The sequence below is a fragment of the Eumetopias jubatus genome, unplaced genomic scaffold (assembly GCF_037043125.1).
Source record: "Eumetopias jubatus isolate StellerSeaLion01/CBP00866 unplaced genomic scaffold, mEumJub1_p1.0 scaffold_9, whole genome shotgun sequence".
Lineage (NCBI taxonomy): Eukaryota > Metazoa > Chordata > Mammalia > Carnivora > Otariidae > Eumetopias > Eumetopias jubatus.
In genome coordinates, this window is record NW_028274815.1 from 124824678 (window position 1) to 124967366 (window position 142689).

General features: G+C 46.8%; 4 protein-coding genes across 5 annotated transcripts; 2 read left to right on the forward strand and 2 right to left on the reverse strand.

Annotated features, from left to right (window-relative positions):
* Positions 1–471: 471 nt before the first annotated feature.
* On the reverse strand, positions 472–11623 carry OSER1 (oxidative stress responsive serine rich 1). The gene is made up of 4 exons (XM_028122043.2): positions 11509–11623; positions 7646–7762; positions 4667–4780; positions 472–1299 (listed from the first exon to the last, which is right to left on the reverse strand). The coding sequence occupies exons 2-4, from the start codon at positions 7720–7722 to the stop codon at positions 612–614; spliced, it is 879 nt and encodes a 292-aa protein (XP_027977844.1). The 5' UTR covers positions 7723–7762; positions 11509–11623; the 3' UTR covers positions 472–611.
* A 911-nt stretch (positions 11624–12534) lies between these two features.
* On the forward strand, positions 12535–66035 carry GDAP1L1 (ganglioside induced differentiation associated protein 1 like 1). Of its 2 annotated transcripts, none has more exons than XM_028121996.2 (6): positions 12535–12594; positions 47809–48001; positions 49062–49235; positions 53899–53996; positions 54780–54894; positions 64634–66035. In XM_028121996.2, exons 2-6 carry the CDS (start codon positions 47896–47898, stop codon positions 64975–64977), a joined length of 837 nt encoding a protein of 278 aa, XP_027977797.1. In that variant the 5' UTR covers positions 12535–12594; positions 47809–47895; the 3' UTR covers positions 64978–66035. The 2 variants fall into 2 exon arrangements, with proteins under 2 accessions (XP_027977797.1, XP_027977795.1); XM_028121994.2 differs by lacking the exon at positions 12535–12594 and adding an exon at positions 38936–39514.
* A 9669-nt stretch (positions 66036–75704) lies between these two features.
* Positions 75705–81223, reverse strand: FITM2 (fat storage inducing transmembrane protein 2). The gene is made up of 2 exons (XM_028122051.2): positions 80999–81223; positions 75705–79016 (listed from the first exon to the last, which is right to left on the reverse strand). The coding sequence occupies exons 1-2, from the start codon at positions 81181–81183 to the stop codon at positions 78401–78403; spliced, it is 801 nt and encodes a 266-aa protein (XP_027977852.1). The 5' UTR covers positions 81184–81223; the 3' UTR covers positions 75705–78400.
* Positions 81224–96701: 15478 nt separating this feature from the next.
* R3HDML (R3H domain containing like) lies at positions 96702–105075 on the forward strand. The gene is made up of 5 exons (XM_028121849.2): positions 96702–97025; positions 99464–99582; positions 99701–99833; positions 101072–101187; positions 104943–105075. Exons 1-5 carry the CDS (start codon positions 96768–96770, stop codon positions 105073–105075), a joined length of 759 nt encoding a protein of 252 aa, XP_027977650.1. The 5' UTR covers positions 96702–96767.
* The last annotated feature ends 37614 nt before the right edge of the window (positions 105076–142689 follow it).

Genomic DNA, 142689 nt, shown 5'->3' on the forward strand with positions numbered 1-142689 from the left:
CTTCACATACCAAGTGCCAGCAGGGGTTTGTTTGGTGATGGTTAATGATTCTTTTCAAACAATATAGGGCAGGCCAGCTAGTTTATTCACACTGAATCTAAATCTTAGATCTCTGGCTTAACAATAACATAAGGAACCCTGAAAGACACAATAAACTTGTGTTAAATCAGAGATGGTTCAAATCAGTCATAGAACGTCTAAGATTCTGGGCTGGCAACTACAGCACGACAAATGTTCAGTCCAGTTACAAAACGTTTCATTTTCCTGGGCCAACAAATCTTAAACAGATCTGAAAAATGCACTACTTTACAAAGCCTTTTACCATATACCCATCGCTCCCAGTCAAGTAATTACGGTTTCTTCATCTCCCAGAAACTTTTCTAAAGAAGAGGGATTTTCCTTTGATCTGCTCGCTTTGGTGCGTATGTAAGAATGCAGAGAGTAAGTTTAAAGAACGAAGATGAACGGAGATGCCAAGAAAAGTTTTTATTGCAAGCACAGTGAGCAGAAGGAGATGTCTTCTCACATAACGTGGCCGCAAGGTCTGCCATTAACTAAATCTCTCTGACAACCCTTCATTGGTTTAAAGCATATTACTTAGCTTCTTGCTATCAGGTGTACATCATTTCTGCCATGTGGGACATTTTCTTGGGAATATACAAGTAATATTCCATGTAGCCTGACAGGTCCTCAATGGTCACATCATCCACATAGACTCGAGCTTGCTCAGAACAGGAGCGGGGGGAGCCAGACAGAGTTCTGGTGTGGAGCGACTGAGAATAGTCCTCAAGCATGGATCTTCGTTCTGGGGCCAAGGGAGGGACACTCTGCAGGCCTGAAAAGGAATACACTTCCATATCATGCCATCTCTTACACTGGCACTCCTTGCCTATGCATGCACATGGCTTGCCCTGGTTTAGCTTGGAAACGGATCGAAAGTCAGAGAGATCATTGGCCTTGAGACTTGCTTGGGAGACTTGGGTAGCATCAGAGGAGTCTTCCTTCTTACTCTCTGATGGGAGCCTGGGAACCGAAGTTCTCAAAGGCTCAACGACTGCCCCTGTGGGATTAGTATCGAGAGAAGTAGAGCATTCTCCTGCAGTGAACTCTTTAGGGGTGGAAATTCCCAGCCCACTGCTGCTATCAGGGGAGTCAGTCTGGCTTTTGTGCTTGAGCTGGCTGCTGGAAGAAGAAGCTATTGTACTGCAATGTATAAACTTTGGAGGATGAAGGACAGGAGACTTAGAACGTCGACGACGCTGGGTTCTTACTGCTCCTCGTGAAGACTTCCTTGTAGACCTAAGAGGAAAACAGTGCACAAAAAGATGTTGGGACACACAGCTCTCCTAAACAGATTCTTTGTGATAGCTGGAAATTTACTTCCTCTCTTCTTGAGTCTGAGGCCCTAAGTTTCCCCCAAAGAGATGTGCCTACCTCTGTTTTCAAGCCGCCTAAGTCTGCATCTCAAAAACGTCAACATCTCCTTATTAGTAAGCTATAGAAACAGGAGAGGTAAAGGGTAGGTTCTAATTGCATTTCTTGGACCAAACAATGGATGCAGAATACGTCCACCCCAAACCACTTGATGCTGTAAAGCCCAACTGTTGTGTTCTGTGCTCTGAACATAGCAGCTTCCATACCACTGTTTGTGGCTGGTGACGCAAATGGCCCCATGTCATGATGTCATGATTGCCACTCAGAGCAGCAGGCTTAGGATTCATTTCTATCACTAGTAACAGCTGACAAATAAATTCAGACTCCCTCAAGTTTTTATGGATATTGGGAATTACCAGACACTCTACATAACTTTTAATAAAACATTTAAATAAATAAAAGAGCTGAGCAAAGGAAAAAAGAGAAAGAGAGACTCAAAACTGCCAAGCAAAACAGAAATAAAAAGAACTTTAAAAACAACAACAACAACAACTGTATTTGACATTAAATCAAATGGCTGGGCCAAGCAGCAGAATAGAGCTAAGGAAAGAAATACTGAACTGGAAGATAAATCTGAATTATCTGTAACACAGTTCAGCCAATTGTAGGCTGTGGGTCAAAACTGGCTGTTTTCATACAGCCCATAGGGACTGCTCCTGTGGGCTAGCACCATGAGCCTGCCTGCGCCTGCCTTCCTGGCCAGCAGATGCGTCACACCACTGCAGTGGTCCCACACTGGTCCCATCTACAGGCTGGGGCTCTGCTGTCAGCAACTGCCAGCACCTGAGGGGTGGAATCTCAGTTCAAGAGTCTGGCTTGTGCGGGGCTCTCTGGAGGAAAGAAGGGCACGCTGGCATCTGGGTGCCATTGGGGCACAGGGTAAAACTGACTCCGGTACTGCCACCCATCCCCCCCCACCTGCCTAATCATTTCATCCTGAAACCAAGCAACTGAACACAAAATGTGTCCACCGGCCAGGATGGTGTGCATCAGGCAAATGGGGCAGGGCAGGAATTTTCTTGCTTATATACGTACCTACATAATATCCTTGAAACTCACCTCTTGGCTTCCAAAGCCTAAAATATTTACCATCTGGCCCTTTACAAAAAAAGTTTGCCTCTCCCTGACCTAAAAGGTAGTACAGAGACTTGGAGGAAACTTGGAGAAATGTAAAAGTTAAAAAAATATGTAAAATAGAATAAGAAATCTGGAGTTTCCCAAGGAAAGAATACAGAGCATGGAGGACAAGTGATTTTTGAAGAGATAAGGGCTGATAAATCTTCTGAATTGATGAAAGAGATCTACAGATAGAGGCAGCACCCTGAAACAGGACAAATAAAGAGCAATTCACATCTAGACCCACTGTAGCAAAACTGCAGATTCTCCAAAACTGGAACATCTTAAAAAAAGCCAGAGACTAGACAGATTATTCCCAAAAAGAAGAACAGTAAGATTGAAGGTAGACTTTTCAACATCAATAATGAAGCCAGAAGACAATGAGTATCTTCCAGAGCTATGAGAAAATAACTCAATCTAGAACTAGGACTTCAGGCATATTAAATCAGGTGTATCTTTCAAGAACAAGGATGAAACAAAGACATTTTCAGATAAATGAAAGTATATTTACAATAGAACATGATGTTATACAAGGAGGGGGCATCATTCATATTCATTCTATGGGGAGTTCTACAAGAGATCCTATTTACTAACAACAGACCTTTGCTAAAGGAATTTCTGAAGAAAGTACTTTAGAAAGAAAGAAAGGTATCCTATATGGAAGGTCGGTGAGATGCAAGAATGGTGAGAAGAAATTGTAAATGAGATAGACAAACACTGTTTATTTAAATAATAAGCGAGAAAACTAAAATATTGGGCAACTACACATGGAAGTCAGGAGGTCTGAGTAAAAAAATTGTACAGAGGGTTAAAATACCGCTGATGCTTGAACAAGAAGGGTTTGAAGGGCCCACTTACATGCGTGGATTTTCTACAGTACTTGCAAATGTAATTTTTCTTCCTAATTTTCTTAATGTTTTTTCTATCTTATTGTAAGAATACACTATATAATACATAAAACATATAAAATATGTGTAAATTGACTGTTTATGGTATCTGTAAGGCTTCTGGTCAACAGTGGGCTACTAGTAGCAAAGTCTGGGCAAGTCAAAAGTTACATATGGATTTCTGACCTACACAGATGTTAGCACCCCTAACCCTCCTGTAGTTCAAGGGTCACTGGAATAACTTCTGTCTTTGTTAATAAGCACGTACAGTGGAATTTCAAGGCTAACTACTAAAAGAATAGAAACACAGCATATAATTTCCAAGCCAGAAGGAAAAGTGGTGGTGGGGGGAAAAACCCATTTCAAACCATTTTTTAAAATGAGGGAGAAGAAGAGGGAAGGTAGGAAGAGTAGAACAAACAAACAAATAACCAACACAAAGAAGTAGGACAAACAGCATAAAGTAAAATGGCAGAAACAAGTCTAAATATATCAATCAATAATCAAAATAAATGTAAATGCACTGAACTCACTTTAAAAAAATTATCAGAATGAGTAAAACAAAATAAGCCATATATATTTATGACACACATCTAAAATTTTAAAACACACAATGGTTGAAAATAAAAGATAAAAAAAAATACAACAGGCAAATACCAACCACAAGACAACTGGATTAACTATAGCAATTCTGGAAAAAAACAGACTTTAAGACAAGAGCCATTATGAGGAATTAAGAATGTCACTTACATCATTAAAAATCTCAATTCATTAGGAAGAAAACATTCTAAACTGGTATGAACCTAGACTGTATAAACCTAACAAAATGGCTTCAAAATACATAAAATAAAAACATGGAACTTAAAGGGAAAACAAACAAATTCACTCCCATAGGGAAGATTTCAACATACATCTCTCAACTGATAGATTGAAAAAAAATTATTGAAAAAAAGACTCAAATAATACATTTAAAAGCTTGATTTAATAGACATAAAGAAACCCAAGAATGATTAGAGAAGACTCAGTCTTCTCAAACACACATAGGACATTTATAAAAACTGACTATGAACCAAGCCACACAGCAAGTCTCTATCAATTGAAAAGAATGGCTCATCTCTAATCATTGTGTTTGGGGTTCTGTATCTAACAGTTTTTTCTGGATACTCAGCAAAGTCCAATAGTAATTTAAAATATTGGGATAAAAATCATCTGCAGTAAGAAGCTCTTACCCATGCCAACTGTCTTTAGGTGCACATGAGGTTTTCGGTTTGGTATCATCTGCTGATGTTCTGACTGATGCTCTGACATTTGTGCCTTCTCCAACAGACAGAGATGCTATGGACCTGAAGAAAACAACGACGTTTACTGCTTACAGAAAACTGAAAGGAGGAAAACTTACTGCTCTCACCAACTCAAACACAATTTGTATTAATACCTTTCTCTGTCATTTGAGTTTCTCAAAAAATTGCTCACCTTTTAGAGAAAATTTTCCTCCAAAACCAAATTTAGGGGATCCTTAAAAGCCCACGGTTGTAGAATCATAAGCCAAAGAGTAATTCTGAAGTATGACCAGCAGCAGGATATAAATAGACTTTTAGGCTGTTTATCTGGGGCAGATAAGGCCTTACGTCCACAGAGAACCCTAATGACACTGACCACTTATTTTGTGTGGGCAAATCAGAGCCATGAGAACTAAGTTGAGGAGCAAAAAATTCAGGAGACTCATTCTAACTTGAAAATGAGTATTTCCGACAACTAATAAACTTGGAATATTACTGGAAGTTAAATCGTTGCAATTTAAAATTACAGAAGTAATACAGGTTTCCCAGGAAAGAAGATGAAAAAATTTGAGAGGAAAAAAAGAACGTCTATAATCTCACAACCCAGAGATTTACAACATTAATATTTTGGTATAAATCCTTCCAGATCTTTTCAATATATACATATACACACACACTGGGCTCCTACTATACATGCTGTGGTATAACAATCCTTTAGAAAGAAACAGTTTCTTTCTAAAGAAGTAAAAGGATGCTCACTGAAATTAATTTAAAATAAAAAGTAACAGGAATAACCTAAATGTCCAGTAGAAAATAGAAAATACTACATTATATAAATGATGACACATCTATTCAATGGAATATTAGGACTTAAATTAAGTATACAAAGAACTTGAATGACACAAGAGAATGCTTATAACATTAAGAGAAAACAACATTAGATAAACAACTATACATATATTATGATCTCAACTATGTCAAAAAACTGTATGGTGTTAAGTATAGATGGTCTGGATTGTTAACAGCAGGTATGGTAAATTGAGATTTTTACTTCCTTTTTGTTTCTGTGAATTTTTCTATAATAAGCATGTATTATCTTATAATCAGATAAAAAGGATTATGTTGTTTTCTAATAAATAAATAGAGATTTATCCTGATAAGACAAATACCATTGGGAATGGAAACCTGTTGAACAGGATCACGCTAAATTCCTGGCAAGGCTTGGTTTGTTTATGAGTCAGTACCTCAGATGTCCCATTTGTAAATCAGCAACAATATGAAACAACTAGAACCATATGATACATTACACAAGTCTTATTCTGCTTAGTCATGGTAATGACTCACCCCCTCTACTCTTACTCGGTTTTCTCAAATGTTCTCCACTGCTCCTTCCCCTTCTACAATTTTACTCCCAGCAGATCACAGACTACAAAGATGCAATATCTGACCATAACTTGTATGGTCAGATATTAAATCTTCAAAGGTGTTGTTGTTTTTGATGTTCCAGGTATTTTTAGGGGTATGGAAGTAGCTTAATTTTATGTTCCAACTTATTAAAACACCAGGAAAGAAATCTGTGTATGAAGAGTTATTCATATGAATTTATATACATTAAGGGATTTATCTGTATACGTGTATGTGTATACACATTCCTAGCATTTTCCTGACTAAAAAAATTATTTCTATACCAGAAATCACAAAGGAATGTGACTATAATCTGGAACTATTTCTCTGCTTTGTTTTTATTTCCCAAAATGACTTAAAAATTACTGATCAATTTAAATGGCAATATGACCATATGAGAAAAGCCCCTGGGAGGAGAAGATATTTATTTGAAGTATCATGGAAGCAAATGGGAGCACCATTAACAGTTCCTGTGCAAACCCATTAGTATAAATCTTCTCACCTGGTAGACCAAAAAAAAAAAGGACTAGCAATAAACAAACAGCTATAGCAACAACTATTTAATTTTTACTATGTGCCAAGTACTGTGTACAACTCTTCATGTTGTCTTCAAGAACACAGGTTCTGGAGGCAAACTGGGTTCAAATCCTTACTCTACCACTTCTCACCAATGTGACCCTTAGCAAGTGACTTAATCCATCTGTAGCTCATCTGTAAACCGGAATAACCATAATACCTATCTTCTAAGTTGGTAGTGAGAATTAAATAATGTGTATAGATACCTAAGCCAGTGTCTAGGGCACAGAAAGTGAGTAATAAATCTCAGTGATTATTACTTGTTGTGAAGTGTTCTACTCTGAGCTTCTAGGGTTTATTTTCCATTCATGGAAAGAAATATTCCTATATCTATCAAAGATTTGAGATTTCTTCTGGCCTGGGGTGAAGAATGGGGATGAAAAGAGTCCTGCACAGAACATTTTGCAGAGGGCGAAATATTAACATGCAGACAGCAGCTGGTCTGCAGGTGCTCTAATTAGTTTGGCTAAAGGGTCCAAGATTATTGATCTCAGTGACAGAACCCTAATGAATAGAGGTTTCCATAGTGATAGACTCAGCAATCAGAGCATATGAAATCGAGAATGTCTGTGGATTTCTATGGAGCCAATTCACTTTTAGGGAAAAACACTGTGATTCCCTGGAGATGCATGAGGAAATTCCTGATGGGACACTGCTTGATAATTTTGATTCAAGAGCGAGGTGGGGAACCCTCCTCAAAACTAAGGGAAACCAAAACACCCAACTTGGGAGTACAAATGAGTTACTACTTTTCAAAATTTAACATTAAGAGTTTCTTTTATAAGTTAAATAATGCTGTGCACAAATTTGGTAGAATGTCACACTATTAACATTTTAATCTTTTATTAATAATGAGAAATTTTAGAAGAGAATGAGATCTTCTTCAGTGGAAAAGGCTATTTAAATCTAATAAACAATTCCCAAATAATATACTATATATTTAATTACCCTGATGCATCCACTCTTAATTTCTTGAAAGCAGTTTGTAGACTCTCCTCTTCTCCATCCTTGGCTTCAGATTTCATTGTGAAAGTTTTTACACTACTATGGATGTTGCCGTTAATACTAAAAAATAAAAATAAAATGAGCAAAGTGAAAACAGAGAGGTTCAAAAGTATACCTTTTGTTAAAATCTATATTCCTGATACTATTACTACTTGTTAGCGGGAAAAAAGCAAAGTTCTATTTCTAAAAGAAATTTTCAGTGCAAACAGTTGGGGACTCTAGGTTTTATTTCTTAAGAAAAGACAAATGAAATGATATAGAAACATGTAACAGATTTTTTTATTGAAGTATAATTGACATGTTATATTAGTTTCAGATGTACAACAACATGATTCAACAATTGTGTATCTTAATTATTATGGATAGAATTTAAACTGTCCAAATACTTGATGCCAATATCCTATTACACAGCTTTGGAAACGAGATCACCTGAAATCTATGTTTAAGTATACCTTTTAACAGGAGGTAAAAATTTGTCCAGTTGTAGAGGTCTAGAAACCTACAGACAAAATGACCTTCGTACCAAAAATAAAAGGAAAAAGCTCTGATCCTTTAAAATGATACTGAGTATTTGTGTAGTCCAACCCTAACAATTCCCGTTAAGTATAACTTCATGACAAGATAGCATTTCTCTAAAGCAACCCTGACCCAGATATCAATATTCACATAAATATTCATACTCAGATATCAGATGTTACCATTGTTAAAGCAGGATTACAAATTTGTTTCAATGATTACTGATTATTCCACACTCTTACCAATATGGTTGATACCTCAATTTTTTTTTGCTTTTAATTATTTTAATTATTATACAAGATAGAAAATAAATGAACTATGCATGCAACTTTAAAAGATAAATAGAACAAACCTTGCCAAAAGAAAAAGGTGGAAAGTAAATACATATATAAATTATTTTTCTGTAGATGCACCTTTAAATGATCTCCACTTAACCAGTTCAATGGAACTTCTCCATTCTTCCACCTTGGTTTTTATATTTAAACAAAGAAAAGGGGAACAGGGGCCAATCAAAGCATAAGAGACATAACAGAGAAGCAGAGAAGTCTGTCAATAAATCCTTCGAAATCTAGTTTTCTGATTGTTTTCACTAAGGTAATAAATTAGTTAACATCAAATCTGAACAAAAAATAAGTCAGTATCTATGAACATATCACAGGGACTCAGAAAGAAAAAAGATAAAACAAAAAATAGAAGATGGCGGATTTGGGAAGCAAAGGATTAACTTTACCTTTTCCTTATTTCTAACTTGCTAACCCCATCTAACCCCCTTCCCCCCGCCCCTCCAGGCACTCTCAGAAGGAGCAGTGCCTCTCTGTGGACCCTTCTAACTTCTCTGATTCCTTATCTGCTCATTTCTCAGGGGCGAGTTTGAGGTTATTGTGAGACCTCTAATATTCCAAAGGGTGTCATAATATGTTTGATATCATGTAATCATATAGTACCAGTGGCAGAATAAAGAAGGAATTAACACTATTCATTTCACTTATTTGTTCACTTACATGTAGAAGATATTTTAGGCAGATCTCTCCGGCAAACACTGAAAACAGTCTCCAAAGAATTTAGCTAGCTTTTACTGCAACTTCTTAAATCAAAAAATCTGAACACACTCCCCACATATATCTTGCTGATTTATTTAACCAGTACATGAACTTGAGGAAACATTATTAATTCCATATTTTGCTGGTTTCTAATGCTTTTGGACTTAGAGGGGCATCCTCCCCCAGATACATATTAATGTCCTATTTATCTGGGGAGAGAGGTGAGCAAAGACCACATATCCTAATATTTTTGAAGCTCCACAGCACCTAAAGAGTGCTACTGTAAATTATAAACAAATTCTTCCTGCTGGCAGAACTAAAGTTTGGCTTATAGTTTTCCTCAATTACTTTAGGACCAGTCAAATGCTCAAACTATTTGCCCTTACAGAGTTAAACAATCTGAAGACAGTCTCCCCATCCCTGAAGACCCTACACAAACCCTTTTCCAGGACTCTCTGGAAATCAGTACATATGCATCTAAATATACACTGCTGAATTCCATAGACAGAAATTCATTCCATCCACAAATATTTACAGAATTCCTACCATGTGCTTTAGCACTAGACTGGATGTTAGGGATAGAAGAATAAACCTGACACATACGAGGACTGTGAACCCTATTCCTGTAAGAACTGGAGTCTCATTCCTGCCCTAACACTGTGCTAAGAAGTTTTGCACCCAGATATGTAATTTTTAATTATATAGTCCTAACTTAATGCACTGCAGGTGACCTCTAGATGTTTATACAAACTTAGTTAACATTCTTGTTGACACACCAAAAGATCTATTATTTGAAAACCAAAATAGACCAAAATAAAAACTGGCTATAGACTAAAACTTTAGGAATGAAGTTCTGTCTAGACTATTTTCAGACTTCCAATATTCTGATTACACACCTTTTCCCTCTGTTATATTAACCCAGGGAAAAGGCGAGTCTTAGACATGACCTTAAGAGCTAAATCAGAGCATGTTTGTAATTAATTACAACAGACTTATTATGCTCCTCTGTATTCCTGGCTTCCCATTCACTCAAATCAAGAGCTGTACAACTAACTCTGGGAAACATATAATTGGTTTGCCCTTTTTCATTGATATTAAATTTGTGGAGACATTTCTTGCCATTTTCACTGCACTGACTTCTTGAAAATGGAACAATTCCCAAAAAGATGAAAGTTTAAAAGCCCATTAGAAGTTACTTTGTATTCTTTTAAGTTAAATCACAAGGGGCAATTTATCTTTGCCTCGGATTTTCCCAACCTTTCAAAAATGACAAGTAAAATTCTACTAAGTTCCTCCATCAAAAGGGCAAATTCCTGGTTTTCTCTGAGTTTCAACGAATAGCATGTGTCACAATCTTATTTATATCTTGTAGTTTTAACCATGACCTCTTTTAACCTCAAGCCTAGATCCAAATTTCCAGGACCCTGAAAAGACCTGAGATCGATCAATAAAGGATCCCCGCGTAAGCGTGTCATCACAATGTTAAAAGATTTAGAAACTTTCCCAGCCTCCTAGGAAGCGAGGAGTGCGGGAAAGAAAGCCCTGCCCTGCAACCCCCTAAAACACAAACAAGTCTAGGTTGAAACTATCGGTCCCCAGACCAAAACACATTCACATCTCTCTCTACACACTCTCTCACTCCCTACACTCTCGATGTAGAGCTAAAGCACCGCGTTAATTCTACCCCCCCCCAATCTGGATCGGTTGCAATTAAACGAGAAAAGGTCAGAATCGGGGGGGGGGGGCGGATTTACTCAGGGAGTGGAGAGCTGTCTAAGGCCCCAGCTCTGCCCGTCCGGGGTCTCCAGCTGGAAAGGTGCCTCTGCTGGATGCTCCCCCGGCCAGAATGAGAGACTGAAGTTGTGCCCATGCAGGAGAAGGCGGGAGCGGAGCCGAAGAGGCAGCCAACGAGGCTGGGGCTCGGAAACAAGAAGGAAAGGGCGGGAAGGGGCAAAGGGCGGCCAAGGCAGGCGAAAAAGGGAAGCAACAGCCGGGCAGGAGCGGGCGGAGGGGCGGGACGCGGCGGGGACCGCGGGGTCGCGGGAAGGGAAAAGAGAGCGGAGCTTGGGCCGACCCAGACCGCGGCTGCCGAGGGGGCGCGGAGAGGCCCAGGCCGGGCCCAGGCAGTCAGCGCCGGGGGACGACGCGACGAGAGGCGGACGGGCCCAGGAGAAGCCGCCCGAGGCCAGGCCGGGCCGGCAGGTCGAAACGCGATGCCACGGCCTACCCCCGTCACGTCAAGGCACTCACCTCCTCGCAGCTGGGGCGCTCCGGGAATCCAGTCCCGTCAGTTCAGGTCGTCTCTCCCGGATCGCAGCGCCTGACTGACCCGGATCCAAACCCGCGAAGGGGTCAGCCCGCGCCTCTGAAGTCGCACTGCGCCTGCGTCACTCAGCCACGCGCCCCGCCCCCTGCTCCTGCTCCTCCCACCCCAGTGACTCGGCAGCGCGGCAGGCGGTGGCTGCGCAGGCGCGGGGCATCGGCCTTGCCCCTCGAAAGCCCTGTACCGCCCCTCTCGGAAGCACGTGCGTCTACGTCATTTCCTGTTATTCTCCTCGCTTAGTCCTCGGTCCTCCGTGGGTTCGCTCGGGACCGGCGTTTGGGGCGTGTCCGCTTCCTCTCTGTCAGGTGAGTGAGTAGAAGCTGTTCTTCGCAGTCGCGCGGCCGCCTCACTTCCCAAGGTCTCCCTGGGCCTGGTGCTCGCCCTGGAGTCACCATGGCAACGGAAATTCCGGGGACCGAGGCCGGGGTGGGGGAATCTTCGCGGCACCGGAGCCCCGCTGAGCTCTTGGCCCGAGTCTCCTTGGTGCGAAGGAACCGGACGGCCTGCACCATCTCCAGATCTCGGACGCAAGCCCTCGTTTCCTGGCCTGCAGAGACGCGGGAGAGGTTATCAATCACGGCCAGGGCCATGAATGTGAGGCCGGAATTGGAATGGCTGTAATGCCTCTGTTTGACTTGAGACGGCTGTTTTTACCTGTCCGGGCCACAGTTTCTCCAGCTGTTCAGTGAGGAAGTGGACTGTATCAGCGAATCTCGTTTTTTTTTTTTCAGGCACGGACTCCTTGGAAAGTCTAGTGAGAACTCGACGGAGAAATGCACATACGCACTAAATTTTGCAAAATGGCTTATGGCAGTTCACCTAACTAGGTGATTTTAAGGGATCTTTCTATTTGTAGGACTCTGACAGTTGCTCAGATGAAAGGCAGAGAAGGGGTGATGTGTGCAGCAGTTGCAAACCTCCCCCCCGCCCGCCCGCCCGCCCGCCAGCCATCACCGGGAGTGGTTCTGCTGAAGTAGCTGTACTTCTCCGCACTCACCGTGCCCCGGTTAAACGTTCGTACTTCTCCGAGCTTTGTGGAAAAGATAGCTTTCCTTAATAGAAGGAAGAGTTGGCTAGAGTTGGTTCTGGCCCTACACTAGGGTGAGGGTTGTTACCTAAGCCAAAACTGGACCCTCCCATCCCCCCCCCCCCCATACTCAGGTATAGTCACCTAACTAGATAGGCTGCTGGAAATAGTTTAGTCTGTCCAGCTTAACTACAGCCAGACCTTGGAATGCCTGACCCATGTCTGGGAGTGGAATCTACATGTCATTGTATAAGGATGTTAAACATAAAGCATGTAGTGGGCCCTGGGTAAAACATTTTAAGTTCTCCTTGTTCCTACCAAAGGCTCATTAACTGACGGGATGAAAAAAATCTGTTAATTGTGAAGTTCCAACATCAAACCTAATAATGCTAATAATAATGGCAGCAATGTGCGTGTTTTCTCATGTGATATTCTTGTGACTTTATACAGTTTACAGATGAGGATGCCTGGGACTCAGATGTTAGATCCCTTGTTCTAGCTCCCCTTGTCCTGTCACCCAGTGCTAGTAAGTGACTGAGTCAGGATTTAATCTGTCTCAAAAGCCTGTCCGTCTACTGCTGCCCATTTCTCAACATCTCTTAGAAAAGAATAAAAAAGAGGAAAATATGGTGCATTTTTTTCTCAGGAGTTACAAAGTGAGTTATATCAAGACTTAAATATGTGTTATTAAGCTGTCATTTGAAAATACTGCTTCAGATAAAATTCTCATACTTGAGGGCAAGGACTATACCTAGATCCGTAACGAATCCCCAAAGCCTAACGATTCCTGGAGGCTAGTAGGTTCTAAATACAGTTTTGGTGAAGTCTTCATTCTACCTTACTTCCTTCCATTATGGCATTAAGTACTAACAACCAAAAATTTTTTAAGTGCTTCATGTAAGCATATCTCCATCATAAAGTCAGATGCTTTCTGAGACTGGCTCATTACTCAGGGAATAGCTGGAAGGCAAGAACCTCTGGGGAATACCTCTGAAGTCCGTTAACTCACACCACCTGCTGTGGCCTGAAATTTCAAGTCATCACAGACAGGCCTGGCTCACTGGTACCTCATGACAGAATGAGATAGAGAAGCTACTTAAAACGTGATCTGAGGGAACAAAAAGCCAGATAGGCCTCCTATGTTAGCAACACAGGGTCTTCCCAGTCATGGAAAAAGCCCCGAAATTATGTGCAGACTTTCTGTATTTAGGAAATTGGCTGGGTTTTAACTTAATGCACATAGTAATGTCATTTCATCAGAAAGTTATGGTAGCTGTAAAATCCTTTAGCAGTACTTCCTATTCCATGTATCTTATAACTGATTGAACACAGGAGATTTCATTTCATCAAATTATACTGCAAAAACAACATACATAGGAATATAACTGATTTAAAAAAAATAACTTTGAAGAAGGCAAGTTCAAAACCTTTAAAAAAATTTATTTTCCCAACCATGTGGCTGCCATCCTACCAGCTGGTAATCTGGAATAGTCGTCTTAAGGATTTTAAGGCTCAAAAACATTATTCCTTACCTTGATACAATTTTGAAAATGACTTTGGAGTAGACGGTGGTGATTATAATGATCAACAAGGATTGTCTCACTTAATCTTCGTAGCCAACTTGCAAAGCAGTTGCTTTTATTTTGTCCATTTTACAGCTGAGTATACTAAGGATCAGAGCAGTTAGATAACTTACCAAGGCTACACAGCTTGTAAGTGCCAGAATTGGGATTCAGATCTAAGCCATCTGACTCTACACTCATCTTGCTAGCCACTGAGGCCACTTTTCTTAGCCTTTACCCATCTTCCCCTTAACACACCCTAACTAGATCAGGCGTACTTGCTTTCACCGGAAATACACTGGGCTTGAGGAAATGTGCTGCTGAGGAAATGTGCTGCCTAGTGTGTGGGACTCTGTTCCAGCTGCCCTTGACTTGCCTGTTCCTGAACTTACCAGGCACATTTCCCTCTCAGGCCTTTTGTATTTGATGTTCCCTCTGCTTGGAACGTTGTTTACCCACAACTCTCCTCTTCATTGAAGTCTCTGCTCATATCGGTTCCCCATCAGGGCCTTTCCTGGCTACCCCAGAAGCCCCCTTCATCTGTATCCCTTGAACTGGCTTTATTTTTCATTATAGCACTTGCCACTACCTGACAATATATATTCATTACCACTCCCCTCACTAGAAGTGAGCTGAGAACAGAGACTTTGTCTCTTTTGTTTATCACTACTTTTCTCATTGACTCCTAGATGATATTTCCCACCGTTTAGCACTCTGAAAAAATGGATGTGTCTTATAATTGACAGCTGTATCCTGGTAGCATGTGTTTTTTTCTTGATTATACCTACAATAAATGGGGAGTCTTTAAAACAGTGGTGTCTTAGAGTTGATGAAAATACAGTCTATCCTCAGGGCCCAAACTCTTGCCTGGCACAGAGTTGGCACTCAGTAATTACTTGTCAAGTGAGAGCACTGAACGTTCACTATGTGCCAGAAACTATTTAAATATTTTTAATCCCCCACCATTATCCTGTTATGAAATACTTCTGTTATCAAAGCAGTGTGGTAGTGGGGAGTAAATATGTGGTGTCCTTTTGGAAGTCTGGGAGAGGGAAGAGAGCTTCGTCCTGGTTTCTGCCGTGGGACTGCGGTGTGTCAGGTTTCCTTGCTTGTCCTCAGTTCCTACTCTTCTTTCCACAGACTTTAGTGAATACCTGCTGCTTGCCCAGTGCTGTGTATAAGTGGGGGCACAGGATGCCCTATGGGCACCCAGAAGGGTTGCCTAGCCCTGTCTGGAGGTGCAGGGGGATGTCTCAGACAAGGCTTCCTGAGGAGGTTCTGTCTAAACTTGAAAGTCAGACATTGATCTGGGAAGTGGGAAAGGACAAAGATGAGACTGGAGAGGGCCCAAGCCAATTCAAGGAGAGAGTCGTGTTAAATAGCTTGCGTTTCGTCCATGAGTAAAATAGTGATATACCAGTGGACCACTTCTAGCACTCTGGCAGCCTCTTAGAAAGTAGATGAGGAAGGAGGGGAATGTAAGAGAGGCCTGTTTGAAGACATTTGAATTAATGTAAATAAAGGCCAGAACTGCAACAGTGGCTGAAGGGGGTAAAGGCACCTAAGGGGCCACAGCATCTAAGATAGCGGGACTTGGCTGGGCATGCTGGTCAGAGGTGTCTGGCCTGAGTGTATGAGCGGCCAGTAGGTGGCACCATTCACCAGGGAGAGAAATCCAGGAAGCCAGTGAGTTTGGGGAATTGGGGAGTTTAGTTTTGGACATCAGGAGTTGGAAGTGCAGGTGATAGCAGGAATCCCATCATGAAGGGTCTTCATCTTAGAGACTGTATCGGGGGTTTATTTTCAGAATTGTGGGGACTGTGGAAGAGAAGAGAAATGACCATTTTACTTTAGAACAATTACTGTGGTTAGAGCCTGGATGGCACAGTGATCTGGGCCTGAGTTGGCAGTGATCTAAAGAGCGGGTGGTCATAGGCCTGGAGAGCAGGGTAGCAGATTGAAAGTTTAATACATCGGGCTTCGGTGAGAGATTAAATGTGAACAGGATGGACAGTGAGCGCAAGTGGATAATGAAAATTTACTTTCTGGTTTGAGCCACTGATTAGGTATTGTTACCTATTTCTAATGTCACCCTACTGAATCCTATAGGCAGTGAACAGATGGAGAACAACATTTAAACTGGGGATAATAATAAAAGCTCATACTCTTACAGCTCTTACTGTGTGTCCGCAAATTCAGTCTCATCCTCTCAACAGTCTCATGAGAGTACCATTATCAGCTTCATTTTCCAGATGAGGTAACTGACAGAGAAGTACAGTAACTTGTCTGAGGTCACACAGCTAGGAAGTGGTGTGGCTGGAATTTGAACCAAGGCAGTCTGGCTGAAGGCTGCTCTCACTGCCTGCCTGGTGAGATGCCTCTAAATGAGGAGCTGAGTTTAGACACACTGAACTTGGGAGATCTGTGGGGCAGCCCCGTGGACCTATCCAAGGCACAGGAAGATACATGGGGCTGGGTGGGGACAGCCTGGACCTTATGTTCTGACTGTTGGATCCCGATGATGTATTACTTATGCAAAACAACAACTGGAAATGTAAAGAGCCCCTGCTCCAAGGCTGTTGAGCTAAGCCTTTAGGTACTCATACTTACTCTATCTGGCAGTTCACAATAGCTGCTTTGAGTTTTTCAATTTGGGTTAAGTCTTGATAAGTCTTCAACTTACTCTACATTTGAACTGTTACATCATGGTTTCCTGGCTCAGCCTAACTCCAAGAATTCTTTCCTTGCCCTTCACGGTCTCTTAACCAATCTTCCCTCTCAAGCGTTGACATTTAGCTATAATTTGTCAAGGTATTTCTTCATTCTCTGCTTATGCACTCATGAGTGTCTAATTCTGCCCGAGGGAAAAAGAAAAGATTTCACCAGAAAGGTGCACCTGTGTCCTCAGAAGCCGTTGGACATGAGGTCTCACTCTGTGTCCTTTCCTCTTGGCCCGGCTCTATAGCCATTCCTTCCCCTCCTCTCTGAGATCAGTCTCTACTTTGACACCACTTTGGTTCCCATCTTGCCCCTGTTCTCAGGGGACTCACACCATCTTTCCATACATGCAAACACATATGGTACCTTTTCGCATCCTTTAAAATACAAAAACAATGGGCGAAAACCTAAACCCACAAAGTCCCCTTCTATCCAAATCCCCCCCTAAAGCTGTCCTTTCCTCCCCCTTAAAACCATAGTATCTCTACTACTTCAATTCTCTCTCTCCTCAGCCCACTGCGCACTGTAGCCTGACTTCCATCCCCACGGAAACACATCTTGCTGAGGTCACAAGTAACTTCCTTGTTGCTGCATCTAGTGGCCTCTTTCTCAGTTCTTTTTTTTTTATTTTTTTATTGTTATGTTAATCACCATATATTACATCATTTGTTTTGGATGTAGTGTTCCATGATTCATTGTTTGTTCATAACACCCAGGGCTCCATGCAGAACGTGCCCTCCTTAATACCCATCACCAGGCTAACCCATCCCCCTCCCCTCCTCCCCTCTAGAACCCTCAGTTTGTTTTTCAGAGTCCATCATCTCTCATGGTTCGTCTCCCCCTCTGACTTACTCCCCTTCATTCTTCCTCTCCTGCTATCTTCTTCTTTTTCTTTTTTCTTAAAATATGTTGCATTATTTGTTTCAGAAGTACAGATCTGTGATTCAACAGTCTTGCACAATTCACAGCGCTCGCCGTAGCACATACCCTCCCCAATGTCTATCACCCAGCCACCCCATCCCTCCCACCCCCAACCACTCCAGTAACACCCAGTTTGTTCCTGATATTAAGAATTCCTCATATCAGTGAGGTAATATGATACACGTCTTTCTCTGATTGACTTATTTCACTCAGCATAACACCCTCCAGTTCCATCCACGTCGTTGCAAATGGCAAGATCTCATTCCTTTTGATGGCTGCATAATATTCCATTGTGTATATATACCACATCTTCTTTGTCCATTCATCTGACGATGGACATCTTGGCTCTTTCCACAGTTTGGCTATTGTGGACATTGCTGCTATAAACATTGGGGTGCACGTACCCCTTCGGGGCCCTACATTTGTATCTTTGTGGTAAATACCCAGTAGTGCAGTTGCTGGATCGAATGGTAGCTCTAATTTCAACTGTTTGAGGAACCTCCATACTGTTTTCCAGAGGGGCTGCACCAGCTTGCATTCCCACCAACAGTGTAGGAGGGTTCCCCTTTCTCCACATCCCTGCCAACATCTGTCGTTCCCTGACTTGTTAATTTTAGCCATTCTGACTGGTGTGACGTGGTATCTCATTGAGGTTTTGATTTGGATTTCCCTGATGCCGAGTGACGTTGAACACTTTTTCATGTGCCTGTTGGCCATTTGGATGTCTTCTTTGGAAAAATGTCTGTTGATGTCTTCTGCCCATTTCTTGATTGGATTATTTGTTCCTTGGGTGTTGAGTTTGATAAGTTCTTTATAGATTTTGGATACTAGCCCTTTATCTGATAGGTCATTTGCAAATATTTTCTCCCATTCTGTCGGTTGTCTTTTGGTTTTGTGGACTGTCTCTTTTGCTGTGCAAAAGCTTTTTATCTTGATGAAATCCCAATAGTTCATTTTTGCCCTGGCTTCCCGTGCCTTTGGCGATGTTTCTAGGAAGAAGTTGCTGCGGCTGAGGTCGAAGAGGTTGCTACCTGTGTTCTCCTTTAGGATTTCGATGGACTCCTGTCTCACGTTTAGGTCTTTCAACAATTTGGAGTCTATTTTTGTGTGTGGTGTAAGGAAATGGTCCAGTTTCATTCTTCTGCATGTGGCTGTCCAATTTTCCCAACACCATTTGTTGAAGAGACTGTCTTTTTTCCATTGGACATTCTTTCCTGCTTTGTCAAAGATAAGTTGACCACAGAGTTGAGGGTCCATTTCTGGGCTCTCGATTCTGTTCCATTGATCTATGTGTCTGTTTTTGTGCCAGTACCATACTGTCTTGATGATGACAGCTTTGTAATAGAGCTGGCAGTCCGGAATTGTGATGCCGCCAGCTTTGCTTTTCTTTTTCAATATTCTTCTGGCTATTCGGGGTCTCTTCTGGTTCCATACAAATTTTAGGATTATTTGTTCCATTTCTTTGAAAAAAGTGGATGGTATTTTGATGGGGATTGCATTGAATGTGTAGATTGCTCTAGGTAGCATTGACATCTTCACAATGTTGGTTCTCCCAGTCCATGAGCATGGAACGTTTTTCCATTTCTTTGTGTCTTCAATTTCTTTCCTGAGTATTTTATAGTTTTCTGAGTACAGATCCTTTGCCTCTTTGGTTAAATTGATTCCTAGGTATCTTATGGTTTTGGGTGCAATTGTGAATGGGATCGACTCCTTGATTTGTCTCTCTTCTGTCTTGTTGTTGGTGTATAGGAATGCCACTGATTTCTGTGCATTGATTTTATAGCCTGCTACTTGTGTGAATTGATGTTCCAGGTATTTTTAGGGGTATGGAAGTAGCTTAATTTTATGTTCTAGCAGTTTTGGGGTGGAGTCTTTTGGGTTTTCCACATAAAGTATCATATCATCTGCAAAGAGTGAGAGTTTGACTTCCTCTTTGCCAATTTGGATGCCTTTGATTTCTTTTTGTTGTCTGATTGCTGTGGCTAGTCCTTCTAATACTATGTTGAATAGCAGTGGTGAGAGTGGGCATCCCTGCCGCGTTCCTGACCTTAGGGGAAAAGCTCTCAGCTTTTCCCCATTGAGAATGATATTCGCTGTAGGTTTTTCATAGATGGCTTTTATGATATTGAGGTATGTACCCTCTATCCCTATACTCTGAAGAGTTTTGATCAAGAAAGGATGCTGTACTTTGTCAAATGCTTTTTCTGCATCTATTAAGAGGATCATATGATTCTTGTTCTTTCTTTTGTGAATGTATTGTATCACGTTGATTGATTTGCGGATGTTGAACCAGCCTTGCAGCCCAGGGATAAATCCCACTTGGTCGTGGTGAATAATCCTTTTAATGTACTGTTGGATCCTATTGGCTAGTATTTTGGTGAGAATTTTTGCATCTATGTTCATCAAGGATATTGGTCTGTAATTCTCCTTTTTGATGGGGTCTTTGTCTGGTTTTGGGAACAAGGTAATGGTGGCCTCATAAAATGAATTTGGAAGTTTTCCTTCCATTTCTATTTTTTGGAACAGTTTCAGGAGAATAGGTATTAATTCTTCTTTAAATGTCTGATAGAATTCCCCTGGGAAGCCATCTGGCCCTGGGCTTTTGTTTCTTGGGAGATTTTTGATGACTGCTTCAATTTCCTTAGTGGTTATAGGTCTGTTCAGGTTTTCTATTTCTTCCTGGTTCAATTTTGGTAGTTGATACATCTCTAGGAATGCACCCATTTCTTCCAGGTTATCTAATTTGCTGGCATAGAGTTGCTCATAATATGTTCTTATAATTGTTTGTATTTCTTTGGTGTTGGTTGTGATCTCTCCTCTTTCATTCATGATTTTGTTGATTTGGGTCATTTCTCTTTTCTTTTTAATCAGTCTGGCCAGGGGTTTATCAATCTTGTTAATTCTTTCAAAGAACCAGCTCCTAGTTTCGTTGATCTGTTCTACTGTTCTTTTGGTTTCTATTTCATTGATTTCTGCTCTGATCTTTATTATTTCTCTTCTCCTGCTGGGTTTAGGCTTTCTTTGCTGTTCTTTCTCCAGCTCCTTTAGGTGTAGGGTTAGGTTGTGTATTTGAGACGTTTCTTGTTTCTTGAGAAAGGCTTGTATTGCTATATACTTTCCTCTCAGGACTGCCTTTGCTGTATCCCAAAGATTTTGGACAGTTGTGTTTTCATTTTCGTTGGTTTCCATGAATTTTTTTAATTCTTCTTTAATTTCCTGGTTGACCCATTCATTCTTTAGTAGGATGCTCTTTAGCCTCCACGTATTTGAGTTCTTTACGATTTTCCTCTTGTGATTGAGTTCTAGTTTCAAAGCATTGTGGTCTGAAAATATGCAGGGAATGATCCCAATCTTTTGGTACCGGTTGAGACCTGATTTGTGACCTAGGATGTGATCAATTCTGGAGAATGTTCCATGGGCACTAGAGAAGAATGTGTATTCCGTTGCTTTGGGATGGAATGTTCTGAATATGTCTGTGAAGTCCATTTGGTCCAGTGTGTCATTTAAAGTCTTTATTTCCTTGTTGAGCTTTTGCTTAGATGATCTGTCCATTTCAGTCAGGGGGGTGTTAAAGTCCCCCACTATTATTGTATTGTTGTCAATGTGTTTCTTTGCTTTTGTTATTAATTGCCTTATATAATTGGCTGCTCCCATGTTCGGGGCATAGATATTTTTTTTTTAATTTTTTTATTGTTATGTTAATCACCATATATTACATAATTTGTTTTGGTGTACTGTTCCATGATTCACTGTTTGTTCATAACACCCAGTGCTCCATGCAGAATGTGCCCTCCTCAATACCCATCACCAGGCTAACCCATCCCCCCACCCTCCTCCCCTCCAGAAACCTCAGTTTGTTTTTCAGAGTCCATCATCTCTCCTGGTTCGTCTCCCCCTCTGACTTACTCGGGGCATAGATATTTACAATTGTTAGATCTTCTTGTTGGATAGACCCTTTAAGTAGGATATAGTGTCCTTCCTCATCTCTTATTACAGTCTTTGTTTTAAAATCTAGTTTGTCTGATATAAGGATTGCCACCCCAGCTTTCTTTTGGTGTCCATTAGCATGGTAAATGGTTTTCCACCCCCTCACTTTCAATCTGGGGGTGTCTTTGGGTCTAAAATGAGTCTCTTGCAGACAGCATATGGATGGGTCTTGTTTTTTAATCCAATCTGATAGCCTGTGTCTTTTGATTGGGGCATTGAGCCCATTTACATTCAGGGTAACTATTGAAAGGTATGAATTTAGTGCCACTGTATTGCCTGTAAGGTGACTGTTACTGTATGTTGTCTGTGTTCCTTTCTGATCTATGCTGCTTTTAGGCTCTCTCTTTGCTTAGAGGACCCCTTTCAATATTTCTTGGAGGGCTGGTTTCGTGTTTGCAAATTCCTTTAGTTTTTGTTTGTTCTGGAAGCTTTTTATCTCTCCTTCTATTTTCAATGACAGCCTAGCTGGATATAGTATTCTTGGCTGCATATTTTTCTCGTTTAGTGCTCTGAAGATATCTTGCCAGCCCTTTCTGGCCTATCAGGTCTCTGTGGATAGGTCTGTTGCCAATCTAATATTTTTACCATTGTAGGTTACATATCTCTTCTCCCGAGCTGCTTTCAGGATTTTCTCTTTGTCTCTGAGACTCTTAAGTTTTACTATTAGATGTCGGGGTGTTGACCTATTATTATTGATTTTGAGAGGGGTTCTCTGTGCCTCCTGGATTTTGATGCCTGTTTCCTTCCTCACATTAGGGAAGTTCTCTGCTATTATTTGCTCCAGTATACCTTCTGCCCCTCTCCCTCTTTATTCTTCTTCTGGGATCCCAATTATTCTAATCTTGTTTCGTCTTATCGTATCACTTATCTCTCGAATTCTGCCCTCATGATCCTGTAGTTGTTTCTCTCTCTTTTTCTCAGCCTCTTTATTTTCCATCATTTGGTCTTCTATATCACTGATTCTCTCTTCTGCCTCATTTATCCTAGCAGTTAGTGCCCCCATTTTTGATTGCACCTCATCAATAGCCTTTTTGATTTCGACTTGGTTGGATTTTAGTTCTTTTATTTCTCCAGAAAGGGTTTCTCTAATAACTTCCACGCTTTTTTCAAGCCCAGCTAGTATCTTTAAAGTCATGATTCTGAACTCTAGGTCCGACATCGTACTAATGTCCGTATTGAGTAGGTCCCTGGCTGACGGTACTACCTCTTGTTCTTTTTGCTGAGGTGATTTTTTTCATCTTGTCATTTTGTCCAGAGGAGAATAGATGAATGAGAGAACAAAATGCTAACAGGTTTACAACGTCTCCAGCAAATATACTGTATACAAATCAGAAAAGACCTGAAACCAGGGGAAAAGAAAGGGAAAGAAAGAAAAAAGAAAGAGAAAAAAAAAAAAGAAAAAAAAAGATTTTATAAAAGGACTTGATAAGAAGTTGTTTGAAAAAAGAAAGAAGATTTAAGAAAAAAAAGGGAGAGAATGTGATCATGCAGGAGACTAGAACAGAGCCATACACTAGTGATTTAGGGTATATTTTGATCTGTTAGAAGAAACTGTATCTCAAAATTTTAGAGAAAGAACAACTTATATATATGCCAAAAATAAGGGTAACTACTATGAAGGGATGAAATATGACTCTAAAAATGAAAAATAAAAAGTTTTTTTTTTTTAAAAAGAGATTGATAAGATGTTGGTTGAAAAAGGGAAAAAGAAAAAAAAAACAGTTAACAAAAATTAACTTTGATGAACTAATGAATCATGGTAAAAAAAAAAGCCATGAATTCTATGTGCAGTATTCCCCTAGTGCTGGAGTTCTCCCGTTCTCCTTGATCGGTAAACTTGGTCTTGGCTTGCTGGCTGTTTGTGCTGATCTTCTGGGGGAGGGGCCTGTTGCTGTGCTTTCTAAATGTCTTTGCTGGAGGCTGAATTGCCCCGCCCTTGTCGGTCCGGGCTAAGCAAGCTGCTCGGGTTTGATCTCAGGAGCTTTTGTTCCCTGCAAGCTCTGGTACAGGTTTGGAGGACCAGGGCTAAAATGGTGGCCTCCCAATCTCCACCCAGAGGAGCTGAGAACTCGGGGCCCTGCTCCTCAGTGCGCCCACAGAGAAAAGTAGTCACTCCCTTGTCCCCGGTCTCCGGCCGCTCTCCGCGCTCACCCGGCCTGTGACCGAGCGTTGCTATCTCTGGCACCTGACCCCGTGTGGAGTCTCCAAACCCAGCAGATCCCTGCGGTGCGCTCCCGCGCCGCTCCTCCCGGGGGAGGAAGGGGAGTCTCCCCAGCTCTGCCGCTTGTTGGGTCCCTGCTGGAGAAGCAGTGGCCCGACTTCCAGGAAGTGGTCGCTTCTCTGTTCAGAGAGTTGTTGCTACTCTCCTCTTCGATCTCCTGTTGAGTTTGTAGGTGTTCAGGATGGTTTGATCCCTCTTCAGCTGAATTCCTGAGACCAGACGAAATCCAGGTCTCCTACTCCTCTGCCATCTTGCTCCTCTTTCTCAGTTCTTACGTTGCTTGAGTTCTGAGTACTGACACTGGACATGACCTCCTTCTTAACTCCAGTCCCCTTCTGGCCTCTGTGGCCCTGCTCTCAGCCACTCCTCCTCTACCCAGCTGCTGGTCCTCAGGGGCTTTGCCTCCCACTCCTCTCATCTCATGTGCTCTTCAGGGATGACGCTGTGTCTGAGAGGAGAAAAACCTGTGGCTCTCTTGGAAAGGATATCAGAAAGGTCACTCAACCAACAGGAATGCTGAATGACCAGGCCTTCCCGGACTGGAGACCAGAGCCTCTGCCGGCTGCCAGGAATTCCCAGGCAGCTTCTCTGGGGCATCGTCGTCAGAGTGATTTAGTCCCATTTTTCATTCTTCTGTGCCCCTCTGTGCAAGAGTCAAGTTCTTTGGCCCCTTAGCAGCATCAGATTTTACCTGCTGCTACTCTGGTCCAAAACTGTACAATTTCCTGTGTTTCACCCCTCTCACCTGGATCTCAGACCCCATTCTCCCAGTGCTGGGGGCTGTTTCCCTCTCTTCCAGTTCGTACTGTGCATAAATACTCAGTATTTCAGGGTTTTCTCCCCTCCCTTTTCTTCCATCCTCCCCCCTCAAGTGGCATCTGGGCAGGAGGAAGGGGCAGCAAACGAGCTTTGTGGTTCAGGTATGTTCCCTCCCCGTTGCTGGTCTTCCCAGCCATGTGGCTGCCCTGGACTTGTCGCTCGGCATTATGGATTCTGGTGGGACCCACCAAGACAGGGCTGGCCTGATTTCCTTCCTGAGCAGAATCATGAACATTGCCAGTGTTTCTAGTCATGAGGTTGTCATGTGCCACAGTCCTCTCGGCTTGTCTCCTGAGCTTTCCTCGCCTGCCCAGCCCCTCACTGGGGCAGGCGTACACTTCCAGATTACCCACATGGCACACGGTGGAAGGGGAAGGAGAGAACTGCCCTTTTGCACCGTCTCATCTCCTGGGGCTACTTTTACGGCCGAGGTGCCAACTTGGTGCTGCGGCCCAGCCAGTGTGGTCTCCTCTGAAAGGCCTTTCAAGGAGGGCAGACCAGAACACTTGTCCTGCTTTTTCTCCTGGGCAGGCCCAGAAGGCCTTTGTCCCTTCCCACTCTATGGGAACCTCTCTTTAATCTTACAGTGTGTCATCCCCCCACTGTGGCTTATAGAAAATCTCTATCCTCTCACCTCCAATTTGTGTTCTTGATCTACAGAGAGTTTAGAAATTAGGAAATCTTTTTTCCTCCCCAAAAAGCCAGATTTTAAGACTCTCATCTCACTATGGACTCAAGAAAAATTTCAGACTCAGAGCTGAGCAATGGCTCCGAAGCAGCAAAGACCATTCACTAAATGGCTGGGGCACTGCGGGCTTCCTAGGAATCATGAATTACCCACACAGCAGTATAGGTTTGACCTCAAGAAATGTTCTCCTTTAGCTTGATAGAGTGCCCACCTCTTCGCCAGGCACTCTGGCCATCTCACCAAGACTACAGAGAATGGGTAGGGTATTTCTCCAAAGGAAAAAATGGATTGCTATTACTCAAAGAAAGGGATAGAGGGAACAGGCAGGCAGAAAGAGTAAATGTCTTCCACGGCTCTGGTGGAAACTTGCTGTTGACACCACATCTAGATCTTCGGCCCATATGTCCCCTGTCAGGGAGCCAGAACTCCTATCCCCTTCAAGGGTCCTTCTAGCTGGACTAAGATTGACTAGCTTGGATGGACTGACCCATTTTCTGAACTCCCTGTGGCCTTCTCAACGTATTGGCAATATATTGTAAATCTTTGTACAATATTTCAGGTTCAGATTTCCATTCAGTGTCTTCTCCCTTGTAGTGACCCCAGCAGTGTTACTCTAACCCCATAGGAAGAGAGCTGGAGTTTTATTTTGCCAAAATAAAATCAGCTAGTATCTGTACGTGCTTTCTCTTTTACAAAATGCATTTGCAAATGTGGTTCCTTTGAGCCTCAAAACAACTCTGGGTGTTAGGTACATTTATCTCCATTTTACAGATGAGGCCCAGAGAGGTGAAGCCACCAGTTGAACTGGTGGGTGACAGGGGTTGGATCTCAAATCCCTCCTCTTCCTAAAGCATGATGCCTTCAGCAAAGGAGAGCCAGAAGGAGGAAAATGACCTTGGGAGCAGAATACCAGCTTTGCTTGGAGTAAGAGCTGAAGAAGAGCTGCAGGCATAGAGACCACAAGTAGGAGCACCTGAACAGGGCTGGCTTGTGAGGCCCGTGGTTGTGAGAGCCTGTGGCTGGACCTGCTCCTGTGACTTTGGGGGAGTGGTCCCTGGGACGCCAGAGACGTGGGCCCTTGGGGGAATCATGGCACTCCCTGAGTCTCAGTCTCCCCATTTGCAGGATGGAAATGACTACCCCGCCCCCAACCCCAGAAGAATTGCTTTGAAGATCTTGTGCCGCGCTACCTCTGATGCTGCCTTGGGATCTTCAAAGTGCAGGGCAAGCCTTTAAGTCAGGTTTACTTACTCCAGGGGAGAGCAGGCAGGACTCCAGCCACGGTTCCTTCCTTTTTCTCCTTTTTTCCTTTTCTACTTCTTACTTTTATCTTTATTATTTTGCAACGCCCTTGTTGTAAAATGATACAAGTGATTCGGAAATATTTAAAGTAGAGATGGAAAATCCCAGATGTTCCCCCCCACCCCGTACCTCTCCACCCTACTCTGCGGAAAGATAGTCACAGTGTGCGGTTTAGTGCACTCTCTTCCAGGCTTTAAAAACATGGATCCATACATATTTTGATGTACATATTTTTCTATATACATATATATGTATAGACACACACCCATTTATTCATACAATTTTGTTCTTTAAACTTTACAAAAATGTTCTCTACACTCTTCCGCACCTTGCTTTTTCCCCCCGACAACAGTTTTTTTAAAGATTATTTATTTATTTATTTATTTGGGAGAGCAGGAATGGGGGAGGAGCAGAGGGAGAGGGACAAGCAACTCCCTGCCGGGCAGAGAGCCCCGTGTGGGGTTTGATCCCAGGGCCCTGAAATCATGACCTGAGGCAGCCACTCAACTGACTGAGCCATCCAGGTGCCCCCTCTCCCCCATAACAATTTTATCTTGAAGACCTCTGTATATCAGGCCTAATTCAGTTGTATGTCTGCGCATTTTGCAGCTAGCTAGCTAGATAGATATTTAAGCAATTTCCTACCAATATTATAACCAGTTTTTAAAATATTACCAATAGTGCTGCATTAACCACTAGTGCCATTATCCGTTATTATCATTAGTGCTCGTTGAACAAGTTTGTACTCCTGTAAATGTATTTTAAAGTGAAGTTCCTTGTGACACAAAATTTTTTAAAAGATTGATTGATTGATTGATTGATTTGAGAGAATGAGCAGGAGGGGAGGGGCAGAGGGAGAGGGGGCTGCAGACTCCCTGCTGAGCAGGGAGTCCGATGTGGGGCTCGACCCCAGGACCCAGAGATCATGACCTGAGCTGAAGGCAGACACTTAACCAACTGAGCCACCTAGGCGCTCTGTGACACAAATTTTAATATCTGATAAGTATGTTAAACTGCCAGATACCACTCCCACAAGTGGTGTTTGGGGTGTCCATTTGCCTACAATGGCTCTTAGCAGGGGCTCATTTTGTACCCTCCCCCCCCGGGGGGGGGACATTTGACAATGCTTGGAGACATTCTTGGTTGTCACAGCCTGGGAGGTAGTGCTGGAGATGCTACTGGTGTCTAGGGGGTAGCAGCCAGGGATGCTGCTAAGCATCCTACAATAAACAGGAGAGCCTCCACCACAAAGGAAGAATTATGTCGGGAGTGCTGAGGTTAAAAAACCCTGGCCTATACCCTTGCCAGGGCTGGAGATGACCATTTTTTTAAGCTTGCCTATCTTGTAGTTTGAAAAATGATACCTTACTTTATTTTGTACCTCTTCAGGAGAGTGGAGTTATATTTACTTCTTACATTATGTATTATTTGAATTTGTTATGATTAATGTGTATTATTCTTATAATTTTCTTGAGAAGCCACTGAAGATTTTCTTTTAAATCAACACCTCTTTGATTATTACTGTGCAATCTGTTCTTAAGATTTAGTCATGTAAGTGCCTGTTTGTCTTTCCCTGATAAGGTGTAGAAAGAATTTCTCAGTGTGGGCCTTAAGAACCTGTCAGTGCTTTAGGTTCAAGTCTCTCAGTCTCTGGCCTTCAGAATTTCTCTACTGCACTTCCAACGCACCTTCTCCCAGTGGACCCCAAACCCAGGAACCACCTCCGAGAATCATCTTAGCCCAGAGATACTCTTTATCGCAGACCAGGGCCCCACAATGAAATGTATTCTGCAGCTGACCTTAGGACACCCAGAACATCCACCGTGGACTCATCTGCCCAGATGCCAGGGAAAACAAAACAAAAGAAAACGATAAAAAATCCTTATGCTCATTTCTCAGCTGTGAGACCTGCGATCCGTTCACCCTGTGAATTTTCCAGCCTGTCACAGCTGAGCCCAGCCCCTGGTGCTTCTGCAGAGCCCAAAGCTGCTGCCATAGGTTCTGGGGCAGCATGAATGCTTTTGCATTCCCTCTGCTGGGTCCTATCAAATGGAAAAGGAGTGGAGCCCAGTCCTAAGCCCTGCTCAGCATGGCGGGGACCCCTGGAGAAGTGCCCTACACGTTTCACTTGGCTCAGAGAAGCCAGAGCCAGACTGGAGGAGGTGTCCATGGAGAACTTCTCAGCAATCCTGGATACGCCCAAGATGTCCCACGTGGCAGAAATGGCACAGACTTGCCTGCAGCCTTTGCAGATCACCCAATAACAGACTTTCAAAGTGGCCCTGGTGCCAGGGACAGGCTTCTGCCAGAAGTTCTGTGCATTCGATCTGCAGCCTGTTGTGGTTTTCCAGTAAGCAAAGGCATATGTGGAGGCTGCCTGGTCTGATGGCTGTCTCCACTCTGGAATCTACACAAATCCCATCCATGAAGTGAAATATCCAACCTGTGAGGCCATGAATGCCTGAGACAGCCTGCATTGCTGACTTAGTGAGAGAAAACAGTAAGAGGTTCACAGCGGGAAGGGCAGGGAGTTGTGTATAAGAAAGAACACCCAGGGACGCCTGGGTGGCTCAGTGGGTTAAGTGTCTACCTTTGGCTGAGGTCATAATCCCAGGGTCCTGGGATCAAGCCCTGCATGGGGCTCCCTGCTCAGTGGGGAGCCTACTTCTTCCTCTGCCCTTCCCACTGCTCATGCTCTCTCTCTCTCTCTCTCTCAAATAAATAAAATCTTTAAAAAAAAAACAAAAAACACCCACCTGCAAGTCAGGGCCTGAGTTCTGCTCATGTATCCTGGGACAGATAAATCACTTTATTTCTCTGGGTCTCAGCTTCTTTGTTAAGTGGTTATTGGAAGCATTCACTTTGTTTTTCTGTGTGTAATTTTCTCAAATAGTAACATTGCCAACTAGATAAAGCTGGCTAAAATAAATTAGAGATCTAAAATAGAGTTTAAAACCAGAGTTCCTGCTGGTTAGTTTTTCTTATTCAAAAGTAATAGATGTTCGGAAGAGAAAAGAAAAAAAAAAACACAACAACATACAGCCAAACACAAAGTAGTCCATAGAGAACACTCACCTGGAGACCATGCTGTTGGCATCTCATTGAGATGCTTCCAGATAAGACGTTCTTAACTAGGATTGGTGGATGGGCTTTGCGGAAGAGAGCCCCTGAATGATTTAATACCCCCCCCATGGGACATTTAGTATATATGAGTTGTTTTTTCATTACAAAGAATGCCATGCAGATACAAGCTGGATAAAAAATAATTAGCACTTAATGAGAAAGCAAGCAGAAAAATGGACAATTTGAACATCTGACAAAGATGCTTTAAAGATGCACAAAAGCGTGCCAAATTGTCCCACAGTGTACAAAAATTACCAATGAGAGACAAATAGATTAATGCTCATGTTCAGCCATTTGCATTTAAGTTAACAAATATTTACTGAACAGATGCTGTTGTATCTGTGCCAGGTGCAGAGTACTCCACTGGCAGCCCAGCTGCTGACCTCACAGCTTTCAAACTAGTGGAGACCGACACGGAAACTATTTCACGCACAGTCATTTGTGTTTAAGCAAACTGCCTTCACGCGTGATTGGCGCATTAGAACCCTGAATCATCTCCCTCCCTGAGCTCTTTTCCTTGACCCCGCCTCCTAGCCCCTGAGGGGCCTGCAGGTCTCCGCCTTGAGGGGAGCTCTTCCAGTTCACATCCAATCCAGACATTGCCTCGCGAGTGCCCCTGCATGAAGGCCATTCAACTTTTGCTAGTCCTCTTTGGGGAACAGAAGCTTACAACCCTCAATTTGGCCCGTGCTTGTTTGAAACTTTTCCCTATATTGAACTGCAGCCTCCCTCCCTGTAGCTTCCTCTGATTCATCCCAGAACCTCACAAAACAAGTCTGCCTTCTTCTCCAACCTGGAGATCTAAAGAGCTTTAGATCTTCAGGTGAAGCACCCAATCCCATGGTCCGCCCCCAAGATAGTACCCAGCATCTGTGATGTCCTTCCCTGGCAGAAAGGGCCTGTAAGTCCCCTGTTGATTCATCAGACCGTGCACATGCCCAGACCAAAGTATCCATGAACAGATGGCCACAGCACGGGGGCAGCAAGGCCCAGATCTTTGAGGACAGATTATGCTAGTGACGCTAGAAAACCTCCTGCAAGCTTCGGGAGGGTGGATGGGGATGGAAAGAAGATGAGCCAGCCCTTATTGGAGGACCTAATCTGCTCTCCTACCCCCCAAAAGAGCCTGTATGCCTAGAGTGTGTACTTATCTCCTGGGTATTTTATTTTATTTTTTTAAAGACTTTATTTATTTGACAGCACAGATAAGGCAGAGTGGCAGGCAGAGGGAGAAGCAGGCTCTCCGCTGAGCAGGGAGCCCGATGCGGGGCTCGATCCCAGGACCCTGGTATCATGACCTGAGCTGAAGGCCAACGCTTAACCGACTGAGCCACTCAGGCGCCCCTCTCCTGGAGATTTTAATTCAGCTGGTCTAGGGTAGACCCGAGATTCTGCTTACAAGCTCCCAGAGATGTGCTGATAATTCAGAGGGTACTTTTTGAGTAGCAGAGCCCTAGGGCAGTGGTGTCATAATACCCTGGAGGAGCTTTAAAAAATACCAAGAGTTTGGCTTACCCCAAACCTACTGGTTCAGTCTTCTTGTCTATTTATCAAGAAGGTCTCAACCTAGACTGCACATTAGAATCACTTGAAGAGTTTTTAAAATGCTGACTCTCACTCACTGATCTCTCTCTCTCTCTCTCTTGCTGCTCTAGTTTGAAAAATTTACCAGCCTAATTTGGTGTGGGAGCAGAGGTTCCCAGCCCTGGCTGCACATTAGAGTCACCCGGGAGTATTATAAAATGTCAGTGTCAGGGCCCTTCCCTGCAGACCCACTGAATCAGAATTCTTGAGGTTAGGGCCAAGAGATCAGCATTTCATAAAGCTCCCTAGATGATTCTGAGGTGCAGCCCCTGGTGCAGAGTCTGAGAGAAGAATCATCTGGGGTTCTTGATGAAAATACAGGTTACCACACTCTCCCCCGAACATTCCAGGACTCTATGTTTAACAAGTGCCATGGGTGATTCTTAGGAAATGGCAAGGTTGGGAAATACTGAGGTAGAGGAAAGGTCTCTGGATTGGAGTCAGAAAGACAGTGCTCCTAGCTGCAAGACTTCTCACAGGTCACTTAGCCTCTCTGAGATTCATTTCTTCATCTGTAAAATTGAGAGGATGGTAATTGTTTGGGGCAGAGATGGATATAACTAGCCCAGAGGTCTGCATAGCCAGTCTATAGGACAGTTCTTGTTGGAAACTGTCACAGGCCGGAGACTACATTCCCCAGCTCTCCTTTGCACTTTGGTGACATGGCCACAGGACTGAGTTCTGGCCAGTGGAACAAGGGCATAAGTAAGGAGGGCTGCCACCCATTGAAACCTCCCACAAGGTCCTCTGCTCTCTCTCTCCACTGTGTGCCCACTGGGTAGCAGTGCCTGCCGGATCGCAATGCCTGGGTGATCTTGGAAGCCACATGGGAAGGTTGGCAGAGAACTCCCTGCCCTTCCCCTGCCTCCTGCTAACTGGACTTTGCGTGAGTGATAAATAAACTTCTGTGTAAAGCCACTGTGGTTTCTCTCTTTCAGTAGCTAGCACTATGTTAACTGACGTACTGCCCCTAGGATTGTGGCAAAAATTATCTCATGCAGAGGCTGCAAACTGATGATGTGAGGGCTTAGATCCAACCCACGAATATGTTTTGTTATTTCTGTGCCAGCCAGTTTTTTTTTTTTCATAACACATTTTAAGATGAGAGATTTCACGTGAACCTCTGGATCTCCAGGTTCCTGAAAACCTGGAATAGCTGGCAGCCAAGCTTGCAATCCACTCCGGGAGAGATTGGCTGGAACAAGGAGCGGCCAGCTGTATGTCAGGTAGAACGCGTGCTCTCCCAGTCCACCGTGCTCCCCACCACACCCTTACGGCATTTCTGGGGTCCCTGTGGCTTCCTGAGCCAGCAGGCCCTCAGGTAATCGATATAGACAGTAGATGCATTCACTGTTAGGATTTTTCACAGCGAATTTCTTCAGGCGACTTCTAACTCCCAGGAGAACCATTCATCCTGCCTCAGACTTGGAAGCAAAATCTCCTGAGTGAATCTTTCAGGCTGAAGGATGTCCACCACCCCCACCCCAGCCCACCCATGGCCATGGCCCGTTCAGTGTCTGCTATCTATGGAGGCAGTGGTGTGTGGAGGAAAGGGCTCAGGTGTATCTGGGGATCAGGTAGACCTGGACCCCAGCCCCAACTCTGCTGCTTCCTAGCTGGTGATTGGGGGTCAGGCAGTTCGTGTTATTTATTTTAGAGAGAGTGTGAGTGGGACAAGGGGGGCGGGCAAAGGGAGAGGGAGAGAGAGAGTCTCAAGCAGACTCCATGCGGGGCCCAATCTCACGACCCTGAGATCGTGACCTGAGCCGAAATTAAGAGTCGGACACAACCGACTGAGCCACCCAAGTGCCCCACCATGTAACCACTTCTGCTGACTATCCTTCTATAACTTAACATATTTTATTTATTTATTTTTTAAATGTTTTTTATTTATTCATGAGAGTTAGAGAGAGAGAGAGAGAGAGAGAGAGAGGCAGAGGCAGAGGGAGAAGCAGGCTCCCCACCTAGCAGGGAGCCCGATGCGGGACTCAATCCCAGGACCCTGGGATCATGACCTGAGCCAAAGGCAGACGCTTAACCATCTGAGCCACCCAGGCGCCCCCCTAACTTAACATATTTTAAAAATTGAATCGTATATACTTTTTTGGTAACCTACTTTTTTTCTTTTTATATTTTTTTATTTTTATTTTTTAAAGATTTTATTTATTTCAGAGAGAGAGAGAGAATGAGAGATAGAAAGCACGAGAGGGAAGAGGGTCAGAGGGAGAAGCAGACTCCCTGCTGAGCAGGAAGCCCGATGTGGGACTCGATCCCGGGACTCCAGGATCATGACCTGAGCTGAAGGCAGTTGCTTAACCAACTGAGCCACCCAGGCGCCCCTCTTTTTATATTTTAAGTATTCTAGTAACCCTTGCTAAATAGAATTTTTAGAGTAGCTCGTATAATTCCAACCTGTTTTTAACTGTAACCTCTACATTATACCCTTACTCATTTAGTGGATGTAAATTGTTCCATGGTACAGATGTACTCTATTTATCTAATCCCCTATTGTGTGGACACTTAGAACTCCCATTTTCTGTGGACTTGGGTGTTAGCGCTTTACTTTGGGCTAATAACTTCATTCACCTGAGCATCAGTTTCCCCATCCCTGTGATCAGGATAGTAACAATCTCACTTCACTTAAGATAATGACTAAAAAGTGCTTAGGACAGTGTCTGGTACATGGGAAACCCTCATAGCTGTTACTGTAATAACATATTGTAATCTACCAGTAGTAGGCCCAAGTGAGCAGTTCCCTGAGGCTCTCCACCTCTCTGTGCACTGAGTTCACATTCAAGGCAACCTCTTTGTGGCTGAGTCCGTCCTTGGTTCTCAGGGAGAGAAGGGCAGGAGTGATCCCATCATTGGCAAGGAACAGCTCGTCTCCAGTGTGAATTAATACATTGGAATGTCAGTATATATATCTCAGGCGTTTTCAGATTTCTGGCACCCAAACTGGACGTTATTTTTCCCTGATTAAAACTCTCCAGTGACTCCCCAGTGCCCTCAGCATGATGTGATAACTCCTAAAGGTGGCTTAGCAGGCCTGGCATGACCACCGAGCCTCATCTCTCACCTCTGTCTCCAACCAGATGAACAGCCGTGGGTCCCTGAAACACCGCACCCTCTCTCTCACCTCTGGGCTTTGCACCTGCTCCTCCCTCTGCCTGGAGCATGCATCCCTTTCCCCATCTTCTCTCCATCTGGCTAATTCCTCCTCCTTCTTAAAGTCTCTTCTTAGAGGTCCCTGAGCAGGTGCTGGCAATGCCTTACCCGTCCCTACTTTTACCATTTCTGTGCACACCAGCTGACCCCCAGCAGGCAGCACTCATCATGGGTTGCCTGAGGGCTTTCTGTAGTCACTGGAAGCTTCTCTGCCAACCTCAGGGCAGGCCCGGAAGTGCTGGGAAATTAGCACTCCCTGCAAGGAGCAGCCTTCCAACAATGACAGGACTTGGTGTGCAAATGCCCTGGCTTTCTTCCTCCTGAGGGGGGGGGGGAGTGCTTTACACCAGCCTTGGGATTTCCCTGTGGGATTAAGCTCCGGGCACCCAGGGTGCTAACTTGCTTGACAATACACCTTCCCAGACTGCCTTTCTTGCCTGTTATTCCCCCACTTGCCTCCCAGAGTTTCCTTCTCCCAAGTTAACTGCTTGTCCTTGAATTTTTTTTTTTTTTAGGATTTTATTTATTTATTTGACAGAGAAAGATCACAAGTAGGCAGACAGGCAGGTGGAGGGAGAAGGAGAAGCAGGCTCCCTGCTGGGATCATCATCCGCCTAAGGCGGATGCTTAACTGACTGAGCCACCCGGGTGCCCCGCTTGTCCTTGAATTCTTGTCTTGGGATCTGCTTCAGAGGAACCCATGCTGAGAGCCCCCAGCTCCTGAGAGCCTTCACTGGCATGTCCAGCACCCAGGTGGGACAGGCAGGCGCCCCTTCCCGGCTCTGCCACACCCCCCGTCCTTACCCCAGCACAGCACTCATCACATTGGGGTATAATTGCCCAGGTCCGCACGGAAACACAGACCATTCACTGTGGAAGAAATTAAAATGGATTTGAAACAGTTGAAAAGATGAAACTCAAAGAATGCCAGTTGATAAGGCACCTGAAAGGGCAAAATTAGAAAATCATTTTACAGCCCCTGATAATTGGTCTAGCCAAGGACCATCAGTGGATGAGAAACAAGATACCCACAAGGTCCTGGTGGGAAGAGGAAAAATAGACATTTAACATGGAAAGTGGTGGTCACCACCTCAATCAAATATGGCGTCACTAATAGTGGGACACCAAGACATTGCGGATGACCGGACTCGAGGCAAAATGAAGCACACGGCTCCACCCACAAAGGATTAGTTAAATTCCTGCCCACAAATGCTTCACCTGAATCTAGTCTATGCTTTAGACCTAAGTGGTAGTTTATAGGAAACACAGAGGAGAGTACAAGATAAAAGGCGCGACAATGACCAATCAGGACCCCAAGCAGAGCATTGTACAGGACGGCTCTGTGAGTTGACATTGTGGGGAAAAATATAAAGGAATGAGGACCATTCTCCATAAAAGAGAGTTGAGAGGTAACAACAGAATTCAAGGCATGGTTCTCGTGTGGATCCTGGTTCAAACTCACTATGCAGACATTTCTGGTATGACAGGAGAAATGGGAATGTGAACTAGATATCAGGGCCTTATTGTTAAATTTTTAAATGTGAAAAGTGTGTTTATGGAGAAAATGACTTATATTAGATGTAAAGTATCTAATACTGAAGTATTTCATGGATGAAGTATCATGATGCCTATAATTCGTTTCAAAATACTTCAAACCGTCCTTCCCTAATTAAACAAACGTGGCAAGTTTTAACTAATGATTGTATTTAGGTGATGGATATATGGGTGTTCATTGAGCTATTTTGTTTGCTATGTCATGTCTGAAAATTTCTTTATCATAAAAACTCAAAAGAGAGAAGCAAATAAAAACTGCAATATACCATTTTTCACCCAGAGATTCAAAAAGAAAAAAAAATATTTAAAAAATATGCTGAGTGGGCAAGGGTGCAGGGAAATGGGCCCTTTTGTTGATTGTTAGTGGGGAGTATAAATTGGAACAGCCTCTTTGGAGGGAACTTGGGCAGAGACATATTCTTCGATCTAGCAACTCCACTGCTAGGAATTTATCATACAAATTATACTCAAACATGGGCATAGATCTGTATGAATAAGGATTTTCGCTGCAGCATTGTTTTTATAACAAAAAATTAGAAACAGCATATATGTCTGTTAATAGGAGTTGTTAAATTTATTACAGGGCATCCATACCATGTAGACTGTTCTAAAGTATGGATTAGACCTGCATCGATAGGAAGCTCTTTCCCAGATGTATCGATAAGTGAAAAATGCAAAGAGCAGACCAATGTCTGTCCTATTTGTCACTGTATTTCTGATGCCATCAAAGTGCCTAGTACACAGTGGGGGCACAGTTAATATTTGTTGAGGGGATGAGTACACATTTGAGTGCAACTGCTGTAACATGGGCTCCTTGGATGCATTTAGGTCGAAGACACAGGGACTGTGGGGCATCCCAGTTGGGTGGCGGCTGGCAGTGCCAGGGATGAAAGATTCACCAAACGCAGAACAAAAGTGATAGAAGTTTATTGGATACACTGCAAGGGAGCATTGGCAGGACAGTAAAGGAGAGCTTGTCTGCCACGAGCTATAGTTATAGGGTGGAGTAAGGGAGTATGGGGACATATGGAATTGTCCTTTTTTTTTTTTTTTGGTAATCTTAGGAACTGTGCTTGGTTGTAACTGGTCAGTTAGGGCTGATGGCTCTTTCAAGTTGGGTCTCTTAATGAGCCTATCTGGGTCAGCTAGGTGGTCGCTGTGGGCCCTTTTGCCTTGCTCAAGTTTCCACTGCTCAAGCCTGTTGCCTAAAATTGGCCTCTACAGGGACCAGATTTTCTAAGGTCTTACTTCCCTGAAATTTGAATTTTCCCTAAAGACACATCATATCCTGCTTTGTAAAATCTAATCATGAACAACAAGACACTTTGAGGAAAAAGGAATAAAAATTTCATGGAGGGACACCTGGGTGGCTCAGTTTGTTAAGCATCTGCCTTCAGCTCAGGTTGTGATCTCAGGGTCCTGGGATCCAGCACACACACACCGCCCCCCCAGTCAGGCTCCCTACTCAGTGGGGAATCTGCTTCTCCCTTTCCCTTTGACCCTCCCCCCACTCTCTCTCTCTCTCTCTCAAATGAATAAAATCTTAAAAAAAAAATTCATGGAAGGGCAACAAAGAATTTGCTGAACCAGGAAGGCTAATGTGGCAACTGGGACTTAGTAGAAAATGTAGCTCCAAGCTTCCTGGCAGCCAAAGCAAAAAGGGAAGCCCATGGGCCACGGAAATTTTGCTATCTGGTAGAAGGAAGGACACTGATTCCTCAAGAGCCATGCTTATCAGTCTGAAAGGGTGATGTGCTCAGGAGTTTTTTTTTTTTTTAAGATTTTATTTATTTGTTTAACAGAGAGAGAGACAGCGAGGGAGGGAACACAAGCAGGGGGGCTAGGAGAGGGAGAAGTAGGCTTCCTGCCAGGAGGGAGCCCGATGCGGGGCTCAATCCCAGGACCCTGGGATCATGACCTGAGCCGAAGGCAGACGCTTAACGCCTGAGCCACTCAGGCGGCCCCATGCTCAGGAGTTTTTAAGAGCATCACATGGAGGGAGGGCAAATCAGAAGCTTATCTTCCTGGTGCATCTATTTGCTCAATGGTAAATAAATTACAACAATATTTATAGCAAGGGAAGCAAGGGTATATTAAGGAACTTTATGTAAAACTCCCACAAATATTTAGGATAAACTAAGTGACAGCAGGACATTATGGGCTCTGCTAGTTATGCCTTAGTCTCCTGGGTGAAGTGACCTTGGACCAATGACTTGACTCTCAGCCTCATCCTCCTCCTCTCGTAAAAATGATTATTGTGCAGATGAATGAGATGATGCGTGTAAAGTGCTTGGGTTGATAAATGCTTGCTGGGCTTTTGTCTATATCATTATCATGGTATCATGACCTTATCACTAAGAGCATAGACTCTGGAGCCAGACAAGCTGGGTTCGAATCTTGACTCCACCACTTACTCGCTACGGGACCTTGGACAAGGTCACTTAACCTCTCTGTGCTCAGTTTTGTCCTCTATAAAACGAGGCTCAGGGTTATTGTGAGGGCTCAATGACTTGATGGTTGTAAAGCCCGGGGAACACAGCAAGTGCTATGTAAGCATTTGCTCCGGACTTCATAGTTTGCTCCCTTCTGTCCTTAGAGGTCCTTCAGGAGAAATGCTAGAAAATGACAGCCCCTAAGAGAGACAAGCTATTTCCAGACACTGATTTATGAAAGGAATGTGTCTCTATAACACCAGTTGTCCTAAGAGGTATTTGCTTCCTGGAAGATAGTCAGAATGCATTAACAATGGTGGAGTCTTGGCAGATGACTGGCCAGATATTAGCTATTTGGGGGACAAGGCCCACTCCCCTGTGGCTCCTCGAACCCTTCCAGGGAGCCGGACCCGAGAGGACTGGTGGTTTCTCTGGCAGGGTCCAGGGGCGCGCCAAGGGGAGGAGGAGGGAAGGAGCTCCCGGGACCCCCCACGCCCCTCCCCCACTCACACAGCGAGTAATGACATTCACGGAGAGGGGAGGGAGGGAGCGAAGCAGAGGGGCAGGCTCCGCGAGGCCATGTGATGCTGGGCGAGAGAGAGCTGCCGCCGCGGAGCCTCCTTCTTTCCTCCCTCTGATTCCGGGCTGTCATGGCGACCCCCAACAACCTGACCCCCACCAACTGCAGCTGGTGGCCCATCTCGGCGCTGGAGAGCGATGCGGCCAAGCCGGTGGAGGCCCCCGACGCGCTCGAGGCGGCCAGCCCCGCCCATTGGCCCAAGGAGAGCCTTGTTCTGTACCACTGGACCCAGTCCTTCAGCTCACAGAAGGTAGAGCCCAAGGGAGCAGGGGAGCAGAATGCACCCGGTGGCTAGGAGGCGTGGGGGAGGGGATCCAGGAGGTTAGAAGGGGTCTGAGGACCCCGGTGAGAAGCTGGAGGGTGAAATGTGGGGTTTCAGGGGCCGGAGGGTGGAGAATGCCGGGCTGCTCTCCCGGGAGGTGACTGGCCCTGTGTTGGGCCCCAGGAGCACCATCCTCAATTCTGGGAACATCCATTATGCCTCTTTCCCTCCCAGAAAGACCCAGTCTGTTGGAAGGCTGAGAAGAGAGACAAAGGCAAGGGGAAGGGAATGGGCACTGCTGGGAAGTCGGCCTGTTGGAGGGGGCGGCTGCTGCGGGGAGGGAGGAGGAGCGCTTTCTGGGATCCAGCCTCCAGCTCCAGTAGTCGGTGGTGGGCCTCCCTCCGAGCTGCTGTCCCAGATACTACAGGCCCTCCAGGTCACAGCTCCTGCCTGTCTGGGAGCCTTCCTCTGGCTAGGGCTTGGAGGGTTTGTCCCTAGTCCTCTCCTGCATCCACACTTATCTTGAGCTGAGAAGGAAGGAGTTAACCCATCTCCTTAGACCAGCTCGGTTCGGCCCCTAAAATCTATGTTTTGCTCTTAAAGACACAGACGGCCCCTCCGCCCCTTCTCAGACCCAGACGAGCTGGGGGTGGGGAGCAGTTAGGAATACAGCCTGGTGCTGAGTTTTCCGGTTCCCGCTTCCTAGGGGTGAGGGCCAGACCCTGCGCCTGTAAGACAGGGGAGCCTCTAGGGGCGCAATCTCCCACTCTGGGCGGCTGTCCGTCAGTGGGGCACGAATTCAGCACCATGGCCAGGGCCCAACAGCGAGTGCTGCTGATCTCCTAAGTGGCGCTCATTGTCAGACCTGGGATTCCTCTTCTTCCTGGAAGATCCTTTTGTTCCATTCACTCATTTTTCAGGTGGAGAAACAGATTCCGTAAAGAGAAAGGAGCCAAAGATTGAGTTTGAGTCTTGGTCCAGGCTCAGTTCATCATCTGGGAAATGAGATGATGGTGATGATGATGATGATAACAACAACAATGATAATAGTAATAGTTACTTCTTCTAATTCCCACCCCTTCTCAGAGCTGCTGAGAGGGTTGTTGAAGAGGCGGTATAACTTAGTGTTCTAGATGGCACTACCCAAACTTGAGCATACATTAGAATCACTGCATGATCCTGGTTAAAACACAGACTGCGGGTCCCACCCCAGATATTCTAGAACCATGGTGGGTTCTAGAGGCAGTGTAGCCTGGTGGGAAGGTCATGGGCTCTGCAGTCAGATGGTCTTGGGTTCCATTTTCATCTTAAGTGCTTACTGGCTGCGTGACCTTGGACAAGTCACTTCTCTGTGCCTCAACATCCTCATGTAGCAAAAGGGACTTTTGCATCCAACCCTGCAGAATTCCTGGGGGATTAAGAGGACATACGTTAAGTGTCTGGCACATAATAGGAATTAAGCAGGTAAGTTTCCTTCTTTTCAGTCCTGAAGAGACTGGGTCCCACCCCAGATATTCTGATTCAGCAGGTCTGGAGTAGGGCTCAAGAGGCTGCATTTCCAACTAGCTGCCAGTGATGCTGATAAAGCTGGCCCACTGATCCTCTTTTGAGTAGCTCCAGTTTAGAGTATAGACTCTGAGCCCAGGCAGTCCCCAGTGGAAGAGCCATCTTCCCCAGTAATTCACTATAAAGCTTTGGACAGGTTGCCTTTCCTCTCCAAAGCCTCGGTTTTATAATCTGTAAAATGGAGTTAATGGCAGTACCTTTCTCAGAGGGTTATTTTGAGGGTAAAATGAGGTGACACACAAAACGTGCTGGTAGCAGTGCCTGGCAAAGGGTCAAGACTCTGATAATTATAGGTGTTATGATATCACTAAAGTGCTAGGGGAAGGAGGAGTTGGGTTAGCCAGGGCACTCTGGAACTCACCCATAAATTCTACACATGCATGCTGAGCACCTACTGCATGCCAGGCTCTATGCAAGTTGCTGGCAGTTTGGAGATGAATTAGACTGACTTCCAGATTTCAGAATACCTTCCCACCCAGCACCTTAGGAGCCAGGCCTCAGTGGCTGGCACTGGACAGGGAGCAGAGGGATGGTACCTCCCATCACCATTCCCCAAGGGAGCTTCTTGCTCTTCCCTTTGCCACCATGGAATATATCCTATTCAGTCTGCACTTAAGGCTGAGATGGCCCCTTATTCAGGGATGGGACTACCCACTGCAACCCCATTTGTGACCAGGCCAGCCTGGGTATCTTCCTGCCTCCCCTTCCAGGACCTTCCCCTTGCCTGGGGGACCATGGTGGGTTCTAGAGGCAGTGTAGCCTGGTGGGAAGGTCATGGGCTCTGCAGTCAGATGGTCTTGGGTTCCATTTTCATCTTAAGTGCTTACTGGCTGCGTGACCTTGGACAAGTCACTTCTCTGTGCCTCAACATCCTCATGTAGCAAAAGGGACTTTTGCATCCAACCCTGCAGAATTCCTGGGGGATTAAGAGGACATACGTTAAGTGTCTGGCACATAATAGGAATTAAGCAGGTAAGTTTCCTTCTTTTCAGTCCTGAAGAGCCCTGCCTGCATTCAGGGAGCAGTTCCCCTTGGTAGAGCATCTAGAAGCCTGTCTTTAATGGTACATGAATAGCAGAAAATAGCCTACCCCCAAGAGTGGTGGTGGTGGCTTCATGGGACATCTGGGGACAGTCCCAGAGCCAGAGGGCAGCAGGACAGTGAGGGGGTCCAGAACCCAGACTCTGGGGCCAGACTGCCCAGAGTTCAATTTTAACTCTGCCACTGACCAGCTAGATAATTCTGGGCAGGTTGCTTAGCCTCTCATGCCTCAGGCATCACATCTGTAAATTGAGAATAATAATAGCACATCCAGGATAGGGCCATTGTGAGGATTCAGCAAATGTGTCCATTAAATCACCTGGAGCAGCACCTGGCTCATAGAAAGTGCCCAGTAAGCAAACTTACATTTGCCAGACAGGAGATCAAAGCCTGATTGGGCCACCTCCCACAGTGTCACTTCGTGCATGTGTCTTCACGTCTGCAAGTCTCCGCTTCCTCCTCTGTGCTGAAGGAACGGTACCTACCTCAGAGGGTTGTGAGGATTGGATGATATCATGCATGGCCACAAACTTAGCACAATGCCTTAAAGATTGCACACTAACAGTGAACTTTTGGGCACCATCATAAGTGATCACCTGGGGCCACAGGGTTCAGAGGAGGTTCTAAATACAAAGTGTAGATGTTAGCTTGTTTCTGAGGCTGTTCCTGCCCTCCAGCCTCCTTCTCCTTGGCTGGGGGGTGGGGGTGGGCAAAGGGGTGAGACTGGGAGGGGCAAACCTGCAGACATTCTGATTGCTGGTATTCCCACTCATTAGCTTGTGACCTCATGTATGTCCTGACCCTTTTTGGTCCTCAGCTTTTCAACATGAAAATGGACTAGATGTGTGATACAACCTGCATCCCTCCCTCCCTAGGCAGGAAGAACAGCCCTGTCTCTGTGTGTCCCCAGCCCTTTGAGCATCCTTCCGTCCTCGCACCAGCCAGTTTTTTAAAAAACCAAAATTGCTATTTACTAGCTCTGTGACTTTGGGCAACTTAGTGCTGTCTCTGTGCCTGTTTCCTCTTTTGTAAAAGGAGCACAATACTAGTACCTACCTAATTAGGTTTTTGTAACACATGTAAATGTCTTAGAGCAGGTGTCTAGTACAGAGAAAGTGCCAAATGAGAGTTAGCTGTTGTTCTTGTTATTTCTACCAAGGTGAGTCTCTGAGAGCCATCCTTGGCTTCCTGCAACAAGCCTGTTCAAAGTTCCCTGATCCCATCTTCTCAGGGTCTGCCCTTGTCTTAGAAGTACCTGTGGGGAGAACCTGGCCCAACCTTCTGCCCCCAGCAGTAAGAGGCCCAGACCTGGGTCCTGTCAGAAGACAGTCCTGACACCCAAGACTGAGCAGGTCTTCCAGAGGCCCCTCTCAGACATGGCAGGAGGAAGCAAGAGGTGGAGCGTGATCCCTACCTCCCACCCTGGCCTTGCCTTTCAAGCTCTTGGGTCCTGGCCCCCAGCCCTGTCCATGTTGCACTTGACACTTTACCCCACCCCCACCCCCAGAAACTCACAGGTGACAACTGCAGATCTCACCACTCTTCTCAGAAGCCTGCAGTGGTTGGGGCGCCTGGGTGGCTCAGTTGGTTAAGCATTTGCCTTTGGCTCAGGTCATGATCCCCCACATCAGGCTCCCTGCTCAGCAGGGAGCCTGCTTCTTCCTCTGCCTGCTGCCTCACCTCCTGCTCGCGTTCACTCTCCCTCTCTCTCGCAAAAATAAATAAAATCTAAAAAAAAAAAAAAAAAAGAAGAAGCCTGCAGTGGCTCACCGGGTCCTTCCGGGAAAGAGCCAGAATCCTCATAATGGCCTTAGGCTCTGCTGCAGGATCCTAAGCGTGATTAGGTCATGGACCCCTCATCAACGGGGGGAACCCTGTGGATCTTTCTCACAATAATGCTTTTCATGGATAAAATAAAATACACTGCATTACTAAAAGGAAAGCCAATCGAAGTACAGCTAATGTCATACTTTTAAAACAAATTCATTATATAATAACACATGTTTCTATATTAACCCGTTATACAGCCTGACCCTGTGGCAGAACCGATCCCTGTAATGTCAAAGTCCTGCTGAGTGTACTGTAGCAGTGTGGAGTGATGAAAGTGATTCCCTGTGGCGACAATATTTCAGGCATTGCTAACACTACCATGCTTTGTCGCCTACACTACTCATAATTGCAGAAAATGCTGTCAGTATGAGATTACTGAAAATCAACATATAATTTTCCCATCCTAGTTTAAAGAGCCCCTGGATTGATTCATGGACCCCTGAACCTGGGAGTCTCCATTACAAGGCCCTGTACAGGACCTGCCCTCATCTCTCTCCCTGTCTGCTCACCCCCCCCGCCCCAGCCACACTGACCTCCTCATTGTGTTTCAATACACCAGACACCGTACGGGGCTCTAGTGCTGGCCAGTCCCTCTGCCTGGAACTCTTTTCCTTTGATCCCTGTGTGGGCCACTCCCTCACCTTGATTAATTAAAAAAAAGTATTTGAGAGAAATACGCTGAGGTTCAGAGACTCTTAAATGTCTTTTACAAAGTCACACAGCAACTAAAGGGTTGGGCAGAGATGCCAAGCCAGCACCTTGCCGTTGCCTCATAAACTAGGGCCTGGGTGAGGAGGGACAGTGCCCAACTATGACAAGAAGCACCAGTGAGCTAATTCCATGCACCTGCGGGGAGGAGTCTGCCCCAGGGGTGCTTGATGGCTGGCCACACTGCGTGATGACCACCTAAGTCTGGTCCAGTCTCTGGGATTCAGAGTGGCAGATGGCCTTGTGACTGCATGCCCTTCCCCCGGGCCTGGCTTCCTCCCGCCCTCCCCTCCCCTGCAGGATGGCACCTGGCTCTGGCCTGCAGCTCAGCTAAAGGAGAAAGTCTCCTTGGCCGCCTGCCGGCGGGACCCCGAGGCAGCTCCAAGCAAAACTCTTACATCCCTAAAGAAAGTCCCCTCCCCAGGCACCAGCCCCACCTGGCGCCCTCACTGGAGTCCCAGAGCAGGACCTGGGAGTGGTCCTTGGGGGCAGGTGCCCTGCCAGGAGGCAAGGCCAAATGTCTGGACCTGCCAACGGCAGAGGCCTGGTTTGATTTCCGTTTCCATCCATTCAGTGGTCCCAGCTTGGCCTGGGGAGGCTGGATGGCTGGGCGGAGCCAGATCGCCCAGGTGGAGGATGCCAGGATGAGCAGGAGGAAGGGAGTGGGCAGTTCGGCTCCAGCCAAACTCCAGCCTTGACTGCTCTGGGGCTTCTCCAGGGCATTGGCACCACCCAGGAGTTCAGATATACACATGTACATACTCTCCTGCTCATGCACACTCACCTGTACATACACATAAGGACACACACATGTGCCTATGCACACTCATATCCACACTAATGTACATGCACTCACACAATACTTTAATACAGTTGCTCAGACACTCATCCATACATACCCACACTCATGCACACACACACACACACACACACACACACACGCTCATTTACGCAGTTGCCACTCAGGTTCAGGCTCATGCACTCACATACTCACATCCCCAGACCAAACAGATGCCACCCCCGGTGCTCACTCTCTGGCACAGTTCCTCCCCCTCTCTTAGACAGAATCAGCAGTTCCCTCCTACTGTCTCTGGTGTGGTCTGAATGTAGTGCGGCAGCACTGCAGGGCGCACCTTGAACACGGAGTCCAGCCCTCGTTCTACTAATGATTAAAAGGAGGCTCAGGGGCCGTGATAGCTCTAAGGTCACATAACATTGCTGTGGCAGAGGGTGAGGACCTCCCAGCCCCGTCTGCATGGCCTGCTTTTGGCTAATGGAGCAAATGAATCTGTGAATGAGGGTTGGGGGTTCAAGGGCTCATTGCCTCTCCCTCCCCACAAGGAAAGGGGTGTTCATGTTAGCTGTGAGGATGGGGCATGAAGTACTGCTCTAGGACATCAGCCACGGGTGTGAGGTAGTGTGTGTGTGTGTGTGTGTGTGTGTGTGTGTGTGTGTGTGTGTGTGTGAGATTGTGATGGTAGAACCCATGTATTAACCTCCTGGGCTGGGACTTTATCCACGTCATCCCATCCCAACCTCATGCCATGCTTGAAAGAGTGGATTACATTCCTCATTTCATAGAACCTAAGATCAGAGAAGTCAAGTGACTTGTCCAAGGTCACAAAGCAAATAAGAAGCAGAGCCAGGCTTCAAGTCTAGATGATCTCATACAAGTGGCTAAGACACGTTATGCCTACGGTGTGCCAGGCACTGTTCGCAGGAACTAAAGTATCTCATCCCCACAACAGCCCTCTGTGGGAGTTGCTGGTGGGACTCTCATTGGACAGGTGAGGAAACTGAGGCACACAGATGTAAAGCCAAGTCACCCAGCAAGTAGGTGCTAGAGCTGGGATTTGAACTGACAGCCTGGCCTCCAGTCCAAGGTCTGACCATGATACCATGCTGCCCCTCTGAGTGCTTAACTCCTGGCACTTGGGAGGGAGGCTGGGGACGCCCAGTCCCAGGAGCTACCGGGCGTGTGGGGACATTGATGCTCCAGGAGAACCACTTTTGCTGGCCTCAGGGGTGCCCTCCCTTTCCCCTGAACTGGAGCCATTAGTGGGAAGGAGTGGAGTCATTTGCCATCTTTTTGCTGGGAGACCTTGGACAAGTCATCTTCTTTTTGAGTCTCCATCCACAGGCAGGGGGCAGTTGGACGAAGTGATCTCTTGTTGTCTTCCAGCTCAGAAATGTTGGGCTGTGTCAGGAGCAGGCCCCAGCTTCAACGCTCTCCATTAGCTTCTACCAGCTCAAATATTTGTCTGGGACCCCTTAGAGACATAGGGAAAAACTAAGGAGGGACAGGCCCAGGAGTCTCTGAAGGTGCCCGCAGGGCAGAGAATACTGGGCTGGGAGTCAGGACCCATTGCTTCCAGTTTCAGGTCTGCTGCTACCTTGGCTGTGTGACTTTGGGTAAGTTACTTGCCCTCTCTGGCCTTTAGTTTTCTCATCATCAAGAAAAACAGAGGGGATAGTTCTCCATCTACCCTCTTCTGGGAGGCTATTGTGAATATTCAACAACCAGATGGGAAGGTGTGTGGGGCAATAAAAGACTCGTCTGATGTTGGCAAATTATTTTGTACCTTGTTTTGTTTCCCAAATAATTTGAGAAATTTAGCTATTGATTATGTTGATAAGAATTTCTCTGAATTTCCTGGCCAGATGTACCCCTGGAGGCCAGGCTGAGCATCTAATCCTGATAATGAAATCATGAACTGAGTGCCCTCCATGTACCAGACACTGGGGTGATACTATTAATACTTCCATTTTGCAAATAAGGAAACTAAGGCTCAGAAAGTTTAAGGAATCTGCCCAAACACACACAGCAGAGCCAGGAATCCTATCCCAGATATGTCCAGCTGTGAAACCCAGTCCCATCACCACCAGGGAGCACTGCTGCTTTGCCCCAGAGTAGGGCTGTGTTCCTCCCGCCAAGAGGCTCCAGGGTCCTGGGAGATTCCACCTACCATCCCTGCCAGGAGTCCAAGAATGAGCTGGAAGCAACCATGCACCTCCTGTGTGTGACCTCTGACCCCCCTCCCTCATGGCCCGCCCCCCCCCGGGCAGAGTATCTACCGCACCCCCCCCCCCGCCCCCGCATCTGCCCGCCTTCCCTGCTCTGACCCTGGCGCCTGCAGGTGCGGCTCGTGATTGCAGAGAAGGGCCTGGTGTGTGAGGAGCGGGACGTGAGCCTGCCGCAGAGCGAGCACAAGGAGCCCTGGTTCATGCGGCTCAACCTGGGGGAGGAGGTGCCCGTCATCATCCACCGGGACAATATCATCAGTGACTACGACCAGATCATTGACTACGTGGAGCGAACCTTTACAGGAGGTATGGTTGCCATACCCACCAGGGGCTCAGCCACAGACCCAAGGGACTCCATGGGCTCAGAGAGGTTCCCAGAACCTTGGGGAGCCTGAGGAGGCCCAATGGGGCTGTGGACATGACCCAGCCTTCCCTGAAAGGAACGATGGGGCTGCAAACAGGGCTTAGATGCCCCCAGGAATCACAGAGCTACAGGCATGGCCACGATCCTTGGGATGCCACAAATCCTCTCCTCAATACTCCAGGGAAAGGGCTAGCTGGCCCAGACACACCCCTGGGAGCACTGGGGCTACAGCCTACTTCCCCAGGAGCTCTGGAGTCAGAGGTATGGTCACAGGTCCTCAGAGCCCCCAGGCGGGAGCAGGACACAGGCCCTCCTAGTCACCACACACGGGGCCCGGATCTTCCAACAATGCCAGGCCATGGGCAGGGCCCAGCCCCCTGAATCCCTATAAGCACAGTCAGGGCCATGGGCCCCCCGGGCACCCCATAGTCATGGGCCCAGGTACCCTAAAACATTGCAGATGTGAGCAGGACCCCGACACCGCAGAACCCTATAGGGCCCCATGTCTCCTTCCCTCCCTCCGGCCTTCTTCAGGTTCAAAAGCCCACTGCCTATGGCAGATGCTGCAAACCCAGCTGAGAGGGGGTCAGGGTCCAGACATGTACTGTGTAGAAAGAATATGAATGAGTTGCCAACAATTAAAAATCAAAGAAAATTCAGTTTTAAGCATCCAGATTTCTGGCTTCTCTTGAAAGCCTGGCAACACTGGGCCTAGACCCCCATCGGGCAACAAGCCTGGAGTGGTGAGGAGCTGCCCCCTAGCAGACAGGTTGGCAGGACTCCAGGGAGATGAGGTAGACCAGTAAGATCCCCTGTCAGCCTGGTGGAGACTTTATCTCAAGAGCCTGGGGAAAGGGGCGGTCCCTGTGGGCCTCCATATTTCAGGGTTCCAGGATGCTGGGATCGAGGGATGGGGTACCAGAGCCTGGCCTGTCCAAATCAGGGGGGTAGGTGGCCAGGGCGGGACCCCCCCCCCAGCCCAGCCCCCGCTGTGCCCCGCAGAGCACGTGGTGGCCCTGATGCCTGAGGCGGGCAGCCCTCAGCACGCAAGGGTGCTGCAGTACCGGGAGCTGCTGGGCGCGCTGCCCATGGACGCCTACACGCACGGCTGCATCCTGCACCCTGAGCTCACCACTGACTCCATGATCCCCAAGTACGCCACGGCCGAGATCCGCAGTGAGTGCCCCAGGTTACCCCCATTTGCCCACTTTTTCCCTTTCCATAGGAGTCTCCTTCTCCATCTCTTCCTCCCACTGTGTGTCTCTTATTCCTTCTTCCTCGTATCCCTCCTGGTCTCCCTCATCCCCCTCTGCCTCTCGCTCTACCCCTTTGTCTCTGTCTCTGTTAATGTCTCTGGCCCTCCCTCTGGGAGCCTCTGGCTCGATCCTCACCCCCGCCTCTCCCCCGACTCCCACTTGCTTCCTCTCCACCACTCTCCCTGTCCTTCCATCTCATTCATTCTGTTCACACTGAAATGTGTCTCCCTCTCTGGCTGTCTCATTCCCCTCTCCTGCCCTTCCCCATGTCCTGCCATCCCATACAGAGGCTCTCCTTGTCTTGTCCATAGGAAGCTGGGGCACCATCATGGTGGAGGACATGGTCAGGGCCCAGGGAGGCCAGGACTGTGGTTGGTGATCCAGGGCACTGAGTGACATCAGGGTTGGTGCCACCAAGGAAAGCTGCCCAGATATGCAAGGCCCCCTGTGGGGTGTCCTGTCCTAACTGCTAGCCTGGATGTGCCCATAGCCTGGTTCATCCTTTAGTTTCCAACACCCAGTAAATGGGGGTTGGATTAAATCAGATTATCCATCAATAGCTGTTTACAGACTTTGATCCAGGCTCTGTGCAGGCACCATGGGGTCCTTTAGATAGATGAAGTGTGATGATTCTAAGTAGATACTAGGTGCTTAGTAAATGGTCACTTCCTCCCTCTTGAGGGAGTGAGCTGATGTTTAAAAGTGGGAAGGGGCAGGTTGTGGAACTTGGTCTCGTCCCTTTAGAGTACCCTCGAACAAGACTTGGAATTTATCAGTATCATTCTATCTGCATTCAGTCAACAACACTGAGGAGGTCTCCTATGGCCCAGGCCCTGGGCAGGGGGCTGGGGACAGATGGGGACAGACATAGCTTCTACCATCCCAGGGTCACAGTTCCATCACAGGGAAGCAGAACGACAAGTGACCAGGTAATTGCAGTGCAGGACTAAATACGTTTGAACAGCCTCTCAGGAGGGCAGCCTGGCACTCTAGATCAAACACAGAAAGACCCACCCCTTGGAGATGATCCCGCAGTTACACCTGGATGTGTGCACCAAGAACCATGCACAAAAATAATTCACTGCAGCATAGGTGGTAATAGCAAGAAGCTGGGAACAACCCAGCTGTGCATGAGTTGGGAACTGGGTAAATAAATTTTAGTCTTCCCCTACACTAGGACACTTCTAGTCTTCCCATATGATGGAACACTGCACAGCTATTAAACAAAAAAAATAAACATACGACACTGGGTGTTACATGCAACTGATGAATCACTGAATTCTACCACTGAAACTAATAATACATTATATGTTAACTAACTTGAATTTAAATAAAATCTAAAAAAAATAAGCATATGGGATGCTCTCTAAGATATATTAGTCAGTAGGAATGAAGGGCAAAAAAAATGCAACTAGCTGCTATCATTAATATATTTAAAGGGGGGTTAAATGGACTCATAGGTGCTTGCAAACACAGAGGATTTCTGGAGGGATACACGAGAAGCTGTTTGCTTTTGGGGAGCAGAACTAAGAGACCACAGATTGAGAGGAGAGGGATTTACTTGTCACTGTACATTCTTTTAATATTGTTTGAATTTTTAAACACGTATGTATGTATGTATGTATAACCTGTTCAAACACTGATTTAAAAAAATGTTACCCTAGAACCAATGAATGTTACAATAAGAGAAGGTGCCCATCCCAGCCTTGGGGGCACGGAGGGCTTCTGAAATGCAGCAACACCCAAGGAGGACCAGGAGGTAGAAGGGGAAGGAGAGAGAGAATCCCTTCAGCTTCAGGGGTAGGAGAGGGTGTGGTGTGTTTGGGGAACTGAAGGAAGTTCAGTGTGGATGAAGTGTAGCCCAAGGGAGGTATGAGTGGCTGGTGGTGTGAGTCTGGGGAGTAGGTCTGACAGAAATGGAATCTTGTCCAAAGAGCAGTGGAGAAACTAGGGATGGAAAGTGAACATGGCTGATGTGCATTATACAGAGCTCCCTCCACCAAGAGAAGAATGGGTGGAGCAGTTAGGAGTTCCTGCTGTCATCTAGGTGAGCAGTGATGGGGGCCTGGACTGGGTGGAGGCAGTCCCTAACCGCTTCTAGGGGCTGGAGGCCCCTCCTCATTCTGCCATGAGCCATCTGAAAGAGTCTAGAAGGCAGCGAGGGGTCCAGAGAAGGCCCAGCCTGCTCCTCATTGGAGGAGAGAGATCTCAGGGCTCCAGCCCCACTGGGGAAGGAGGGAGGTCTCACAGGATGCAGAAGTGATCCTGCAGTGATCCCTCCAATCAGCCTAAGGTCTTTCCTGGGCTTGGTTTGCCCTCTTGGAGTCTAAGGAGAGCCACATGTGCAGCCCTGGGTGACTGGCAAGAGAGAAAATGCTATACTTGACCTTCACATTCATAAAATATCAATGAGACTTAATATAGCCCTAAAGCTGAAAGGTCTGGGAGTATGTTTACTGGTTTTTTTAATCAGGCCAGGAGATGGGGTGGTAGATGGTGAGACATCAGAAGGCAGAAGCTGAACATCTGTGGTCATTCATTCACTCATTCTATTCATTCACTTACTCATTCTATTCATTCATTCATTCAACTCTCACTAAGCTCTCGTTCTGTGCCAGGCCTGTACGGGGTTTTAAGGAAACAGAGACAAATCTGACATAGCCACTGGTCTCCAGAAACTCAAATTCTAGTGGGAGACATATACATCCAGACATAAATACATCAAAATCTCCATGTATAGCAGTACAGGTGGTGCACTGCACAAGTCCAGGGGTCACTTTTCACATAGACTGTAACCTGAATGGATGTGTGCAATGGCAGCTCTGATTACTGTATTTGCATTTTCTGGCAGAAATCTGTACAATCTACACAGGAGGACAAAAGCCTTGAGTGGTCAGATCTCTTAAAGGATCAGGACAGGCTTCATGGAGGAGGTGATCTTGAACTGGATCTAGAAGGGGATTTTCAGGAATACAGGAGAAAAGTATTCCAGGAGGTAGAAATAGTGTGAGCAGAGGCCCAGAGGTTCGAGATCGTCTGGCACATTCAGGGAATGCCAAGCATTTGGAGTGGCGAAATGTTACCACCTGGGGACAGGGACAGGTGGGGTAACTCAGTGAAAGATGGAGTTGGTAAGAAGAGAGGATCCTGCTGGGTTTTTTTAAGGCGAGTTGAAGAGCTTGGACGTTATCTCAGGGCAGTGAGGAGCCAGGGATGGGTTTTAAGCAGGGAGTGGCGTGGTCAAGTATGTGTTTGAGGAAGACCTCTTTGGTGTGAATGGGGAGAAGGGCACAGAAGGAGAGAGTGCCGGTGCCTAGGGCTGGGTCAGAATCATCCAGAGAGAGATCAATAAGGGGGTCTGAACTAAGGGAGGCAGAGGATTAAAAAGGAGAAGTTAAGTATGAGAAAGAATAAGAAGGAGGAATCAACAGGACCTGGGACTGATTTGGTGCAGGGAGGAGGTGAAGGAGGAATTGAGGGCACCCCCTCAGGCATCTGGCTTGGCTCAGTGTGGGGGAGGGGTGCTGCAGTTAGGGGAGAATGCAGGCGAGGAGCAGGTGGAGCAGGGACGATGATGGGGTCAGGTGGGCCAGGATGAATTCAAGGAGCCTAAGGGATCTCTAAGTGGAGCTGGGACACAAGAGAAAGGGCAGGGCATGATTGACCCACCACATCCCAGACTTAACTGGCCAAGAATTCTGGAGAAATCCCATCTCAGTCTTGGAACAGACCCCAGGATCTTATCCTGCATGATACTTTCGCCTCCTCTTATAACTCCCACAGTTTACAGTTAGACTCTCAAAGTTGAACTATAGGACACTTCTCTCTCATTAAGAATAATTCTCAAGGTGCTACCTTGAGTTCCATCATTTACCCACTGTTCCATCACCCTTCCCTTTTTAGCATCTTTAAAAGGCCAGTTTTCCCAGGAAATATGGGGTTAGCTAAATCTTCAGGAAAATTGCCTCACCAGAATGGGAAGTTTCAAGACAGCAAAAGTCTCTTATGGTTTTTCTTGCATTAAGCAAGTTTTTCCTTGTGAGCTACAGTGAGTGAGCACTAGACTAAGAATCAGATGGACCCAGGCTTGAAACCTGCTTATCATTTACTAGTGTGGGATATTACTTAGCCTCTCTGAACCTGTTTCCTTACCACAGGAAAGGGTGGGGGGAGACATGCACTGAAGTATGACTTTGTCCAGGTTTATAACCTCTCCATTTCTGGCAAATTCCTCATCCCCGAGTAGTTTCCTCCTCAGTGAGGTTTCTTGATGCCTTGTGGCCTGGGCAGGTGGCCCTTTGTGTCTCACAGCATTCTGGGGGTTCACTCTTCATTACAGATTGATCGTGCTGTAAAAGAGCTTTCTTTATGTGTCTGTTTCTCCCACTAGCCTGAGCCTAGGGCAGGATGGTATGTCATCCATCCCTATGTTGCAGCCTGTTGTGCCTACTAGGTGTTGGCTGTTGATATTATTACTTCCCAGATCAATGTTTGAGTGGGACCTTACCTGCAAACTTGTGGAAGAAGGGGTGTGAGTGGCTCTGGGTATCAGAAAGATGGGGCCTTCCTTATTCTCTCCCCAGGACATTTAGCCAACGCCACCACAGACCTCATGAAATTGGACCATGAAGAGGAGCCCCAGCTCTCTGAGCCCTACCTTTCCAAACAGAAGAAGCTCATGGTGAGTGATTCCAGGCCTGCTCAGTTCCCTTCCCCACCATGAAACAGATCAAATGGAAGAAGCTCATTCTAAATAGAGGATCCGCTGATGACATAAAATGGCTTGCTTTTCCAATCCTGACTCCTCTGTCACGTACTGGCTCTTTGACCTTAGGCAGGGCACTGTCCCACTGGAGCCTTGGTCTCCTGACATCTTAGGATGTGTCCCTAAGAGCAGAGCATTGGACAGAGGTTCTTGGGTAAGAGTGGCATTGAAGGAGTGTTCTGAGGAGAACCCAGTAAGGGTGGGAGGGTAGAAAGGAAGAAGAAGCCAAGTTCACCTGATCCCACAGAGAGCTGTGCAGCACAAGTGTCACCACAAAGTCAACCCTCATGGAGGCAAGGGACAAGATTTGTATACCCCTGTGTCAGTCAGTCATTGGCTACAGATTGCCTGGCGGGGGCATGAGGGATGGGAGACAGCCTCCCGAGTATTTCCAGGCAGCTCTTGTTGGCTGAGAGTAACTCTGGAGAAAGGGCAACAATGAGCTGCTATCAACCGATCCTCATAGAAGCTGGCGTATGGAAGAGCCGGGTCTGGCCAGGACAGCCAAGCTCCCAGGAGTGTGTGAGCCCCAGATGAGGGTGCTTTGTTTGTAACAGTGAGGCACCCTCTACGCTGAGGGGAATATTTGGAGGCTGGGTTTGCTGAAGGGGGTTTGGGTCAAGTTCCTTCCAGCCTTGGTTATCCAGGCTTGATGGAAGCCAAGTCAACTCCTCTGGCTCCTGCCTGTCCTGTCCCCAGGCCAAGATCCTGGAGCACGATGATGTGAGCTACCTGAAGAAGATCCTTGGGGAGCTGGCCATGGTGCTGGACCAGATAGAGGCGGAGCTGGAGAAGAGGAAGCTGGAAAACGAGGGTGGGTGCCAGCTCTGGGGTAGGTGGGTGCTGGAGCCCATCCAGTCTACCTGCCCTTGCCCACTTCCAGCCCCTTTATCCCAAAGATCTCAGAGGACCTCCCACGTGGTTAGAGTCATGGGCCATGGAAGCAGACAGACTAGGTATAAGTCCTAGATTGACCACTTACTAGTTAAGTGACCATGGATCAGGTACTTCACCTCCTTGGACCTCATTTTCTCATCTGCAAAATAAGGATAATAATAAGACCTACTCCAGAAAGGTGTTGAGACGTTGCATGAAATAGTACATGTAGGTATTGGGGCAGCGCTTAGCACACAGTAGATGTTTAACTGAGGTTGGTGAAGATGATGACAGTGGTGGTGGTGGTGACCAGGACCCACCACATCATCTCACCTTTCCCCTGCTCAAGGATGTAGTATGGCTCTTTCTGACCTTGACTCTTTCTGTCCTTGAGTGGCACTCTGACCTTGAGTATGCCGGCTTCATTCCCATCTCCGTCTCTACACCTTTGCTCCTGCAGGTCTTCTAGCTGGGAGTATCCTCTCCACGCCACTCTGCTCCTTTTTCCTTCTATGTGCTGTCTTTGCCACCACCCATCTTCGAGTTTGATTCTGGACCTCCTCATCTTGCTCTGTTTTAGGTGGTCGGTTAGTCTTATCTCCTCAGTTATGCTACTTTACAGAGCCTACATGACAGGCACTGCTACACTCACAGCCTCACACACACGCACCCCAGCTGTATGGGAAAGATGGGTTTAGGAGCCCCTGGCTGGTTCAGTTGGTAGAGCATGCAAGTCTTGACCTTGGGGTTGTGAGTTCAAGCCCCACACTGGGATGTAGAGATTACTTAAAATAAAATCTTAAAAAAATAAAAATATGGGTTTAGAGTCAGACAAGGGTTTGAGTTAGAGTTCCAGCTTTGCTGTCTATACTATATGACTTGGATAAGTTGCTTCCCCTATTGGAGCCTCAGTTTCTTCATCTGTAGAATGGGATGGTGATAATACAACTTGATGCCATCTTGTTGGACTCTTATAAAATGTAAAAGCACTCTGTCCACTGCCTGGAACATGCTAGTTTAAACATATGACAGCCAAAGTCATGCACATTCTCTTTTTAAGAAAACTGAGGCTCAGAGAGATACAGGGACTTGCTGAAGGTCGTGCAGCTCATAAATGGCATGGTTAGGTCAAGAACATGTGGTTAGGGCAAGAACATAGGTTTCCTCCTGACAGGGGCAGTGATCTTCCAGCATCTCACAACTGAGGCAAGCCTGAGGTACGCATAGATACCTAAAGTCCTGAATAGGACATTGTCATGAGTTCTAAAGCCAGGCCCTAAATCCTCTGTAGACAAAAGCATGGCAAGGCTGAGTAATAAAAATAGTATGCACCTCAAGCAGGAACTTTCTCCTTTCTGTCAGAGAAGGTGCTTAGGGGAGCCATTGCCGAAGAGTGCTCAGAGGCCAGAAGGCATGATGTTTCCAAGATTGCCTCTGGGGTCAGAGTCCCAGCTCTGCTGTTCTCTCATCAGTTGACCTTCATTATCAGGCACACCTTACATATTTATGGATTAATTTGCTCATCTGCCCTAACAAAATACTGCAGACTGGATATATTAACCCATAGAGATTTATTTTCTCCCAGCTCTGGAGTCTGGAGTCTAAGATCAAGGTGTTGGCAGGTGTGGTTCTTCCAAGATCGCTCTTGGGCTCACATTCTTGCTGGGTCTTCATACAGGCTTTGCTCCGAGGGCATGCCTCTGGTGTCTGTGTGGCAAAATGTCCCCTCCTTATAAGGACACCAGTCAGAGTGGTTAGGGCCCACCCTGATGGCCTCATTTTAACTTACTTACCTCTTTAAAGGCCCTTTGTCCAAATACAGTCACATTCTGAGATACTGGGGATTAGGGCTTCAACATACGAATTTTGGAAGGATGCAATTCAGCCCATACAACGTATCTTTAACAACACTTCCTGTGGGCCAGGCACTGTGCTAGGTGTTTCACATAGTTCAACCCATTTAATGCCCCTAACAACTCTAGGACATAAGTAATATGAGTGACTCTGTTTAACAGATGAGGAAACTAAGGCACAGAGAGCTTCAGTAACCTTCCCAAGGTCACACAGATAGAAATGGTGGAGCTTAGATTCAAACCCTGGCTCCCAGAGTCTTGAGTTTTAAGCGCGGGCTCTGCTGCTTCTTCTGTTCTGTAAAGGGGTGATAAAATGAAAGCCTACTTCACAGGGCTGTTGTGAGGCTCAGTGAGAAAGTGTGTGTAAGGGAATAAGCACATGGCCTGGCACACGGTATGGAAATGTCCCCACAAATATTAGCGGCTGATACGATCAAGGGAGGCACAGAGTGTGACCTAGATGGAAGGCAGAGTTGACGGTCCTGGAGAACAGCTGTGGATGCTCATTCCTCATGTGATTCTAGATTGGGAGCCTCCTGACCTCAGTCTCTGTTTTGGTCCTGAGCTCTTCCAAGGGGAGGGAGCATTGTACTGCCCCATGGCAAGATGACTGGGGTTGTTCCAGATGGAGATGGTGGGCAGTACTTGTGTCCCTCCATGGCTGGGGGAGGTAGTAGAGGTCTGGGGAGGTGGCTGAGCCCCCATGGTCTCATTCACCCACTGGGGCACCTCCAAACTTCCCTGGGGGTAATGCTTATACCCTCCACTTCTCCCTTTCTGAGGCAGAGCCCAGGGTTGGGAAGTGTTATAATGTCACAGTTAGGACCCCTAGCATGGAGCCAGATGACACTGATGTGGATTCTTGATCAGCCACCTCCTAGTTCTGTGACCTTGTAGAATTCACTTCACTTCTGTGAGCTCTTCTACAAAATGTGGATAATAATAGAATCTAATCCCCAGTATCTCGGAATGTGACTATATTTGGAGAAAGGGCCTTTAAAGAGGTAAGTAAGGGTTGTGAGGGTTCATAAAGATAATGGGTGTTGATCACTCTCCACAGTACCTGGCTAAAGGTAGAATGTTCTAGAAATAGCAGTTTCAAAATTAATTACTATTACCATTCTTCTTCATTCATTTATTGAAATATTTCTTGGACACCGACTGTGTGCCAGGTCCTGAGGATAAAATTGCAAGTAAAAACAAGACGTTGTTCTTGCTCTCATGTAGTTTATAGTCTTGCAGAGAAGAAAGACATTAGTCAAATAATCCCATCAGTAAAAACAGAATTATAAACAGTGCTAAGTGTTAAGACTGATAGTAAAAAGAGTCAGGCAAATTTGATAAAGCTTCTCTGAAGAGGTGACGTTTCAAATGAGACCTGAGAGATATAGAAGGGCCAGCCTAGTGCAGAACCGGGAGAGGTGTGTCCTAGACTGAGGGGACACCATGATGAGGGGAGAGCTGGCAACTCTCCAGGAACTGGCTACTGTGTGGTGAGTCCTGGGAAGAGTGGCATAAGTGAGGTTGGACAGAGCCAGAGAGATGCAAGATCATAGACCTGTATTTAGAATTTAGAATAGAACCATATTTATATTTTACTTATAGTGAAAGTTTAGTCTATATTTAGAGTTTAGATTTTGTACTATGTACAATCCATCCGATGGGAAATCCTTGGAGGGCTTTGAGAAGGGGATTGTATCAGTTAGCTTTTGCTGCATAACGAATAAACTCTAAATCTGAGTCACTTAAAAGAACCTTTTATTTGTTCATGATTTGTGGTTTGGCAGTTTGGGCTGGGCTCAGCTGGGGTGCTTATCTCTGCCCCACATGCTGGTGGCGGCATCACTCATGTATTTATAGTCAGCTGGCAGTCAGTGACCTCCCTGGCATGTCTAGCGGCTGGCTGGCTGTCAGCTGGGCCAATGGGCCACATGTTGCTCATCATCCAACAGGCTAACCCGTACTCATCCATATGGTGGTGGTTGCAGGGTTTCTGAGAGCAGCAAGGAGCAAAGCCTCAGCATGCAAACACTTTTCAAGCTTCTGTTTGTGTGGAATTTACTAGAATCCCATTAGCTAAAGCAAGTCTGGATTAAAGAGGTGAAGATTCACCTCCTGTTGGCAGAAGCAGCAAGGCCACATGCATACAGGAATAGCAGGAATGGGTGGTCATTTTCACAGTCCACCCAGGGTGAGGCATTCCAATTTTAAGAGCACTCAGGTTACTGTGAGAATGGATTTCAAGGGAGACAGAGTGGAGGCTGTCAGGCAGCCCAGGAGGGATGGCATTGGCTTGGACCGAGGAGGTGGCAGGGGAGATGGGGAGGCATGTATGGACTTGAGAGGCATTTTGGAGACAGAATGGATTGGAAATTGCTGAGTGGTTGTATAAGGAGGGGAGAGTAAGGGAATGGAATCCAAGATGACTACTGGGTTTTGGTCTGAGCTACCGAATGGTGCCATTTCCTGATATGGACAAGGGGGGCCGAATGTTCGATCTGGGACACAGTGTGTTCAAGAGGCCTTTCAGACACCCAAGAGGGGGGTGTCAAACAAGCCATTAGGTATTCTAGTCTGCCTTGTAAAGGAGAGGTCAGAATTTGGAGAGAGATCTGTGAGTCTCCATCATATATGTGGTATTTAAAGCCATAGAACTGGGTGATTCATCTAGGGAGAGAGTGGAGGGAGACAAAACAGAGTCAAGGGCTGATGTGTCCTTTTGCTGCACAGCAAACCGCCCATGAATTAGGGGCTGAAGCAGCAACAAAAACCACATTTATTACATCACACATTTTCTGCGGCTCACGACTTTTGGAGCAGGGTGGCTGGGTGGTTCTAATTTAGGGCTGCATGTTGCAGGTTGCGCTCAAGCTGTTGGCTGGGGCTGCAGTCGTTTGAGCTGGAGAATCCACAGCCGAGATGGCTCGTTCTCGTGGTTCGTAACTACAGGTCTCCGTTCCCTGCTGGCTGTTGGCGGGAGGGAGGCCCCGGTTCCTCACTGCCCGCGCTTCTCAATGGGGCTGCTCCAGGGTCCTCACAACATGGCTGCCGGCTGAGCGCAGAGAGAGAGAGGCGGCCACAGGGCCTTTTATGACCTGTTGGAAGTCACTGTCACTTCCGCCACATTCTATTCATTGGAAGCAAGTGACAAAATACAGTCCATATTCAAGGGGAGGGAGATTGGGCTCCATCAGAAAAGTACTGAGTGGCTCCTGAGTGCATTTTAAAACTGCCACCCTTGCCCTGAGGTCCCCCCACGTCGGGGGAGGGGCATAGGAGCCAACAGAGCCTGCAGAGAGAGTCGCCAGTGAGGCCAGAGGACCCTTGTGTCAATGGGACCCAGAAAGGATTGTGTTTTAAGGAGAGAACCATGTCCAGTGCTGCTGGGAGTCTGCATGAAGCAAGGATAGGGAAGCGTCCCCTGGATTTTGTCTTGCGGCTGCTGGTGGTGACCTTGCCAAGGGCAGTCTCACTGGAATGTGGGGGTGGGTGGCTGAAGAGCGAATGTGAGGCGAGGGATGAAGACAGCAGGTGTAGGCCCCTCCTTTGAGACGTTTAGCTGTGGAAGGAAGTAGAGAGATGGACGGAGCCTGAGGAAGGATGTGGGGCGAAGAGAGGAGATACAAGAGTGTGTTTTCAGGCAGGTAGGAAGACCCCGGGGGGAAGGAGAAATCGGTGCTGTAGGACGGATGGCGTCCTGCAGGCCGGGGCCGTGTGGGAAACAGGACACCTTCACGTGGGGTCAGTTGAAGAGGACTTCATCAAGGGACTGTTTACAAATATGTGGGATGGATGCAGGGAGAGCACAAGGAAAAATGGGGTGCCCTGGCCCTGAGGTCGTGAGGGGTGGGAGTAGTTGCCGGAACCTGGACAAAGAGGCTGTGTGGAGAGGGGGACCACCCGACAGGCAACAGGCGCTATGCCTTTCTGTCTGTGGATGCAGCCAGCCCACGGCGACCCGCAGAGGGGACACTGAGGGAAGCAAGACTCCCACCTCTCTTTCTCTCTCTCTCTCTCTCTCGCCCACCCTCCCACCTCCTGCCTCTGCTCCCCAGCGGCTGGACCCGACTAGAGCCCGAGGGCTGGGATCCCCCCTGGGGTATGCGTCTGGTCATCCTCCTGGGGCGCAGGGCAGCGTGGAGAAGGGAGGAGAGCGGATCTGGAAGGCGAAGGGAAGACGTGCAGCCTCGGACGGTGCAGAGAGCCACAGGGGGCCTGGCCTTGAGAGGGGGTGGCTCGCACCCTTCACTGCGTCAGCGGGGTGGCCGAAGGCAGGGTGCATGTGCCTGGCTTTGTAGGGTCCGTGGTCGGAGTGAAGGCTCCTGTTTTCTGAATGCAGCATGCATTCCCTGAGTGAGGACTAGGGACCGGTGTGAGGAGACGTGAAAGCTGTGCGGCTATGTCTGCAGGGCGTGCAGAAGCCAGCCTAGTCCAGAACGCGTAGAGGCCCAGGCGTGGCCGAGTGCCCTCTTGGGCTCTGTGCTCATGAATTTGAAGCCTGGCTGGTCAGTGTGTCTCCAGCACACTCAGCTGGCAGACTCAGGGAAGGTACAAGATAGGGTTTGTCCCGGGCTGGGGGCCTTTTGAAGGGCACGCACAGCTGGAGGAGAGGGGCAAACGGAAGGACGACCCGCCAGGTAGCTGCACATGTCCGCATATGTGGTGGTCGTGGCTCTCAGCATCAGCCCACAGACTGAAACACAGGCGTGGACACACTCAGACAATGACACGCGCATCCATGTTTGGGAACGTCTGTCTGCAGGCAAACAGCCCAACGGACGTGGGCATACACTGCGCTTACACATCTGGGGGTCCCACACCACATGGATGCAGGTGCCCACACGTATAAACACAGTCGCTGCATGGACTTGAGCAGGTGCACACAGGGGCGAACAGACACACCACACGTGCTACGGACACAGATCTGCGTACAGACCCGATGGAGAACGCACCTGTTGAAAGGGCCCGAGGGTGTGTGCAGATGCGTGCCGACGTGCGTGCCCATCTGCACATGGGAGGGGGCAGTGTTCTGTAGTGGCTACAAGCACAGACTCTGGAACCACACGGCCTGGGTTCAAATCCAGACTCTGCTCTTCCACGTCCTAGCTGCGTGGCTTTGGCCAAGTTACTTAACCTCTCTGTGCCTCAGTGTCCTCGTGTAAAGTGGGGGTAATAATAGCACCTACCAGACAGCACTGTTGTGAGGAGCAGGGAGATGACGCCGCACGCTCTGGTGCGTCTCCCACTTCGCAGACTGTTCCTTCCCCCGCACCTTTGCTGGTTTCCCCTTTTCCCTTACCTAAACCTTGAGTGCCCAGGGCTCAGTCCTTGGTCCTGCTCTCAAATCTGCCTGTCTCCTCCAGTCCGTCGCTGGGGACTGCGGGGGGGGGGGGCGGATCCTGCCTCCTTTCACTGCCCCTCACCCCCATCCTGATCTCACCTCGCTCCGTACCTGGCAGTAACTGCTTCGTCCACCAGTCAGAGCGCTCCGGTGCCTGCACCGTCGGCTTCCTTGCCCTCCTCTGGCTTTATTGTACTTTGCAAAACCTCAAATGGTTACACCCAACTCTCTCCCTCGTCAGCGCCTGCGCCTGTGAACCCAAGCATGGCTGGAGAAGCACTCGTGCCGCCTGGTCTCACTTTGAATCCATGACCACGAGCCTTAGCTGGCTCTCCAGCTGCCCTAGGCCTCCCTCTGTCCCCTCTCCAGGTGACTGCTTAATCCCTTCTGCTTCCTCCTCAGCCTTCCACCTGCTGCCTCCAGCCCTCCCCTCACTCACTGGGGAAACCGGAGGGCTCGGACCCCACAGCGCCTCCCCCACCAGTGGCAGTGCCGGCACACGCCCTGTTTTATCAGCTCTAAGAGACACTGTTGTTACAGCACAGCTTAGCATCTCCGAAATTGGAATGTTTCTCACAATCAAAGTTGAACTGGCACCACTTGTTCTCTCCGGGGTGGCTGTCTTCCACTCCCCGGCAACTTAGATTGGATGAGCTACAGCACCACGCACTCCCTCGAATTACCGACAGTGAGCTGTCCTTGAACGAGCAACCTCTCCCCTTATGTACTAGATGTCCATCCGCTCAAGCACTCCACTGTCCTCGGTAGCATCATTTCCCCCTCTCTGCTAGCTCATCCCCATCAACATGCTGGGTGCTCCCTCCCCGCTTGCAAAGACACTCTTGACCTGTCTCGCATTATTGGTGTGTCCTTGCCATCACAGCAAAACTCCTTGACAGAGTGATCCTTGCTCACAGTCTGCAGTTCCTCCCCTCCCTTTCTCTCTTGGACTCCCTCCAACCAGGCTTTCAGCGTCAGCATCCAATCCGACTGCTCTTGTCAAGGCCACTGGTCACCAAATGCCACCACAGTTCTCAGTCTCCTACCAGACCTCTCTGCAGCATTCAAACACCTCCCTTCTTCTCCCCGGGACACTTTCATCTCTCACCTCACAGGTGCTCCTTCTCATGCTCCTCTGCTGGTTTCTCCTTGCTGCCCAACATCTGAATCTCGAAGCCCCAAAGCTCAGTCCTTGGCCCTATTCTCAGATCTGTCTACGCTCACTCGCTTGCTAATATCCTCCCATCCCCATGTTGATGATGCACACTTGAACTAGGTACGTGTACCTCTGACTGCTGATTTATCATCTCCCCTTGGATATCTAATAGGCATCTTGAAAGTTATGTGTCAAGAACAAACTTTGGATTAGAGCCTTCATCACACTTTACCTCCTCGTCCTGTGAAGGCATGAGCCTCTGTGTCTTATCATGCGTCGTGTCATCTCGGGTCTTCATGCCCAGCACATACTACTAGATAAACATGTGTTGGGTGAATGAATAAATGAATAAACAAGAAGCCACAGAGTGAGAGGGATGGAGGGGCTCAGGCTTTGATGGCGGAGGGCATCAGATTCAGGACATTTCTGAGTTGAAAGGAACACCTGCTCAAAGATGCAGAAGCAAGCTTTCCAGGACAGCAGACCTCGCAGGAAGCAGAGGGGAGAGCATTCCAGGCATGAGGCCTGGCAGGGGCAAAAGCCCAGAGATGGACGTGGAGCTCCTTTGGTTTCCTACATCACGTCTTGGCTCAAAACCCTGCAATTCTCCCCACTAACCATGTTCATGTCCAGACTCCTTTGTGGGGCTTCTAAGCTTTTCCCCTAATTTATCTCCACCTATTTGCCGAATCTTGACTTCTCACAAATCACTCCCTGTTCACTGGGCGCCCCAGGCAAGCCATGCCCATTTCCAGTCCCTCTGGCTGCTGTGTTGAGAACAGACTCGGGAAGTCAAGGGCAGAGGCAGGGAGATCTATCAGGTTGGAGAGGATGGTTGTTTGGACCGGGCTGGTAACCACAGAGGCAACCTCACGCTCTGGATGCATTTGGAAGAGACGCTGATGGGAATTGCTGACACACTATACATGAGGGATGGAAGGGAGGGGACTCGACGTGGCATGGGGGCATGGGGCTTTGGCCCAAGCGACTGAAAGGGTGGGCACACGGTCACTGACATGGGGATGAGTGTGGTGGGGTTGGGGGTGACAATCAGGAATTCGGTTTTGGACATACCGGGTCTGAAGGGCATGGTGGATATCCAGGTGGAGCCTGTCAAACGGGCAGTTAGACACAGGAGTCTAGAGTTTAGACACATGTATTTGCACCTTAAGAGTCAGTTGATTTAAAGAAAAAACACTAACAGCGGTAGTGTAAGCCTTGGACAAAAGTGATGAAAGCTGTAGGGAGCGGGCGGGTGGGCAGGGGCCAGCGGGTCAGTGGCAGAGAAGGGAGCCCCCCGCCCCATCTCCTCTCCCTTCCACTCCAGGGCAAAAGTGTGAACCATGGCTCTGCGGCTGTGCCTTCACCCTCGCCGACGTTCTCCTGGGAGCTACCCTGCACCGCCTCAAGTTCCTGGGACTGTCCAAGAAGTACTGGGAAGACGGCAGCCGGCCCAACCTGCAGTCCTTCTTTGAGAGGGTCCAGAAGCGCTTGGCCTTCCGGAAGGTCCTCGGCGACATCCACACCACTCTGCTGTCGGCTGTCATCCCCAATGCGTTCCGGCTGGTCAAGCGGAAACCCCCATCTTTCTTTGGGGCGTCCTTCCTCATGGGCTCCCTGGGTGGGATGGGCTACTTTGCCTACTGGTACCTCAAGAAAAAATACATCTAGAGCCAGGCCTGGGCTTGGTGCCTGTTGGTGTCTCTGTCCTGTGTGACCCCCAGCAAGCTCTCAGTAACGCACTGTCTCATGAACTTGGACAGCCACTCCCCGCCCTGTTTGGAGTAATTCTATCGTCAATGTGAAAACATTCCATAGTTTAGAGGTAGACGTTGCCAATGCCGTGAGTTGAGGCCACAGCTCTACTAAAGGAGAGAAAGAGTGAGTGTGAGAGGGAGAGAGGGAGAGAGAGAACAGAAACAAAACACGAATACCTTTTCTTTTGATTCAAGGTCTCAAGATGGAACTGGGGGGACTGGTTAGGATCTGAGGTGAGTCCCAGGCTGTTCCGGCCACCAAGGCCCAGATTCCGGGAGGTGCTGGGGGCTCCGAGGGCCTGACCCCTCGCCTCCCCTTCCCTCTTGCCCAGGGAACTCTTCCACAGGACAAAGCCAACATCAACACTGACTCTTCTAAGTGGTGCCTCCGGGTGGGGCTGGAGACGGCAGACCCCGGAGAGGCCTCTGAAGACCCGAAGGGGCTCCACTCTTCTCCTGCACATGGACTGAGACAGCACTGGCTCAAGCCAAGGCAGTGGCAGCCAATCACCAGGTCACGCCTGGGACGACCCCATGAGCACACCCTCTCGTTCCCCCTCCTGATTTGGCCAGTGTGTTTGCTTTGACACTTTACCAGAAGCTCTTGGAGGTAGCATCCATCCATCATCCTCTTCCCATCTGAGGTTGACATTTCCCACCATGGGAGGTGGCCTTTCAGCGAGAGCCATCTTGACCTTCTCTCAGAAGGTCAGTCCTGGCCTGAGTGTAGGGGCGGGTCTGGAGGTGGATGGACTAGGGTCTGTCTCTCTTTGCCTATGCCAAAGGCACCTCCTTTAATGCCCACCTTCCCCATCACTCATGGGGCTCCCCCTGTGCCCCAACATGCCACGTGGAGGAGGGGGGGTGCCTGCATCCCTGCTGCCCTCCCTGGTCATGTCTCACTTTCCTGTGCCTTTTGCATGTTGGGAGAGGGTCTGGGTGTCACTGCCGCTCATGCTTAGAAACCACTGAAAGCCCCCAATAAAGCATTCAGGAGGAGCAGTTGCTTTTCATTTCTAAACCTGTGTTGTCCATCCATCTCTCATTTCCAGAGTCTGGGGCCGGAGATGCAGAGACACGAGGTTCAGACTCAGTGCTTTGCAAGAGCAAACAAGAGTTGAGTCCAGGGCTTAGGTTGCTGGTTGTGGGGATGGCTTCTGGATGGATTGTGCAATGCTCTGACCTTGGCCTAAACCCACCTCACTTGGATACAGGGCTTCCCAGGTTATAAAGCATGCTCACAAGCATCTGCTCATATTAACCTGGATGTGGTCCTTCGGGGTACACCCAAGGCACATGCCCCGCAGTCCCCCAGAGGGAAAAATGGGCTAAGATGTCTAAAGAACATTAAGCCAGGGACATAACTTATAGAACATAAAGCATAGTTTATTGACTTTGCAAAAATGTATAATAATTTGCCCATTTTGTTGTTGTTGTTGTTCATCAAGATGAAAAGAAAAAAAAAAATAGCCAGAGCCCAGACAGGGCAAGCATGGAACATGAGAGCAGAGTCAACATCTGGCACTGCTCCCCCCTTAGGCTACTCAAACATGCATGCAGACTCTCCACTCATAATTAAACTCCACTCAAGAACAAAAACATCATGCTTCATCCCAGTGGGGTTGACTGGTCTGCTCTCACCCTCTCTCCAAAATGAGATTCATAAAGCCTCATCAGTAACACCATTCTGGATGATGTTGGATTCTCTTCTTGTTCCTCTATTTCTAGAGGTCACAGGCACTCCTCAGTATGCTGTAACCTACAGATTAAAACATCAGTTTAGCCAACACTGGCGTTCCTTATGCACAATGTATACACACACATAACAAGCAAGGAAGGAAATCCACATAGCTGCCAGAGTCCTCATTTCTGTAACTGATCCCAAGGCCGTTGTTGATATTGATAATTTCTCTTTTCCCCACTAGCTATTCTAAATTCTCTTTGTCCTCAACCAACATCTCATGGTTGGGGTATTTTATCTGGTGAAAGGACTTAGACTTTGGTGGTCCTTGGGCTGCTGTGGTCTTCCATTAATCTTTTACTATTTGCTGTGGAAATACTATGGGGCACCCCGGAGAATCCTCTACTTCCTAACAGAGTGTCCCACGCCACCATTGCAGCAGCAAGCCCACTTACCCTCGGTGATCGGGACTAATCACCGTGGTCTGTAGAGGAAACATTTTTGTCTGTAGTTTCAATGGTACGAGGAGATCAAAATGGCCAAATGGCAAACTCAACTTCTGCTAATTCAGCTGAGCCATTGAAGTATTCCCCAACAGAAGCATTCCTTCCTTGGGAACTATAATCTCTAAACCATCAAAGTCCAAAGATTCAGGGATAGGAAGTAACATTTTTGTGAATAGATTATTATGTGCAATAGTGAGGGCTAGTCTCCCATTTCCACCTCAGCACTGCTGGATCGATGTTTTCTGGGTGTGGAAGAAACAGCACTATGGTTTGTACAAAGTATATATTGCATCCTGTAGGACATCACCCCAACATTGCAGCATCTCTTGGCTGGTGCTATAATGTTCTATAAGCCTAGCTGCTTCTAGATAACAGACATGGTAAGACCAGAAATTTCCATAGGTATAATTACACTGCTGCATTCTTTATGCTGTGATATCAACTCCTTGGTCAGAAGTAATTTTGTATGGAATACCAAGACTGGAACCAAAGTGTCCATGGGCGTGGTGGTCAAAGAAGGCAAATCTATATAGAGAATATATAAATTGCTACCCCCTCCATGATGGAAGGGGTCAGTGTAGTGTATCTGCCACGAGGTGGCTAGTTCCTACAGGGAATGGTGCCATATCAGGTATTCTGGGCAAGTTGGGCACTCGATTCTGATATTAGCTAAATCAGTCTTGCTGAGAGGAAGTCCATGTTGTTGTGTCCACCTAGAACCTCTAGCTCCATTACCATGGCCATTTTGTATTTGAGCCTATTGAGCAAGCACTAGGGTGGCTGGGGGAGGGGAATGACATACCTACAGAACAAGTCATGGTGTCCATCTATTTGTTGAGAGTCTCTTCTACAGTGAGTACTTTTGGCAGGGATATCCGCATAGAATACAAACATCCTCTCTTTCCGTGCCCCTTGTTACAGATCTAGCCACAGTATTTCTCTCACAGATGTACTCATTACCAATCTTCCATTCTCGTTCTTGATCACCCAGCTAAACACCCCATCCCATGAATATGTGTAGATCCGTATTTTTGGACTTTTGTCTCCATCTTGATACAGTGGACAACCCCACGTACTGCTTGAAGCCCTGTTCGCCGAGAGGATTTTCCTTCTCCCACGTCTTTGAGGCCAGGCTCGTGGTGCTGTGACCATCCACTTCCAGTTGGCACCAGGACTGAGGTTCTTCTTCTTCCATCATTTGATCATAGGGCGTGCGTCACAAGGCCTTAGATGTCGGGTGAGGAAGAGGTGGCAATGTGGCAGGAATAGCCGACATAGTCTGAAAGTTTCACTTCCACTTGATAGAACACTGCTGAACATTGGGTTTGTGACGGGCAGCTCAGGTCGCCTCGTCATTGGGTGTCTCATGGTCAGGTGTTCAGGCTCTACCAGGGCGCAGTAGCAGACCAGAAACTAGTTTTCAAAAGGATGATTGTGATTTGCAGAAGAGGACATGACTTGGTTCCAAGTGCTAGGGGTGTGCACTGAGATTTTTCCTACTAGGGCTGGCTGGAGGTTCCATACACCATGTCTAAATCACAGACAACTTAAACACCATTGGATCTGCTGGAACATAAGACTCGATGGGCAGAGCATCTTGCACTGCAGCCTGAGTCTGCTTTGGGATCCATCCAAACCCAGCAGTCTTATGCATTACTCAGCAAATGGTCTGGAGCAGCACACACAGATGAGCGTACATTGCCTCTCAAATCCAAAGGGGGCCACCAATTGCAGTGCTTTGATCTTAGTGGTGGGCGTAGCAACTTGTCTTTCACTTAGAGGGGATAGCCTGACATTTCCTAACCCCTGGGTCCCTACAAATTTCACCATGGTTAGAGGCCCCTGAATGTTTTTGGGGGTTAGATCCCACCCTCTGGTGTGCGTGGGTCTTACTAAGGCATCTGGTGCACTTGCTATTTCCTGTGCCCTGGGTATAGCCCGATGTGATCAATGTCGCGCATTGGTGTTCTGTTATACAGATCAAAGGTCTCTACAGATCAAATTATGACGGAGAACAAAAAGGCTGACATAGTCCCACATTAAGAAACTGCTGCCCTACCAAGTAAAACCAAATGGCTTTTGGTGGTCCTGACTCAATGATACAGAGAACAACATTTTACAGACCAGAGGTTGAATTCAAAGAGCCAGACACTGGGTTTATTTGCTTTAGTAAAGAAACCACATCTGGAAAAGCAGCGGTTTGAGTCATCACCTGATGGAGTTCACAATAAGACATTCTCCAGGAGCCACCCACTGTCCCGTGTGGAAACTAGTCTAGTGTGTGGATGCGGTGGCGAGTTCTAGGAGCTTTCCCCTGATCTACCCCAGTAGCCCTTCTACCTAAATCGGGAGATAGAAATGTCGGGATGGGCTCAACACACAACTTTGGCCCAAGAGCTAAGTGGAGGCTTAGCTTGGGTTACTGGGGACGGGAGAAGAGGGTGACTGACCAGAAGGAGGAGGTGGAGGTCTGTCTGGCTCTGCTGAGACTCTGAGGTGACCGCCCAAGACAAGAGAAGCCATCTCAGTTTGGAGACAGGGAGGGTCTTCGGCTGTTAGAAGAGCTGGCAACTCTGCTCAGAACCTGCAGAGAGCCAAAGCCCAGCCAAGCCGTGTCTCCACCAAACGCCTAACACGCCCGTGCTTTTCCCAGGGCACCTGCCTGGGGAGCAAGGAAGTCAGGCCTGGAGAAGTGGGAGTAAGGAGGAGAAGGAGTAGGGCAGGCAGGGAATGCAGAGCTGCTCTGGTGCATACCAAGCAGTTTTTAACGTGAGGGGAAAAGCATCAAGGACTCAGGAGCATGGACGTTCAGTGTTCTCCCATTCACGAGGTGAGTGGTAGAGACTGGCCTGGAATCTGTTTCCTGCCTTTGTTCAGGGACCCAGACTCCTTCCATACTGTTGTCCCACCTTCCTCTGGGACATTGTCCTCATCTGCAGGGCCTGTGATGCCCAGGTTTTATCTGATCAGAAAGGAAAGGGGATGGAAGGGCACATGTCCAGGAGTTTAAGACCTACACTTGGGAGAGGGTCATATCACTTCCACTCACATTCCATGGGTAGGAATTTAATGGCCGGGCCTTGCCCTGCTGCAAAGGGGCTTGGCAGTGTCATCTGGTTGGGCAGCCTATGGCTAAGGAAGGAGAGAACAGAGGCTGGTTGACAGCTAGCAGCTCTAACACAAGGAATAACTGAATGAGAAGAGGCACAGGCAGACGGCTGGAGAGAATCACAGACTCAAAGTCTGGGCTGGAAGATGCCATGAATCTCCACCCACTTGTTCCACGTATGGAGAAACTGAGGCCCTAGATAGACTGCTGTCTGGTTTGGTCAGGATCCCACTATGAGTGAGTTAGAGCTGAGAGTCCTTTCCCTGGTCCCATTCTGTCTCTTGGAATGTCAGGGGGAGAACCTAGGGTGGAGGACAAGAAGAGTCAACATGTAAACCTCTGCTCAGAAGCCATCAGTTGCTGAGCCTTCGAGGAGGTACCCTGGAGGGATGGAGGGATGAAGCTTAAGACCTACACTTGGGAGAGGGTCATATCACTTCCACTCACATTCCATGGGTAGGAATTTAATGGCCAGGCCTTGCCCTGCTGCAAAGGGGCTTGGCAATGTCGTTCTTGATCACCCAGCTAAACACCCCATCCCATGAATATGTGTAGATCCGTATTTTTGGACTTTTGTCTCCAAAATGTGGGGCTATCAGAGTTTGGTCACCACCACCACCCCCTGGACTGTGAGAATGGGCATCCCCAAAGTTTCCACTGTCACAAAAAGCCTGTGGTGGGGAGGACAGTAAGGTCATGTTTTCTTCAGCTCACCAGCTCTTCACTACCAAAGTCACAGAATCACTTGTCCAGGTCACTCCAGCATATCCCCAAACACCTGTTTGGTCCTCCCCTTGCAACCTGGGCCCACAGTGGCTGAAGGCCTCAGTTTTCCCATCTCTAAAATGGAGCTGATAATACTGATAGCTGTCATCCAGTGAACACTAACTATGCCCTAGGAAATTCACATAAATTATTCCTAACTCTGCAAAACATCGATTTTTATGTTTCACTGATGAAGAGACAGAGGTTCAGGGAGTTAAGTACCCAAGGTACAAGGGGTAGATTGGGTTACTAGATTCCCTCACAGGATGACACATCCACAGCCCTTCCCGTGTGACTCTGGAGCAGGTCCCACTGTGGGTGGAGCTCGTTCCCTGTGCCATGGATGCTGGGCTTGCCCCTGTGACCACCTCGGGCCAGTGGAATGTTAGTGGAAGGACGGGACGCAAGCAGAGGCTTTAATATACTGCTCTGTTTGTCTCAGCCATCACGTCCCCGTGCTTGTCATAAGAGCACATCCCAGGTAGTTGCTGGCCTTTTCGTCTGGGCCCAGAATGAAAGTAGAATGGACCTGTGGCCTGGAGCAGAGCTCATGCATTCAGGCTGGCCCATGTCAGTGGGTTGCAGTGACCTGTGAGCATCTGTGGTCAGAAGCCATCATGTTGGGGGAGGTTTGTTACCAAGCATTATTACAGCAAGAGTTGACGAATACAGTGGCAGAGCCGGGATTGGAAGCCAAATGCCTTAAAAGCCAAAGGTCTTCCTGTTTTCTCTAGGGCCTAGGTCATTGGGAATTATAGTTGAGATCACATAATAAAAATGTCAGGCACCAGATTAAAAAATTCAGAGCAAATGCTCTGTTGTTATTCATTGTATTCAATGTTGCATTTTCAAGGGTACATTGATGACACCGAATCATTTTAGGGTTACTGGGGACATGTAGGAGTTACAGTGCCCGGGCTTCTGAGAGAGACATTCACTAGGCAGAGGTGAATCTCTTCAGTAATGAGCAGCCCTCAAAGGGGCCTGATATTTTAAAACTTATAAAATATCTTCTTATAAAAAAAAAACTTCTTTATAAAAACTTATAAAATATCCATGATTTCATTACACCAATCAAAGACTAGGGAGGTAGGGAAAAAAAGTATTATCCCCACCTCATAAATGAGTAACAAGCCCAGAGGGGCTAAGTGACTTGCCTAAGATCACACAGCTGAGGCGTGGACAGATAGGATTTGAATGTAGTCTGCTTGCTCCAATCCAAAGCTTCTAACAACTCCTGATGAGAGTCACCCACTTGCGCCCGCATTGGTCCTCAGGAGCATGGGCATATCTGGCAGACACAGAATGCTCAGGAAATGCAAGCAGAAGTCAAAAAGGAATGGAAGGAGGGGGCCATGGGCAATGAACGACAGCAGCCTGTTTGGGCAGGGCTGGAACAACTTTGCTCCAGAAACTAAGATGCTAATCAGGGGTGGCTCCCAGGCTTCTCCACCTATTTATCTCCTAAGCACTCAGACATCTCAGGCACACATACCGCCCCCCCCCCCCGCCCCCAGGCAGCCACACCCTGGCAGAGAAGACCAGCAAAGTGGCAGGGCTCCCTGATAAGGCCTCCAGCCCAGTTCCCAAAAATAAGCCACCTGGAAACCCGGGTCAGCCAGATTTTAGCTTGCCTGTGCGTGGAAGCACCTCAAACAGAGAGACCTACTTTACCTTGCCCCCAAACCCCACAGATAAACAGATGGCCCTTCCTTTCGACTCTCCTGGAGAACACCTCTCTTGCTTTCCCTCAACCCCCAGGCAACCTTGAAAGCAGACTGCAGACTCTCAGAGACTCCATTCCCACACTAGGTCACCGGCACATGGCCTTCTACATTCATTATCTGTATATTTTAATTACTTCTGAGTTGATCAAAATTAAAACACTGATGTGTATGGGGTTTCTTTCTCCTGACTGTAAAGTAAGTCAGGGTGACGATGGTGCAGGAGAGACTCTCTGTGCGCTTGAAGTCGTTTGTCCATACTTCTCACATACTAGGTCCTGTTCTAAGCACTTTGCAAGCATCAATTCATTTAATTCTCACAACTACCCTATGAAGTGGGTACTTCTATCATCCCCATTTTACAGATGAGGAAATTGAGGCCAGAGGTTAAGGAACCTGTTCAAGGTCACAAAGCCAGTGTGTGTGTGTGTGTGTGTGTGTGTGTGTGTGTGTGTGTGTGTTTGTGTGTGGCAGAGCCAGGATTTGAACCCAGGCAGTCTGGCCAGAGTCCATGTTAACCTCCTTCCTCCTTTGCTCTTCTAAGTGTTTTCTGCAAACCATTTCTGCCTGAGCTGTGGCAGGTCAGGGTAGGTTGAGGGCACATCCCACATTAGATATTCAGCACAGTTTAGAGTTGCTCCATTCATCGCCTGCACCCAGCTAGATGAACCCCCTGAGGGCACCGTGTCTCTCCGAATGAACAGTGTGTCTCACATGGTGCCTGGTTCCTTCAGCGTGCCTGGAACAAGGGAGCCGTGAATGTTGAAGGAGGTGAGGCAGCAGCATCCCGACCTTACGCTTCAGGAACAGAGGCTGACAGCCTGATGTGACCGAGGGCACACAGTTGTAAGTTCTGGTCAGTGGGCATCCAAGTCTTCCTGCCTCCAGATTCCACGCTAAATACAACAGCACTGATTCTTTGTAGTGAGTGTATTATATTCCTAATACAGTTACCATAATTTGTTTAGACTGACTGGCATCAGTAAACAAATCTTGACAACTTTTCACTATTCCAAGGAGCTGCAATAAAGTCTTTTGACTTCTGTTTGCCCACTTCCACAAGCATTTCCACAGCCCGCAGCCCTAGACTGAGATCGTTGGGTCCACACAGTTTAAGTCTGGACACTACTAGGTTACCTTCTAAACACACGGTCCCAATTTACCATCTCCTGTCTCCCCAAGCGATGAGTGCCTGCTTTCTGCACTGCGTGTGTTTAACTTTAAAAACTCATCAGAGACTGTATGAGGGGTTTCTAGGACAAGTTCTGAAGGTGACTACAATGCACAGGATTTCTCTTAACAGAACCTCCCTTCTCCCAGATAGGTGTCAAAAATGGCTTTGAGTGTGGAGACTTTTTTTTTTTAAGTCTTCAGCAGCTTAGCCCTATGGGAATGAGGCTCGGCTCCCAGTGTCCAGTAAATCCAGTGAACGCCTGCCATCAGGTCTGAGCTGCATTAGGCTATTAATGCAGAGTTAAAGGGGGGTGGGGTGGTGATAAAGAACACCCAGAGGTAGGCTCCTCCGTCACTCACTAGAAAACCAGTTGCCACCTCAGCTCTGAGTAGGAGTTTCTTTTCATGTTGTTGCCTAAAATAGGAGTCATAACCAGCTTGGGAAGCTTCACCCAGCAGAATAGAGAAACAGAATAGGCCAGAAGAGTTGGTGAGATTACTCAGTCCACTCCTGTCATTTATTGATAAGGAAATCGAGAGCCAGAGATGGTGAGTGACGAATTGAAAGTCACACAGAAAAGCAGCACAAGCAGTGGCAGAATCCAGCTCACAGCCAGGTAGCCTGACTTCTAGCTCACAGCAGGTCCCATCCATCACCTCCGCCGATGGTCCTTCTTTAAGTCTACCTTTCTTCATGCTCTGTTGCTCTTGAAAAGGGGAGGGATGGTAGGTTTCTTGAGAAGGGATGTCTGGATAAAACTCACCATAGCCCATCTTCGTGCCTTTGTGCATCCTGTTCTCACTTCCTGGGATTCCCTTCTCTGCCTAACTGGTTATGTTCTGTGAAAATACCTCCTCACTCCCCAGGGCAGCCGGTTGTTCCCTGTGCTTTGGACCCAGGCCCTGACCTTGCCCCAGCACTCAGAACACTGGATGGTGCTCTCTGGCTCCTTCTGTGTCCTCTCCACAAGACTGACAATTCCTTGAACGCACAGATGGATCAAATGCTTCTCCGCAACCCCAGCACACACCCGAAGCTCCTCCGAGGGCATGGACTTTGGACCACAAACACTAGCGGGGAGGGAGTTTAGCCTACCCCATCAGCTCCTGGCTCACAGCATGAACTTGGGAAGTTTGGTGCCCGTGAAGGAATGCGCGCAGGGAAGTTTTGCAGTATGAGGAGCTTCTAATCCTGGAGCTGTGGAGTTTTCGACAGACACTGCCTGGCGGTGCCAAGGAGGTTAGGCTGACAAATGAGTGGGTACGAAAAGGCACAGAAAGCCCTCACATGTGTCTAGGCCTCCAGGGCACAGAGCACTCTCCCAGCCGAACCCATAGGAGTGAACTTTGTAACTGCTCTCCAGCAGGACTTCTGTGAAGCTCAGCTCTTCTCCTTCTGCCAAGAAAACTCCCAAATCTGGTTGATCCAGACCTCGGGACTCGCAGACACGGATATGGCACAGAGGGAAGGAGTCAATCAAGCTAGGAAATATGTGACTGAACATAAACCAAACTTAGTTTGTAGGATTTAGGAGGAAACAAAAAGAGTAAGTACGGTCATGAAATACCGTACATGGCGAGTAGCTCAAGTAAGAACTATACCATTCTCCTCAAGTAGGCTGAGCTCTCCTGGTTCTGGGCTTTCTTAAGGGTTTTAGAAAAGAACACACGAGACATGGAATGTGGGATTTCATTATCTCCAGTTTACTTAATTTGTTTGTTTACACACACGATCTGTGTGTGCATAACAGTGGCAAGAACCATTCTCTAAATACAATCTGCTACTCAGATGATGACAGATGCACATGGAAAATGAGGCGTCAGTGAATGAACCTCAGAACGAGAGGCAAAACAAGCATGGCAGGATTCTGGGATCACAGATGCCCTTAAAAGCCTCTTGTTCAGCACCTGGGGACAACAGACACTTTCCAGAAGATGATACAAGACTATTTCAATGGGAGACCCAGACGCCAAATGGTACTTGAAAGCAGATGCTCATTTCCCTGCCTTCCCTAAGGAGCCAAGAAGTTCTAAAGGCTTGGTGGGGCAAAGGGAGATGGGGGATTATCGTCTGCTGAGCACAGGTGCGGAGTGTTTTACATACATCACTGCCCTTAATCCTAACAGTATCATCTCCTCCATTGTCCAGATGTGGACATGAAGCTTGCCCGAGGTCAGACGACTCTCAGCAGTGGTGCCAACACTGGAACCCACATCTTGGGTTTACCTAAGCCCACACTCTCAGTTACACCAGGCTGTTTCAAACGGGGATACAGAACATGTGCCTGAGAGAAAGGCAAGGGTGCTAAGACTGAACAGGAAGTGGTGGATGACCACTCGATACACAAGGGTCAGTCATGGACACCTTCCACAGAATTAACTTAATGCTGAGCCTGGACCCAATCTGCGAGAAATAACTGGAGATTTAAGTGTGACAAATGAACATATGGAGTCACCTTGTGCCTGTTGCCTTTTGACGCTGAACATGAAACTCAGGAGAGACCCCAACCCTTCACCCAGCCCCTGCCACCTATGCCATCCCCTCTCCCACTCCCTGTTCACAGACGGAAACTCCAGAGGGCAAAAAATTTCTCACAGGGCCCGTGACATCTTGCCAAGGCTCCCAAAGCACCCCGGTGATACCTCTGGAATCCCAGCACCAGTGTTTCTGCCACCTCTGGGTACAATGTAGCACAACTCACATTCTGATGGATACAAATTAACATGCAGCCTGATGGGATACCAACTGCATATTTTAAATACACCTTTATATGAAAGACAATTTACCCTGAAGATTTTCTGGGCCTCAAGCTCTTAACAATCTAAGCTTGAGTTAAGGCAGTAAAGTGTAGTGCTTGTCAGTTAATGCTATTATCAGGCTTAACTTGGTGGGGAGAAAAGGAACACGAAGGAAGCTTCCGGGATGATTATCCAAAGTGCAAAGGGCCAGGTACAAAAGGCCTAAGGATGTAGCCTGCGGGGGGGAAGGGGGCTGGGGGGGTGTCCTATCACAGAGCTGTAATGGCACCTTTGTGGGTGGAGGTGACAGGCCACAGAAAGACAGGACTGGACATCGGGAAGTGTGCATAGGGGAAAGAAAGATCGGTTTCAAGGCCAGCTGAATAGGCCCAGGTTTGGTTTGGTGTTGGTACAAGAAGGAGGGTGGGGCCAAAGTCACTCCAATATTTAATAGGGACATTTTTGCAAACAGGTTGGCTTCCTGCCATCAGAGGCAATGGAAGACATTTTCCTTCACCTCCGATTTATCATAATCTCATCCAAAATGTAAAAATTCCTTGGGCCAGAGCAGGCAGATCAATGCACTTATCAGCACGCTGTTCAGATTAACCACTGATGTGTGGTCATGAAAGTTTCAGTGCAAGTATGCATTTTGCAGTTACTCTGACTCAGCTTAAAATTTCATCCAGTTGTCATGAAAATGTCTGCTTTCGGATTTTATTCTTAATAGAGAAAACAGCCCCTGAAGTGAGGTGGAATTTAATACCATAAGCCAAAAGTTTGGATTATAAAAAGTAAATTAGTGTTCTAAACAAACAAACAAAAAACCCTCAAAGCTATCTACACACATACCAAAGTGCAGCACTGAAGTTGTGAGTTATTCTCAGGGGTTCTGTCAACAAAGAACAAACGCCATAGTTGTTATTAAAAACAATAAAGCATTTGCTCAAAATTGTAGGAAAAAAAGGTAACCTTATTGCTCCAAAAACCAATACATAATAGACAACATACATGGAAGACTAGCAATGTCCGTTACATAAATATCATCCAACACTCAGCCAGAGAGGCACTCCAGTTTTGGTAGCTAATCACAAGTCAGTTGCAATATATAACATTCTGAGGATAAGCAAATATCACCAGCAGAGAGTGTCTTTCAGGCAGTTGGCTGTTTTATAAAGAACCCTGCTGGAAATAAATGCTTATGCAAAACTGACCAGAGGGCAATATACTGTCAAACCACAGCATTAACAGCCATCATAATACGAGACACGAGGATCAGGGAGAGAATGATGGCAGCAGAGAAGGGTCCTGAGGCCCTGGCCTCCCCTTCAGCCACATAGGAGAGGCTTTCCCGATTCTGTCCTCTCACTGAGCCTTAGTTCTGCCCTCCAGGGACATAAGGGACATTCCAGATTAAGGTCAAGTCTTGCCAGGGACAAAAAGTGCCCGACTGGGAATGGTGGTGCTTGTGACAAGAAGGGTGGGGAGTAAACTCACTCCCCAGACTCTGCCACCACTCCCCAAACCCTCCTGGTATGCTTCCTCTCTGAAGCAGGATCAATAATTTAGTCAAATAACTAAGAAAAATAATGAAAAAATACATTAGCCATTGTCCTGCCATCACCCCTTTTGTTTCTCTTTTATTCCTTGTAACTGTCTTGCTTCAAATTCAAACTAGAGCTCTGGGGAGGAAGTCCTGGGGAAAAGGATTTCAGATACCAAAACCCATAGGTCCCATACCAGCTCAGCAAACCAAATAGGGTGCCGAACACCTTCTGGGACAAGTTGTGGAAGTAAACGGCCGTGCACAGAAACATCCACACCCAGATGAAGGTCAGAAAGCCCAGGGCCACCACCAAGCTGGTGATGGGGGTGTGGAGACGGTGGCTCCGGTCTGTCTTCACCTCATGCAGCACGGCCATCTCCTCCACAATCATGAGGGCGCAGAAGGTCAGCAGGAAGGAGTGGCCCGAGATGTCAAAGCCATGCCAAAAGCCTCCTTCCCCGTGGCACTGCTGCTTGCTCTGGTGCTCCTTTCTGACCCGCTCCAGGGCGGGCGACTGGTAGCAGCTGCCCGTGTAGTGTTCAATGTTGGAGAAAAGAGCTGTGAAGACATACCAGATGGCTGTGCCCACAAGCAGGGTACTCAGCCGCCGTAGGACCAGGCCAGCCTTGCCTGTCAGGTGGTAGGTGGTGAGGGCAATGAAAGGCAGGAGGAGACAGAAGGTCCAGGCCCAGGCCAGTTTCACAAAATACCTGGCAGAAGATGAAAGTGGAAGTGAAGGCAGGGGACATGATAGGGAGGAGACAAGGTCGTGACTCGGGTCTCCAGAGTCTCGAGGGAGGGCACATAAGAAAAGCTGATAAAAGCTACAGATAAAAAGTTCACTTACTAAATTTCAAATGTAATAACTCCTTAATCCTTAAACAACTCAGTGAGGGAGGTACTGTTATTATCCCCATTTGACAGATAAGAAAACTGAGGTACAGGAGTATCATGCCCAAAGTAGAGGTCATTAGCGGTAGAGCTGGGATTCAAATCCGGGGCCTGTGATCTTAATCTGTGATCCAGGGCCTGGGGAAGTGGACACATAGAACACTCATGGTTACCCTGGGAAGAAGTCTCATTTGCCCCATTTTATAGAGAATGTGAGGCTCAGAAAAGTTCATTAACTTGCCCAGGGTCACAACCACACTAACACCAAGCCCAGAGTAAATCAAGATTTGGCCAGCCCCAAAGCCCACGTTTTTTCTACACCCTGGCTCTTTCCTACATGGCAGCAATGATCTCAGAACAGAGCTTGAGTTCAAGCAAGAAGACCGGGTTCAAATCCTGACTCTGACCTAACCTGTTACCACACGTCTCTAGGCTCAGTTTCCCCAGCTATAAAACAGAGCTGAGGAGACCAAATGAGTTTTTAAATCCCACCCAAGGCCAATGATTCACTCGTTCCCTCCGGTTAGCACAGAGGCTTGGAACAAAATGTCAGAATCCATGGTCATGGTTACCCACAAACAACAGGGACTTGTGTGCCAGGCTGCTTGGATCCCAGCTCACCCAGGCCAGATAAAGCAGCGGCTGCCTGTCTGCCTCCCCTCGCTCATCAAAGGTGGCTGACCTGGGGACCAGCCACGGAAAACACACATACAAGAGACTCGGGGCTACAACCATACTCATCATCATCTATTCTTAGCCCAGGGGTGAGGAAGGAATGGGGGCCAAGGACAGGACTTTTTCCTGGGTTCCAAAGGCTACTCAGACACCACCCAAGAGCCTGTCACTCACATCTTCCCCGGGACTGATATGCAAGGATCTTGCCAGAGCCAAGACCTGTCAGGCATTTGACAAAACTGCTGGGGAGAGGAACCAGGGTTTTAAGTCGATGGCCAAAGTTGGGCTGACTTTTGGGAGATGCTGCAGGCACTGTAATTCTAAAGAATCTAAACTCACAAGGGAGAAGTTTTATCTTCCAGATAAAACTTGACTACTGCAAGTGTTTTTACACAAAACCCTTGCAATCCAGGAGCTAAAAACATAAAGGAAAAAGGCGTGAGTGGGTGGAGTTAGGGAGATGTCTCAAAGAGCCCAACTGCGCTTGCTTTCTTGGGCCACCGCCATGAACTCTGAGTGGCTGAGAAGATCCAAGGAGATCCTGGGTAAAGGTCAGAGGCTGGAGGATTCCGCTCCTCGGGGACTATCTTGGAGCGGGGGTTCCATCATCGGCTGGGGCAAGGCAAGGCTTGCAAAGGTTTCGGGGGTCAGGGGGAGAAGGCACGGATGGTGATGGGATTGTCACAAGCCGGGGTTTGCGGGTGAGGTGAGTCAGGGGTCAGACTCAGCGCGGGGTCTGACACAGGCAGGCAGGAGGGACGTGGCATCTCCCAAGCAGGTGCGGGGCCGACTCTTAACTCCAAGGGGAGGTGGGGGGCGCAGCGACAGAGGCTAATTCAACGCCCTATCCCCCCCCATCCCCCCCCCCCCGCGCCCTGCCTGTCACTCCCTGCCCAGTCAACTCAAGCCGGCTCGTCTGGGCGTGCAAACATCAACTGCTAGTGACAGTGACATAGCCATTCGGGGGTCCCTCGGTCGCGACACGCGTGCAGACGCAGCTGTCACAATGAGGAGGGCCTCCCCGTCCGATGACTCGTCCATCAGGGCAGCTAAGCCCCGGCTCTCAGGACGAGGCGACGGCGGGTCGGCTATGGCGGGGACAGGGGAGGACCCGGGGCGCACTCACACGTTGAGGACGTTGCGCTTGTTGCTGAGGTAGCTCTCGGGCAGCGGGGAGAGCTCCTTGAGGAGGGAGCCCGCCATCATGAAGGCCGCCAGCGCCCAGGGCAGGTAGCGCCGCACCGCCGCTCGCACTAGCGTCCCCCGGAGGAGCCTCGCGCAGCACTCCAGATGCTCCATGCCCGACCTCATCGGCCACCGTCTGCTTCCCCGTGTCCTCTCGGCCACCGTCTTGCCCTTCGCTCGGAAGAAGCCGCTGCGTCCCTTCGGACGCATGCGCGCCGCCCGCGAGCCCCACCCCTCGCGGAGCGCTCGCGCTCCCCCATCCGGCCACTGGCGGCCTCTGCAGCGCGTCCGCTCCCGAAGGCCTGCGCTCTGCTCCCGGTCCGGCCGCCAGGCGACAGGCGCGGACTCTTGCTCTGGGTCTGGGAAAAAGAGGTCCTGGGAGTATTTGCTGGAGATGGGGAAGAATAAATGCAGTAGTGTAGGAATTAGAGCAGTGGTCACAGCATCATTTAGTCTCTCCTAAAAGCTTGGAGACACCTCCTCCATCTGCGCCTTAGTTTTCTCATCTGTAAAATGGGGAGACAAGAGGAGCTCAACCCTTCCCAAGAGTTAGTTTGCGAACCTGAGGTCATTACAGTGATCCAGATATAGGGAAATGAGATTTAATTTTATTAGAAAAGAAGTCCATAAAGTAATTACTCAATTTAAATGTTATTAAATTTTTTAAAAAAAACTTTTAAAACAGCTATTGTATTGAATGAAAATGCTGGACTCTGGGGGTTAAGATCAGATGAGGGTGTTGGTGACTCAGTCACTCAGTTTATCACAGAGCTAAACCCTCTCGCCCCCATCATGGCAGGGTGCCTAATTCAATGTTTCCCAAATTTCAACCTCCACCCCCCCCACCACCACCGCATTGTATCAGTCTCCTAGGACTGCCATAACAAATTACTACAAACTTCTTTTTTATAATATTTATTTATTTATTTATTTATTTATTTATTTATTTATTTATTTATTTATCTTTAAAGATTTTATTTATTTGAGAGAGAGAGAGCATGAGCAGAGGGGAGGGAGAGGGAGAGGGAGAAGCAGGCTCCCCACTGAGCAGGGAGCCTGATGCAGGGCTCCATCCCAGGACCCTGAGATCACAACCCCAGCCAAAGGCAGACACCCAACCGACTGAGCCACCCAGGCACTCCTAAACTTCTTCTTCTTTTTTTAAGGTTTTATTTATTTATTTGAGAGAGAGAGAGACAGAGATAGCAAGAGAGAGCATGAGCCAGGAGGAGAGGGAGGAGAGGGAGAAACAAGCTCCCCACTGAGCAGGGAGCCAGATGTGGGGCTTGATCATGTCATGAGATGATGACCTGAGCTGAAGGCAGATGCTTAACTGACTGAGCCACCTAGGTGCCCCTACTACAAACTTCTTGGCTTAGAACAACAGAAATTTATTTTTTCACAGATCTGGAAGCCAGAAGTCCCAAGCTGTTGGCAGGATTGGTTCCTTCTAGAGGCTCTGAGAGACATTCCTGTCCATGCCTCTCTCCTAGCTTCTGGTGCCTGCTTGCAATCCTTGGCATTTTTTGGCTTGTAGCTGTATAGCTCCGGTCTCTGCCTCCATCAACAGCATGTGGCCTTCTCCCCTCTGTGTGTCTTTCTCCTTCTGTCTCTTAACAGGACAACAATCCTTGGATTTAGGGTCCACCCTAAATCCAGGATAATCTTACCTTGAGATCCTTAGTTATATCAGCAAAGACCCTATTTCCAAATAAGGTCACATTCCCAGGTTCCAGGGGTTAAGATACATCTTTTAGAGAATCACTGTTCAAGCCATTACAGCCACCTTAACTGCTTTTGCTATGTTCATACACCACCAAATACTATTATTTACTTAAAACTTTTCTTCAAACAGCACACACTTTAAACTTAAATACCTACTGAAGAGCATCCCAAGCCAAAAATATCCTTGAAATCATGGATTCTGTGTGCCAGTTATATTTATTCTATTACAAATAAAACATTTATATTTAAATATTCATCATCACCAGCTTAAAATAATCGCATGCCCCTAAATCAAGGATAGCTACCAAACTTTGGGAAACACTGGCCTGACATATGCCTATAATGGACTGATGTTTAAAATCTCTCATGCAGTGATGCCTGGCTGGCTCAGTCAGTTAAGCATCTGCCTTTGGCTCAGGTCATGGTCCCAGGGTCCTGGGATTGAGTCCTGCATTGGGCTCTCTGCTCAGCGGGGAGCCTGCTCCTCCCCCTGCTTTGTGCTCTTTCTCTCTGACAAATAAATTTTAAAAAACTCAAAAAAAATTTTTTTAATTATAAATAAAATCTCTCATGCAGAGAATTAATAAACTAATGAGAATAAAAGCATTAATTCCTTAACCACCTTAAGACGATCTTCATATCTGTAAATTTGCATTTACCTAATCAGGATTCTTCCATAGCAAGATGTTTCTGGGCCCTCAAAAAGTTACATTTTGAAAAGAAAATATAATGGTGATCACACCAGTTTGGTTTTTCATGACTGGTAATTAAAACTACACAGCTAGAAAGACGTTATTTGTGAAGGCAGCTTGTAAATAGTATCTGAAACCATCTCTAGCTTCTGAAGGTTGGAAGGTGCTCAATTATTGTTACTTTCCATAGCAAACTGCATACTGGTTAAGAACAGGGAGGTGCACTGGACATTATTAAAGTGTGTCATTAGTGAAAATCCAGATGCTGACCCCCACCCCAAGAAAAGGTGAAAGCTTCCTGGGTGAACAGAAACTCTAGACATCACCCAAAACGAACTTTCAAAAATATACCTCCTGAAACTTTCAGGATTTGTATTTCTTTTTAAGATTTTATTTATTTATATTGACAGAAAGAGTGAGAGCACAAACAGGGGGAGCGGCAGGCAGAGGGAGAAGCACACTCCCCGCTGAGCAGGGAGCCTGATGTGGGGCTTGATCCCAGGACCCCAGGATCATGACCTGAGCTAAAGGCAGGCACTTAACCAACTGAGCCACCCAGGCATCCAGGATTTGTATTTCTGTAGAAAGGATTTGGGTTTGTTCCACTTAAGACTATGCAGCTTCATCCCGGGAGAATTTTGAAGACTAGGTTAAAGCCAGACCTGAAAAATTGTAGGTCTCTAGAGAAGTTTTCTCCCTCCCTCCCTCCCTTCCTTCCTCCCTTCCTTCCCTCCCTTCCTTCTCTCTTTCTTTCTTCCTTCCTTCCTTCCTTCCTTCCTCCTTCCTTCCTTCCTTCCTTCCTTCCTCCTTCCTTCCTTCCTTCCTTCCTTCCTTCCTTCCTCCTTCCTTCCTTCCTTCCTTCCTTCCTCCTTCCTTCCTTCCTTCCTTCCTTCCTTCTTTTCTTTTCTTTTCTTTTCTTTTCTTTTCTTTTCTTTTTCTTTTTCTTTCTACTTCAACCCATATTAGAAAATGTATGTTTCTGTTGTGAGTCCAATGGTGTGCTGGAGCCAACCCATTCAGGCCTATGAGAGCAGAGTGTTAAGTTTTCAGGACTTTTGCAAGCTGATTGTTAAACACAACCATTATTTAAAATTACATTATAGGCATGCGTGGGTGGCTCAGTCGGTTAAGCGTCTGCCTTGGGCTCAGGTCATGATCCTGGGGTCCCAGGATCAAGTACGGCATCGGGCTTCCTGCTCAGTGGTGAGTCTGCTTCTCCCTCTGACCCTCCCCCCTCTTGTGCTTTCTCCCTCTCACCCTTTCTTTCTCTAATAAATGAATAAAATTTTTAGAAAAAAATAAAATTGCATTATATAAACTAACAATTAAACTCAACATAAATATTCAGAACTCATTATTTCCTAATTATTTTACTCTATGTCCTTATTTACCTATGCTCTTGGGATTACTTAACATCCATTGTATCTGCATGGTAAGTTACAGTGCAGTTTTCCCAACTGTGCGTTCAGCGACATCGCACTGATAGTGTGAAACCAGCCATGATGGAAGTCTTTACACTGGTGAAACTGGCTATTACTATAAATCAGGACTTTATCTGGTTTGTGGATCGTCTAGATTGAGATGTGACTCCATTTGTCAAGTATGGTTGAACTGAAACTGTAAGTTGTTTATAGATACAAGAGTCCAGCAAAAATCAGTGAAAGCATTCTGTGAGAGTCAATTTACTATCTGAAATTTACAGTAAAGAATATTTGTGCATTTTATTATTTGTAAAAATCTGTGCTACACACTTTATATTAAGAAAATCTTATGATAAACCTATGCACATATATACTTACACATTTTCTTAAAGAGCTCGTTGTTAAACATTTATTGATAAATCGCTGGCTGTAATCCAATACACACATAAAAATACATCTGTAGCATATGAGTGAATATATAGATATAGTTGTAAATGTAGCTTTAGGATGGTTCGTGACAGAATTTGCCTCTGCTATGCATGAGACATTCTGATACTTTCTGTTTAGTTATAAATTCAATTTTTAGAAATGCTGGTCATGACCCACTGAACTGATTTTACAACTCACGAATGGGTGGGGATCCGTAGTTTGAAAAACACACGAGATTTTAAGGCACTGGAGGACCATGCCCTGCCCTTCCCCACCAGGGGGTGATGGAAGACCATGAATACCAGGGTTCTGCCCCACCGGAACTTTCCATGGTACAACCTAATTGCTAGTTTCATTCCTTCTTTATTCAGCAACTACTTGTTGCAAGTATATGGTCTCTGACCTTAAGGAACTTAAAATTTAGTGAAGGTGATAATCATTCATTTACTCAGCCAAGCAACATTTATTAATTTGTTACGCACCAAGCATTGGGCTAGATGTTAGGACTTCTGATGGGTTGAGTAGGTGAGTTTCCTTAATAACTGAAGATTTATCACCCTTTAAAAACACAATTTCCCTAGTTGGATGCAGACTCACTAACTCTGTGGAATGGTTGCATGGAAATCATCTGAGGTTACCATTGTGCTTTGGCCAGGTTGGACATGCATATATATAAGCTAAAGATTAAATAAAAGAAAATATAAGTTTGTGCTGCCTTCTCATAAATAATTTTTCTGCTTTATAACCACATTACACTATGGTGCCACTGATTTATAAGGAGATTACATTCTGCCAGAGTAGAAAACATAAAAATCTTGAGTGTTTGTTTCTACTGGAAAAAAGATCTTTATTTTGACAATGATCTTGATCTGTTTTAAAGTATATTGGCCTGAATCACTTGATTAAATGGCAAAGAATAGGAGGTCCTCATGAACTGGGAGTATCGTTAAAGGCCCTTTTTAAAATACACTTTAGGGGCACCTGGGTGGTGCAGTTGGTTAAGCATCCAACTCTTGGTTTCTGCTGGGGTTGTGATCTTGGGGTCTTGAGATTGAGCCCTGCACTGGGCTCCATGCTCAGTGTGGAGTTTGCTTGGGACTCTCTCCCTCACCCTCTGCCTCTCCCGGCACACCTCCCCCCCCCCCCCCGGCCCCTGATCTCTCTCTCTCTCAAGTAAAAATAAATCAATCTTTAAAAACACAAAAAGTCACGGTGCCTGGGTGGCTCAGTTGTTAAGTGTCTGCCTTCAGCTCAGGTCATGATCCCAGGGTCCTGGGATCGAGCCCCGCATCGGGCTCCCTGCTCCGCGGGAAGCCTGCTTCTCCCTCTCCCGCTCCCCCTGCTTGTGTTCCCTCTCTCGCGGTGTCTCTCTCTGTCAAATAAATAAAATCTTTAAAAATAACAATAAAAAAAATAAAAACACAGAAAGTCTTTCAAAATAAAATACACTTAAAAAAATAAAATACACTTTATAATTTACTTACTCGTTTGCTTATTTCTGTCTCTCCTACTTGAATGTCAACTCCAGAGGGCAGGGAACATTGCCTCTCTTGTTCACTGATGCATCCCAAGTGTCTAGAACCGTGGCTGGCATCTACTAAGCACTCTTTTTTGTTGTTGTCGATAAATTAATGAATCATTATTAATATGCTGGTGTAAAGGAAGTTGTTTTAAATTGAAATGGCTTTTTTCTAATAAACTGAAGAGATGACAGAATAATAATTATGAAATTATTAGTTTTTAATCTTAAGGCATTTCCAAGATTGTAAATCACAAGGAAAGGGATTTTCTGGTCCATAAAGTCAGAATGATGCTGCAGTAGAATGACAGTGGATTAGGTAGGGGATGCTTGGGGCCGGCCCCTGAGGAGAAGACCCCATAGGACCAAGAAAGGGTCAGGGAAGAGTTCTTGGAGGAGATGATTTCTAAGTGGACGTCAGGAGTTACCCAGAAGAACAGTGGGAAGCAGTCATTCCAGGAAGGGCGATCAGCGGGTGTCCTTTTGTTGGCTGGTGTATGTGAAATAATTCACTCTGGGTTGAGGGAGGGGGCAGGCAGCGCAGTAATCCTCCCAGCGGGCAGCCCGCTCTGTGCACAGCTCCTGGCCCGTCAGCACCAATCCCTTCCTTCTGAGCTCTCCTCTGCAATGCCTCCCCCATTCTTAACCTCTGGCTACCTCTTTCTGGCTGGAGGGACGACTAGCCGCTGCCTGGGGTGAGGCAGCTGAGCAAAGCCGGTGTCTGCCTGAGGCCAGGCTGCCTGACTGCTAAGTGGGAGGGGGTTGTGTCCTCTGGCCATGCCCCCAACACACACAACCCCAGGCTGCTCAACATGCGGGCACAGAGTCAGAAGGGCTGGTGCGGGAGGAGCAGGGACCCGGCTTTGCTCATCTGCAGGCCACAGGGAGAGCAGCAGAAGGGGCTGCCTTGGGCCCTACAACACCCTTGCCAACTCTACTCTCTTCTCCACCCCCACCCACAGTCTCCTGCTGGCCCCAAACCCTCTGATCTCAGGCGGTCAGGCTGAGGTTTTGTTGTCTGAAAAAATGTTGGTAAAACTAGAAAGAAAAGCCAGGCACTGAAGATGAAGGGAGGGCATTGGGATCAGAGGGAGTATAGGCAAAGTTCTAGTTCTTTACCTGGGGGTAGTCAGATGTTTACTTTAAATAATTGGTTAAACTATATATTTTTATTTTATAAATCTACTACACTTGTTATATTTCACAATTTATGAGATGGTATATATTTAAAAACAAAAAAAAGAACACCAAACTGGGGATAAAGGTTCTAAGAAGAACCAGTTTTACTGAACCTTAATTAAGTGTCAGGCACTGTGCTAAGGGCTTTATTGTATTTGACTCTTTCTTCTCACACCAACTACACAGGTAAGTACCACTATTACTTCATTTTGCAAACACTGAGGCACAGAGAAGCTAAGAAACTTAGCCAAGGTCACACAGCTGGCAATCCATCAGACCTGGGATTCAGACCAGGGTCAGTATGTCTCTAGCACAAGTCACTTACCTCTCTGGTTCTTCGTCTGGAAAACGAGAGCCCTGTAGTGCCAGCTTTGTTGCCCAGATAAATAAGTGAAACCTTACTGTGCTAGATGTCATGCATACGGTAGGCGCACAATAGATGGTCACCTCTGAAATAGAGATGCTCATTTTGGCTGCTCATAGTAACTTGTGAGACAGGCACAGCAAAATGTCACTGTCCCCACTGAATAGATGAGAAGTCTGACTCCGTTCTCAGGCCACGAGGATACGGGAAGGCCAGAGGCTCCCCCTGGCCCCTTCCCTCCCCTGTCCCCCTCCCCCTCCCCCTCCCTGCTGAACTCTTAAGGTCCAGCAGCAGCCGGGATGTGGCCGCGGGGCCGACTCCGCGCCCTGCGCAGGAATGTGGGGCGCCTCAGTGGTGGTGGCCGGGCGGGGGGATGGGGCGGGGGGGGGGTGCGCTGACACTGAGGCTTTTCCGCTCCAGCTGCGCCTGCCGGCGACACAGCAAATTCCACGACCACACCTGGCTGTGCAGCATTTCAGGCTGGACCCTGAGGACGATTCCCCGTCCTGGGGCCGCCAGCCCCCGAGGGGACGGCCTTGACCCCTAGCGGCCTCACGCTGGGACTTGGGGCCAGGGCGCGGGAGCCCCGGGCGCCCCCTGGGCTTAAGCCTGCCTGGCCAGCCCCATCCTCCAGCTCCCCCCACCTTTTTTGGAAAGGACAAGTCCTCTCTGACACCCAGGCGGTGGTGTGGGGCTTCCTGGCTCAGCCTCTGTGAACATCCTGCTTAGAATCTTTAGTGGAAGGGAGAGGACTGGAGGGACCTTTAAGGGCACCCCTTTGGTTTCAGGGTTCTGGGGGGTCCTTGGGAAATCAGCTCCTAAAAGTTTGGACTGGGATGAGCCCTTTCCCTAAAGGGCTAAGCCTTGGTCTGCTCTCTCTGCTTCCCTCCCGGCCCCCACCCCCCACCCCACAATAGGGTGGCAGGACGGGACACAGGGCAAAGCACAAAGGCTGATCTCAGTTCCTCACCCGCCCTGCAGCTGGTGTGGCATCCAAGGCCTCCCACCAGCAAGAAAGGGCCTCTGCTTACCTCTGATCCCATCCCTCAGCCTCCCTCTTACACTCTTATCCCCAGAGTCTTCCCTAACCTGCCTTTTGTTCGCTTCACATGGACCAAATTCCCACCTGCCTCAGAGCCTTTGCCCAAGCTGTCTGCCACCTTGCACTGCTGTCCCCTGCCTTGTACTGCTTTCCCCCACCCCTCTGTCCCGGCTTCACCCTCCACTCATTTTTCTGCTTCTGCTCAATCACCATGTATTACTATCATTACCACTCGTGGAGGGTCTTGCAAATTCTTGGGCCGTGATTCTTCTGCATGAAGTTTAGAATCAGTTTGCCAACTTCCTCCAGAAAACTTGGAATTTTGGTTAAGATTGTATTGAATCTAAAGATTAATCTGGTAAGAACTGACAACACACCCAAGTTCACAAATAATGATGTGATGTGTGTCACTGAAGATAGAGACACAAATCACACAGCTCCTCCCCTCAAAGAGTGTATTTGCTCCTTGTCTTCCTTTTTTTTTGATTTCATGAGAGAAGATCTCATTGGGCCCATTTTGCAGATGAGGAGACTGGGGCTCAGAGGAATTACATGACTTGCTTCAGGTCCTACGGTGAGGAAGAAGTGGAGTCTGTCTGACTCACGAATCTAACTCGTTGAGTCAGTTTGGTCTATGGGTTTGGCTTATGTGTGTCTCTGTTTGTGTGTTTGCATGGAGGGTGTGTTTCCACACACCCGGAGTGGAAAAACATCTATATTTGGAGATGGATGTGCTGTGAGGTTGAGTAGGAGTGCAGACGTGTCTGCTCTGTTGGATGGTGACTTCTGTTTGTGTTGATGCTGGGGTCTTTGGCTACGTGTGTAGAGTGTTGGGGGTTCGGGTGGGTGTATGGAGGGATGTTCATGTGTACAGGGGAGAAAGTATGTGTTGTTGGGGAGACAAGAATGGTATTTCTGTTGGTGTGTGTTTTTTCTTATACAGGGTTTTCATTTTATATTTGTTGAAAAAAATTTTTTTAATATTTTATTTATTTATTTGACAGAGAGAGACACAGCGAGAGAGGGAACACAGCAGGGGGAATGGGAGCAGGAGAAGCAGGCTTCCCATGGAGCAGGGAGCCCAATGCGGGGCTCGATCCCAGGACCCTGGGATCATGACCTGAGCTGAAGGCAGATGCTTCACCAACTGAGCCACCCAGGCGCCCTAAAAAAACTTTTTTAAACAAAGGTTTTTTTCAAATCATATATAACTCAATTTTTTTTGTTAAGATATAACTTAATTTTAAGTGCTGAAATCTCAAGTATGCAACTAGATGAATTTTTACACACGTTCATGCCATGTCTACCTCTTGGATCAAAATATAAGGCAGAGACAGCCACTCAGTAGGAGCTCCCGCCCATACCCCACAGCATAGCCCCTTCTAACTTCTGTTGCCTTAAATTAGTTTTACCTGTTCTTGAGCAGCTTGTCAATGGAATCACAGTGTTTCTGTTGGGGGAGGTTAACAGCTAACATTGAACAAAGTTTGCTTTGTATGCTAACATATATCTCACTGAATTCCTCATAATAGCCAAATAAGGTAGCACCTCTTTATGGTTCCCATTTTACAGAGGAGGAGACTGAGGTTCAGAAAGCACTCAGAGCCACGTCATCTGTCTGACACCATAGCTCTGCTTCTTGCCCACTACTAGACCAACCTCCTGCCTTCTGGGTAACCTGCCCAAGAGGTGACACCGCCATCTGGGTGCAGAGGGAGCAAAAGGCCGACCTGGGAGCCCAGAAGTGCTGCTGAGTGTGCTTTATTTCCTGAGGACTTTCTCGGCATCTGTCCTGAGGCCTCTCCAGTTCTCCTTGCTGGGCCGGGAACTACCACTGGCCGCCCAACCACCCCGGTGCTGCGGAGATACACGAAGCCCCAGGGATCGAGGCCCGGCTCCCAGGTTTGCTGTGTGACTGGGGCAAGTTGCCTCCCTTTTTGAACATCGTATTCTCAACTATTAAAAGGAGATTAAAATCCTCATGCATGGTTAATTCAGGTGGTAACAGATGGAAGATGCCACTGTATAAATGACTACTGCTGTTATTTTTTTAGAAGCCTTTTAATTGTAAAAGAAAACAAGTACAGAAAGTCACACAAAACAAATGGGGACCCCGTAAGACAAACCACTTGTAACCACCAGTCAGATCAAGAAATAGGAGCCCCTTGGGGCACCTGGGTGGCTCTGTCAGTTAAACATCCGACTCTTGATTTTGGCTCAGGTCATGATCTCAGGTCATGATCTCGGGGTTGTGAGATTGGGATCCACAGTGGTGGGGATCCATGTCGGGCGCCTCTGCATCAAGGGGCTCCGCATCGGGAACTCCATGTCAGACGTGGATATTGCTTAAGATTCTCTGCCCCTCCCTGCCACTCTCCTTCTTTAAAAACAAGAACAAACTATATATATATATCGCTCAAATGTCCCACCCTGATCACAGCCTTTTACAGTATTTCTTTGTGTTTCTTTATAGTTTTATTGCCCAAGTACACATCCCTAGACCCTATAGTTTAGTCTTGTCTGTATTAAAAAAAAGTGTGTATCTTTTAAGTCTCTACTGATTCCCTCTTCATCCTTTGTATTTTCTTAGTTTATCTTTTGGAAGAATCTGGAGCATTTGACCTGAAGAGTTTTGAAGAGTCTGGACCATCACTCGTATTTTTCACGCATGCTCCCCTCCCTCCAGCTCCCTCCCTACCCTCCTTGGATTTGGAATGACACAGTTCTGGGTTCCAGTCCCAAGTCTGCCACTTGCTATGTGACCTTAGACAAGTCACTTAACTTCTTGGAACCTCTTTCCTCAACTGGCAGATGAGAGGTGACCCAGAAGCTCTCTAAAGCCTCCAGCTTTCTCAGTCCCCTCCCTCAAACATCAGGCTTTTGTCCTGCAGTTTCTACTCAAAAGCAACTTTACAGGGTAAGGATCAGAGAGACCTGGTTCTGGGATCCAGCTTCCACTGGGACCAGCCCTTGTGAACTTGGGCAAATTACTTAACCTCTCTGAGTTTTCACTTGCTCATCTATAGAATGGGATATCTATAGCATGGGGATTCTGGTACCTAACCCATGAAACCGGAGCAAGGCTAACATAAGCTGATGCCATTAACGCATTTAGTGCCTGGCACCTGCTATGTGCTAAATAATCATCGGCTGTTATTGCTATTGTTGTTAGCTATTGTTAAGGCTAAGATATAGTGATTGCTTACTCTGTGCCAGGCACTGCGTCCAGTGTCTTAAGATGTACCAACTCATTTAATACTCCCAACAGTGCCATGAGGCAGCCCCATTTTGTAGATGAGGAAACTGAGGCACAGAAAGGTTAAGGAACTTGCCCACAGCCACACAGATGGTCCGCAATGAACCTAGGCTGTCTAGATCCAAAGCTGCTCGGCTAGCCACTGAGTGATACTACCTCGAGTGCTACTACTCTCTAAAAGAATTTCCCCTTTGCTTGCCCAAGCCCAGAGAGAATTCCAGCAGGGGTGATGATGGAGCAATAGCTGAATCCAGCATGATAAAGTCCAGGATTGAGAAGGCGTTCCTACCTTAAAGTGAGGTCCGGGCTCAGGGCATGAATCTGGGTCATCCCTGGTTATTTCCTGCCCCACCCCCCTCTCCTTCGGATCTGCTGGTGACCTGCTCAAGTGAACCTGGGAACCTGCTCAAATGAAGCAGGTTTAGCCAATGAGGACAGTAGAGGAGCTCCCACCTTGTGGAGCGGCCGGGGGTGTTGCTGGGTGCTTGCGCCAGGGCCATCGTCTGGGTTTCTGTGGATGTATGAACCTGTGCGGTAGGAAATGGGATTTTGTGTGTGGAAGCATCTGTCTGTCTGTCTGTCTGTCTCTGCGCAGAGGCAGCATGGCCAGCCTGCCTGGATACCCATCCCGTCTGTGCCACCCACTGGATATGTGACCCCAGTAAATGACTCACCTTTTTGTGCCTTAGTTTCCTTGTGTATATAAAAATGGATGGGGGGGCGCCTGGGTGGCTCAGTCGTTAAGCGTCTGCCTTTGGCTCAGGTCATGATCCCAGGGTCCTGGGATCGAGCCCCACATCGGGCTCCCTGCTCAGTGGGAAGCCTGCTTCTCCCTCTCCCACTCCCCCTGCTTGTGTTCCCTCTCTCACTCTCTCTCTCTCTCTCTGTCAAAAGATAAATAAAATCTTTTAAAAAAATGGATAGAATGACAATAATACTACCAACCCAGTAGGCTTTTTCTGAAAATTCAGTGACTTCTTCCAGGTAAGTCCTTAAAATAGTGCTGGGCACTGAGATAGGAGCAAATATGTCCAGCTTCTATGTTTTCAGAGGATTAAGTGTGTAAAGGGTGAGTTCCTATATATGTCTGCGTGGGCACCCGAAGGTGCACCGTAGAAGGGATCTAAGGGGTTGGGGGAATGAGCCATCTCTGGTTTGTAGGAGGATGTGCTTGTGCGAGGGCGTGCATGCAGGTGTGTGTGGTGTGTGCACATTGGAGGTACATGCATTCTGTAAACATGTGAGGTTATTCAATGCAGACCCCAGTGACCACCCCAACAAGCTCCCGGCCCCAGGACAAGTCACCGAGTCTCCATGTGCCTCAGTGTCCCCATCTGTGCAGTGGGTGGGGTTACTACCTCAAAGGCAGCCGTGAAAACCACTGAATCATGGGTGTGAAGCTCCACACCTGTTCAAGCATCCGTGCCATGGGGGAAGCTCCGCTGAGCATGCGGACAGAGTGGGGCATAATTGTTGGCGCTCCGGGGTTTGGAAGTGCCCAGACTGTTTGCTTGTGCCTCCCCTGGGCTGCAGAGCTCCCTCTGGGTGCCGCGGGTCCCAGCCTGCCATAGGCATATAAGCCCTTAGGCCACTCTCTTTCATGGGACATCTGAGGCCCAGAGAAAGATAGGGCCTTACCTCAGGACACCCAGCACTCTGGAGGCAGAGATGGGGCTAGACTGGAGACAAGCTCCCTTGTCCTTCTGGCATGGTGGTAAAGGCCTGTCCAGGTCAGGGTCAGCACCCCACCCCTCACTGCCTCTGCCTGTTCCCCTCCCCCAGCGTCCAGCAGGCGGCCACTCCAGCAGGAAGGTGTGTGCTTTGGCAGCAGGCTCCGTCTGGGCCGGGAGGCTGAGGCTGGGTGGTTGATGGCATGTGTCTGGGGAGAACCCCAGCCCACAGCCTTTCACTGCCACCTGGCTCAGCGGCACCCTGAGGCCGAAGTCTGCCAGCAAATTCTCAGAGGTCACTGGAAGAGGAGGCTGAAGACTTACAAATGCCTCAACTTTGGGTTTTTTATATAACACCTTTCTTCTAAGTCTACCCCCTCCATTACAGAAGGATTGCTTGTTACTTGTGAAGAATACAAGTAATCAGAGAAGAGAAATTACACTCTTTCTTAACCTAGAAATACAGCAACTCAGGGACCAAAGGGGCTTTGACAACACACACACACACACACACACACATGTGCACGTGCACGTGTAGACATCCGCATGCTCATGCATGTATCTGTACAAACCCACACACACGCACACACAGTGTGTGCCAGGCACAGTTCTAAGTGCTCCACAAGTGTTAATTTGTTTAATCCTCATAACAGTGCTATAAGGTAGGTACCATTATCTCTTCTATTTTGCAGATGAGGCACAAAATGATTGAGCAACTTGCTCAAGGACACCCAGTTAGTGAGTGAAATAATGGGGATTTGAACCCAGATCCATCACTTAATTAGGCTACCTGGTGCTATGTTTGAATAGCATGGTAGTGACTATCCTCCTGGGCTTTTCCCCTTTCCATCGATATTGGTTTAGTTACAAAAACAGCATCCTTTTTACATACTAACAGTGCTCGAGGGTCAGACTTGTATTTGAATCCTGTCTCTATCGCAGACAAGCTGGCTTGACTTGGGGCTTGTCCCTTCATCTCTCAGACTTAGTTTCTTCATCTGCTAAATGGGGCGCTATCGTATCTGCTTCTCAGGGTTGGGTGAGCTTGTGTGTGCGTGAAGCACTCAGCCCAGGCCTGGCACATAGTAGGTGTTCATTAGATGGGGCCAAGCTAATTGCATACTCTGAGGCTGGATGGCTTTGTAGGGAAAACAGAGAATACTCTCTGGAATCAAGGTAGCCTCCATGCTGGGGTCTGGAAGGCAGAGAAAAGCCTCGGCATCTGGGATGTCCAAGGTGGGGGGGTGGCATTTCCTCCCGGAGTCCCTGCCATTGCCACATCCCTACCCCAACTAGCAGCTCAGCCCCAGCCCGGCAAGCCCCAGCCCGGCAAGCCCCAGCCCTGCAATCCCCAGGTGGAAGAAGGAACCTCAGAGGCGCCAGAGGGTGGGAGGGGAAAGCCCACAGATGGGCAGGCGGAGCCTCCCATCCAAGTCTGGCCCGGCTGGAAGGGGAGGGGGCTGTGGGGCCCAGACGTCAGATGCCATCAGCTCCCAGGGGACCATTAAAGTCGCTGCGCTGCCAGGCGGGCCAGGGTGTCTGCAGCGGTCCCTGCATCCTCGGTGCCTCCTGCCACCTGCCTGGGCTGCCCGGCCTGGGTACGAGCCCCTGGGAAGCTGTTGTCTGGTCTCCTGCACTCCTGTCTCTGACTCTCTTCTCTTTCACTGTTTCTCTGTCTTCTCTGTTCTTCCTTCCCCTGTCTCTCTCTCTCTCTCTCCCTCTGCTTCTGTCTCTCCCATGTTCTTTCTTTTTCCCCTTCACTGTCTCCCATTCTCTCCGTAACTTTCCACCTTTCAATTTCCTTCATCCCTGTTCTCTGTACCTTTTTTTCCAGATACCTTTTTGGTCTCTCTCATTTTCTTCCTCTATGCTTCTCTTTTTCTCTTCCTCTTTCATCCTCTGCCATCTGGCTCTTCCTGTGTCTCACTCTCAACCCCAAAAATGCAGCAACTCAGGGATGGGAGGGCCCTGCACTATGCCCCGGGGAAGGTTGGCCCTACCCCTCTGAGGGAATCGATGGAACCCGCTTGGGGCAGGATATAGGTGAAGAGGGTGTCCAGGCTGGACAGGACTGGTGTCTGTCTCCTGGGCTGGTGGGATGGAGCCCTGGCTTGGAAGTGGTAGCACCATCTGCATCATATGGCCTGATCAGGATTAGTTACTGTCTGGGCATCTCCTTCCACACGCCCAGTACACTGAATCCACTGGGGAGGGAAGAACAGGGTGTTGGGCTGACTAGGACTAGACCACCAGGACTAGAGCTGAGTCAGGAGATCTTTGCGAAGTTCCCAGGGGTTAGCATCCTCGGGGTGGTAATGCTGGAGAACACTCAGGGTTTGGTGCCCTCATGCCCACTCCCTCCAGGCAGCCGGCTCTGACTGCACAAGGTGACGTGTGACCCTTCCAGCCAGCTATGCCCCTGCTGCCCAGCACCATGGGCCTGGCAGGCCTGCTCTTCTGGGCAGGCCAGACAGTGAATGCCTGGATGCCCAATGCCACCCTGGCACTGACCCGGACCGAGGGCACAGCTGTGTGGCCTCTGAGTGGCCTGGGGGTGCCCCGGTACCAGCGGAAGCGCCACATCTCTGCTGGGGACATGAGTGCCTTACTGGATTTTCACAACCACATCCGGGCCAGTGTGCACCCACCTGCGGCCAACATGGAGTATATGGTGAGTTCCCATGCCCTCCCCTGTGCCCTTTCCAGTGAATGCCAGTCAATTCAGTGTGTTCTGGAAGGGCCGGACCATTTGCCACCCTGACCCCACTAGCCAATATCTGGGTGTCTGGGTCCTGAGGAAAAGGCAGGAATTAGTCTACCCATTTTATAGATGAGAAAACAAAGGCAGTTGCCTAGGTCCTCCTAGGAGGCAGGGTCAGCAGACTGCCAGGTATGGACCATCCCCTGTACGCCCAGCCATAACCTACACTCGGCCGTGAGAGTATTCCTCTTCCTTCAAGGTGGGGCTTGTCATCTCCATTTTCCAATAAAGAAATGGAGATGCAGAGGTTTAATTTGCCAAAGGTCATCCAGCTGGGATTCTAACCCAGGTCTGCCTGCCGCTAAAGGTTGTGGTGTTAACAGATACAATACCGCCCCCACACAAGGATTTGGGCTCCCTGCTGGGGACCTGCAGGAGGTGGGTGGCTGGAGCTTTCCATGCTATTGTCTCTTTGCTTTAGGTGTCTGATGGACACACAGACTGTATTCAGCAAGGCCCTGGAGGCGGAGTGTGGGGACTGGCACCTGGGGTTCTCAAGCTGAGGAAAAGTGGCAGACGAGCTGCAGGAGCTGAGATGTGTTCCCTTAAAGAGGCAGGGCCAATGGCTGTCACCACAGTGCCCCAGAAGCCAGACCCTGGGAGTGGTAGAGGGGAACCTTTCTCTTTATCACAGTCCCTCCCCTCAGGACCTTTGTCCCAAACCAGCCTGGAGAGATCGGCTTCTAGCCCGCCCACAGATCTCTTTAGGGAAAGAGATTGTCAGTCTACCCCCTCCAAGACAAATATGTGCTACTCAACAGCCTGGAAATTCCTGTGCTTTTGCCATGTGTCCATTCACTTACGTACTGACTGCCGCTCAGAGCCAGGTACCACGCTAAGCCTCCTGGGCACTGCTGAGAACAGGGTGGACGTGTTTGGACCCCTCTCTTGGTATCCCTGTGTCATCTTCAGTAGCTGGCTTCTGCCCACAGGACAGGTATCTGACTAAGCATCCTTTGCTCAAGGAACCCTTTCTCTCCCGCCGCCTCCCAAAAAGTTCCAGTCCCCTGTTTCACATTCTCACACCCGCCAGGATTGTAACGATTGTTTAATGTCTCATCTCCTTGCTAGACTGTAAGTCCCGGGTGGCTAGAAATACTGTTCAAGATTTGCTGAATGAACAAATAAAATAAATGAATGACTAATATCTCAGAGAATCCCAGGAAGACAGAGTGGAAGGAAACTGGTATTTTTTTTTAAGTGATGCTTTTTCAAGTTATAAAAATTGGGGCATTCACATATTGGAAAATTACGAAGCTATTAGGAGGGATGAGGAGGGTATTCTCTATGTGCAGATGTGGAATAACCACTAAGGTAACCTGTTTGGTTGAGTGAAAACACAAGGGTCTGATAGAATGTCTGGCCGGCTGCCATTTGTAAAAAAAAAAAGAAGTGTATATATATATATAAAATATTTTATATACTTATATATACTTAATTATATACAATTATATATACTTATATAATTATATATATGTGTGTGTGTGTATATATGTGTGTATAGATATTTGTACATATATATATATACACACACACACATACTTGTCCGGGTATAGAATATTTCTGGAAGAAGATGCCAGAAATCACGGTGATGGTTGCCTCTAGGGGGCAGGCTGGCTGAGGGAACACGGACGGGACTGAGATGATAGACTTTCCACTTTTCCTCCTTTGGGTATCTCATGTATTACATTTGCGCCTGTTTTCACTATTCAGAAAAAAAACACAACATTTTGAATTCAAATATTTAATGTTAAAAGAAATTTGTGTTAAGAATACAATAAATACATTAAAAAGCCAGTCCCCTCCACATCACCCTGGGCTCAGCCACTTCTCGGGACTGCTAATTCCTGGACCAACAGCCTGGGACCCGTTCAGAGCAGAGAACCCCCAGCCTGAAGTCCAGCGTCGGCGGAAAAGGTGCTGGGAGAGGAGTCAGAGATCTGCGTGTGGGTCTTGGCTCTGGTGTGGACTTTGAAGTCCTAGGCCTTCTCTGACTCCCAGTGTTCTAAGCTGTCAAGTGGATTTGGTGCAGGGTTCCAAGGAGATGGTGGACAAAATGCACGTCTCTGGACATGGTTGGGATGATGGTGGTTGTCCCCCTGGGGGATCTCATGGCCTTTCTTTTTTTTTTTTTTTAAGATTTTATTTATTTATTTGACAGAGAGAGACACAGCGAGAGAGGGAACACAAGCGGGGGGAGCGGGAGAGGGAGGAAGCAGGCTTCCCACGGAGCAGGGAGCCCGACACGGGGCTCGATCCCAGGACCCTGGGATCAGGACCTGAGCCGAAGGCAGACGCTTAACGACTGAGCCACCCAGGCGCCCCTCTCATGGCCTTTCTCTCCCTAGGTCTGGGACGAGCGGCTGGCCAGGTCTGCCAAGGCCTGGGCCACCCAGTGCATCTGGGCCCATGGGCCCTCACAGCTAATGAGATACGTGGGCCAGAACCTCTCCATCCATTCTGGCCGGTGAGTTACCTTCTGCCCTTCCTTCTCTCAGTTACTCAACAAGGTCACCGAGCAACATGGTGGCAGAGCAGCTTCTCCACTCCCCAGCCAGCGTCTTCCATCTTCTCTGCCTCCCCAGGTACCGCTCGGTGGTGGACCTCGTGAAGTCTTGGTCTGAGGAGAAGCGCCATTACTCGTTTCCAGCCCCCAAGGACTGTCAGCCGCGCTGCCCCTGGCGCTGCAGCGGCCCAGTCTGCTCCCACTATACCCAGGTACCCCTCTGTTGGGATGAACGGCCAAGGGAGAACAAATCCTGGTAGCTTAGAAGACAAAGAATGTGGTAGAACAGAAATTATAGAGCAGAGGCCCTATGGACTTCCTTTCACACAATAAGCATATTCCTGGAAAGCTGTGTGTAGACTGGATCTTGTTTTGAGTATCTTAAGTGGGCTGACCAGATTGTTTGACCACCAAAATGGAGATGTGTGGTCGACAAGTTCAAGAATGCTTTTGAATTCAATAGGTCCAAACATTTTTGAGTATTTTCTGTCTTTTCAGGATCCCACTATTTTATTAGCATCATCATCTTCATCATTTTAAGTAGGCTCCACGCCCAGCATGGAGCCCAGATGGGGGCCTGACCTCATGACCCTCAGATCAAGACCGGAGCTGAGATCAAGAGCTGGACACTTAACCCACTGAGCCACCCCGGCGCCCCTAGGATCCCACTATCTAAAAAAAAAAAAAATGCTAAAATAAAATGACAAAAATTGTAGTATATTTTGAGTGCTAATATTGGATATGTTACCACTTGTTGCACACAAAAATATAGCACGATATAATGTTGCAGGAAACGGGACCGAAACTTCCCACTGTGGGACAAATATTTTCTTTCAGTCTGTCCATCTCTCTGTGACTCATGTGCAGTTAAGGTCAAAAATCTACACTGGAGACCCTCTGGGAAATGTGAGGCCTAAACCAAACGTCCTTCCTGATAGCCCAGGAGATATTATTACCTTCATTTTACCAAAGAAGAAACTGAGGCACGGAATGGTTAATTGACTTGGCCAAAGTCACACACTAGTGATATTGAGATTCTGATCCAAGGCTATTTAACTCCGAAGTTTGTGTTTTAACCTCCAACACAATAATGATTTTTAAACGGTGGCTGCTAGGGGAAAAAAGAAAGAAAGAAAATTAATAGAACAGTATAGAAAATATTACCATATATCACATATGAAAAGATTAAATGTTGGTTCACAAAACTTTTGTCCCAACTGTTTGTGTGTGTTGTGCACTGAGTAACAATTTAAAATTCATTCCTTACTATTGGTTGTAGTAAAAAACAAAAAAGCTTGAGAAACATTATAGCACAAGGTGTCTCCAGGAACATTGCCTCCCCCAGGAATACCTTACCCACCCTGAATCACGTCCAGGAGCCTCCCAGCCCCAAGGAACCTGGGACCCCTGAGTCCATCTCAAAGCCTCCCCTGTCATTGTCCTTCCTCAGATGGTGTGGGCATCCTCCAATCGGCTGGGTTGTGCCATCCACACCTGTGGCAGCATCAACGTCTGGGGCAACACCTGGCATCATGCAGTGTACCTGGTCTGCAACTACGCCATTAAGTAAGTGCAGCATGGAGACATGGGGCCGTGGGGCGGGGTGGGGAGTGTGGGGGGTGGGGGGTGGACCCTGAGTGGAATGGGCAGAATTCCAGGAAAAGGAAGATGCCCAGGACACTCTGCCTTCTCCCATTCTAAGTAACCTTAATACCGTACAATCTGGTAGTTTTAGAGTCAATTAATAATTCTTTTTCTTTACCCAAATTGCAAAAGTGATTGGGAGGTAGACAGAGGACCAAGTCAGGTGGATAGGCAGCCTCACTGATGAAGTCAATAGTAGAGAATGTGGTTTAGATGTGCCAGACAAGCAGGCTTGCAAATATCTCACCCTCGAATTAGACCTGCAAACCCACTGACTGGCAACCCCTAACAGTCACAGTCCTCTTCCCACAAGTGCAGCTAGCCCCTTTAAGATTGTCACAGGAAGTAGGGCAACCAAGAACACCTGTTCCCTACAGCCAGGCAGATCCCAAAGGAAAGAAAAGGATGGAACAAGCATGCTCAGCTCCTCCCTCCAGGCTCTCCAGTCAGCTTCGTGGGAGAGAGATCATGAGTGGCCTTTATATGCAAGTCTCTTGGAAACACGGAGAAAGAAGGATGGAAGTTCCCATCCAACGTACAGTATACAAACTTGCCAACATTACAGATTCTCACATAAAAACAAGAACAAATTTTAAGTAAAAATGATATTTAGAATTTCAAAATTACATGCTGATGACCACCTTTTACTCTCAAGTAGCCCTTGACCATTTACAAAATATTTTCACCTCATTATCTCATTGAAGAGATGAAAGAGAAAGAGGGAAGGAAAAAGGGAGGGGTACTGGGAAAATGTTTTCCTTTTTTTTTTTTAATTTTATTTATTTATTTGAGAGTGAGAGAGAGAGCCCAAGGGGGGTAGAGTCAGAAGGAAAAGCAGACTCCCTGCTGAGCAGGGAGCCCGATGTGGGAGTCAATCCCAGGACTCTGGGATCATGACCTGAGCCGAAGGCAGTCACTTAACCAACTGAGCCACCCAGGCGCCCAAATGTTTTCCTTTTTTAAGAAGAAGAAATTGAGGATCAGAGAGGTTAGTAATATACAAAAGCCACAAGCCAGGAGGTAGCAGAGCTGTTTGAAACACAGGTCTCGATTTCAAGTCTATGTTCTGTCTGCTATACTATTCTGATGGTCTGGAAGTCACTGGTAGCCTGAACACAAATTCTCAAGCTGTTTATTTGTTAATGGTGACATCTATTAACAAAGTATCAGCCCAGCTTTACCAGACACAAAAATACAAGGCAAACTTTGTTACAAATAGCTTAAGGGACTCTTCCAATTTGCTGATATATTGAATTTTTGCAGCATTGAATATTAACTCTATAGTTGTTAAGATTTTTATGCTCTAGAGTCAAGACTGTCAGGGTTCAAATTTGTGATTTAACTTAACTTCTACATGCCTGTTTCTTCATCTGCAAAATGGGAATAAAATAGTACCTACTCATTGAGTTATTGAGAGAAGTAAGTGATCTGACCCAGGTAACACCCTGGGCTCATGAAGTCAGAACACATGTTGGCACTTGCTGCTATGACCAGATCTGGGTGTGATGTCCAGCTCTGCGGTGTGCATGTGAGGACTTTGGATAAGGCATTTCACCTCTATGGACCTCCATCTCCTCTTTTAAAAAAGGGCTGATCCTACCTGTCTCACAGAGGATCACTCTACATAGTTGCCCATAGTACATTCTCAGTAAATGGTGGCCATGGTTATAACTAGGTTATAGACTCTTTGAGGGTAGGAAATAGACCTGATTCATTTCTATATCCTTTTACTACAATGATTTCAGCCTCCTCCCTCTTTTTTAAGCAAAACTTTTTTCCAAGTGGTTAAATTAAACAGAAAAAGAATGACTTTTATTCCATCACCCCAGGTGTCTCCACTTCTCACATTCCCTGCCTCCAAACTTCTGGGAGCACCTTTTGAAAACTATGCACTGACAGCATCTGGCACAAATCCTGATGCCCAGCAGATGCTCCCGAAGTGTTTGTTGAATGAATAAGTGAATGAACCCCATATAAAACCAGAAATGCATACTTTTCTAAGCACTTTGGCTGACTTTATTTACGGTCATTCAACAATCACTTTTGGAGAAAGAAGATTCCATTTCTGCCCACAAAGAGTGTTCATATGAAGTGTGAGAAAAGAAGGCACTGGGCTTGCAAAGATAACACTACAGGTCAGCGGTGAGATTGCCATGCAGCCAGGAGCAAGGGCTGGCGGATGATTTTAGGCCATGAGAAGAGGAGGGAGTAAAAGGAAAATCTGTGAGCTGGGATGGAGAAGAGAGATGTGGCAAGGTGGCGTATGTGAACAGGATCCACAGCTGATGGAGCAGTCTGGAATGCCTGACCAAACGCTACAGGTGTGCTTCTGTAAGCAGGGAGGTAGGAGGATGGAGGGGGGAGCAAACCAGGGCCCATGGCCAAAGCCTCGCCCTCTGCTTGTTTGTGTAAATAAAGTTTTATCAAAACACAGCCATGCCATTCATTTACGTATTATCCAGGGCTGCTTTCATGCAATAGAGATATCCGGTCCACAAAACCTAAACATATTTGCTATCTGGACCTTTACCTAAAAAAATCTGCCAATCCCTGCACAGGCAAGGGGAATCCAGTAAAAATTTTTGAGCAGGAGAATGTGATGAAGGTAGTTTGTTTGTTTTTAACAGCTTTCTTGAGATATAATTCACACCCCATACAACTCACCCATTTGACATGTACAACTCAATGGGTTTTGGTATATTATATTATTAATTTGTTTTAATTGTGGTAAAATATGATTTTTTTTAAATTTAATTAATTTATTTGCCAGAGAGAGAGCACAAGCAGGGGGAGCGGCAGGCAGAGGGAGAGGCAGACTCCCTGCTGAGCAAGGAGCCTGACGTGGGACTCCATCCCAGGACCCTGGGATCGTGACCCTTAAACAACTGAGCCACCCAGGCGCCCCCATTTTAATCATTTTGAAGCGTACACCTCAGTGGAATTCCTTACATTCACAGTGTTGTGCAGCCATTGCCACTATCTACTTCCAGAACTATTCCATCACCCCAAACAGAAAGTCTGTAACCACTAAGCATTCACTCCCTACCCCACTTCCCCCAAAAGGCCGTGGTCTGTTGAGAGGACTAACTCAGGAGCAGGCAGGATGGGTTTGGAATCTGGTCATCGAAGAAATGGGCAGTGGCGGCCATGGACGAGGCTTCATGGTCACGTGCCCCCATGATCAAATCAGACTCGGCATCTGATTATTCTAGTTCCTATCCGCACAGCACTTTTGTAAGTTCTAAAGTCTTTGCACATCATTTTTGTGGATACTATTTCATTTCTTTATTTTATTCAGAAGAAATGAGGTGGTTTATTCTGTCACCAGCTGGGCAGTCACAGAATCCAGGACCAGAACTCAGAGCTGCCTGGGTCTGGGATGGGAGGCCGGGTGGAGGGAATAAGAAAATCAACACTTAATGAAGAGTCACATCTTTGCCAGGCACGGTGCTAGGTGGGGGCACACATGGCCCCATTATTTGATCTTTGTTGCCTCCCTGTGAGAGAGGGGAGTCTTCTCTTGGTTTTATAGATGAAGAAACCAAGGCTGGGAGGTGTGACTTGCCCAAGGTCGCATAGCCAGTCAGTGGTGGTGCTGAGATTTGGGAAACCCGTAGGAAGGTTGCCCACATTAACTCTCCTCTGTCCCCGTCTCCTCGGTACCTTTTCTCTTCCAGGGGCAACTGGATCGGCGAGGCACCATACAAGATGGGGAGGCCATGTTCTGCCTGCCCCCCCAGTTACCAAGGCACCTGTACTAGCAACATGTGTTTCTCGGGACTCAAATCCAATGGGCTCCTGTGGTTCTAACTTTTCCCTGGGCCCTGGAGATGCCTCTTGCCCTCCCCCAAAGGCTCCCTCCCCAGAGACCAGGTGAAAGCATAATTGTTTTTTTGTAAAGGACATTATTGGGCTCGCTCTACCGATCTGAATTTTCCCGTCTGATCCCTTCCATTCCTGAAATGTCCAGCATGTACCCGAAGAAAACAACCTCCTGGCCTTCTTTCTTTCTTCTTCCAGATTTCTTCTCTCTGGCTTCCAGGAAAGAGGCCTGCATCTTTCGTTGACTCAGTGCTCAGAGAGCTGGGACTGGACGGAGTTGACCTTCGGGTCCCAAACCCACATGTCTTTTGTCCATCTAGTGAAGGCTATTTCTTAAACAATCTTTAGCCCAAAATCCACGTTCATTCATCCAATAACAGCCAAACTTCAAGGACTTGTGGTTTGCTCCTTGAGTTGGGAACATTTCAGGTCTGAGCTTCTACAAAAATAATTGAAATTGACTTGTGGATCCAGGCCCCCCTTTTACAGATGGGTACACTGAGGCCACGCAAAGGGGTGTGACATACTGATAGCTGCACAGCTTGTCCCCAACAGCACGCAGGTCAGAGCTTAGGCCCTGACAAGCCCTGCAGGCTGCGGGACCCCTCTCTGAGCATCAGGACTGGGAGTGCAAAAACAAAGCAGGCCCGAGGGAACCGTCTTCTGGGCCTTTTCTCTTTCTATCACTCCACCTGTCTGTCTCTTTATCTCTCCCCCACATCCCCTGTAGAATCTCATTCTCATTCCCATAAACCATTTCCTCTCTCCCCACCCCACCCCACCCCACCCCACCCAGATATCATGACACACAAAAGTCCTTTTGTTTCCAGAGATAGTAAAATCTACCCCCCCAGACCTTGCCCTCCAGCTGGGGCCCACTCCCTGCCTGGCCAGAGAGCATTCCATTCAAAGACCTGAATGGAAAACAGGCCCCTACATCCTGCTGGATGGAGTGAGTTTTCTTCCCTCTTGGTCATTCCCACTGAGGCCACAGTCCTTGCATGTCAACAACCACCTGCCTACCCGGCTCCCAATAAAGTCCCTTGAGATCTGATGCAGTGGCTCTTTCTGGTCCCTCCCCCTCTCAGCTCCCAGAGCGGATCAAAAAAGGAAGGAAGGAAATTGAGTAGTGGGAGAGGGAGTGAGGGCAAAACCAGCTCCAGAGAAAGGCCAGGAGAAGGGACTAACAGCCCCTACTTCGTGCCAGGCATGGCAACTAGCTCAGGGCACGCGTGCATGGGTGTGTATTAGTATTCCCTTTTACCAGTGGGATAATTGAGGTTTAGGGTGACCGCCCATTTCCAAATGCTAGAAATGAGTGAAGAGAAACATGGATGCTGTTGTGAGTTTATTATTCGCAGATTATATCCTCCCCCCCCTTTTTTTTTTGGAGGGAGTATTTTCATTTCTAAAACAATAGTGATAATAAATGTTAGATTTTTAATTATTAATGTCCTTATATTGGGGGGAAAAAGGCTTGCTAGCCCTATGCCAATTTCTTGAAATATTTTGGAAATTTAAGTGGCATATGACCCCTTGAATTAAATGGTATGCATAAGGTTGAATAGCTAGTAGGGAGCAGGCATAGGATTTGAATTTAGCTTCATCTGACCTCAAAGCCTGTGGGATCTTGACTTCCCCACATTGCCTTCCTATGCCTTGAGTACCAGAATGACAATGACAACCACTGGCATTTGTGAACTGCTTAGCACACTCTTAAACTCATTGAATTATCACAGCCATCTTACGTCATAGGTACAGTACCTATTCACCCTTTACAGACATAACAACTGAGCCTAAAGAAGCTGGATTCGAATATGTTCTATGTGACTCAGAAGCCCAATGTCTTGACCCATTTTCTTGCTGCCTCTCAACTAAGAAGGGAGAAACTCAGAGATTGGACAAAGGTAGGGACAATTAAGCAAGAAAGTGCCAATGTAAGGGGTGGGAATTCCAGATGACCTCCCAGGTTCCCCACTTTTGAAATTGCCCTTGAGAAGAACCTATGCCAATAAAGCAATGAGCAGGCTGGGCTTGCTCAGCTAGCCAAGGTCTGGATGCTGCAGACCTGAGGGTGAGGACTCAGGGTGAGGGCGCTTGCTCATAGCATCCTGGTTAGTTAAGATGCTGTTCTCAGTGAAGGAGAAATTTTACCGCAAGAAATCTGTAACAACATTCAAGCCTCTGTAGTATTTTATACTTTTTGAAGATCTTCATAGCCCAATCTCATTCGATTGCTTGTTTGTTCATATGTTCATTCACCAACTGAGAGGGTTAAAAGCATAGACTCTGGAGTCAGATTGCCTAGGTACAAATTTAACTTAGTGGCTAAGTGTGCCTGGGTAGGTTACCGTGAGCTCTCCGTGCCTGTCTCATCACGAATAGTGCCTCATGAGGACATTCAAAATATTAAATAAATGAATACATGGAAAGCACTTAGAGCAGTGTCTGGCACATAGTAAATACTATAAAAGTGTCAGCTCTGAGCACAGTGGTCACTAATATATAGATCAGGGTGGAAAAACTATGGCTCACAAGCCAAATCTGGTCCACTGCCTGTTTTTATAAATAAAGTTTTATTAGAACTCAGCCATGCTCATTTGTTTATATATTGTCTATGGATGATTTCATGCTTCAACAGCAAACATGAGTAGTTGCCAGAGACCACATATCTAAAGCCCAAAATATTTACTATCTGACCCCTTATAGAAAACATTTATTGACCCCTGAGATCTATAATGTTCCTATGCTCCTTGAGCTTGTAATTGTAATGTAACAGTCAGGCATTAAACAGAAGATGAATACAAGTAATTTATTGTAATGGAAGTAAGTGCCATCTGGGAGAAGAACTGGGAATTACAAGAGTTCAATCTAAACTACAATGGGTAGTCATGTGGGTCTTCTGCAGTGAGATGTGTTTTCTTTTTTAAAAGATTTTATTTATTTATTTGAGGGAGGGAGAGAGAGCGTGCACATGCACTTGTGTGAGATTGATCGGGGTGGTGGTGGGGGGAGAGGCAGAGGGATAGAATCCCAAGCAGACTCTGTGCTGAGTGGAGCCCTATGCGGAGCTTGAGTCCCGGACCCTGAGATCATGACCCAGTGGAAATCAAGAGTTGGATGCTCAACTGACTGAGCCACTGAGGCACCCTGCGAGATGTGTTTTGATGAAGAAGAGAAGCTGGTCAGGCTCTAAGGCAGTAATAACAATGTGGGTGGAAAGCTGGGGGAGAGAGCACAGGGCAAGGTCAGGTTCTAAAAGAGGCCCGCTGTGTGAGAAGGAGAGGGAGTGAACTGATCCTGGGAGGGGACACAGGGGCCAAGTCAGGAATAATCTTGGAGCTTCCCTCAAGGACAATGGAGAGGCATAGCAGGATTGTAACAGTGGGATGACATGTCAGATTTGCATTTGAAAAGATAATTCTGGCTGCATTCGAGGGGAATAGATTTGACAGGGTCAGTAGTGGATGCTAGGATCCAGGTAAAAGGCTATTTCAGTTGTCCAGGTGAGAAATGAGGATGGCAGGCTGCCTGTGTGGCTCAGTCAGTTGAGCATCAGACTCTTGATATTGGCTCAGGTCATGATTTTGGGGTCCCGAGGTGGAGCCCCGCATAGGGGGTGGGGGTGTCCACGTTCAGCAGGGAGTCTTCTTGAGATTCTCTCTCTCCCTCTTCCTCTGCCCCTCCCCCCAGCTCGTGCACACGCTCTAAAGTAAATAAATAAATAGAAATGAGGGTAGTTTAAACCAAGATGGCGGCACTGGAGACAGGGAAAAGTGGATACATTTGTGACATGTTTAAGAAGTGGAATTCAAGGGGCACCTGGGCGGCTTAGTCAGTTGGACGTCTGCCTTCAGCTCAGCTCATGAGCCTGGGGTCCTGGGCTTGAGCCCCGAGCTGGGACTTCCTGCTCTTTCGGAAGCCTGCTTCTCCCTCTCCCTCTGCCTCTCCCTGCCCCCACTCACGCTTGCTCACTCTTGCACTCCCTCTTTCTCAAATAGATAAATAAGATCTTAAAAAAAAAAAAGGAAGTGGAATTCAAGGGGACTTTGTAGTGGTTGGGTGGGTGTGAAGGAAGTGGAGTAGATGAGGGTGCCATTTTATCAAGATGGGGAATTCAGGGGAAGGAGTTTCCATGGAAATGAGAAGGAGGAGTGCAATTAAGGGCATATCATATTTGAGATATGCGTGGAATACAATCTAGGAGGCAGCTGGTTATATGAATCTGGCCTCCAGAGGAGAAATTTAGGTTGGAGATACAAAATTGGGAATCACGAGTATACAGATGGCCATTGAAACCATGGTAATGAATGTGATTATGGGAGGAGAGATAACAGAATGAAAAAAGAGAGAGAGAGTAAATCTAGAATTAAGCTCCAAGTAACTTTAGTATTTAAGAACAGGTAGAGAAGCATGAAATGTCAAGAGACAGAGAAGAAAAAAAACAGTCAAGAAGGAAGAAATCCAGAAGACTATAGTGGTATGGATGGAGTCAACTGTCAAATGCAGTTGGGGTTCCAGTAAAATGTCCTTTGAATGTGTAGGCATGGAGCCATTCTATTGCACCAATGAAGACTCAGTGGTGTGTGTGTGATGGCGGGGAGGGGTTGGACAAAAACCAGACTGAAGAGGGTAGTGTCGTAGGAGGGAGATGGGAAAAAGAGAGCCCTGGTGTAGACAGCTATTTTGAAAGTTTGGCATCGAAAGGAGGAGAGAGGTGAGGTAGTGGCAGAGATGGGGAAGGAAGTTATTTAAGGGAGGATTATTATTTTTTTAAAGATTTTTTTATTTATTCATGAGAGACAGAGACAGAGAGAGAGAGAGAGAGGCAGAGGGAGAAGCAGGCTCCCAAGGAGCAGGGAGCCCGATTCAGGACTCGATCGCAGGACCCTGGGATCATGACCTGAGCCGAAGGCAGGCGCTTAACCATCTGAGCCACCCAGGCGCCCAAGGGAGGATTATTTTTAAATAAGAGAGATATTACAGCATATTTAAATATTGATAGGATTCTGCTTCTAGAAATTTATCCTACAGATATACTTCCCACATGTGGGTCAAGATATTTACAGGAAGACATTCACTGTGTGTAGTGACAAAAGCCTGGAAACATCCTAAGTGTCCTAACATGAGTCAAATCACTTATGGGACAGTCACACAGCTGGGTCAACACTCAAGAGAATGAGGCAGCTCTGCCAGTATAGAAACAGCCCTTAGGTACCAAGGGAGAAAGAGCAAGAGGCAGAAGAGCGTCTTTAACACATTCCTCGTGTTTTGTGCATTGACATTTGTGGGTATGTATTAGTCAGCTTGGGCTGCCATCACAAAATACCATCGGCCAAGTGGCTTAAGCAACAGAAAATGATTTTCTCACGGTTCTGGAGGCGGCAAGTCCAAGATCCGGGAGCCAGAAGAGTTGGGTCCTGGTGAGAGCTCTCTTCCTGGCTTGCAGATAGCTGCCTTGTCACGGTGTCCTCACTTGGTGGGGAGAGGGAGTGAGCTCTTTGTGCCTCTTCTCTTAGGGACACTTATCCTATCAAATCAAGACCCCACCCTTATAACCTCATTTAACCTTAATTACTCCCTACAGGTCCTATCTTGAAGTACCTTGGGAGGTTAGGACTTCAACATATGAATTTGGGGAGGACCCGATTCAGTCCACAGCAGTGTGTATGTGTGTGCCTATGTTTAAGTGCTGGAAATATATACATGAATTTGTTTAAAAGTTCCCTCGAGTGAGATGTGGGAACTAGGGGAGGAGGAAGGCTTATTTTTCAATATGTTGTTTGTGCAATTTTTCTTCTTTTTTTTTAAGATTTTATTTATTTGCCAGAGAGAGAGAGAGAGAGCACAAACAGGGGGAGCGGCAGGCAGAGGGATAGGGAGAAGCAGACTCCCTGCTGAGCAGGGAGCCTGATGGGGGACTCCATCCCAGGACCCTGGGATCATGACCTGAGCTGAAGGCAGATGCTTAACCGACTGAGCCACCCAGGCGCCCCGTCTTCTTCTTTCTTTTTTTTTTTAAAGACTTTATTTACTTATTTGACAGAGAGTGAAAGAAAGCAGAAGCAGGGGGAGCAGCAGAGGGAGAGGGAGAAGCAGGCTCCCCACTGAGCAAGGAGCCCGATGCCAGGCTTGATCCTGGGACCCTGGGGTCATGACCTGAGCCCAAGGCAGATGCTTAACCAACTGAGCCACCCAGGTGCCCCATGTTTGTGCAACTTTCACTTTTAACATGTGAATGTATTACATTTTCATTTAAAAAAAACTAGTTTAAAACAAATGAAAGCAAAAGGAAAGATCACATCACATTGTTAAAGTTAAAAAGATTGACATCAGTAGTGATAAGGATGAAGAGCTAACAGGAGCTCTCTTACCCTACTGGCAGGAATACAAGATAGTACGACCACTTTGGACAACCATTTGAGAGTTTCTTATGAATTAAACATATACATACCATATCAACTGGCAATTCCTTTCCTGGAAATTTAACCAAGGGAATGAAAACATATGTCTCCATGAAGCCTTGTTCATGACTATACATAGCCGTTTGATTCATAATAGCCCCAAACTGTCAATCCCAATGACTATGACCAGGTGAATGGGTGAACAAATTTACAGTATATCCATTCAGTGAAATACTACTTAGCAAAAAGGGACATGAACTTAGATGAATCTCATCAACATGCTGAGTAAAAGAAGTCAGACACAAAAGAGTGAACGCTGTCTGATTCTATTTCTATGGTATTCTAGAAAAGACAAATCTAATCTAGAGTGACAGAAAGCAGATCAGTGCCGCCTAGAGTGGGAGGTGCCAGAGGATTAATGGCAGAAGAATAAAGAGAACTTTTGGGGGGCGCCTGGGTGGCTCAGTCGTTGAGAATCTGCCTTCGGCTCAGGTCATGATCCCAGAATCCTGGGATCAAGCCCCACATCGGGCTCCCTGCTCAGCGGGAAGCCTGCTTCTCCCTCTCCCACTCCCCCTGCTTGTGTTCTCTCTTTCTCTGTGTCTCTCTTTGTCAAATAAATAAATAAAATCTTTAAAAAAAGAGAGAGAGAACTCTTGGGGGTCATGGAAATGTTCTGCAGTCGGAGGGCAGAATGCAGATTTCTGCAGTAGGTTGCCTTTGGAATGGGAAGGAGACCAATGGACCAGGGGCCTGGAGTCAGACCTGTTTCTCCATCCCTCACAGGACTCTCCAGTTTGTAATCATATCTGTGTCATAATATCTTTGAAGAATCTTTAATATTGTCTGGCAAATGCCCCTCTCCCCCAGTAGTCCACAAGTTCCATGATGCCTATTTTTTTTTTAAGATTTTATTTATTTATTTGAGAGAGAGAGAGAGAGCAGGGTGAGAGGCAGAGGGAGAAGCAGACTCCCTGCTGAGCAGGGAGCCCAATGAGGGGCTCGATCCTGGGACTTCAGGATCATGACCTGAGCCAAAGGCAAACGTTTAACCGGCTGAGCCACCCAGGCGCCCTGACGATGCCTACTTTGCTCATTTCTGTGTCTCTGGATACAGAAGTGGAGTCCAGCACAGGGACTGGTATACAGTGGGTGCTCAGTAAATACATGTAATGAAGGGGACATTGTGGTTTGTAATGGTACTGCAATTCCCCTGGATTGCCAGCTGGGACTGCAGGCAAAGCAACTTCTCTCTGCGGCTCCATTTCCTCCCTGAGGTTTAACTTAAACACGGTGATGCCCGTGTGCAACTCCCAGCATCCAGTAGGGGTTCAATACCTACGGGCTTCCACTGCTCCTTTTCTCCGCCCACCCTCACTCCTGCCACATGCCACACCCATTATGTGGAGCCATAAAACCCAACCCAGGTTGGACTCTCACCTCCTCATCCCCTACTGGCCAGTCCCTTACCTCACGCTGGGGTGAGGGGCTGGTGTCCCCTATATCTGGCTCCAGGTGTCCGCAACCCCAGAGTGCAGGGCGAGGGCCCAAGTGGACCTCGGGGCTGGCCAGGTTGCCGTTGCGATGGTAACAGTGACAGGCCTCAGCCGCAGGTTCCCTAAGTGACTGGTTACTCTTTAACGTATCCACCCACCTTGGGTGATTAGAAGAATCAATAAGATAACCAGGCAGTGGCAGCTGGTCGTACTCACTGCCTTCCTGGTGGACTGGCTCCCGTGGCCCCGCTGCCCTTGTGTGTGGGGCCCGGCTCCTCCATGCCCCCGCGTCTCTGGCTGGGTGGGCTCGGCCATGGTCAGTGTGAACGCGCCCCTCGGGGCTCCAGTGGAGAGTCCCTATGGTGAGTGGGACCAGTGGTCGGGGCTGGGGGAGGACTGGACAGGGCAGGACTATGGTCAAGTTTGGGAGGCCATGGATGCCCCACTCTGTGTTTCCAAAGAGCCAAAGGCTCTCTAAGGGCTCTTCTAGAATGGCAGGACGCCCGGGCGATGCATGTGACTGGCTTCACTAAAGTCCTAAACAGGGGCATGGCATTTTTGGTCTGGGAAGTGCTGGGAGGGGCTGGAGGAACATGGAGCAGGGGTAGCTCATTTCGCCTGCCAAGAGAGACTGCTTTCCTGGGGATCTATCCCAGCGGTCTTTCCACAAAATTCCGCAGAGGGTGAGGCTGGAACTGCCATCCCCAGGTTACCAGGGACGAGTCGACAGGGAGGAGCCGACAGGGAGCCTTGCTGGGCCTAGCATAGAGCTGGATCATGGTCCAGGTGGGATGGGACCCAAGGGGAGGGTTGGCCCACCCCTCTGACGAGGGCCGTCGGCTCTGGATAATTCACCAAAAGGAAGCCACTTCAAGCAACACCGAGCGTGGGGCGTCGGGAAGGGGAAATGATCTCGTGCTAAATGTATGAAACTGAGGTGCAAGGCTAGGAAAGAGTGTGTTCCTGATGGTGAAACCTCAGGCTTTGTTCCTGGGGTGACCTCATGATTAGAAGTAACCCAAAAGTCCCGCCGTCAAGGATGGGTAAACAAAACATGATGCATCTTTAGAGAGGAGTGCTATCCCATTGTTGAGGGGAAAAAATGCAGATCTGTGTGCAGATAGGGAAGGGCCTCCAGGTTACACTAAGTGAAAAAAATAAACTAAAGAACTCTGTGTAGCATTTTACATTTCCGATAACAGAACGGATATACGCATGTGTATGTACACACACGTTTGTATTTGTATAGAAAACCAGTGGAAGGACAGAAAGAGATGAGTAACAGAGTTTTATCACTGAGGAAATATTTTTTAATGTTTTTTTTTTGCACATTTTGGATTTTTAAAAATTAGGTGCAGTTTTTAAATTGATTTAAATCACACAAACACACATAGTGCTTCCCTCTGGAATCCGGGCTCTAGTTTTATGACTTTAGACAAATTGTTCAACATTTGTGTGCCTCAGTTGCCCTCTCTTTGCCGTGGAGAGATGGTGTCTTAACGGCAAAAGATGAAAGCTCTTGGCACCAGGCACATAATAAGGACTCAACAAATATTATTTAAAATTGTCATCAGCTGAGGATAGATGGCCTCAAGGAATCGGGGACCGGTCTCTTGACTGGTCCAGGGGATCTTTCTTTGATCTGCCATCAAGCCGAAGTATGAGATGGTGGGGAGGGGGGCAGGAGAAGTAGCAGAGGCTGAGGAACCAAAATAACCTGGGGATCCATCTCGCACACCCACTATGTGACCTTGGGCAAGTTACTTCGCCTCTATGAATCTATTTCCCCACCTGCAAAATGGAGAGACCTGACAGGACCTATCTCACAGAGGGTGGTGCAGTGAGAGGAGATACCATAGCTGAAGGGCTAAGCATGCCTTAGGTGCTTCATCCAAGGTTAAAACACAATTGTAAGACTTGATTGACCCTGTAGCCAGAGAAAGACTGTCTGCATAGGGACCAGATGGTCAGCTTCTGAGGAAGGAGAGCACCAGGCCACAAGCCTAGGCTAGAGTTGAACAGAAGGCGCCCCACATTCCTCCCAGGGGATACTATAATAATCCCTGACAGCCTTTCACTGTCTCCCAGGTCTATGTACTTTGTAGGGTGTCCTCACATGCCTTCATCCTGACCTCTACACAGTGCTCATCACAAAGCAAGTGTGCAACACACATTTGTTGAATGGTTGGATGGATAGATGTTTAGATGGATGGATGTTCTATGCCCTATTACTTCATTTAATTCTTACAACCGTTGCTCCGGATAAACAACATTGTTATCTCCAAGAATAGAAGAGAAAACTAAAACTCAGGATTGTTAAAAAAAAAAAAAAATCATCTGACTTTAGTCCATTTGTGATCCTCTTGACTAAGCTACAGATCTGCCTGGGCAGAGAAAGGAGAGGTCCTATGGCCAGATTTGCAGCACACATCAACAAAAGAACATTGTTGGCCCGGGACAGTTGGGCATTTGCTGGTGTGTGTGTGAGTGCGCGTGCGCGTGCACATGGTAGTAGCTAAAAGACCTTGCTTTTTAGAGGAAATAAATCTGGGTTAGCATCCTGGATCTGCATCCTCCCTTTAAAGCTGTGTGGCCTACCCCTCTCTGAGCCCTCATGTTTCACCTATAAGATGAACTAGGGAAGTATACTGGGAAGCTCTAGGAACAATGTACTTTCTGATAAAAGAAAATACCAACCCCACCCCCACCCCCATGGTTGTAACTGCAGAGGTAAGTTTCAGGGTAAGGGACGCGGTACATAGCAGAGCCTCAGGAGAGGCTCTGGCTGGCAAGATTGTGGTTAGCATCATGAGAGTTAATACGTAAGTGCTCAGAATAGTGCCTGACACTGAGCAAGTGTGCAGTAAATCTCACTTGCTGTCTCACATTTTTGAACCTTGGTAGGACAGTCTTTAAGGGGCTGATCTGTGGTGTGGTGATGCTGGGTGAACTTGACCCTCCCCTGAACTTGCGATGTGCTCATGGCACACTGGCTTCTCCTTTATAGTTCTCATCATGACTTGGATCAGATAGCATTGGTGTGTGTTGTGTTGTCTGTATCCCCCACTCAACTATAAACTCCATGAGGTCAGGGACTATCAGTGGTTTGTTTGGCCTCGCAAGTCTCACACAGTGCCTGGCACAGAATAGATGCTCAATAAACATTTGTTGGATGAATGGACTGAAGAAGGTCTTAAGAAACAACCCTATGACAATGGTCAGCAATGTCAGCCAGATCCATGCTCTTCTTCCTCTCTCCCTGCTCACCATGTTGGCTTTACAGACCCAACATGGCTGGTACATTATCAGGTATCATGTCTACCTTCAAGTGCCCGAAGCTGGAAGGGATATTCCTTGAAGCACTTTTTTTTTTTTTATCAAAAAGAAAAATTTCCCCCAAAACCTCCCAGCAGACTTCCCTGGCTTAAGGAAAGCTGAGATCAAGAATCTAGTGGAAAGAAATGGGAAAGCCAAGGTTGGCTTAGACCAACGATATTCTTTTCTTGGGGTCTGGCACAATGCTGCCGCAAACAATCAGGGTTCTCTCAGAATGGATTTCTCAGCTTCAGCACTATTCACATTTTGGCTTGGACATTTATTGTGGTGGCTGTCCTGTGCATTCTCAGACATTTAGCTGCTATCTTGGCTTTGACTCACTAGGTGCCAATAGCATCCTCCCCATCAGCTGTGCCAACCAAAAATGTCTCCAGACATTTCTAAATGTGCCCTGGGCACATACAGCACTACTGTGTTATGAGGAAGCACGAACAGCTGCTGCATGGTGTGTGCCACAACTGAATATCCTGTGACTCTTATGTTGTCATGTTTACTTTGGATTCAGGAACTAGCTCAGAGGCTCATCTGGAGCTGCCCTTAGCAATTACGAGGATAAGATGCTATAGTGTGCTTATCGTGTGCTAACCAGACTCTTGGCTTCACTATTTTCTGACCCTTTCCTATGTCTTTTCTTTTAACAAGCTTCCCTTAGATTCCCTTAATTATTTGTTTTGGTCCTTTGGGAGTTTGTCATTTTTGTAAGCATTTCAAATCTCCTGAGGGCAAGATCTGTATTTGCTGATCCTTGTTGTTTTACTACAGGCAACCACAGGACCTGGTCCTGTGTTGACTTTGATAGAGGCTTACTGAATGAATGAATGAGAAGATGGATGGATGAGTGAATGGATGTGATGGGTGGGTGGGTAGATGGGTGGATGGGTAGGTATGGTGAATGATGGATAAATGAATAAGTAGATGGATGGGATGGATGAAGAGATATGTGGATGGATGTATAAGTGGATGAATAAGTAACTGGGTGGATAAGTGGATGAATGGATGGATGGATGGATGGATGGATGGATAGGTGGATGGATGGGTGGATGAATGGGTAAATGGGTGGTTGGATGGATGGATGGATGGATGGATGGATAAATGGGTGGATGGATGGATAGGTAGATGGATGGGTGGAAGAGTGGATAGATGGGTGAGTGAATGGATGGATGGATGAGATAGGCTGGGCTGGGTTAGCAGCACCTACAAGTGCTCAGAACAGAACAAATAAGGAGCCAGAGGGTGATTTGGCCACTGGTCAACAATCCTCCATGAGGGCAGGATATCTAAGTGATAGATGAGCCTGATTTTTCCTCGGTAGGTGGATCTAGTTCCCTTGACTAATAGTATCAGCCTCAGGCCAGACCAGAGGCTGTTGTCAGAGGCAGTTTGATTAAGTGGCGCTCCCGCTAAAAGCTGTACAATGGTTGACACTTTGCTTCAGCCCTCTGATTCTGAATTTCTTCATCCATCAAATGAAATTTGGTTGTTGTGAGGATTCTATGAGCTAATGAAGGAGGAAAGTATCAAAACTATAAAATACTTCATTTCTCTGAAGGGTTGATGGGCCCAAAGTTGGGTAGGAGGCCAGATGTTGGCCAGCTATAGGACTGTGTTGGACGTCAGGCATGGCTGCTCCCGTTCTTCGTTCCCCAAGTATAGACTCCCCCACCCTTTTCCCTTGTCTCCCCTCTCTTAGTACCTCTGCCCGTTTCACCTCAACTCCGTTTCAGCCTCTATGGTTCACTAGTTCAGAAACCTAACTGCATATGGAAAATCCTAGAATGACGTGTTTTGGAGCTCCACCCCAGACCTGGTGAATTAGAATCTCTTGGGGTGAGTTTCAAGAATCTTTATTTTTTATTAGGTTCCTTATGAGATTTTGGGTCCAGATGAGCTAAAGTATAGAAACCATCATCTTATTTTGTCCCATTTTATAAAGGGAGGATGTCAATGCCCAGAGTGGATCCTATCTCCACCCAGGAGGCTCCTGTATTCATTAAGTCACTGTTCCCATGTTCATTTTTCAACAAACCTCTACTGAGGGCTTATGGAATACAGGCATTCTGCTAGGTACTGTGTGATGGAGGAGAATGAAACGTGGCTTCAGATCTTGGAGAGCACCCCATCTGGTAGGGAAGACAGATGGCCCAGCCACAATCAAAGACAGAGTGACAGGATGTGGATGGATAGGGCACTGTGGGGACACAGAGGGACTTAGGAGGAGGGCAAGGGATCAAGGACCTTTTGATCCTGGAGAAGTGGCCTGATATCTAAGCTAAAACCCAAAGTGTAGCAGGAATCGGCCAGGAGAAGAGAAGGAAGGGAATATCATATGCAGAGGCCTAGAGCCTGGTATACCCTGCAAGGATTTTACTTGTACTTGACTGCAATTGATTCCATCCTTTATCGAAAGTATCTTGGGACTTTTCTGATTGTTCTGTGAAAGATTTATCTTGTCCCTAAAAAGATCCCATAAAAGATTATGAGATGCTCACATGTATGAACTGTGCCTTCCATTTCTTTCTGACTCACATGCCTCTAGCATGAGGGTGGGCCTAGAAAGAAGAAAGGAATCTGTTCCCATTAAAGCCCTTCCTATGTAGCAGGCAGGACTCTGCCGTTACCTTAGATGCTTTCTCCCTTTTATTTTTAATGTTTTATTTATTTATTCAAGTAATCTCTATACCCAGTGTGGGGCTCAGACTCATGACCCTGAGATCAAGAGTCGCGTGCTCCACCGACTGAGCCAGCCAGGCACCGCCCCTGTTTCTTCCCTTTTAATCCCTGCAGTGACCCAGCAGGGTGAGAAGTATTATCCTTGCTTTATAAACAGGGAAAATGAGATTCAGAGTTGTTAAGTAAGTTTTCCTGTATCTCACAGCAAATAAGTGATGAAAATCTAGTCTGCCTGACCCCAAATCTTTATTCTTTCAGTGACACCTGTTACTCTACAGTCGCCTCTGAGGATCTATCTGATGTGATTAGCAGCTCAGACCCCAGAGTCAGGCTTGGGGTTGCCACCTTCTTCATCTGTCAAATGGGGTGATACTGGTGGTACCCACTTTGGAGGGCTGCTATGAGAATCCAGTGAGGTTTCTATTTGGAAAGTATCGAGTGTCTGGCATGTAGAAAGTGCTATATACATTTTAATGATTTTTATAATACCTGTAGAGTGTGCACCTACTGTGGGAAAGGGACTGAATATGCTAGGCATCTTTTAGCAGCTGGGGGATACACTGAAATGAATGAATGCTATGTAACTGGTTGTTCCAGGATGTAATTGTCTGGGTGGAGAGTCAGAACAAAGCTTAGTTCCGGCCTTCAGATGCCTTCTGAAGCCAGTCGGAGGGATCTGTTCTCAGGGGCCTGGTTCATGAGTCTGGGCCTGTGGGGAGCAGACAGGAGGCATGGACATGGTGGGAGCAGAGCTGCCTTGAATCCAGGCAGCTGTTTATGAGCCCACTCAAGTCCTTCTGCTGGCTTTCTGCCTCGTCTTCTGAGAAAAGAGGGCGTGTTCCTTATTCAGAAGTCATCATGCAATATTCACTGGAGCCCAAGGAGTCAAGAAGGATGCTCCAGGGTTCACTTTGGAGGCCAGTGTGGGTGTTCAAATGAAGCAGGCTCCTAGCCTCCCCCACTCACAACCTCTGGTTCAACCAGAGAAGCTGCATGCTGTCTTTGAATGGAACATTTGATGAAAGGGCTCCACGGTTCAACAGCGTTTGGAAAGCCAGAGGACCAGTCAGTGTGTTTCAAGCTGCAATCTTCACCCATTCATGGCTCATGCAATTTATTGGGTTTATGATTTAGGGCAGCACTAGCTGATGTAACAAACAAACCCAAAATGGAAGTTAGAAGTTTATTTACCTCTGTCATTCAGGGACCCCAGAAGTGGCCCTGACTCAGAATGACATTTGTCATTTCTGTTCCCATTCCATTGGTCAGAACTAGTTACACGAAGTTGGTCAAAGGCAGAGGAATCTGGGATGCATGGTCCCTATAGGCCAGCTGTCTTCCAGGAATCGCTCTAAACTATGGAAGGAAGAACATGAATTTGTTGCCATACAGTTGATCACCTCTAGCATGGGGTCAGGCACACACACAACACAGTCAGATATGTATAGCAAATGTGAATATACAATTTTTAACGTCAAACATTTCAACAGAAAAGTGCACAGGTCCATAGGTAGTGATAAAGCAGATGAGACCGGATGCTACTTACTGATTGGTGAATCTTGGTGAGGGATATGTCAGTGCTCACTGTACTATTCTTTCAATCCTTAGTAGGTTTGAAATTTTTCAAAGTAAACTCTTGGGGGAAATATAATTGTTAAAATTTGCTAGACTTATGAATAGACTAGAACAAGCTATAAATAGAAAAAGATTTAATTTAAGCTTAGGGGCTTTGAATCGTAACTTGAACGCAGGAGTCGGCAAAGTTTTTCTCTAAAAGACTAGATGGTGAATATTTGGGGCTTTGCAGGTCAGGTAGGAACTGTGGCAACCACTCAGCTCTGCTATTGTAGGATCTTGGCTGCATGAAAGTAGCCATAGGCAACATGTAAATGAATGAATGGGGCTGTGTTCCAATAAAACCTTGTTTATAAAAATAGGCAGTGGGCCAGATTTGGCCAAGAGGTTTTAGTTTGCTGACTCTTGCTGTAATATATGATTTTTTAAAAGCCTTTGAAGCACATTTTTTTTTTATTTTAGGCAGATATATTATTCCTAGAATTTAACTCAACAGTCTTTATTGGAAATTATAGATCAGCATGTCCCAGCTACTAGGGACCCCGAGTCTGTTAATGTCCCCTCACTACGGTAGATGAAATAATTTCAGCACATTTGCTGTTCATATATTCAGCTGGTTTCTTTCATTATCATTTTTTGCCTTTTCTTTGAATAAAAATGTACTCTTTGGGGGGCCTGGGTGGCTCAGTCGGTTGAGCATCCGGACTCCTGATTTCCGCTCAGGTCATGATCTCAGGGTCATGAGATTGAGCCCCACATCGGGCTCCGCGCTTAGCGAGGAATCTGCTTGAGATTCTCTCTCCCACTGCCTCTGCCCCTTTCCCCTGGTTGCCCACTCTCTCTCTCTCTCTCAAAATAAATAAAGTCTTTTAAGAAAAACGTGCCATTTAAAAAATATTTTCACTGAAGTATAATAATGTTCATACAGACAAGTACGTGAATTATAAGTCAGAAACAGATAAGTGAAATTTCACAAAGATGACCACATTTTAAAAAATGAAGTAAAGTAGAATAGAAAACATCCTCGTCCATCTCCTGTAGTGAGTAAATTTTACATGTGTGAGACTTTTGTTTCATTTATGCATGTTTATGGATGTGTGTGTGGGGTTGTGATCACAGCAAAATTTTATAAAGTGCTTACTGGAGTTTTACACATACTAACTCCTATCTTCACAGTGACCCTGTGAAGTGGATGCTAATATTGCCATTCCCATTTTATAGATGAGGGAATGGAAGCACAGAGAGGTTGAGTCACTCAGCGAAAGTGATACAGGCATTTAAGAGGAAATGCTGAGGTTCCAATCCAGGCAGGTAGGCTTCAGAGTCCCTGTTTTATAGGGTCATGGTCAAAATGGTTTCAAAGCCACTGGACAGAATGTTCCCAAAGATTCTTTATAGACCTAAAAATAGTATACTTTTCCTTAGGTGTACCCAAGGGGTAGGGCTGATTTTAGGAGTACATGGACAAACATTTTTAAATCTTACTGACTTTATATTACTGTGTGTTAGAAAATTTTATAACTAGCATACTAAAGCACTAATACTTTTGAAAATTAATATATGTCTTCAAAAGAAAGAAACATATCAAGTAAATAATTACAGGTAAATAAAGTACAGGTAATATGCAGGTATGATAAAAACTGTGAAGAGAAATACAGATGTCTAGGTCTTTGGGGTCAGATACTGAACTTGACATCACGTGGCCCAGATCTGGGTCTTGGTAAATTCATCTTCCAGTTCTTTTCTTTTTTTTCCTTAAGATTTATTTATTTATTTATTTGCCAGCGAGAGAGAGAGAATGCGAGTGAGCGAGCACAAGCACGGGGAATGGCAGGCAGAGGGAGAAGCAGGCTCCCCTCTGAGCAGGGAGCCCGATTTGGGGCTCAATCCCAGGACCCTGGGATCATGACCCGAGCTGAAGGCAGATGCTTAACCGACTAAGCCACCCAGGTGTCCCTCATCTTCTAGTTCTGATTTATTTTATCACTTCTATAGTACTTACTATGGGCCAGGCACTGTCCTAAACAATTTGTAACGATTACTTCCTTTAATTCTTACAACTGCCCATTGAGGTGGGTACTGCCATCATACCCATTTCTCAGAAGGGGTAACAAAGGCTCAGAGATGTAACTTACCCCAAACCACATAGACTACAAGAGTCAGAGCTGGGATTCAAACCCAGGCATTGTATTAGTCAGGGCAATGCTGGCTGGTGTAATAAACCAACCCAAAATGTAAGATAGAAGAGTTTATCTCCTTCACACAGGGACCCCAGCTCCTTCCATCTTGGCTAGAAGATAAGTTTTATTTTAACCACTGCCCTCCACGGTGATAGGTAGAACTTTGTCATTTTGAGCTCCATGTGTTCTGAAAAATGGGTGAATAATGCCAATTCTACTTACCTCTCAGGATAGCTCTGCAGGTGCAACCAGTGTCATTGGATGTAGTCTTAGTATTGTCGTTATGTTGACCAACACATACTTTATAGTGTTATTGTGAAGATTAACTGAGATAATGGAGGGAAAGCTCGTGGTTCATATACAGATAACATGAGCTGTGGATAACAGCAATGATAGCAATGTGGGTATGTATATGAAAACACTGAATATTGACTTATCTCCAAATTGGGAAATAGTTCTATAGGATCTTTCCTCTTAGTAAGTTAACACATTACATCTAAGACTGAAAAATCAAGAAGTAGTGTTATAACCATGGTATGTAGAAATACAGAGGAAAACTAGCTAAAACAGTTGCAGGTGGTTGCCGCTGGGTGGTACGAATCAGATTCAGGGAAGAGAAGGTGAACAATTACTATTATTGATTATCAGCTTTGTGAACGTATTTGCTTTCTTTCAACTGCGCACCTATACAGCCTTGATTAAATTTTTGAAAAGAAAAATGAAATTAAAAAGGAAAAGAGAATAAGGAAACCCTATTTCAAACACTCTCAAGCGTACCTGAAAACAAGAGTCCTGGAACAGAAAGCCCCAGAGAGAAAAAGCGAAGTTAAAGTTACAGGAGAAATTCAGAATACATTCGTGTTCAAAATCCCTGCTGAACACCTTTCGGTACTTTGCAGCACCTGAGTTCTTTTCTCCCTAACCTGAGAGGCCCCACGCAGCCCAACTCTTGTCTGCCCCTCTGCTGGGCTCTCCTGTCTTTGTTCCCTTTGCTCACTCTAGTTCAGCCACACTGGCCTTTTTAACAATCATTTAATCTCTCCAAGCATATTCCTGCCCCAGGGCCTTTGTGCTTGTTCCCTCTGCCTGGAACACCCTTTTCCCAGATCTTCCCGTAATGGATTTCTTCTCAGAGGTTTGGTCTTAGCTTGAAAGTTTTCCACTTAGAGCGGCCTTTCCTTGATCACCCAAATCTAAGACCACCCCACCTCCACCCATTACTGCCAATCCTCTTATCTCCTACAGCTCTGGGATTGTGCGTTCATCTGTCTCCTTCACTACAGTGGAAGTTCCATTAGAGCAAGGAATCTGGCCTCTTGCTGCCTGCTAAATCCTCAGCATGCAGAACAGTGCTTGGCACACAGTAGGTGCTCCATAAAAATTCGTCAGATGAGCCACTACAGCCAGGGACAGTTGTGTCAGTATGCTGAGGGGCTGGATGGGCCAGTGGCATGGGGAGGAAGCTGCAGCTTCTGTCTGGGCTCTGCCCTGGGTAAACAGGCCTCCCTCTGCCCAGACAGCCACTATTTGACAACTGTCTGCTGTGGGACTGGCCAAGCCTGGGCCACCACACTGCCAAGGCCCCAGGATTCCCTGGGCCCTGCGGCCGAGGCAGCCACACCCCAAGGAGAGCTTGTAAAGGAACGGGTCGAAAAGTTATCCAAACAGGCATGAGGAAGGGCGGAGCCTGTGGTGAGACACAGAGGGAACAGTTGGCCCTTCCCTGGGCAGAGCCCAGAGACGCTGGAGGGAGGCCCTGGCACATCCGGTGGGCAGCTTCCCAGGCGGGGCCTTGCTTCCAGGCTGGGCCTGCAGGACCCAGTTCTGGTCCTGGCTCTGGTCCTGACTTGCAGAGGGACCAAAGGCACTTGCTACCTCTGGGCCTCAGTTTCCTCCTCTGTAAATCAAGGGGCCATGGCAGGTCAGTGGTTTTCAAATTTAAACAAGCAAAAAAAAAAAAAAAAAAAAAAAAAAGAATGGCAACGGCAATCTCTCTTCAAACAAAATCTTACCCGGAAGTCAGTTCATAGGAATGATACAACGGAGGCCCTCAGTTTAAAGCAAGAGTGGAGGGGCGCCTGGGTGGCTCAGTCGGTTAAGTGTCTGCCTTCGGCTCAGGTGGTGATCCTGGGGTCCTGGGATCGAGTCCTGATCGACTCCCTGCTCCGCGGGGAGCCTTCTTCTCCCTCTGCCTCTCTCTCTCTCTGTCTAATAAATAAAATCTTAAAAAATAAATAAATAAAGCAAGTGTGGAGGTGTAGGAAGCTGCCCACACTGTAGTCCCAGCCCGTTTGGAGGAGCCCCAGGGTGAAAACCACTGGGCTCCTTGGTCTCTGAGTTTCTTCAGTGCTGTGTAGTAGAAGTGCAGCCAGAGGGAGCATCTAGACTTGTCTAATCAAATAGAGACCTAAGTTCAAGCCACACAGTGTGACCTCAGGCAATTTACTCCACCTCTCTGAGCCTTGGTTTCCCCTCTCTAAATCTGACGTCATGAACAGTACCTCCTTCATGGTATCCTATGCTCAGCACAGAACTCAGCACCTAGTAAATTCTCAATAAGAATAGTGGGGGGGAAAAAATCAATGCTGGTTATTAGGAAAAGTAGTCGAAATGACCAGAAGAGCCAGCTCTTTGTTGCTATGAGTTAGGAAAATATTTGACTGCCCTGAACCCAAGTTTCCTTCTCTGTAAAACATGGTCAAGGATTTAATGGAGATCAGAGGCTGAGATCCAGCCCACCCAGTTTGGGGTTTTTTTGGAATACGATTTGAATTGACTACCAGGCTTTAAAAATCCCAACTTCCTGCTCCTTTCAAAAAAAAAAGGGGGGGGGGAAGCTCTAGCAAAACTGGTCCCCCATCGTCATGAGGCAAGAGTTGACTGGAGCAATTTAGCTTGGGTGTGCTTTCTCTAATTTGGGGCCGTTCCCACCATTCCTCAATGCCCCTACACTGAAGTTACTGATGAACATAAACCACTGTTTGCTGCACTGTTTTTCTTACAGGAAATTGTGAGATTGATTTATGTACCACATGTTCCATATACTACTGAAAGCAATTGAGTTTGGGACCCCTGATTGCTAAGACCAAGGGAAAGCTCATTATTTGTGAGAACAATCTCCTAGTTCATAGATTTACCATTTTTTAATGTTACTGTTGAAACATTTAAAATTACATATAAGTTTCCCATTGTACTCCTGTTGAACAGTGTTACTCTGGATGCCACAGCAGTGACTGAGTTCACTGCTCACTCATCGCCTCCATGCCCCATGCTGAAGAGACCGGTCCTAGCCAAACCTCATGGGCTCATGTCCCTGGCTGGCTCTTCTCTCCTCCCTACAATTATCTCTGGCGTCCCCACCCTTGTTGCCTGCTTGTCTATCTGGAGGACCCAGACTCCAGAACTCCGGTCCTGTCTTCTAGAATTCTCCACTTGGGAAATCTCACCTCCCAGCCCCCATCTGGCAGCCATTGTGTTTTCTTTATCAGACATTCACATAAAACAATAGTCAATTTGAAACTTAATTACACACCCATTCTTCTGTCTCCAGCCTGCCCAATTTATCCCAAATCCAGTGATTTTAGGGGTGGAGCTGGGGTGGGGAGAGGCTTATTTCTTCCCTCTTCTCCAGGGCAAGTCATGGTTTTCACAGAGATAAGGTGGACTGGGTTTGGGGAGGGACACAGGTCCTTCTATGGCAAAGGTACAGACTTTGTTTTTGGAAGAGATAATGTCCACAGCTCCCCTGGGAGGATGAGAGAATCCTGAAGGACTCAGGGAGCAAGGTGGTAAAAGGAATCTTGGCAGGGATGAAGACTCCCCCCCTTCCAATGGGGAGGCCCTGTCTGGTTGTGGCTGAGAACTTGTGCTGCAGAGTCAGGTTAGCGCTATGCAAGCCGTGTATGCCTTGGGTACGTGACAGTACCTCTCTGACCCTCAGTCTCCTCCTAAGATGAGGACAAGGACAGACCTAACCTAGCACAGTGCGTTTGCCCGTAAGTGCTCCATAAATGCTAGGCTATCATCATACCTTTTGAAAAAGGGCCCATAGGGGCTGTGTGGGATAATTTTAATCAGTTTTTATTTTGCTTCGGTGCATTTTTGTAATTCTCCTACCATGAATCTGCTTAAAATAAATAATGAAAAAGTTAATAGAGGAGGAATAAAATTAAGTGGAAACGTCATCCTAACACAGGGCTCCAATGTGGGGTATTAGATGTGGAAATAGGTAAGAAATCTTAGAGTCTAAACTTCACACACACTCATTTAATATCTAAAATCGAAGCTCCAAGAGGAAAAGTGATTTGGCCAAAGTCTACAGCAGGTTAGTGGCAGAGCCAAAACCGGAATGGCAGACCGTAGAGGTCACGAGGTCAGACTTTCCCAAGGCCACTCAGACAAGACAGATCCTATCGTTAGACGTTTGAAAAAAGCTGGATTAAAGGAAGTTGTCACATTTCAGCACTGAGCACTCCTCAGAATCCTTAACACATGACAGTGCATTGGGCACTTCAAGAGAGATCTCCAGTGTGCCCACAATGGCTCATTACCGAGCCCCTTGAAAAAATTAACACCCATGAAAGCTCTCCCTGCCCCAAGCAGAGAAATGCTATAGCTTAGATACATTCTTAGATTTAAAAAATAATATTTTTTTAGATATTTTAAGTAGTATGATTTTTTAAAATTTTTATTGTTATGTTAATCGCCATACATTACATCATTAGTTTTGGATGTAGTGTTCCATGATTCATTGTTTGTGCATAACACCCAGTGCTCCACGCAGAACGTGCCCTCTTTAATATCCATCACCAGGCTAACCCATCCCCCCACCCCCCTCCCCTCTAGAACCCTCAGTTTGTTTTTCAAAGTCCATCATCTCTCATGGTTCGTCTCCCCCTCTGATTTCCCCCCCTTCATTCTTCCCCTCCTGCTATCTTCTTCTTTTTCTTTTTTCTTAACATATATTGCATTATTTGTTTCAGAGGTACAGATCTGTGATTCAACAGTCTTGCACAATTCACAGCGCTCACCATGCACATACATACCCTCCCCAATGTCTATCACCCAGCCACCCCCTCCCTCCCACCAACCACTCCAGCAACCTTCAGTTAGTTTCCTGAGATTAAGAATTCCTCATATCATTGAGGTCATATGATACATGTCTTTCTCTGATTGACTTATTTCACTTAGCATAACACCCTCCAGTTCCATCCAGGTCATTGCAAATGGCAAGATCTCATTCCTTTGGATGGCTGCATAATATTCCATTGTGTATATATACCACATCTTCTTTATCCGTTCATCTGTCAATGGACATCTTGGCTCTTTCCACAGTTTGGCTATTGTGGACATTGCTGCTATAAACATTGGGGTGCACGTACCCCTTCGGATCCCTACATTTGTATCTTTGGGGTAAATACCCAGTAGTGCAGTTGCTGGATCATATGGTAGCTCTATTTTCAACTTTTTGAGGAAACTCCATACTGTTTTCCAGAGGGGTTGCACCAGCTTGCATTCCCACCAACAGTGTAGGAGGGTTCCCCTTTCTCCGCATCCCTGCCAACATCTGTCGTTTCCTGACTTGTTAATTTTAGCCATTCTGACTGGTGTGAGGTGGTATCTCATTGAGGTTTTGATTTGGATTTCCCTGATGCCAAGCGATGTGGAGCACTTTTTCATGTGTCTGTTGGCCATTTGGATGTCTTCTTTGGAGAGATGTCTGCTCATGTCTTCTGCCCATTTCTTGATTGGATTATTTGTTCTTTGGGTGTTGACTTTGATAAGTTCTTTATAGATTTTGGATACTAGCCCTTTATCTGTTATGTCATTGGCAAATATTTTCTCCCATTCTGTCGGTTGTCTTTTGGTTTTGTGGACTGTTTCTTTTGCTGTGCAAAAGCTTTTTATCTTGATGAAATCCCAATAGTTCATTTTTGCCCTTGCTTCCCTTGCCTTTGGCGATGTTTCTAGGAAGAAGTTGCTGCAGCTGAGGTCGAAGAGGTTGCTGCCTGTGTTCTCCTTTAGGATTTTGATGGACTCCTGTCTCACATCTAGGTCTTTCAACGATTTGGAGTCTATTTTTGTGTGTGGTGTAATGAAATGGTCCAGTTTCATTCTCCTGCATGTGGCTGTCCAATTTTCCCAACACCACTAGTTGAAGAGACTGTCTTTTTTCCACTGGACATTCTTTCCTGCTTTTAAGTAGTATGATTTTTAAAAATTAGATTCAAATCGTCTGTTGCTGGTAGAAAGTTAAATTTTTCATAATCTCTTTCCTTTTAAGTTGGAAATATTACAAACGCGCGGAAAAGCATAGAGAATAACACTGTGAACACTAACGTCCCCATCGCTCAGTTTTGTGGAATCCTAACCACATGACCATTTCTTCACTGGATTCGGGTTTTGTCTTAATGAGAAGTGAGTATTATACTTTGCGTTGAAGCCCCCTTGTCCCTCTGATCTCATCCCCCTGCCACCCCTCTCAGAGGTGACCACTGTCAACTTTTGCTGTTTGTCATTGCCAGACATGTTTTTAAACTTCTACTACCCGTGGCTACATAAACAGTACATACTATTATTCTGTAAAGGTGAACGATGTAGTCAAATGGTATGTTGTACGCATCCCTCAGCACCCTCATTTTGTTCCTTCATATCACAGCTTTTTGGATCTTCCCATGCGAACACAAGTAGCACTTGATCACTCACTGGAAATGCTGTGTATGAACGTCCCAAGTGTATTGACTCTGGTTTTTGACAACGAAGTTGTTTCCCGTTTCTCGCTATTTCGGAACAATGCTGCAAAGAACATTCTGATACCCGTGCTGCGGGTTTCTCTAGGATAACACACAGGAGTGGAATTTATGGAATGGATCTCAGGCAGTGGACATCCTCACTTTGATGAGAGATTGGTAGATCTCTCAGTCTTACCCACCAACTATGATTTCAGTCCGCAGCGTCTGTGGTTCCTGTTGCTCCGCATCCTCCCCAGCACCTGATTCCAAAAGGTGATGAATGTAAGATGAGAATTTGTTATTTCCCCTATTATGGGACGGAAAGGCTCTTTTTGTCATTTGAGTTTGCACTGGGAGTGCACTTGTTCATATCCTTTGCCCATTTTTCTATTGCATTATTTACCTCTTATCATTTGAGGGAACTATTTATTCTTTTTTTTTTTTTTTAAGATTTTATTTTTAAGTAATCCCTTCGCCCAACGTGGGTCTCAAACACACAACCCTGAGGTGGAGAGTCTCACCGTGGAGCCAGCCATGTGCCCTGGGCACTGTTTATTCTTGATCCAAACCCTTTTTCAGTTATATTAGCTGAAAGTATCTTTGATCAGATTGCAGCTTGTCTTTTCACTCTCTTTAGAGCCTCTTTTGTTGTAGAAAAGTTTACAGTTATGTGGAAGTTACATTCTGGTTAAATTATAAATCAGGTCGTTAAATTTACTAATCTTTTCCTTTATGGTTTGTGCTTGTTGTATCTTGTCCATAAAATCTTGCAGTGCACTGGGATCATGAAGATATTATACTAAATATTTTCTTCAAGTTTTATTTTGCATATTTAGGTGTTTATTCATAGGAATTGATTTTTGTGTGTGGTATGAAATAGACACCATTATATTTCTCTTCATATGGATAACCAATTGGCCCCACACCATTTATTGAATAGGACAACCTTTCTTTTTGTTTTCCTTCCTACCTTCCTTCCTTCCTTCTTTCTTTTTTTTTAGAACATCCTTTCTTGACTGAATGCAATGTCATTTCTTTTTGTCTCCCATTTTCAGATATATGTAGATCTGTTTCTGGTCCACTTATCTATCTCTAGTAGCCACATTCAAACAATAAAAAGATTTTTTAAAACCCAGGTGAGTGAACCCACAATTATACCAAAATAAAAAGTTTAATTTTAAAAAGTCCCCAAAAGAAATGGTTGAAATCACTTAATAATATATTTTATTTAATCATATATTTATAATTTCAACATCTAATCAGTAAAAAATAATGAGATACTTTTGTTCTTTTTAGATACATAGTCACCAAATATAATGTGTATTTTACACGTACATCTTAATTTAAACCATACCATGCTTGACAGTGTACCTAGAGCTTTATATATTGTACGGCATGTCTTTCTTTTTGTTCGTTTATATAAATTTTAGGATGATGCTGAGTAGGACAGAACAAAGGTTAGAGACCAATGGCATATTGATCTCCTCCGCTGGATTTCAGTAAAAGCAACTACCATATTCTGAGTGTTTGCAATTTGCCGAGTACTGGGCTAAGTGGCTTTGTCCTATTGGGCTTTTAATTGAAACTTCATTGAATTTATTGATTAATTTGGGAAGAACTGACGTCTCTACATAATAAATCCCTCTGCCATGAATATGACACATTGATATAGGTCTTCACTTATGTTTATATAAGGGTAGGTATAGGTCTGCTTTTATGTTTTTCAATAAAGTTAGATAATTTTATTAATCCAAAGCTTTTTGTTAGCTGATTCATTCTTAGATAATTTATCATTGTTATTGCTATTGTAAATAGGTTTTAAAACTGAATCTTCTCATTTGTTGGTGTTACATTTTCAACATATTAAAACCAAAATGCTTTTAATATGTAGAAAATGTATCCAGTAGCCTTGCTAAATTCTCTTATTATATCTGTTTTTAATTTCTTGTTTTATTACATTGTTAGGGCCTCCAGTAAAATATCACAGAGAAGCAGTAATAATGTGCATATCAGATAGGGGTTAGTTTGCCCATGAGTAGTTGAGGCACAAGATAATAGTAGCTTAAACAAGGTAGATTATTCCTCAGTTCTGTGAAAGTCCAGATGTACGCAATCTAAGGTTAGAATGGCAGCTGTTCCCCATGGCAGTTCTCAGTCTCAGGAACCTAGGCTCCTTCCAGATACTGCTCTTCCATCTCTATGAGGTCTTTATCCTCATGGTCCAAGATGGCTGCCAGAGCTCCAGCCACATGTCCTTGTTAACAGAAAGACGGAGGGGACAAAGAAGAAAAGGGAGTAAGTCATGTTGCAGCTGTCCTTTAAGAAAAGATCCTGGAAGCTGCCACATTACATTTCTGATTGGATTTCAATGGCCAGAACATATGTGCATGCTCTCACCTAGTTTGACTTAAATCTTTTTGGAGGGCATTTACGTGCTCAAATGAAAACCAGAGGTTCTATTACAGGAAGGCAAGGAGACTAGATAATATTGGACAACTCACAGGCTGTGCCACAGGGGCAACCTTGTTTATTCTTCACTTTAAAGGAACACTTTGACCTTTTTAAGTATGATATGTGCTTTAGGTTTTCGGTAGGTAGCTTTTTTTTTTAAATTTTTTGATTGTTATGTTAATCACCATACATTACATCATTAGTTTTTGATGTAGTGTTCCATGATTCATTGTTTGTGCATAACACCGAGTGCTCCACGCAGAATGTGCCCTCTTTAATACCCATCACCAGGCTAACCCATCCCCCCACCCTCCTCCCCTCTAGAACCCTTAGTTTGTTTTTCAGAGTCCATCGTCTCTCATGGTTCGTCTCCCCCTCCGACTTACTCCTTCATTCTTCCCCTCCTGCTATCTTCTTCTTTTTCTTTTTTCTTAACATATGTTGCATTATTTGTTTCAGAAGTACAGATCTATGATTCAACAGTCTTGCACAATTCACGGTGCTCACCATAGCACATACCCTCCCCAATGTCTATCACCCAGCCACCCCATCCCTCCCACCCCCCACCACTCCAGCAACACTCAGTTTGTTTCCTGAGATTAAGAATTCCTCATATCAGTGAGGTCATATGATACATGTCTTTCTCTGATTGACTTATTTCACTCGGCATAACACCCTCTCGGTAGGTAGCTTTTATGGGGTTCTAAAAGTTTCTTTTAAGTAAGCTAGAAATTTTGTCCACTTGTTTTTAAATCAGTGCTGAGTATTCTTGATTGCTTTTTGTGCATCTACTGAGAAAATCACGTTTTTCTCTCCTTTAATCTGCTAATTAATAAATAAATATTCTCAGGTTAAACAATTTTTGCATTCCTAGTATAAACCTAACTTGGTCATGATGCAATATATATATATATATATATATTATAAATATATATAAAATACATACACATTTTATAAATTGCTGAAACTTAAAAAAATTGTGGTAAAATATACATAACATAAAATTTACCACTTTAGCCATTTTTTAGTGTACAATTTAGAGGTATTAAGCACATTCACATTGTTATACAATTGTTATACATAGTTATACATCACCACCATCCATCCCATGAATTCTTTCGTCTTTCCATACTGAATCTCTGTACCTGTTAGAAAATAACCTTTCATGCCTCCCTTCCCCCCAGCCCCTGGCAACCACCATTCTACTTTCTGTCTCTACAGAATTGACTCCTCTAGGTTCCTCATATAAATGGAACCATACGGTATTTGTCATTTTGTGATTTGGCTTCCTTCATTTAGCATGAAGTCCTCAGGGTTCCTCCATGTTATGGTGTATCAGAATTCCCTCCCTTTTAAAAGCTGAATGATATTCCACTATATGTATATATTACATTTTGTTTTATCACATAACATTCCATTATACATATATATGACATTTTTCATTTTGTGTGTATATCACATTTTGTTTGTTATCACATTTGTTTGTTTTTCACAAACACACATTTGTTATCTGTCAGTTGACACGTGGGTTGCTTCTACCTTTTGGCTGTTGTGAATAACGTTGCTATGAAATGGGTGTAAAATATCTCTTCCAGACCATGCTCTCAATTCTTTTGGTTACATACCGGGGAGTGGAATTGCTGAATCATATGGTAATTCTATTTTTAATTTTGTAAGGAACTGTTACACTGCTCTCCACAGCAGCTGCGTTATTTTCCATTCCCCCTAGCAGACCAAAAGTGTTCCGATTTCTCCATATCCCCACCGACATGTATTATTATCGGTCTTTTTTTTTTTTTTTAATAATATCCGTTCTGACAGGTGTGCAGTGGTATCTCATTGTGGTTTTGCATTGATTTGCATTTCACTAATGATTAGTGGTACAGAACGTCTTTTCATGTGCTTCTTGGTCATTTGTATATCTTCTTTGAAGAAATATCTATTCACATCCTTTGCCCATTTTAAAATCTGGTTTTTGTTATTGTTGTTGAGTTGTAGGAATTTATATACTCTGGATATGAACCCCTTATCAGATATGTGATTTGCAAAGATTTTCTCCCATTCCAGGGATTGCCTTTTCACTCTGTTGATACTGTTCTTCAGTGCACAAGAGTTGTTGCTTTCAAAGTAGTCCAGTGAATCTATTTTTTCTTTTGTTTCCTGTGCTTTTGGTGTCGTATCCAAAGAAATCACCACCAGATCCAATGTCATGAATATTTCTCCTATGTTTTCTTCTAAGAATTTTATAATTTTAGCTCTTATGCTTAGGTCTTGATCCATTTTGTGTTAATATTTATATATGGTGTAAGCTGAGAGTCCAGTTTCATTTGTTTGCATGTGGATATCCAGTTTTTCCAACACAAATTTGGTTTTGATCAAATTTTATTTAAGCCTTCTGCACCTGGGAGATGCTACTTTGATTCAACCTTTGATTGATTGCTGGAAACCTTTTACTATTCTTCCTGACAGGTGGTCACTTAGCTTGGGCTTGATGCTTCCAGGGACAAGACACTCAAAACTTCATAAATCACCTTCTGCCCTGGTAGAACTATTGTATCTGGTAGAAAAATCTTAATTTGGGGCACACACCTTCCTCCCTATACCATTCATCTGTTGGTCCTGGTTTGTTTTCTGGGCCTCTAAGAAGAGACAAGCATTCTTTCCCCAAGTTGACTTCAGTAAATAACAGAAGTACATGATAGGCAACTATATGTCGGGTTATAAGGTTGATCACATTTACTCCACGAAGCAATTGATTAACAAGTCCTATTACTGAGTCCTATTTTGCAGACAAAGCAAATAAGGCTTGAAGAGCTTATAATTTTCACAAGGTCAGTTATGCGAATGGTAGCACTGATATTTCAAAGGCAGTGGGCTTGACCATTCTGCCAAGCTGACCCTCTCATCATCCCCAACAGCCAGCCCAGAACTCCTTTGGTTCTTTAATTATTCTTCAGAGGATATGGTTTTCTCATCCTGTCCCATCCTATGACACAGGAGGTCTTTATATATTTTGGATATTAATTCCTTATCAGATATATGATTTGCAAATATTTTCTCCCATTCAATAAGTTGCCTTTTCATTTTGTTGATGATTTCCTTTTATGTACAGAAGCTTTTTTATTTGATGTAGTCCCACCTGTTTATTTTCTGTTGTCTTTGCGTTTGGTCCTCCCTGATGGCACATGAGACCAGGTAAGAGGTGTGGGCAGCTGCTGCCAGGTAAAACCTCTAGAACTTAGTCATGTCACCTGCCACTAAGGCTGCTCTCCCCAGCAACATTGCCCAGGTGATTTATTTTTAACCAGTGTGGAGGATTTCTCATTCCTCTTCATCGAGTTCAAACATTTCTCCAAATCCATGTGGATCTTGATCCTGCCATTATTGGATAGCTCACACCTGTGCAGAACTCACTGTGTGCCAGGCACAGTTCTAAGTCCTTTCTGTATATTAGCACGGACAAATCCCACAACACCCCAGTGACATACCTATCATTATCATCCCTATTTTGCCAATTAACAAAATAGTCACAGAGCAGTTAAGCAACTCACCAAAGGTCAAACAGCCAGACCGTGGCAGAACCAGTATTCAAGCCCAGAAAGCCAGGCTCCAGAATTTGTGCTCTCAGCCTCTATACCATGCTGCCTTCAAACATCTGACAATCTCAGCCAACTTTTGGGGGTCCAAAAGGTTGCCACACACTTCGGGACCTCCTTTTTTTTTTTTTTTAATGAAGAGAGAACAGACAAGGGCCCAGAGTCTTTGAAAGGCAACAGTGTTACAAAATATAATGGTTTATTTCATTCCATTTTTTCCCCATTGCTTTCTACTTATGATACAGGTGTTTCATTTGGTAGTAATAACATTTCCTTCTAAAACAAGTCTAAATGAAAATAAGTGATGTAAGAAAAATACTAATAGTATAGGTGGTTTTCAGATATGACAAAAATCATAACGGTCATAGGAAAATCAGGGATATTTGGAAAGATCATAGGCAGTCAAGTTAGGTGAGACTGTGATGCAGTGACAAAAAGCCCCAGTCTCGGTGGCTTAACACAGCTGAGCCTATCACTCACTCATGGTACCTGCCCGTCAGGGGCCAGCACGGGGCACTCATCATCCTGGTGACTCCACATCCAGTCTTGCTTCCATGACAACCCCAGCACTGGCTCTTCAAGCTCCTGCTCAGGTGTGACGTGCGGTCTCTCCGCTCTCATTTCATTGGCCAGAACAAGTCACATGGTCACATCTAACTTCAAAGGAAGCAAGAAAATGGTCATTTGCCTGAAATGAGAGTAGAACAGTTGAGAACAGCCCATAGGTAGACTGTGAATAAAGGAGTCTGAAAGATGGGTCTAGAAAGGTAAACTGAGTCACTGGATTGGTCTGTCTTTGACCACTATGACTTGCCTCACCAAGCGGCCTTCACACCTGTTCTCAGAGAAGGGACTCTGGTGCACTATGGAGAAGACACTAACAACACCTTTCTGTTAAGCCAATTCTGTTCCTTCAGGCTTCCTTTTGGGTGGGAGTGCTGTTATTTCCTAAGCAGTGTGGGCTGAACTGTGTGGTCGGGTTTTGTTTGTTCCCTGAAGGTAAATGTAGCAGTGTGAGCTTCGGCTGAGATCGGATTTGGTTCTGTCACTACTTTGAAAAGCTATCCAGGGAAGGGAATTGGAAAGGAGAGCAATTCAAGGATAGGGTCCAAGGAACCATTTTCCAGGCAAAGAAAAAATAATGTGCAAAGACCCTGAGGCGGAAAGACGAGCAAACAAAAGGCCAGCGTGGCTGTAGCCACTGGGGTTGGTGTGAGTGGGATAAAACGGGGTTGGAGATGTAGGGATATAGACACAAGGTCATCGAGGCCTCGTAGTCCAGGGGAGTTTTGAATTTTATGAGTTTAATTATAAATACACAGAAAGCCATGAAAGTTTCAATAAGGGAGGGACCTGATCCAGGGTGTGTAAAGGATCCTCCCTGGCCCCTGGGTGAAGAGTGGGTTGTGGGAGCCAGCGCCTGGGAGAATAGAAGTGAAGAGACTTTTGCATACCTCCAGAGATGATATCGATGTGGACAAGGTTGGCTGTGGTGGAGATGAAGACACGGTGAAAATCTGAGATACATTTGGACGTGGCAAGAACTGGATTTTCTGATGATTTGGGAAGGACGGGAGGAAGAACACAAAGATAGTGACTCCCACGGTCTGGGCTTGACAGCTGACAAGGGCGTGGGGAGATGAGCTAGGACCGTTAACGTAGGCGGGATTGCTGTTGTTCTCTTTCAAAGACTGAGGAAAGGGGGAGTGGATTGTCCTTCACAAACCTAGTAACTGAACTCCAGTGCAGGTGTGTCTACCTCAAACAAAGGTCATACTTTCCCCAGTCTCCCAGACCAGTACATTAATTTTTGTAATGGGGGATATTTAGTGCTTTTACTACCATTCAGTGTTAAAATACATAGATGCCCCTGAATGCAAATGTAGACTTCCAATGAAGCCAGCACAAAGCTTGGGACCCTACTTAAAGACACGGGCATGTTGGCACCAGGTGTTGGGAATATACATTTCATAGATGATGTAAGGGCGACGCCATACCAGCCTTGAGGAACAAGTTTTAAAATCTTGCTTTCCAATTGGTGCAGGGGCTAAGTGCTGGTGTGTGATTGGAGGGATGGTAGCTGGCACTGTAACTAACCTCAGCGAGTTGTAATTGGTCATCGTGCCGACCTGCTTGGGTTTGGAGCGATGTAGTCCGTCTTGGCCTGTGATTGGTGGGATTGTAATGCTACTTCCTCTGTGATTGGTTAAACCCGTGAGGGTATTGAAAAGTTTCTGAACGCCAATCCAGCATTGGCCACTAGGTGGAGCCCGGGATGCGCAAAGCGAGGCGCTGCAGCGAGTCTGGGCCGCTTCCTCTCTGACGCCCTCCGTTCTGACCCGGCGCTAGTTCTACTCTGTGCCCTCAGGCAACCGCGGGACAGGGGTGGAGTTGTGGGGGACGGTGTTAGAACTCCCACTCCAGCCCGGGTGGCCACGCTTCTCTGCACAGCCCCTTTGGCCCCTTCCTCTGGCTCCCAGCCTCGCAGAGGACTTTGGCTGACCGAGGGGTGGGGCAGCGAGTTCGCGAAAGTTTGTGAAAGCCAGATCAAAATGCAAAATTGTGGAGTGTGTCAAAGGAGACACAGCAGCGCCCCCTCCCTCCACTGCGACCTCGGCCCGCCTCTGAGCCCTTCTCTCCAGTTGGACACCTCCTCCGCGCCCTTTCACATCCTTAAAGGACTTTTCCAAAGGAGCATCTCATTGGAGCTTAGGACTGTGCGGTTCCGGTCAAGGGCACTAGCTGGAGATCACCCTACCCAAAGACGCCCCTGTCATACCTGCTGTTTGATTGTCTTGCCACTGCATTTCATCACTATTTGAAATTTTCTTTTTAAAAAACGTGTTTCCTTGCTTACTGTCTCTCCATCACACCTCTGCACCAAAATGTAAGCTCTGCCAGGGAGGGAGTAGGGAGGGCTGGATGCACTACAGAATGCCCAGTGACATTTGAATTGGGGATAAACAAACAACTTATTTTTTAAGTATAAGTGTGCTTCATGTGTTATTTGGTACATATTTATACTAAAAAAAAAACTTCATTGTTGGGAGCCTGGGTGGCTCAGTTGGTTAAGCGACTGCCTTCGGCTCAGGTCATGATCCTGGAGTCCCGGGATTGAGTCCCGCATCGGGCTCCCTGCTCGGCAGGGAGTCTGCTTCTCCCTCTGACTCCCCGCTCTCATGGTCTCTCTATCTCATTCTCTCTCTCAAATAAATAAATAAAATCTTTAAAAAAACCAAAACTTCATTGTTTATCTGAAATTCAAATGTCACTGGGCATCCTGTATTTTTATTTGCTAAAACTGCAACCCTGTGGGGGATGGCTGTTTTGACTTCACAGCTGGGTCCCCACACCTGCAACAGTGCACATGGAAAGTGGTGAATACCCGTTAAATGACTGGGTGGATAATTTCCTTCCTTCACTCACTCATCCATCTAACCCATTAAGTTAAGTTCCAGCTGGGTCCTGGGAATGGAACAGCAAACGGGACACCGTCCCCTCCACAGATGGAGGCAGTAGCCACCATCTGATTACACTGTGACGGTGGACAGTGTTGGGGGCTGTGTGAGCCCAGAGGAGAGGCCAGCAGGGCTGTGGAGGAAGGTGATAAAGATGGGCCTTGGAGGAGGGCAGGGGAGAAAAGGAAGGTGTGACCGCTGCTCTGGGCAGAAGGCTTGGCGTGTGCAAAGGCCAGAGCCAAGGGGAAGCTGTGGGATCCTGAGAGCTGCGAGCGGCTGGGAGTGGGGGGCAGATGTGCGGTGAGGTGGGGCAGTCAGAAATCAGCTGGGGACGAGACTCGTTCACTGAGCACACGTGCCCACCAGTCAGGCACAGTGGCGATGCTAGGTTGGTATTACTGTGCCCGTTACACAGATGAGGAGACCGAGGCTCAGAGCAATGAAATACCTGGTCTGGGTTTACAGTCTGAGTGGAAAAGCTGAGCTTCAAACTCATGTCTGACAGACCCTGAAGCCTGCACTGTTCTGGAAAAGCCCCTGGGTTAAGGACTGGAACCCTGATCGGAGGATGAAGAAACTGAGCCTCAGAAAGGTGACAGGGCTGTCCCTGTGAGTATGGCTCCTCCAGTTTCACAGGAGCCCCACCCCTCAGTCAGCCAAAGTCGTCCTCCTCCTGACTGAGGCAGTGCGAGGGGTATGGTTTGTCTGTGGCCCTCTGAGACTGCGAGGGCAGGGGGAAGGGGCCGGGGCAGGACCCAGGGGTCGGGGCTGCTGTACTTCCTGTTCCTGATTGGGTTGGGTCTCCAGGACCCCCTTGCTGAGCCCTGTGGCTAATTCCTTGCATGGGTCCTGGGCGGGTCCACCGTTTCCGTGGAGACCGCCTCCTACCATCCCTGAAATCTCATTGTGACCAGTATTAAGAGATTAACACTGCCTGGCGGCCCTCACAGGCTATTGGGTGCCAGGGTGGCGGCAGGAGCCCCCTCAAGGATGAAGAGGTGGCTCACTGTGCGGGACCCCATAGCACCCGGAGGAGGATGTCAGACTGGGGCCAGGGCTTCCCCCAGCACCCTCCAGGTATGGTCGTGACTCCACATCCACCTGGACAGGAGGACGGGGTGGTGGAAGAGAGATACAGGACCCAGGGGAGGAGTCCAGATTTGGGAGCAGTGCAGAGGCCTTGTACCCCGAGCCCCCAAGCCAGAAAGGCCCAGGGTTCTTGATGGGCGGCTGCCGTTCTGATCAAGGTGGATCCAGATTCCCTCCACAAGGAGAGGGGAGGCTTACAGAGTCTTTTAGCTAAGGACCAGACACCTCACCTCCTTTCTTTTGCAGTTTGGGAAACCGATGCAGAGAAGGAAAGTGCCTGGCCAAAGTCAATGAGTTAGTGGCCTGAAGCAGGTGGACAATCCTGAGGCAGCCCTGAGGTCGCCTGGGCAGAAAAGCCTGGTTAAGATGGCATTGCCCCCTCTGCCTTGAATTTCAAGTGCTTCTCCCTGACCTCCAGGAAGGGGTCCCCTCCGTCTCCGTCCCCTGGGCCTGTCCCATTGACCGTGCTTCCCTTCCCTCCCCCTCTCGCGTCCTCCTGACCTTCCCTGCGTCCCGCACAGCCTGATGCAGAGAGTTCCCGCTAGGCTCCACTCCGCCGGAGGACAGGGCCACCAGGCCCTAACTCTCCCAGCCAGGGGATGTCACCATCTGGATGACTGTGGACATTTTTTGTTCCCCGCTTCAACCTCTCCATGTCTTCGGGGAGTCCAGACACAGTGGGAGTCCTGACAGCCCACAGCCCACCCCCACCCCACCTCCTGCCAGGCCAGCCCGGAGAGATTTAGGTCAGGCTCCAAAGCTCACTGGGCCAGGTTTCCTGGCCTGGTGGGCAGCCGGGGAGGGGAGCAAGTCTTCTCAAAGCACACCTTTTTTATAGTTTTGATTTTTGAACCATGTGAATGTAATACCGATTGAAAAAATTAATTTAAAAATTTAAATAAATTAAGTAAAATATCAAGTAATAATAATAATCACAAAGTCCTCAATAATATGAAAGGCGTGCAGCCAAGATGGAGACCAAAGTATGAGGACTTGACATAAGGAACAGAGAAAGCCTGCCTCCGAGTCTCTGAATTTTTGACCTGGAAAAGCCCTTTATTTCAAGCCAATCTCATTTTGCCAGTAGCAAAATACTGGTCATTGGTACCAAGAATCAGGAGCTCCCTACGTGCCGGCCATAGTGCCAGGCACTGTCTGAATTATCATCCCACTGAATCGGCATTCTGACTCTACCAGGAAGCTATCATCGTTCCCATTCTATAGATGGGGAAACTGAGCCCCACTGAAGTTGCAACTAGTGAGTTGCAGAACATGGATGCATATCTAGGCCTTATTCTAGCTCCCACCGTGGGTCTCAATCTTGGCTGCACATCAGAATCACTTAGGGACTTTAAAAAATACTGATGCCTAGCACCCACCCACCGCAATCCCCAGATTTGATCACTGCCCTGTGATGGGACCTGGGCATCGGTATTTTTTTAAAGGTTCCCAGATGAATCTAATTCACTGTCAGGGTTGAGTCTCTGCTTTATGCTAGCCAACTTTTCAAACAGGAAACCGAGGCCAGGGAGGGAAATGACCTTGCGTAAGGTCACACAGAGGCTGGAAGCAGAGCTGAGGCAGGGCTCTCATGGAACCTTTGTGAACATAAATAAGAGGTGCTCTCCTCTGGGCAGATAAATCTCCATGGGCACTCGGTTTGCTAAGTGAAACAGGGGCTAGATTTCCACACCAACTCACCTCCTTGCACAGAGAACCTTTGTGCAGTGAGCAACCTGTACAACTGTATGCAGCAATCCTGGCCTGAGTCTCAGGACTTCCAAACACTACATCTCAGTGACCTTCAGGCAAATCCTTGGGGCCCTTCAGTACCTGGGTGCAGGGAGACCCAGGGCGGTTCCTGGGATAAGGGTTTCATGCCTTACACCATGACCCGGGCCTGGGCCAGGCGGGGGCTTGCTCTCATCCTTCAGGCCCCACAGGGGCTGAGCAGGCACCATCTCACTCCGAAGGTCACTTCTGCAGATAAAGTCAGGAACATAACCAGGAGGGAAGAGGGATATAAACAGGAGGGACAACAACAGCCTCAGCCCAGAAGTCACAAGCCACCTGGCAGGAGGCTGCCCTCAGGCAGGCCCCGCCCACACAGATCCAAGTCCTCCTGGCTTCCTTCCTGATCATTCTCCAGCCCAGACACTCTACCCACATCCTGAGCCTCGTGGTCAGCGTCTCCCACAATGTCCTGCTCTCTGGCCAGCGTGCCTTCCATGTCCTTCCTCCATCACCCACCATGTTCTCTGCTTCTGAGTGTTCCCCTGGCCCCGGATGCCACCTCTTCCAGGAATCCATCCCTGACCACTCTAGCCCAGAGACAGGCCTGCCTTCTTAGGCCTCCTCCAGCCCTCACAGTCCATGCACACAGCCCGCACGTGCCTCAGGATGGAGCTTATTCTGTCATCGGACTGGCCAGCTTGCCTTGGGGGCACCGAGTGTCAGCCCTGGAAGGGCAGGGTGGCCCCCGGGGTTAAGAGCAGACTGTGCAGCCAGACCACTCAGGTTGGAATCCCAGCTCCTATTCCTTCCATGTTGTATGACTCGGGCCCGTGGCTCAAACCCTCTGTGCCTCAGGTCTGCAAAATGGTGATAAAACGATTG

Excerpts from the sequence above, each read along its gene's own strand:
- OSER1 (XM_028122043.2), bottom strand. The coding sequence starts at position 7,722 with ATGAAATCTGAAGCCAAGGATGGAGAAGAGGAGAGTCTACAAACTGCT. Across the intron at positions 4,781-7,645 it reads TTAAGAGTGGATGCATCAGG|GTCCATAGCATCTCTGTCTG; the intron begins GTAATTAAATAT and ends TGTTTTCTTCAG. Across the intron at positions 1,300-4,666 it reads CCTAAAGACAGTTGGCATGG|GTCTACAAGGAAGTCTTCAC; the intron begins GTAAGAGCTTCT and ends TTTTCCTCTTAG.
- GDAP1L1 (XM_028121994.2), top strand. The coding sequence starts at position 39,335 with ATGGCGACCCCCAACAACCTGACCCCCACCAACTGCAGCTGGTGGCCC. Across the intron at positions 53,997-54,779 it reads CCAAACAGAAGAAGCTCATG|GCCAAGATCCTGGAGCACGA; the intron begins GTGAGTGATTCC and ends TCCTGTCCCCAG. Across the intron at positions 54,895-64,633 it reads GAGGAAGCTGGAAAACGAGG|GGCAAAAGTGTGAACCATGG; the intron begins GTGGGTGCCAGC and ends CTTCCACTCCAG.
- R3HDML (XM_028121849.2), top strand. The coding sequence starts at position 96,768 with ATGCCCCTGCTGCCCAGCACCATGGGCCTGGCAGGCCTGCTCTTCTGG. Across the intron at positions 97,026-99,463 it reads CGGCCAACATGGAGTATATG|GTCTGGGACGAGCGGCTGGC; the intron begins GTGAGTTCCCAT and ends TTCTCTCCCTAG. Across the intron at positions 99,834-101,071 it reads TCTGCTCCCACTATACCCAG|ATGGTGTGGGCATCCTCCAA; the intron begins GTACCCCTCTGT and ends GTCCTTCCTCAG.
- FITM2 (XM_028122051.2), bottom strand. The coding sequence starts at position 81,183 with ATGAGGTCGGGCATGGAGCATCTGGAGTGCTGCGCGAGGCTCCTCCGG. Across the intron at positions 79,017-80,998 it reads AAGCGCAACGTCCTCAACGT|GTATTTTGTGAAACTGGCCT; the intron begins GTGAGTGCGCCC and ends ATCTTCTGCCAG.